The sequence below is a fragment of the Dromiciops gliroides genome, chromosome 5, assembly GCF_019393635.1.
Source record: "Dromiciops gliroides isolate mDroGli1 chromosome 5, mDroGli1.pri, whole genome shotgun sequence".
Taxonomy (NCBI): domain Eukaryota; kingdom Metazoa; phylum Chordata; class Mammalia; order Microbiotheria; family Microbiotheriidae; genus Dromiciops; species Dromiciops gliroides.
The window spans coordinates 90,671,419-90,815,597 of record NC_057865.1 but is presented as its reverse complement, the minus strand read 5'-3'; the positions used below and the strand labels follow the sequence as shown (position 1 = coordinate 90,815,597).

Below are 144,179 nucleotides of genomic sequence, written 5' to 3'. Positions count from 1 at the left end.
GGTTTTGTGGGAGTTGGGTTGGGCTGGGAGTTCACCTTGAGGCGCCCGAGGTGATCCCCACAGTGACTTGGAGCTCAAGCCCTGACTTGAGTTTTGTTTTGAAAAGTTTTGTTTACACAAGCACTGTTTAGTGGGGAATGGGGACATTCTTACTCCAGCATAGGGTTGGGGCCTAAGGCTTCAATCTGATTGGTTGGTAAACAGAGCAATCTGATTGATCAAACCCCAAGACAGGTTTTCTTTCTTGAAGAGTTATGTATGTTAACACAGTATTGTTCTGGGGGGTAGGGGGGGCAACACTCTTGCCCAGAATAGGTTAAGGCCTGGTATTGTAGTTTGTAAAATCTGATTGGTTAACTGGTACCATCTGATGGGTTCTTAGGCTGTTACTGTTATTCTGTATAAATAGCAACTGTAATAACTGTAATAAATGAAATGTAAATGAGGGGTATCAAAAGGCCTTGATGTGATTGGTCGGAGGGGACCCCTTGAAGGGTATAAATAGAGGAGAGGGACCTCACTTCAGTGCACTCTCGGGCACATTCAGAAGAGTGCTCATCTTCACGAAGATGAATAAAGCCTTCACTCACCAACTGCTGCCTGCTTGGAATTTTTGAACAGCAACTTGCTAGCAACACTAGGGCTGCCAACACTTGAGCTGCTGACACTAGAGCTGTGCAACAGGAAGAGTGGTTAGCTGTGTTTCTAACAGTTTCTAATTATCATTTTACTCAGCTTATGGAGGTTTTTTTTCCCCCAGTTTTCAGTTTCTCTTTATTTCAGTCTTCCTTTATGTACATAAATTGTAAAAAAACACACATACATAAACTACCATGGGAGACTTCTTCCCAGAGGGTAGAGAGTGCAAATAAAAATTGCAATCAGGAAAGTTGAAACGTAAAGAGAGTCACATAGAAATCCTTGAGAGTCCCTCTTCCTTCAAATATCCTTGATAACCTCTCCAAGCTCCTCCTTTGTGAATATATGGAATTTCAGGCCAGGTTCCACTGTGGCCAGCTTTATGTTAGTTGCATTAAGCTTTTCCTCCATCACTTGCTTGAGAATTATGAGTGATAACTTGATTGCTTCTTTCAGGGTCATAGCCTGTTGATAAACTCCCTGCAAGAAGCTCTGGGCACCTTCTGAAGCAGAGCCAATTGCTGGAGCATCACACTGTACAAAGGTTCCTGAAGGGTCCATATGAAACAGCTGTGGTCCTTTTTCATCAACTCCTCCAAACAATAGTGCGACTCCAAATGGATGAGACATGGCACCAGGATCTGCATCCTCTTCCCCAAACTGCAAAGCCAGGTTGGAAATAGCCTGGGTCACACTCTCCATGATCGGCTCATTGTAGGTGAACCAGTGGTTCTGTGTCTCCACTCTGGCTTTATCAATCAAATCTTTGCATCAGCAATTAACCCACTCATGGCACAACCTATATGAGCATCAATCTCTACAATTTTCTCAATGCTGCTGGGTTAGCTTATGGAGTTTTGTTTTTTAATTTTATTTTATTGTGGGGCAGTGAGGGTTAAGTGACTTGCCCAGGGTCACACAGCTAGTAAGTGTCAAGTGTCTGAGGCCGGATTTGAACTCAGGTCCTCCTGAATCCAGGGCCTGTGCATTATCCACTGTGCCACCTAGCTGTCCCAACTTATGGAGTTTTAAAAGGGTATTTAAAAAAGGATCTTGAGAAGTATGATTGCATGTGTATGTACACACAAGAACATTCATCCTACCTGAAAAGTCACAGACTTCCTAGGGATTTGACAGATAGGATCATATCTGGAAGTTTTGGCCAGCTTGAAATTGTGAGACTATTTTCATAATATCCCCTAACAGTGGGAGCTAAACCTGTGCCAGGAAGGCACTGACTTGAGAAATGCAAAAGGAACAAACAACTTTGTGATTCTTAATCATCAAAAAACCTCCAAGTTTTGCCTTTCTTTTTCTTCCTTCCTTCCTTCCTTCCTTCCTTCCTTCCTTCCTTCCTTCCTTCCTTCCTTCCTTCCTTCCTTCCTTCCTTCCTTCCTTCCTTCCTTCCTTCCTTCCTTCCTTCCTTCCTTTCTTTCTTTCTTTCTTTCTTTCTTTCTTTCTTTCCTTTTTTCTTTCTTTCTCTCTCTCTTTCCTTCCTTCCTTTTGTTTTTTTGGAAAGTCAGCAGTATTGCAACTCTCTTGGAAAGGACAGTCTAGAAAAAAAAATCTGGTTTGTCACTGGTCATTTATACTATCTGGCCAATTAGTTCAGTGGTTTAAAGGACAGTGCAGATAAGGCAAAGGTTCTCAGTTTATCTGTGGTGATTAAAAATTTATGGGGTGCCCTATCTATGTACCAAGTTTTAGGGAGACTTAGCTGGGGTTGCTAATATATTGCTCCTTAGAAATTAGAGGCTATAGCACCAGTTTGGGGCATTCAGCATTTATTAAAGCATATTAAATATTAGTAAAGAAAGATCATATGGCCCTGAAAGCTTAGAAGGACTATCTAGGATCCAGAGGCAGAGAAATAGAAAGCCAAGTCTGTGAATAAGCTTGCTGAGGCCAGGAGGCACACTGCTCCAGGCTAATTAGCTAGCATCATTCAAATCTATTGGTTTACTGGACTTGAGGATGGTTGGGGAAATTCCTGCTGAGGTCAAAGTACAGAGGATGGACCCTCTGGGGGAAAAAGCTTTCAGGTAGTTGTGGTTTTGAGTGAGGTAACTTCCTGTAGGTAGTCAGCAAGGTCTTCTGCTCTGGGCTGGCCTTAAGAAAGATCAGGTAAGGGGGCAACTAGGTGGCTCAGTGGATAGAGCACCAGCCCTGGAGTCAGGAGGAACTGAGTTCAAATCCGACCTCAGACACTTAACACTTACTAGCTGTGTGACCCTGGGCAAGTCACTTAACCCCAATTGCCTCACCAAAAAAAAAAAAAAAAAGGAAGGTCAGGTAAGGCTCTCTGGGTTAGGCACTCAAGTGGGGGCCTCTGGGAGTCCCAAAACCCCATTATTTTCTCACATTATCCTTGAATAGGTTGAGAAAGCCTGGGTTTCATGGTTGCAACATGTAATCATACATAGCTCAAATGGCAAATGAGCATTGTTAGTCACAAGATGGACCTGACAAGAGAGTCTGGATGGCTCAGCACAAGCTAACCCCATTACTAATAAAAAACTTACATTGTATGTCCTGTTGAGGGTGGGTATTGTAAAGAATTAGTTGTAATTTGAGGTTTTTATGACCTCATCTTTTGGCTAGAATTAAAAAAAAAAACCCTCGGCGCACGCACTGGCCTCTGGGGCTCCGCAAACCGCACAATGCTCCATCTACTGGTTGTAGCCATTGCCATGGTGCTGGCGCCTCACGTCATCACCACTTGTCGAGCCTACATGGGCCTGGCAAAATTATAATGATTGGAAGCCTAGTGAGGGCACTCATGTGACTGTCAGAGCGGCCAGCCAATTGACTGGGGGCTGTCTGGGGTCTGCTGGGAAGGAGATTCACCATTCTCACGGGAAGCTGGAAGGCGACAGGATGATGCTGTGTATTCTCAGCTGATTCCTGGGTGGTGGTGTTATTCAAGTTGTATAATTTCCCTTTCCCCATTTTATTTCCTTTCCCTTGATCCTACTGATCCTGTTTGTGTTTTGTTTTGTTTTTTAAGTTCGTTCTTGTTAAATAAATCCTGCTCTGTTTTGAGGGAGGCTGACGGTCTCCTTCCTTGCCCCAGTATTGTGGCGAGCTGCTTAGCTAACATTCCCAAATTAAAAATTGGTCCACACAGTATCTGTACCCAAGATCTATAGCACCATTTTTGGATAAGGACAATCTATTCCTTGTCTTTTTTCTTTTTCTTTTTGGGTAGGGCAATGAAGGTTAAGTGACTTGTTCAGGGTCACACAGCTAGTAAGTGTCAAGTGTCTGAGGCCGGATTTGAACTCAGTTCCTCCTGAATCCAGGGCTGGTGCTTTATCCACTTTGTCACATAGCTGCCCCCCCTTGTCTTTTATATGCATTGTATTTAGTCAGAGAAGGAACCAATGAACTGCAATATATGCCATGGACTCAGTCAAGTTCCATATTCAGGGAAATTATAAGGGACAACAGCAACTGTGAATGGGGACACAAATACCTGCTAAGGGAGAAACAGCATAGATTTTTATCTCCTATCACTGCAAATTACTGACTTCAAATATATTTGGGTTATGAAAGCAGTCTATATTTATTATACTATAACTGATCCCTGGTTATTTGGAGACGGGCTAGTCCTTGGGACCAATGGTGGATTAAATAAAACCTTTTAGGGCTCTAGCACCAGTTGTGATAGGACTAATATCTCTCAGCATTTCCCTACAATATGGATTAAGCTCACCCACTCCTATTTCCCTCCTGTGAGACTATTAGTTTTCCCTAAAAAAGAGACAAAGAAGTCTTATGACCAAACACATTTCCACCTGGAGATAAAGGGAGCCCCATCCAGAGAAGCTAAGTCTGGCTGTGTTAGGACAAACTAACTAAACATCCTTTTGGTTAACTGACCAATTACTTGTGAGTGCCTCATTTCATTCCAGCATTAACTGTGAACTAAGAGAATGCTAGTATCAAAGCCACCTCCAAAAGGAAACTTTATAGTTTGTTTTATTGACTAAAAGCTCCCTAAAAACATGGCATCACACTGAAAATGTCTCTTGAAGCAAAATTTTAAAATGGAAAGTGGGCATATTGTTCTATTGTTTTGTTTACTTGGGTTACAATAGCCAAAGGCCACTTGTCTGTCATTAAGACTTTACTTGAAGCTTCTTCAGCATAATAGAACTTTGCATTCTAGAATCCAGGTTCAACTCCAGAAAGATGAAGCTTTAGAGTAGGACTTTCACAGATGATTCAAAAGATATTTTAATGTATAGTTTAAGACCAAGACCTAGAAGTAAGCCATTAACAGCTCAATTTTATTTTGAAAATGATCCCATTGTGGCAGCTGGGTGGTGCAGTGGATAAATCACTGGCTTTGGATTCAGGAAGACCTGAGTTCAAATCCGACCTCAGACACTTGACATGGACTAGCTGTGTGACCCTGGGCAAGTCACTTAACCCTCATTGCCCTGCAAAACAAAAAACAAAAACAAAAACAAAAGTTAGTTGAAAATGACCCCATTAACCCAAAATTTGTTAATGTGCTAGGCATGGTGGAAAATGTTAGAGATAAAAAGATGATAAACACAAAGCATTTTGTCTTTAAAATTGAGGAGTATGGACTAAACAAAGATAATAACAGCATCTACTCTTCAGGGTTGTTGTGAGGATCCAATGAGATAATACTTATAAAGCACTTCATAGAGTACCTGGCAAATGGTGCTTACAAAGTTGCAGACCACCTTCCTTTCCATTGTCTTCTCCTCAGTCAGCAACTCTCTCCCTTTCTCCTGAATCCTTTCCTTTTCCAGGTAAACATTCTCCCTTTCTCAGAAGGATGCCTCTTGACATTTCCATTTGTTGCTGATTTAGGACCATTTACAACAAAATGAAGTGTCAACACACTTTGAAAGAGAGCCATTGGTTAAACAAATTTCAAGTTGTCTCAGACTAGCACTAAACTAGGCAATTATCCCATTAGCAGGTACTTAAGATAGTCACACTTTAATCAGTAATGAGTTTCTAAAAGCCACAGTCTTGAATTAGGGGAAATGGGTTGTTTACTTTATTTGATTCGATTTTATGCTAATAGTCTTAATGATTTTGAAGGACACTAAAGTTCCTCAAAATTTAGGCTATTTCGAGGTTGGTCCTTGTAGCTATACTTTCCTGTGTGGCAATAATATAAAAGGGCATATTTATTTAGTGCTTTTCCCAAAACTGTCCCGTGTGGTTGCATTATTGTTGTTGTTGTGATTCCCATTTTATTAAGTAGTAAAATGAAACAAACAAAAGTTGAATGATTTAACCAGGGTGATATGCCTCTAGATGTCAGAGCTGGGAACTGTAACGATTGGAATGACGCCACCTGCTGGAGACTTACTGTAGAAGAGTTCCACCCATGAAGCGAAGGTCTTTGAGGGCAAAATCAGGAGTCTTTTCTTTGGCATCAGGAAGTGACGTTGGCTAGTGAGAGGAAGAAGGAAGGGACTAGCGCTCTGTGTTGCTCTCTTTCCTTTGGACTCTGGTGTAGAGCAGAGCTAGAAATGTGCTCTCCCTTTAATAGATAGATGAATCTAGGCCTTTCTCTCTCTCTTTACCAAATTCTTATTCTCCTTAATAAATGCTTAAAAGTCTAACTCTTGCTAAAGCTTATAATTTATTGGCGACCACTCATTAGATATTTTAGACAGTTTAGCTAGAGTTTTAGCCCTTAACAGAACTGAACACTGAGACCGTGAACCTTTCTAGGGTAACACAATGAGAGGCAAGAAGAATGAACTTGTAGCCAGGACATGTGAGGACATTTGAGATAAACCTTTAGCTCCAACAGCTTCTAGGTCTTTGGCTATGGGCAAGTTACTTAAACTTTCTGGACCTCAATTTTCTCATCTGAAAAATTAGGATTATAATCCTCATTTTTATGAATATTACAATAAGGTAAGCAAATACCTACCTTAGAGGGTTGTAATGAAAGTGCTTCGTAAACTGAAAATGTTATATAAATCTATATATCTATTCTAATAATTCGTGAGTCACTGTTCAAAGCTTATGTCACTGATGATGATTATTCAAATGTGTCTGTGGAGTTGACAAGACCAAAGAGAGACCAGGAGTCACAATGAGTTCTCATGAACAATTATCCTTTGGTTTGAGACTTTGGCTACTACATATATTAGCAGATACTAATTCTTGGGGACTTTATCCCTTGATCTTATAATGTACTGGATGTCTTTGTTTGAAAAGATCTAATGCTTTGATAGCAGAAGTTATTTGTTCATCCACTTATTGCTTTGATTTTCCAGCTATTCAATTGTACCAAATAGTTTGATATTGAACTCGAGAGTGTCATTTGTTCAGGATGTCAAGTTCAGTATTTCCTCACTTCATTATTTCCTGTGCAATCTTGTTTTAGAATCCTAGGATTCCCCCATTCTTTGGACAAGCTCAATCTAACGCGATTATGCTGTGTTTCAGTGATTGTTATAGAGATGATGACATTTTGTATAAAATGAAATGTATCAAATAAAACAATATTTTATATGTGCCTTCCATGTATGAGGCACTGATACAGGAACTATAACATTATATGTTTAATGTTATGCTATAACATTACATATTAACGTCAACAAGTCAGAGGGGCATTTAAAAGACTGTGCTAACAGTTTTAAGGTATAGTTGACTCCTAGTTATTCTTTCCAATATCTCTCATTAGTTATTTTCTCCTTGTTTTACAAAATCTGAATCTGATATTTGCTAGTATCAAACATTTCATAATGTCTTCTTTGCTTATCCACAAAGATTTTTCTAGCTGCTGATTTGATTTCGGTATATAGGCCATACCTGGCTAACCTCTTTAGTTACCTTTAACTTATTTCTTTTATTGGATGAAAGAAATGAATTGCTGCTATCTAGTAAAGATGTCCTATAATAGCAAAGTTTTGCTTCACTCACTCAATCATAATCATATGATACCTCTTAGTGTTAACACTTCTAAAAGTGGTCTGGAATTGATATAAAGAAAGATAGAAAGGTTCCTCGGGGAAGCTCTCGCCTTTGAAACCTTTTGTTTTTGAGATTACACTATGACAAGAAATATTGAGAATTAGTTTTGGGCGGTAATCTTTGTCCACATTGCATGGAGTCTAACTATATTACTCAGCAACATCATTCCCTGTCAGCAGCAGAATTTGATTTTTATTGGGCACAACTCAGTGTCCAAAACATATAGCAACCTCCTGATTTAATTGTAGAGTATATGTTTGTGGAAATAGAAAAATCACTGTAAATATCTCAAAAGCAGAAAAGCATATTTGAATTTTAAAAGGACTGGATACAATAATGTACAATCTCTATGTCCCTTTTCATCTCTAAAATTCTGGGCCACTCACATTATACCAATAAGTCTTGTTATTGCACCAGTCCTGGGTATCTCTAGTTACCTCAAGAGAGTGTTACAGTGGTGTGACTGCAGATGTTTAACAACTAGCTCTGCAGAAAAAAATGTACAAGTGGAACACTTTTAAGTTTAATCTGCCCGATTAACATTTTTTCCACCACTTCTTTAAGCCTAGACAATTGATAGAACAATAAATCGAGCTCTGACTGGTACTGTTTGCTGTTTCCCACATCATAAAAGCTCAAACTGAAAAACAATGAAAATTTAACATTTGGTTGAGAGTTTTGGTACAAGCTGGCTCTAGCACATCCCTGATCCAATGCTACAAAATTCTTGATCAATTTTCAGAATTTAATGAGTTACATTTCATTATAGTCCTTTAAAAAATTCAAGAATTTGGAACTTAAAACTTTAAATAAAAATGTTAAATTTTTTTTTAAAAAAAGAAGAAAATCCAGTGCCTTGTAGTAATGAAAGGAAGTGTTACAAAATTAAACAGCAATAGGCTTTCACAGTTTCAGAAATGTTAAAACTCAGTGGGCCAGATAAAGAAAAGTGTGTGTGGTAGGAAAAAAAGGTGAATTATTCTCTTATTTTTTGATACCCATTGTCCAATAAACAAGATAAGAATGAAGTGGGACAAAGAACAAAGGGCAGATGATACGTAGATAGAACTAAGTTGTTATTGTTAAAGCCCTATGGTGCCAGAATGTTATTGAATACTGAGTGATACTCCCCTAGCCCTACAGATTAGTGGCCTCTCTCAACCAAGCACCTAATTTTCTTGGTGTTAGACCTCCATCTATAAACACAGATTAAAACCTAGTATGGGGGGCAGCTAGGTGGTTCAGTGGATAAAGCACTGGCCTTGGATTCAGGAGGACCTGAGGGCAAGGCCATGCAGCTTTTCTTTGGCATCAGGAAGTGACGTTTGCTTGTGGGTACTGTCTATCAGGGCTACCAGCCAATAAACTTGAGGAGCCTCCCATTTCTGGGAGGAGGGCACGAAGTAGGAAGTGGACGCTGGCAGAGGGGTTCTCATTCTTTTTGGTTCCTGACCTCGCTATGGTGGGTTGGATGATAGGGTCTCTTAGAAATAGTTAGATTTTTACCTTTCTCTCTGATCCTAATGTTCTTTAATAAATACTTAAACATTTAAATACTCTTGCTAAAGCTTATAATTTATTGGTGACCACTCATTAGATTTTAGATAGTATAGCTAGAATTTTAGCCCCCTTATAGATCTGGTTCTACAAGTTCCTTTTCATTCCTACTTTTTTTTATTATTTCACTTATGAATCTAGGTCTTTTATTCCTCCATAGGAAGTTGGCTATTATTATTTTGTACAGCTCTATAAAATCATCTCTTCATAGTTTTATGTAATGCTAAACCTATAAATTAATTAATATAGTTATTTGTATTATACTGGCATGGTTCAGATAGGAACAATGAACATGTATTTAGTTGTTTAAGCTTTCACTTAATTTCATAGTATTTTACAGTAATATTTGTGTGTATCTTGATAGTTTTATTTTATGTATTTTTTAGTTTTCTTAAAAATAGAATTTCTTTATTTCTTCCTCCTGGGTTTTGTTAGTAAAATAAAGAAAAACTGATTATTTATTCTGTATCTTGCTACTTTACTAAGGCAATACTATTTCATTTAATTTTTTTCATTGACTTTTTGGTGTTCTCTATATAATTCATCATGCCATAAGTGAATGAGGATATTTTTTCTCTTTTTTGTCTACACTTATTGCTTAAATTTCCCTTTCCTGTCTCATGGTTATGGATAGTATTCCTAGAGTTATACCAGAGAATAGTAGAGAGAGTGTACATCCTTGCTTTATCCCTGATTTTATTGGGAAAATATTTAGTGTTACAAATAAGGAATATCTTTTTATTTCTGTGTATTTCAGAATTGTTAATATAAATGCATAATATAAATGATTAAAGACATTATGTATATTTACTCATCTAATTATTTATTGGGTTATATTTTTCATTATTGTTGTGAATTATTATGTTTATAATTTTCTTGCATTATTTGATTGATAAAAATTGATCAAACCTGGTTCCAATGAATACTTTATATATATTGCTTTAGCCTCTTTTCTAATATTTTACTAAATACTTCTGTATCAATTTTCTCTAGTGATATTGATCTTTAGCTTGCTTTCGGCTCTACCTATCACTAATTTGGGTATCATTTCCATATTTTTCTCATTATAGTCTGGTAAAGTGCCTTCTTTCTTAAATATTGCAAGTGGTTCATATAGCATATAAATTAACTGTTTTGTAAATATTTGATAAAATTATTTGTAAATCCATCTGGACCAGGTATTCCCCCTCCCCTTTCTGGAATTCCTTTATAACTTATTTAATTTCTTCTTTTGACACTGTTTTTTAAGATTATCTCTTATCTGTTCTTTTAATCTAGATATTTTATGTTTCTCTATTTTTCTATTTCTTTTGACAAATAATTGAGCATAACTGTAATAATTTAAAATTTTTCATTTCCATTTATTGAGAATTTCTACTTTTTATTTTTGAAAGAATTGCTAATTTGCTATTCCTTTTTCATTTTTTTGGATGAAATGAACTGGTGGCTGTCTATTTGAGTAAACTTCAAAAACAGCTTCTAGTTTTATTTATCATGTCAGTAGTCTTTGTTTTAGAATTTATTAACTCTTTGATTATTAGGATTTTTACTTTTGTGTTTGGTGAAAATGTCACTTTTCTATTTTTTAAGTTGTATGTTCAATTCATTAGATAGTTCTTTCTCACTTTTGTTGCTATAGAGTGTACATTTGGTTTCCTCCTTTATACCCTTCTACTCCCTTCCATGTTATTTTTATTTATTAGATACATCCTAGATTGTTCCTTAATATAATTATTTTTTATTTCTATAATAATTTCTTTGAGCTATTAATTCTAAGTCCTTTGTTCTTATTTCTATAATTGATTATGGAAGAAGGGTTGAGTGGGACAATCAATTTCATGAGCTCTTTGATCAATTAGATGAGTTTATAGGGCATAAGCCTTTGTAGGCATCTAATGGACACTCCAATGAAAGGGTGTACATGATCATTGGTGCCTTGTTGAAAGCACAGCAGATATGTCTTGAATGCTTTACCAGTGCATAGGACGGCCCCTAAGATGATCTGGTTCTCTTTGACTCTAGAGAAGACGGGTTCTTGTTAGAATCTGCCCCGTGTTCTAACCTATAAAGACAATTAACAAATAATTCTTCTTTCTCCTTTCTCACTATTTCTTTTTTTTTTTTCTTGCTTAGGAGACAAATTAGAGCATTGCAGAGTCAACTGGTGTTTAGTAGGGGAATTGCCTATTTCTTTCTTTTTTTTTGGCCGGGCAATGAGGGTTAAGTGACTTGCCCAGGGTCACACAGCTAGTAAATGTCGAGTGTCTGAGGCTTTATTTGAACTCAGGTCCTCCGGAATTCAGGGGTGGTGCTTTATCCACTGTGCCACCTAGCTACCCCAGGAATTGTCTATTTCTAAGAGGAGTACTGGGCAAAAATTATATATATCCACTACAACCTCAAATATTGGTATTCTATTCTAGGGGTAACATACTTTGGGGGCCCAGTATAAATGGATCCCCCATCATCAATTTAACTCTGTCCCACCAAATTCTGGTTACAAAAATGACCATCACAAATAACCAATAAATTTCCTATCAAAGTAAATAATAAAAAGAAACGAGGTATATTAGACAGATTAAGGTACACAATATAATATACCAGAGTTTGGGAGGAAGATAAACACCTCAACCCAATTAAGGAGAGAAGAGATTCAAAGGAGGATGGAGAGTGGGGAGTACCTCTTAGATTTCATAAGAGTTGTAAGTGCAGAAAGTCAATGAATAGGTTAGAGGCTGGCTCTCTCTGTACTGGCAGCTTTAGGAAGCTCTCTTATCCACCATTCAAAAGTTTGAACCCACTTCTCTGAAAATCTTCCAACCACCTGAAGAAGTACCTTCTTCAATCATGCAGGCTTGCAACAACATGACTCCCACAGAAAATCAAGAGTCACATTTTCCTTCACATATACAGGAATACTAGCTAGCCTTTTGGGCCTACCTGTTACACCAAGTTAGAGGGGTTGGGGATTAGACTTTCTAGAGAGAGGGAAGTGATTATCTGAACAGCGTTCCACTTTGAGAAAGAAAAGTCTTGCCCATGAGACCTCTGTGGCAAGAAGAGTATTAAGGGTTAAAATCATGTATGGGAAGGATGGGAGGGAAATAATATTGAGAACCCTCTGCCCATCATTATAGTGGGTGATTCGCATAATGCAGGTTCAATTGAAAAGTGTTTGTCTAGTAGTACCTAAAGGCATTTGCCTTTTGGGGAGAATCTAAACTACAGGGGCATTATGAGTTTGGGAGGGGTTGTGTAGAACTATGTGGGAGAACAAGCGATTCACCAAAATGTTAGAGTGGTGCCCCAGTGACAACCTTGAGTTCTGTTCCTTTCAAAGGGACCAAATGAAAAAAACATTTTATGAGTTTTCTGCATTTATTTGTGGGTTCCTGTTAGTCCATTGTGACTTCTACATTTTCTGTATGGTAAAATAAAGACTGTCTTCAACCCCTTTTAACCCAATCTTTGGAAACCTAGACACAAGCACCCTTCTAGGTGAGGACAATTAGCATAAGAGAAAACAACCTTTTTAAAGAGGCCCTGGAGTCTCCAAGGAGACGTAAAATATGGTTTATAATTATAATTTTTATTGCATTATGGTTTATAAAGGCTATGTTTAATATTTTTGTTTCTCTACAACTATTCATCAGTGCTTTATACTTTAGGATATGGTCAATTTTTGTAAAGGTGATTTGACTTGCAGTGATGTTTTCTTTAATATTCCCATTTTTCAATTACCAAAGTCCTGTTATATCTGTTTCTCACACTCTGTTCTAATCTTTAGCTTCTTTCCTACTTATGTGTTAGATTTTTCTTTTTTTGCGGGGCAGTGGGGGTTAAGTGACTTGCCCAGGATCACACAGCTAGTAAGTGTCAAGTGTCTGAGGCTGGATTTGAACTCAGGTCCACCTGAATCCAGGTGATTTGACACTTACTAGCTGTGTGACCCAGGGCAAGTCACTTAACCCTCATTGCCCCATTTTTTAAAAAAAGTACTTTGGAACCCCTGATAATTTTTTATATCATATAAGTCTTCCAAGAATTTAGTTATCTTTTAAATAATAATAGCTAGCATGTATATACAATGGGCCAAAAGTCATGAAGGGATTTCAATATTTAATAACACCTTTATTTTTTGTTTTTAATTTATAATACTATAACATAATGTACTATATATCAGAAACAAATTTATATTATGTGTGAAAAATCAAATCTTGTAAATGCTAAAAAAAAGGAATTTTCAAAAAGTTATTAAAACTCTGTGATTAAAAAAACAAAATAAAACAAACAAACAAAAAAATCCCACTGTGACTTTTGGCCCACCCTGCATAATACTTTATGGTTTTAAAAGCACTTTACCAATATTATCTAATTTTATTCTTGTAGCAGCCCTGAGAGGTAGTTGCTATTATTATCCCCATTTTACAGATAAGGAAATTGAAACATTTAGAATAAGTGACTTGCTCAGGATTACATAATTAATAAGTGTCTGAATTTGGATTTGAACTTGGGTCTTTCTAATTCACACACACATACACATACACATAAAGCTATTTCTTCATTGGATTTTCTCTCAAATTCCTCTCCTCATCCTTACTTTTCCAGCCTCTTCCTCCCCTTACTTAATTTTATTTTGCCTATTACTTTCTTTTAACTTATTTATGTAGCTTTAAAAATTAAGCCTTCCTTTTCACTCCTTCATTCCACCTCACCTCTAAGTTTGAAAAATCAACTGTGGCACCCTAGTGATAAAAAAATAATAATGTTTTTTTCTGCTGGGATTTTTTTTTTTCTCTACCTTTGCTTGCTCTGAATATCCTGTCCTTGAGGTGGTGCTAACTGCATGCCACTGAATCAGGTTAAAATGTAACTGGGAAATGTTTAACAAAATAAATTTTAAAATAGAATATTGATAATGTTAATATATGGTTTTCTAAATTAATATGTGGCTTTTAGGGATCTTTATGTATGGTTTAGTGGCCTCAGTTTCTATTTGAATTTAATACCAGTGCCTTTACCTCTTCTTTGTTTCTTTATTAACTGTTAGAGCCGGTCTTTTTCCCCTTTCAGGATGGATGTTCTTAGTTGTCACTTAGTTTTTTTGAGTTATTCAAGCTTTTTTTCTTTTAACCTTAAGGTTTTTTTTTCTTTTCTTTTGTCTTTTAAAGTCTTAACCCAGCTTTGGTTTTCTCAACAGGAATGGTTGGAAGTAATTGATTCTGTTCCAAGTTTACTTTTTCCCTATAGGTTTATATTAGACTTTGCAGGATAATCTATTACTGGTTGGAAATTAGTTTCCTTTGTCTTTCACATCATATTCCAATCTTGCCTTAATTTTCTCCTAGTTAATATGCAATTTTTTATCATGTTGATTAGGGATAAATGGTATATGATCTTTTTCTTCCCAGATAGTTTGCAAACTTTCTTCTTTCACCTAGGAGCTCTAGATCAAAGCTTTTAAAATTGTGGGTTGTGACCCCATGTGGGGTCACATAACTGAATGTGGGGATCGTGAAAATTTTGGCAACAGTAAAAGATTATGTGTACCTATTTTATATGCCCATATACCTGGGGTCGTGTAAAAATTTCTTGGGTTGAAAAGGGGTCATGAATGAAGAGTTTAAGAAGCCCTGCTCTAGATGATACTTGGTAAAGGCATTTGACTAAAGTAATTGGAGGTTTTTTACCCATCCACATTTTGTCTTCAATCTAATACTTCTGGGCAATTTTCTTTTATGATTTTTTGAAATATCTTATTTAGAGTTTTAAAAATTTATGCTCTAGTGGAAGCTTGATGATTCTTCAATTATATCTCTATGTCCTGTTTTATAGGTCAGTTATTTTTCATGAGATACATCACATATTCTAATTTTTCTCCATATATGTTTTACTTTACTCTGATTTTTCTTTTATGATTAACTTTTTTTTTTTGGATTAACTTTTTAAGTTCTATTTTCTCTATTATTTTCCCAGGGCATTTACAGCTATGTTTTCCACTCTTCCAAGGGTGAAGAACTCTGAATTGCTTTTGATAGCAAACTTTAATAGGAATGACTAGCAAAGGCCTTTGGCTGGTGTTCACTTCACCACCTTTTCCTCTCAAACTTTCTTTTATTCAGTGGCTTACTGAAATAACCAAACTGAGTAAGGAACCCTATAAATAAATAGGGTGGGAAGAGCAGAGCTACTGATTACAGTAATAGCTCACATTTATATAGTACTTTAAAATTTACAGAGTGTTTTCCATATCTTATCTCATTTGCTTCTGTCAGTAACCCTGTAAGGTAGATACTGTTAAAATTCCTATTTTACAAATGAGTTAACTGAGGCTCAGGAAGACTGATTTACTTAGGTTTACATGGCTAGTAAGAATCTGAGGCAGGATATGAACCTGTCTTTTCCCTTCCAAGTCTAGTACTCTGTCAGCTTTGTCACATTACCTCTAGGATTCTTGGTGATTGTCCTTATCATCTGTAGTTTCAAAATTTCTTTTATTCAGTAGCAGCCACCAGTCATCCAAGAGCCAGAATCTGGATTGAAGGCTGAGGAGGATACAAGAATGCTATCTGGGAAAGTCTGGGACTAATCATATAGTATCTTTTTTTTTCTTTTAATTTCCTTCAGGGATTACTATGCTAGAATTTCTTGCTATTCTTTTCTTTTGATTGTAGTTCTTTTATCTCACTTAACTTATTTCTTACTTTTTGTGGGGTGGAGGTGGAAAGAACCTGGTTTGGCTCCAACATCATACTGTACCTTCCTCTTTGCAACTGTTTAATATACTTTCCACATATCATATTGTGCATTATTGATATTTATATATATATGTGTATATATATATATATATATATATATATATATATATATATATATATATATATATATATATATATATATATATGACTTCCTCATTTTAGACAAAAAGCTCCACAAGGGGAATCACAGTATAGTAGAAACAATACTGTATTTCCAGTCAGGGAAACCTACATTTCCATTCAATTTCAATTCAAGCTCGAATGTTCCTTAGCTGTGTAACCCTGGGTCAATGACTTTACTTTTAGAAGTCTCAGTTCCCTCATCTATCAAAAAGTGGAAAATAGTACTTAAATTACTTCCCAGGTTTGTTGGGAAAGAAAGCAATTGTAAACCTAAGGTGCTCTCCAATGTGAGCTATTTATCTAAACTTTGAATTTTCTCTGGCATAGCATTCAGCACACTGGAGGTACTTGAGAAATTATCATTGAATTAATTTTCTGAGTAGTTGATCTAATTTTAGGTGAAAATTGCACTTATACCAAGTCCCGGACCCAAGGAATTGTTTTGAACTTAATGAAGGATGTTCTTGGGGCCAAGTAACATAGACAAAGTCTTGTTTTTCTCAGCAATTCATTGCCTTGTAGCTCTTGGCCTAGATTATCTCTCTGATTTTCAACCAACACTAAACAAGGTTCAGGAGTTATTGAATGGGACAGTATCCTGCACATTGGATCCTTGCCCCTCACTGTTGCTGAGAGCTACTGGCGCAGTTCATTGTGGCCTGTGACAGTTCCGCCCTCCTTTGACAGTAGTAGATGCCAACTGCTTTGAAAAGAATGGGGTGCTCAGGGCCACTTCTTAGATGAGTAGACCTTGGTTGCCTTAGAGATCACTTAGCTTTGCATGCATCCTCATGGTAACTGAGAAAAGACAAAATGTGCTACAGCTTACAGCGCTGAGATTTAAGATTTGCAGTGCTGGTGGCTGAGCCTTTTTTGAAGGAAGACTTTGGCGTTTTCATTTCTTCTTCCTTCTTGGCCCCGCTCACTTAGACATAAGGAAATTGCCTGGCATTTCATGTACTGAATAGGATTAGACAGGAGGATGTCCATTTTGTATGCAGGTATTTTTTTAAACCAAAATCTTAACCAACAACAAACATTTGGTAGGTGCCTTTTTTTTTTTTTTTAGGGCAATGGGGGTTAAGTGACTTGCCCACAGTCACACAGCTAGTAAGGGGTCAAGTGTCTGAGGCCGGATTTGAACTCAGGTACTCCTGAATACAGGGCTGGTGCTCTATCCACTGTGCCACCTAGCTGCTCTGGTGCCTTCTTATTCAAGGCATCGGGAATACAAAAATTTAAAATGAACCAGTTACCAGTTCCTGTCCTCATGGAGCTAACATTTTCCTAGGGAGGATATTATATTGGCACACAGATAAGTATAGTTAGTAGGAGGTAGAATGTGAGAGGAGCAAATGAGTGGTCCAGACAGTGGTCCTGGGAAGATTTCAGGAGGAAGAGAAAGTATTACTTAGGTGGGGTATACTATACAGTATACTCTATTTGTTGTTCAGTTGTGTCTGATTCTTCATGACACCATTTGGAGTTTAGTTGGCAAAGATACTGGAGTAGTTTGCTATATCCTTCTCCAGCCCATTTTATAGGTGAGGAACTGAGGCAAACAGGGTTAAGTGACTTGCCCAGGGTCAAAAGGTAGTGTCTGAGGCTGGATTTGAATTTAAAAAGATGAGTCTTCCTGATTTCAGGCTTGGTACTCTATCCATTGTGCCACCTAACTGCCCAGTATACTATATATGGTGTATTGATAGCTTTCTGATACCAGAAAGAATGAGCACATTAGCTTTTGAATCCCCCTAAAAACATTTAAAGAAGTTTGAAAAGTCATAGAGAGGCTGAAAAACCAGTGACCCCTCACATGGTATCAGAAAAGCTATGGGAGTGACAAGTACACTTATGTAGCAGTTTATAGGTACTCTCAAAGATGATGTTCTCTTAAATTTACAGCTGTTTGGACTTTAGTTTGCTTATCTTGGAGACATGGTCAGCCTAGAATCCAGGCCTAATTCTTTGGTTTTTATACTTTTGAATGAAAAGGTACTTTTCGGGGGCAACTAGGTGGCGCAGTGGATAGAGCACCAGCCCTGGAGTCAGGAGTACCTGAGTTCAAATCCGGCCTCAGATACTTAACACTTACTAGCTGTGTGACCCTGGGCAAGTCACTTAACCCCAATTGCCTCACTAAAACAAAAAAAGAAAAGGTACTTTTCTTTGACCATGATTGGTCGTTTAAAAAGCAATACTTTTTGGTGAATGGCTGAATAAGTTGTTGCATATAATTGTGATCAAATACTATTGTGCTCTAAAAAAGGATGAGCAGAATAGTTTCAGAAAAACCTGGGAAAACTTATGTGTACTGCTGCAAAGTCATGTAAAACAGAACCAAAGAGAACATTGCACACAGTAACAGCAATATTGTATGATGAAAAATGCTATCCATCTTGAGAGAAAGAACTGGTGGAGTATGGATACAGGTCAAAGCATACTTTTTTAAACTTTATTTCTTGGGGTGGCTAGGTGGCACAGTGGATAAAGCACTGGCCCTGGATTCAGAAGGACGTGAGTTCAAATCCGGCCTCAGACACTCGACCAATTGCCTCACCAAAAAACAAAAAACCTTTATTTCTCTTGGACTGTTTTTTGGGGGTGGGGTCTATTTTCTTTCACAGCATGACTAATATGAAAATAAGTTTTGCATGACAGTACATATATAACCTATATCAAATTGCTTGCCTTCTGAAGGAGGGATGAGGAAAGGGATGGAGGGAGAAATTTTGGAACTCAAATTTTAAAAAAATAATGAATGTTAGAAATTGTTAAGTAAAATATAAAAATTTTCAAAAGTAAAAAAAAAAAAAGCAATACTTTTCCTATTTCTTGATGTAATTCTTGTCACGCATGTGGAAGATCCTTATTAAGGCAATGCTAGCCAGCCAGTTCAATGAATTCCTGGTCCTAAGCCACTGCCAATTAAAAATGAAATACTTGTTTGAGATTCTCCCATTGACCATATTCATATTGGAATACTCTAAGCACAATATCATCAGAGTACCCTTAAACCAAAGCTGGGAGGAGCAAATAGAGGGGCAGTGCAAAAAAGGAATGGCTATGATTGGGAAGCGAGGGGAAGCAGCATTATTTAAAAATAAGGACGATATTGTGTTATCGTTAAGAAGCATCATGGTGCAGTAGCAGAGTAGAATGGCAAGTCCTAGTTTTAGTTTCAATTCCATCATTATTAATAGCTATGTAATCTCAGACAAAGCACATTTTCTGAGTTTCAGTTTCCTTTTCTGTAACATGGGATTAATAACTTGCTTCATTGGATTGCTGGGATCATCACATGAGATAACATTATGTGAAGACTAGTCACTAATGAGCTATATGGCTTTAAGCTTCAATGTCCTCATCTGTAAAACTATGGGTTTGGACTACACGATCCCTAAGGTCTCTTTTATCGTTTTATGATTTTAGAATAATTTGAAAACTGTAAAGTAACATGCTAAGGTACTATGAGAGAATCATTATAATTAGTGATGATCATTGGTAACCAGTGAAGCCCAAAACAGAGAGATATATGTTCATGAAAGCATTTGCTGTTATGGAAGGTGTCTGATTCACATAGTGAGGCTCTCCAGATGATCCTCTTGCACATGACACTGTACTGATTTCATCAAGCCCCAGAACACTGTTAAGCAGGAGTTCTAAACCTTTTTTTTGTGTCATAGACCATTTTGGTAGTTTGGTGAAGCCTATGGATCCCTTCTCAAAATAAGGTTTTTAAATAACTGAAGATGTTAACTTTCAGTTAGTGATCAGTGGAAATGAAATAATATTTTTCCTATCCAAATTCTAACCCTGAAATGTATTCATGGATCCCATGCTATTGAATCTTCCAAGCGAGAATCTTAACCAGAAGAGTCCAGTCTAACTATTTGCATAGGAAAAAAACCAAATAAATGAAGAATGCCTATTTTCTGGACTATTAAAGGAAGTTGGATAGATAGTCCATAAAAGTGGTCTTTCAGTAGGTATGTCTTGAAAAGACATTGCAGATAGTCCATAAGCTAGATCTAGATTTGAATAGGTAAAAGGAAATGATGTGTCTTGCATTTGGGGAATTGAATAACATATTCATTTATCCCAAACTTATTTTTGGGGTGGGGTGGGGCAATGAGGGTTAAGTGACTTGCCCAGGGTCACACAGCTAGTAATTGTCAAGTGTCTGAGGCTGGATTTGAACTCAGGTCCTCCTGAATCCAAAGCCAGTACTTTATCCACTGCGCCACCTAGCTGCTCCCTGAGTAAATGTAATACTAGTATGATAATGTGATGGCAAGGCAGCTCTGAAGTGGCTGTATATTTCATATATCAGCTAGTACCCTGCTATTGATTGATGGTCAAGGACACCACCTGAAGGCATATTTTTGAGTCATTTTATTCTGTTTCATAGCTATAATCCTAAGAACAGAACTGAATGGAACCTGGGGCTTCCTCTTTTTGTCTTCCCCTCAAACAAGTTTGTCTTTCTTTGCTATTGTTTGTAATCACCAGGTATGATTCACTATCAGAGAAAGAGGTTGGTGGGTCCCTGTGGCAAAATATCTTACTCCCCTACATCATCTAGTCTGTGTGTGTGTGTGTGTGTGTGTGTGTGTGTGTGTGTGTGTGTGTGTGTGTGAGAGAGAGAGAGAGAGAGAGAGAGAGAGAGAGAGAGAGAGAGAGAGAGAGAGAGAAGAGAGAGATGGGGGCGGGGAACGGAGTGAGGAGGGTGAGAGGAGGGAATGGAAGGCAAAGTCCTGCCCCAGATGGTCCAGGTTTTTGACTCTGCCCCTTTCTAGTTGGGAGGGGACAGGAGTGAGGACACAGATAGCCAGGCATTATAGTGACACCTAGGGGCTAAATAGATTTATACATGTATATGCAGATTAACATGTATGTGGGAATCATGAAACATTATGATTTCTAAGGATTGTCATAAAATACGCCATCAAATGGATGTATGACTGGTAAAGGAAATTAGTGGTTAATATAGTAAGAGCGATGTATTTGAACCTATGCCTCTAACATATTAGGTGGAAGATTTACTGGGGGACTTCAATAAAAATTGCATAAAATGAGAAGGCGTGAATGAGTTACTATTGGCACTATTGGAGGGAGAAAAAAATAGATGAGATTGGCGATCTATAACATTAATTGAGCACTCATTCTCTGCTGAACGCTCATGTGCTGAGGGGATACTTTTATAGTAATCATAGGAATAATCTACATACTCCATGATACATGGAGGAAATATGAAGTGGGCAAGGTTGGTTTTTCTCTAATCAAAGCCTTTCCTGATGGACTAAAGCTGCCTCTCGTATAGTGTAAATATGCAAAGGAACTTTGCTGTTATGGCGAACTCTCAGTGTGAGAATTTTCAAGTGACTTGCTAAGGAGTACTCAGCTATTGTATGGGGGTAGAAATGATGCTAGGTCTTCCTGACTCCAAGCCCAGTATTTCATGGACCCTTTTCCTTTTCCTTTCCTTTCCTTTCCCTTTCCCTTTCCCTTTCCTTTCCTTTCCTTTCCTTTCCTTTCCTTTCCTTTCCTTTCCTTTCCTTTCCTTTCCTTTCCTTTCCTTTCCTTTCCTTTCCTTTCCTTTCCTTTCCTTTCCTTTCCTTTCCTTTCCTTTCCTTTCCTTTCCTTTCCTTTCCTTTCCTTTCCTTTCCTTTCCTTTCCTTTCCTTTCCTTTCCGTTTCTTCCTCCTCCTCCTCCTCCTCCTCCTCCTCCTCCTCCTCCTCCTCCTCCTCCTCCTCCTCCTCCTCCTCCTCCTCCTCCTCCTCCTCCTCCTCCTCCTCCTCCTTCTTCTTCTTCTTCTTCTTCTTCTTCTTCTTCTTCTTCTTCTTCTTCTTCTTCTTCTTCTTCTTCTTCTTCTTCTTCTTCTTCTTCTTCTTCTTCTTTCCATGCATAATTTTCCTAGGTAGCATTGCACATTACTTCACATTCACCATCAAAACTGTTAGGAATCTTAGAGCTCTTCTGGTCTAAGCCCCTCATTTTACAGTCAAGGAAACAGAAGCACACTGAATTGGTGACTTAGAAGGCACTTAGTGAGTAACTGGCAGGACATAGTCATGCTCAACCAGATCTCTTATCTCCAGTTCTCTTTTTTGCTACACTGCTTTTCCTTCAGAAAGACTTTTAAAATAATCTTTTTTTTGGGGGGGGGGATGTGGGGGCTAGGATCTATGATTTTTTTTTCTGGGTAATCATTTTTTAAATAAAAGGTCAGTGACACTGCACTCTCGAATGTCAAAGATCTATGATTTCTTAAGTATAGAGAATTCCAGGTGTAGAAACTCCCCATACAGATGCAGATTGGCAACTCAAGTAATTTAATCTTAGGTTTTTTATTCACTGAAAAATGAAGTGACTTGCCTGTGTTCCATAAATATACTTTTATTAAGTAGTTTCTTATTATGTGCCAGGCACTGGGCTAAGTCCATGGGATAGAAAAGGCAATAACATGGGTCGTTCTCTTGACCTGAGATCCTAACTGGGGGGACAACATGTAAACACCTATGTCCACACAAGATATATACAGTGTAAATGAGAAGTCACAAAACTAGCACGTGATATATAGACAGGATTTGAACCCAGGTATTTCTGATTTCAAGGCCAATCCTACATTATCTTTTCTTTTTTTTTTTTAGTGAGGCAATTGGGGTTAAGTGACTTGCCCAGGGTCACACAGCTAGTGTTAGGTGTCTGAGGCCGCATTTGAACCCAGGTACTCCTGACTCCAGGGCTGGTGCTCTATCACTGCGCCATCTAGCTTCCCCTCTACATTATCTTATATTAAAAAGAGATATTAAAGGTGGGAATACATAAGAGGCTTTTGGTGGATATATTTTGGGGGCAAATATTAGTGGGTTTTGATGACTGAAACGTCGATCCTGAAAGGAAAGCTATCTTAGTAACTATAAACACTCATCCTTCCCAAGCAAGAAGTCAGTAGAGGAAAGCTACGGGCAAAGAACCATCCTTGCCCTCAACCAAGATGGCTATCGTGGCTTCACGTGGGGCTCCGCCTCCAGGCGGCTGGGGGAAGGACGGGGCGGGGCGGAGCGGGGCGTCACGTGGTGCCGGCGCGAGCTGGATGCATCCGGGCTCCCGAGCGGCGTCGCCTCTGGCAGCTCGGGGCGGCTCGGGGTGCTTGGCCCTGGGGGGAAGGGAGGGAAGGGGGCGGGCAGAGGAGAGGAGCTAGTCGAGGCCGGCGGCTGGCAGGGAGGCTGTCGGCCTAGGGGAGGCTGTGCTTGCCGCCGGAGCCTGCCGGGGATCCCGGCCGAGGTAGGACCGGCGCCTGCGGTCCGCTCCTCGGCTGCGGGGCGAGGTGCGTGCGGTGACAGCGCCTGCTGAGCATGGCGAGCTACCTGCCTCCCTGCGTGGTGGACTGTGGCACCGGGTAAGAGCCGCTCGTCCTCGTCCATCCTCGCCCCCGCCTCTCCCTCGGCCTTCCCCACGCTCTCCATGCCCCTCACCTCGTTGTACTCCGGTCGCTGGGCGCCACCCTTCCCTTGCCCTTCGCCCCAGCTCCGCAGCCGGAGGCGTCAGGTGCGTGGGAAGGACCCTCACCTCCCCGCGCCCCTCCCTCCTCCATCCCATCCCATCACTGTCTCCATTCCACCCCCATCTCCATCCCCATTCCCATCCCCTCCTCTCTCCCATCCTCCACCCTCCATCCTCAGCCTCAGTCCACCTAACCCTTATCTCCTTCCTCCACTGCCTTCCCCACCTCTATTTCCATCCCCATCCTCGTGTGTCTCCCATCCCTCTTCCTCATCCTCCGTCCCCTAGCCTCTGTACTTAATCCCCCATCTCCATCCCTGTTCTTACCTCCCTTCCATCCCTTTCCCCATCTTCAACTCTTATTTCCATCCTCATCCCCACCTCTCTTCTACTCTCCCATCCCCTACCCCCCATCCCTTATTCCTGTCCTCATCTCCATCCCTGTCCCCATCCCCATCCCCACCTCCATCCCCTAGTCTTATACCCTTCACTTACTTAAACACATGAGGAAGGAGGAGAGTACACTCTTTCTCTCACAATTTTTTATCTTCCTCCTTTTCACCAGGGAACTTAATTATTTCCTCCCTACCCTTCAAAGTCCGATACTTACATATGCCATTTACGCTTTATCCATGTGGCCACAGGAAATGGGCATTCACTGAACACGTGGAGAGAAAAAATATATTAGGTCAGAAATGTAGTGAGATAAGTAGCCAGTTTAACAGTGTCTGTACTGTGTCCCTTTTTCCACATCTTAATGGATCAATAGTAGGATTAAAGAAGGGATTCTTAACCTGGAATCTGTGAACTTTTTCCCCTTAATATTGTGATTACTGTTTTTCAATAAAATTGGATTCCTTTGTAATCCTATGTATTTTATTTTATGCATTTAAAAACATTCTGAGAAGTGGTCCATAGGTTTCACCAAACTACTGTGTCCATGACAAAAATGGTTACGAACCTCTGAAATAAAGGGACTTTGTCTTTTAGCCTCATTGCTTTCTCATCTTCATACATGGTGAGAATGTGCTGTATTTGGAATGAGTTAACCTGAGTTGGAATTCTAGCTCTGGTACTTACTACCTCTTTGACCTTGGAAAGTTATTATCCTGCCTAGGCCCCAGTTTCTTCACATGCAGATTTTGATGGTGTTGTACTATACCTCCAAAATTCCAACCCCCAAATCCAATGATCTGCGACTAAATATTGTTCATTCACTGGGTAGAAAAGGTGTTTCTATCATTGGATTATTTTCCACTTACTGGCCTTAGTATTCATTAGACATTGTGAATCACTACTGTTTGTGTTACTTCTGTTCCTTATTTTCCCCCTCCCTTATAGGTTAAATTGCAGTTTCTGCTGCTTCCATATCACTGAAAGCATCTTGGGTAGTATGATCATCTAACCTACTCTTACTCCAGGACCCCACATAGATTTGGTTCTCGAAGGGTTCTTGGAGGTCATCTAATACAAGTCTTCCTTTTGTAGATGAAGAAACTGAAGGCGAGGTGACTTAGTTAAGGTTACACAGGTAACCAGAGCTGGCATTTGAATGCAGATTCTGACTCTAAATTCAGCATTTTTTCCACTGTCATACATTTTTTCTGATGATTCCTGTCCACTACTCTTCCAATGAGATGAATATATCAAGCTATTTCCTACTCTTCCCCTCCTACCTCATCCTGTTCCAACCTTAAAACAACATACTCTAACCTATTCTGGTCCAATATGAAAACCACATACTCTAAAGGCTAGTTATTACAGAGCTCCCATCTTAGGTTTATTTAAAATACTTTTGGGGACCTTAAAATATCATGGGTGAAAATGACATACTCCATTTTTGGGAAAGCTTTTTTTTTCCTGATTAGAGTTTTTAATTTTTTTTTTAACTTTCAGTGTGATTACTTCTCCTAAAATAGTACTGGTAAGAAGATTCTATATTTGAGTTTGTAAGAACTCAGCTCATTTGAATTCTGAGGAATTCATGTATTTAGTTGACTGAGCTAGTCTGATTTAGACAGGTGATGATGGTGATGAAGTACTAAAAGTAAATTAATGTCCTCTTGATATATCTTCATATAATATATAATTTTTTCATATACACACATACTACATACACACATTCAAATATAAATATATTGAAATTACCAAGTCTATATGTATTTGTATAGGCTTGGTATTTGAAAATTTTAGTTTACATATGAATGAGGTATGTAACAATAGCCTGGTATTACACATTTAAAGGACTTTAAGGAAGTTTTAAACCATTTTTGTCACAAGATATCTCTTAGTATAGTTTTCACAGCCCTGATTTCTTTGGATTTAGATTTTCTCTCAACTTTGTGGCATGTACTTTTTATAAAGTTTTCAACAGTTTATTTCAATCTGATCATACTTTCCTTTATATTTTGAAACTAGTACTTTTATTTAAATAGATATTTTCTATGCTGACAGTTATCCCTGAAATACAGTGTACTGGGAGTTTTTGTAGGTTTTTATTCAGAAGTTAATTTGGTATGCAAAACACAAGTGTGGGTCAGTATTGTTAAAACTCCTGGGAAGAAATTGTTGGCTTCCTCTTTCTTTTACTTTCCCTTGGAGTGTTGTTTTCCTCAGTGGAGATCAGAGTGAGTGAAGACTGTAGAAAAAGGTCTTTAAAATAACAATTTATGATCTGTTTTTGGAGAACTTTGATTTTATTTTTGGATTTGTAATACTTTTTTTCATCATAGCCATTTCTGGAAGATAGTAATAAAGTCTACTGCTAGACTTTTCATGCCTTCATTTCTTGTTAACTTGAGTATCCACTTAAAATTTGAATTTTTTTGGGGGGAGAAATGCATGTCACCATCAACGAAATAGTTTTTATTTAATTGCTTCACATTCCCAAACTGCTACTCACTTCTGGCTTTTTTGAAAAAAAAAAAAAGAATTAAGAAGATGTGATCTGTACTATTTCAGTGAATAAATAAAGCTATTTCTGGTGTAGTTATTATTCCAGTGCCCAGAAGTAATAATGTTGTCAGAGTTTTTCCCAGAAGGTTTGAAAGAGAGATGCTGCTTTGGTAACCATTGTGGGGTTTTATGAATTCCCATCCAGCATTATATTTCCCAAGTGACTAAAACTTTTTAATTTTTCTAGGATGAATGAGTTTTATTTGACAGCTTGACCTTTTCCCAGCCTTTGAGTTCAAGAATAAAATATTGTTCTATTGTACCTTACATGGGTTGATTTAGAGGATAATTAACTCAATGAGAGCAGTGATAATCAAGAGCTATTGGGTATATAACCATATATACCTATGTCTATATGTATTAGAGTTCAAATGATTTCTTGGTTTTCTTTTCAGCCTACCATCAACATCAAAGACCCCTGTAAAAGACTATGATATTAATGTTTTCATATAATATATACATTCTCTTTTAACAGTAGAAGGAATTTAAGACTGCCTGAAGGACCAGTCTATGTCACTTGATGCAGTGCATTTTTTTCATCCATAAGGCAAATAGAGAGAATGAAAATTTTTTATTTCAAAGTGTAATTAAAATTTTTATATCAATTGACTCTTTTATGTTTCTAGTGTTAATGACTACATAAGAATGGCTAGTTGTTCCTTGATTCATTTCCCTTGAAATGTTGGGTGATTTAATTTTTTTTTGAATCTATCAGTAAAACAAGGACATTTTTTTTAATTGATCTTGATTGGTACATGTCACTGAAACTATATTAAAGGAGTTACAATTCACTTTCTGAAGAATAATTATTTGAATTAATTTCAAGTTACCTTCTGCTTAAAGTACATGGTGGTGGGAGGCATCCCAGTTCTGTATAAATATCAAGTTGACAGCAGTCAGAATAATCCACCTGACATTGCAGAATTAAAGAATCACCATGTTACTTCTATTAAAGAGGCATTGTAGAAAAAGGCTGTTAAAATGTTGGAGGGAATGGATTAGATGATGCTATTAATACCTTTCAAACCATTGCCAGACTGAATGGGGACCTAATTATAGTTTTATGTATATATTGGCATTTATTCCATATCTGCTGCTTTTACCTTCTTTAATTTTGGAAGTGTATTAGAGATGAGAAACCTTGGAAGGTAGTAGTCTTAACTGGTAGATTTTTGGCATCTTACTGGCATACAAATGTGGATCTTTAGTTCATTTTTCATGTTATCCATATTTTTTGTATTTATATGTAGGCACTGAAAGTCATGGATTTTCCCCCTTCTTTTCCTTGATTTTGCTGGTTCTGAATTTTTGGGTGTTTGTACAATTTTCTTTCTATGTGGTAGTTACAATTTATGGTAGGGATTCTTAAACTTTTTTTGTGTTATAAACCCTTTTGGTAGTATGGTGAGGTTGATGGACCCTTTCTCAGAATAATGTTTTAAAATTAATAAAATACATGGAATTAGAAATTTTAAAAAATGTTAAAATATGGTTAGCAAAATATATATTTTTAAAAGTTCATAGATCCTAGGTTTAGAACCCCTGATTTATGGTATTTAGATTGTTGGCTATACCTCCTCTTCCCCATTTAGGTTAAAACTCTTTTGATTAGATTTAAAAGACACCAGGTCAATGTTGTCTTACTGGCCCTTGTTAGATCATGTTATTCCTGTATAGGAGTTAGTCATTCCTGTTTTTTTAGTTATGGTCCTGAAATGCATATCCCATTTTTATACTCCCATCTTCCTAAGGAGATGTTAACTTTGAGATCTTCCTTTCTCTTCTGAAGCTCTTGCTTTTTGATGGGCAGCAATAATGAAAATCTCCTTTATGTTCCCATGTTTCTTACTCAACACTATAATTTTTAGCAATACTTTATGGATTCTTTCTGGCAGAATCAATTGTACCATGTCAGTTATTCGAATTATAGAATAGTAATTTGCTTCGACATATCTTGAGGCATTCCGATTGGATATATTTCCATAAGAAGGTAGCAAACTTCTCTTTTGTTATCTGGTTGACAGACATAGTTACCATAATCCCCCTAAGCTGGGAGTCACCAACTATAACTACAAATCTCATCTTCTTTTGATTCTTATTGTACTTTTTTTTTTTTTTTACATATAAGGTATTTTATTTTTTCTGTTACATGTAAAGATAGTTCTCAACTGTTTATACAAGCTTTACAATTTCAGATATTTCTCCCTCCCTCCCCTCCCTCCCCCCTCCCCTAGACAGCAGGTAATCTGATATAGGTTATATCTATATATCTCTATACATATACATATATATATATATATATACATATATATATATACATATATATACACACACACACATAATAACATTAATCCTATTTCTGCATTAATCCTGTTACAAGAGAAAAAATCAGAGCCGTGATGCAAAACCTCAAAATAGAAAAAAAAAAACAACAGCACCCAAAACAAAAGAAATAGTATGGTTCAATCAGCATCTATACTCCACAGTTCTTTTTTTTTTTTTCTTGGAATTGGAGATCCTCTTCTATCATGAGTTCCCTGGAACTCTTCTGTACCATTGCAGTGGTGAGAAGAATATAGTCCATCACAGTAGGTCAACACTCAGTGTTGATGGTACTGTGTACAATGTTCTTCTGGTTCTGCTCATCTCACTCATCATCAGCTCACGTAAGACCCTCCAGGTTTCTCTGAACTCCTCTTGCTCATCATTTATTACAGCACAGTAGTATTCCATTGTATTCATATACCACAACTTGTCCAGCCATTTCCCAATTGATGGGCACCCCCTCAACTTCCAATTCCTTGCTACCACGTAAAGAGCAGCTAGAAATATTTTTGTACATGTGGGTCCCTTTCCCCCTTCCATGATTTCTTTGGGAAAAAGACCTAAAAGTGGAATTGCTGGGTCAAAGGGATTGTATCATTTTTTACTGGAAGATTTCTCTGGACCCACATTATCATTCCTTAGAGTACAAGTAGCTTCTTTTCAGTGGAAACTGCTCTAGAACTCTTTGAGAGCAATCTTGTATCTGTTTCTTAGCCTCAAATGTTCTGGGGTCCTTTTTTTTCTTTCCTTTCCTGTGATTTCATTTCATCTTTAATCTTACTGGTGCCACATAGGCTTTTTCCTACCTCTTAAGATAGTTTGTTTGATTTTGTTTTCACATCAAAGTGTGTGTGTGTGTGTGTGTGTGTGTGTGTGTGTGTGTGTGTGTGTGTGTGTATAGAAAACTTCATTCTTTCTGATTACCTGGACAATGGAAAGGTGTTCTACTGTAATCATTGACCCATCTACCTACTGTCTTGCTTCATTGAGATCTATATATGTATGAAAACATGAGAGAATAATAGGGTGTTTTTTTTTTTTTGTGAGGCAATTGGGGTTAAGTGACTTGCCCAGGGTCACACAGCTAATAAATGTTAAGCGTCTGAGGCCGGATTTGAACTCAGGTACTCCTGAATCGAGGGCCAATGCCTTATCCACTGCACCATCTAGCTGCCCCAATAGGTTTGTTTTTGAAGGTGATTTTCTGCAGCTGACCATGTCTCTACAATCACACAACTCTCAAGTGTAGAAAATATAAGGTCCTGCTTTGTCTGTTTTTAGTTGCTTTAAAAAATTAAAGGCAAAACAAAGTAGAGCTCTAAAAGCTTATGTGCAGTAAGTTATTTTCTGTGCCATAGAGATATTTATCTTTCTTCATTGAGCATTTGAATAGTAACATAAAATGAGGCATACAGGATATAGTATGCTTACCAAAGCTTTTCATTGATATTATTGATGTCCTGTTCAGAGTCCAAATAGAGAATTCCTTATCACTGTGGAAGTTTTCTAAATGTTCCTGTTCACAGATGACTTCATATTAATTGCTTTAAGCCCTGGAAATAACCACAAAGCTACTCTTTAGTAATATCCATAATTATTTAGAAGAAACTGGTTTAATATTTCAAGTTGGAGAAAACAAAGTGAATAAAAACACATTTTTCCAGACCATGAAATGTGGTGAGATAGTATACTGACTTACTCCACGAGTAAATAAAATGAGATATAACTTTAGGGTAATGACTGTAGGCTTTTGAACTAGTAGAAACTTTAGAAAAACCACTTCATCTAACCCTCTTATTTCATAGATGAGAAAGATAAGGCCCTGAAATGCTAAATGATTTTCTGAGTTCTCACATTTTTCTCAAGTAGTAACAGACTTCAAATTTGAAATGGGTTTTCTGTCTCCAAATCCGTTGTCCTTTATACTACTGCTTGTTGCTACCTCCATATATCTTGTCCTGGTGCTGCTGATAAAGTCAGCTGGGTCCAGAGTTGGATAAAGCAAGGAAGAAATTGTGCTAGATCACATTTGGGGACCTATATAATGATTTCTAAACAGAAATTCTAAGTAAAAATCCATATCTAATCTTTTGTTAGAAATAGGTTTCAAGCAACATAGAGGATTAGTGTAGTGACTTTTAATATAAAGGATTAGTGTAGTGAACCATGCTCAAAAACCTGGTAATAAAATCATTAATAAAAACTGCTGGGGGCAGCTAGGTAGCACAGTGGATAGAACACCGGCCCTGGAGTCAGGAGGACCTGAGTTCAAATATGGCCTCAGACACTTAACACTTACTAGCTGTGTGACCTTGGGGAAGTCACTTAATCCTCATTGACCAACCAAAAACAAAACAAACTGCTGGGAAAATTGGATAGTTGGAAAGGAAAAAAATGGGTTTAGATTCACCTCTTCTACCATACCCTACACTATTATATTTTACAGAACATTTTAAATAGTTGTTGCAATAGTAGATGAGTCATAGATGATCATATAAATAATCTAAGTATTTTTAAAATCATAAAAATGGAAAAGGAAATACATATTTTTTCTTAACTATGAAAAGGCAAAGCGTTTTTATTAATCAGAAATAGAAATCATTGGATATAATATTTGATTTTGATTATATAAATATGAAAGGATTTTATATAACAATCATATGTTTAAAAATGAATGAAAAGAGATTTGTTGGGAAAAATATTTGGAGTACATATCAGATAAAGTCAGCCAGAATCCATAAATAACTAATGCATATTGTGTAGGCTTATAGATTTAAAACTAGAAGGGACTTTAGAGGTCATCATGTCCAAACTCCTTTTTTTACAAATGAGAAACTGAGGACCAGAGAAGTTAAGTGACTTACTCAAGGTCACACAGGCAATAAGTAGAAGAACTGGAATATGAACTCAAGTACCATGCCCTTTCTCCTCCTATATCACAATAGTGATCTATGAGAATAGTAATACATATTCCCTGGTGGAGCAGTGATCAAAGGATACAATTTATGAGACATACAGAGTACTAATAACCATATAAAAAGATGTGCAAACTTTCTGATCAGATGAATGCAATTCAATACAACTTTAAGAAGATACAACCTTAATACTCACTAAAGTTGCCAAAATTATTAAGGAAGAATTATAAAACCCAGTGTTGGTGTGTTGCAGGGGAACAGGTATTTTTTTTGTTTTTGTTTTTTTTTAATTAATAAAGTATTTTATTTTTTTTGTTACATGTAAAGATAGTTCTCAACCTTTGTTTATACAAGCTTTACAATTTCAGATTTTTCTCCCTCCCTCCCCCCTCCCCTAGACAGCAGGTAATCTGATATAGGTTTTATATATATATATATATATATATATATATATATATATATATATATATATATATATATATATATATATATATATATATATATACACATATAATAACATTAATCCTATTTCTGCATTAGTCAGGTATTTTAATAAATTGTGTAACAATAGATTGCTGCAAACTTTGGAAAGCAATAGGTAAAGTCACAAAACATTTTACCTTTTGACCTGTTGATTCCATTTCTAGGACTCTATTAAAAAAACACAAAACAAGCACTTATTTGTATATAAATGTAAAGAGCTTCATAATTTTTAATAGCAGAAAATTAAAAACAACCTATGTGTCTAAAATTTGAAAAATGGCAGAATAAAGTATGGCATATTATAGACATACCTACATAAGGGCTTTCTATGCAAAAATCCATGTTAGGTGCTGTTAGAAATGATAAATGTAAAAAATCCAAGGAATTCTTTGTTGCTGGGATTTTACATAGGTATGAATTTTTTTGGAGATCAATATAACTATTTGCATTAAGTTAAAAGTCTGGCCATCCTTTTTGTTCTAATGATTCTGTTGTTGAAAATACCATGAAAAGGAAACAACCTGTTCGGTCAGAGCCTGATTCAAGTCAGGCACTTGGTAGTTCATGTTCAATATTGGAACAGATTGAGACACTGCTAAGTCATTCAACAATTAACCATAGAAGAAAGACATTCAAAAAGGATATGCATTGAGGAGATTCCTGCTGATTTAGCTGAATGAAGGTCCCTTGCCTATGAGTTGACCATGATGATCTGCCAGCCAAGCATTAGAAAGTACCTCAAGCTCCTTGTAACAGTTTTTTTTTTTTTTTTTTGGTTAGCTTAGCCCTGTAGTCCCCTGAGCCAGTTTAGCTTCAGGGATAGATTTAATGCCTATTAAGAAAACAACTAGCCTAGATTGCATGGGAGAGAGGGGGTAAGATATTTTTTCTGTTTTTGTTTTTTGTTTTTGGCAGGGCAATGAGGGTTAAGTGACTTGCCCTGGGTCACACAGCTAGTAAGTGTCAAGTGTATGAGACCGAATTTGAACTCAGGTCCTCCTGAATCAGGGCTGGTGCTTTATCCACTGTGCCACCTAGCTGCCCCCAAGATAGATATATATATATATATATATATATATATATATATATATATATATATATATATTTTTTTTTTTTAACCACAGGATCTGTGTGGACAAAAAGTTCACAGCTGTTCTATTTGGAATGGTGAAAAAATGGAAGCAGTATAAATATCCAGCATTTGGAAAAAGGTTGAATAAATTATGGTATAGTAATGTAATAGAATATTATTATATCATAAAGAATGATAAGACATGTGCAGGATACAAGGACATAAAGTGATGCAAAGAAAGATGAGTAGAACCAGGACTCTACACACATTGTTTATAACTATCTTACAGAAGAATGAAGAAAATTCTAGGGACAACCTTATGACACACATGTTCATTTATTTGGTTCTACCTTGTTAAATGCTAAAGGACTGAATGTTTGTTAGTTGGTGGTTATTAATTTTATTAAGTTAACAAAAAAGAATTTCAGATTTACCTAAAGTGCAAGAGAAAGATGGCTTTAAGTAAGCTGTGGTATATTACTAAAGATGACTTTGTGTATGAAAGGGTATCAAAGACCAGAAAAGGAGGCAGACCAATTTGTGTAGTAGAGATAGTATAGAGACAGCTACATTGCTACAGTGGTACCACTCAGATTTAAAAAACAAAACAAAACATCTTCAATAATCCCCAACGTACTTCAGAACATTTATTTGAATGGACCCTATTTTGAAAATTTAGTAAAGATCCAGACAAGAACTTACAAGGAGGAATTTTAGTTTGTGCTGGTACAACAACCCAATACCAATGATGTCACAGATATATCTAAACATCAAAATGAAGTTCTCTTTGCATTACTTTCATTGGATTTCTCATTTATGGTTTTAGTTTTCATTTAATAGATATGATTGTAATACATTAGTTTTCTTGTATTGCCCACAATTCCTCTCTTGCATGTTCTGTCCTTCTCCTACCTTCCCTTGGTCTTACAAAACTGTTGTAAAAGAATGTTTTAAAAAAAGTTTCTAAGGTTTGATTTGTGAGAAATGAAATTAACCTTGTTTTCACTATTTTAACTAGTTCAACAAAACTGTTTCAAATAATGCCTTTAAGTTTGTGAATCACTGTCTGAGAAATAAAAAACTAACCTTGAAAACCATTTAGTATACATGACTCCTTTAAATTTTTTTTAATTTAATTTTTTTTTAATTTTTAATTTTTAATTTTTTTTTAATTTAAATTTTTTTTTTAATTTAAATTTTTTTTAGTGAGGCATTTGGGGTTAAGTGACTTGCCGAGGGTCACACAGCTAGTAAGTGTTAAGTGTCTGAGGCCAGACTTGAACTCAGGTACTACTGACTCCAGGGCCGGTGCTCTATCCACTGCACCACCTAGCTGCCCCCATGACTGCTTTTTGAAACTATTGAAATCATTGCTTGTACTGTTCCTCAGTGAACTTTGCTACATTCCTGTATGATATTTCATCATACATTTTTAGTATTATAATTTTGATCACAGTCAGTTTCTTGAAAGAATTAATTTCATAGGTACTATAATCAGAACTTTGGGAAATTTTGCAAATGTATCAAAAGGGAGGCTCCCTTTATCTCCATAGTAACTGAAGTACAGTATTGGCATCTTTATCCTGAAAATAGTAATCTAAAACCTGACTATTTTAGCGATTACTTTTATTCTTTGAAATATAATAGCTACAGGGGCAGCTAGGTGGCACAGTGGGTAGGTAGAGCACTGGCCCTGGAGTCAGGAGGACCTGAGTTCAAATCTTGCTTTAGACCTGTGACACTAGCTGTGTGACCCTCGGCAAGTCACTTAACCCTGAGTACCTTGCCAAAACAAACAAACAAACAAAAACCTAAAAAAAATATAATAGCTACAGAGAAATTAAGTTCAAACATGTTTAAAGTTTTTATATAAGGAAAACAAACACTTGAGTATTCATAACAGAGTATTAGTAAGGAAACTGGCTTAAAAACACCTTGAAAACTTCTCACATAGTAGTAGTATTTTGCACTATCTGATGAGAAGTTTCTTTGTAATCTAAGGCAGTAAATGGTTTCTTAACTTCTCTTTGGTTTAAAATTGTGATGCTTTAGTAATTTTTCTATAGCAGATATAATTGTTTGCCAGTATATAACACATGGCTTCACACTTAATTTTAATGCAACTCTGAAAATCTTTAATTCCTGTAGCTATGTAAAAAATAATAACTAGTAGCAATTAAGTTCCATTGTGAATCAAGATCCTACTTACACAGTTGTTGTCCCTAACAAATTTTTGAGTGGATTTCTGAAAATAAAGGGAATAATTCTAAATGTGTTAAGAGGATTTTGTCATTGAAAGAAATCTTGTGTCTTGCATTCTTTTGTAAAGCAAATGGTCACATCAAGTGTACCTTTCTGAAAAACCTGGATTTTGACATATAGGGACTACAAAACCAGAAACTTTTAAATTCAGTTGTACAGACAAGTGTCTGATATGTACAAGGCTTTATGTTAGGCACTGGGATACAGAGATGAAACTAGATATGAACTGTCTTAAGGAAATTTGCAATCTAGTTTAGGCTTCCAGGCAATCATGATTAGGAACTATTTCTGAAGATAATTTATTTTTTCTTTCTGAATTTTCTCTTTCCTTCCAAAATCTTTAACCATCCTGACCCTGATCTGTATAACTTCTTACACAAAAAACTTAACAAAACTATCCCTGTAAAGTTTATGACTCCTTCAGTTCTTCATGACCCAGGACCTTATTCAGTTATAACAGTTTCAGTCACAACTAACTCACTGTCTGTAATCTGTATTTTAATCTCCTAACAATCTTGTACTGTGATTATTACACGGGTACCACTAGTGAGGCAATTGGGGTTAAGTGACTTGCCCAGGGTCACACAGCTAGTAAGTGTTAAGTGTCTGAGTGCGCCACCTAGCTGCCCCCTTCTTTTTTTAATTTTTAACTAACTTTTATTCTTTTAATATACTTAAGTAACTGCTCATAATTTTTGTGTCCTTTGTAAGAATTGTCATTCTTGTTTGGCCTGCCAAATTTCTAGTTTGTATGTTACCTGTTATAGTTTTGGAGCTTTACTATTCTCACTTGAGCTGTCATTCAGTTTTTTGAAAGAGTACTCTCTCCTTTTTTCTCTCCTTAACAAAGTCCTTTTTAACCTGAATGGTTGTCCATTTTCTTTTGAATAGTGGAAATATGTTACAACAAGTCTTTTTTTTGGAGGGAGGGGAGCAATGAGGGTTAAGTGACTTGCCCAGGGTCACACAGAAAGTAAGTGTCAAATGGCTGAGATCTGATTTGTGTTTTTGTTTGTTTGTTTTTTGGGTGGAGCAATGAGGGTTAAGTGACTTGCCCAGGGTCGCATAGCAAGTAAGTGTCAAGTGTCTGAGGCCGGATTTGAACTCAGGTCCTCTTGAATCCAGGGCCTGTGCTTTATCCACTGCACCACCCAGCTGTCCCCTGAGATCGGATTTGAACTCAGGTCCTCCTGAATTCAGGGCTCGTGCTTTATCTTCTGTGCTACTTAGCTTCCCCTGCAACATGTCTTTTCAAGAAAATTTTTATTTTATTTTCAGTTATGAATTATTTCTCTCTTCCCCACCCATTGAGAAGGCAAGAAAACCCAAATCCATTACATATATGTATAGTTATGCAAAATAAATTCCTGCATTAGCCATGTCCAAAATAAAAAATAAAGAAAAAGAATATGCTTTAGTCCGCAATCTCATCAGCTCTCTATTTGGAGGTAGATAGCATGTTTCATTCTGAGTCTTTTGGAATTGTGATTGGTTAGGGTTATTAAGTCTCTCATAGTTGATTATCTTTACAATGTTGCTGTTAGTGTATAAATTATTCTCCTAGGTATGTTCATTTTACTCTGCATCAGCTCATACAAGTCTTCTCTGGTTTTTCCGAAGCCATCTCCTTTATTATTTCTTACAGCACACAATAGTATTTTGTCACATTTATATACCCTAACTTGTTCAGCCATTTCCCAGGTGATGGAGATGCCCTTTGTTCCCAATTCTTTTCCATTACATAAAGAACTGCTATAAATACTTTTGTAGTGTTCCAATTTCCCCACATCTTCAACATTTATCATTTCTCCCTTTTTGTCATATTAACCAATCTGATAGGTATGAGGTAATACCTCAGAGTTGTTTTAATTTGCATTTCTCTAATCAATAGTGATTTAGAACATTTCTTCACATGACTATAGATAGTTTTAATTTTTTCATCTGAAAACTGCCTGTTCATATACTTTGGCCATATCCATCAATTGGGGAATGACTTATACTCTTATAAATTTGATTCAGTTATCTATATATTTTAGAAATGAGGCCTTTATCAAAAAACACTGGTGTCATCAATTAAAAAAATTATTTCACTTAAAAATCTATTTTTTTTATTCCCACTTCTCCCCTCATATTAAAAAAGAAAAATAAAACCTTTGTCACAAATAGTTTTGTCATCATTTTTTGGTGTGTGGCGCAGTGAGGGTTAAGTGACTTGCCCAAGGTCACACAGCTAGTAAGTGTCAAGTGTCTCAGTCCAAATTTGAACTCACTTTCTCCTGAATCCAGGGCTGGTGCTTTTATCCACTGTGTCACCTAGCTGCTCTTTGTCATCATTTCTTAAATGTTAGTGATACATGAGTAAAATTAGTCAAATACTTATCTCTTATTGGAGCTGCTGCTCTGGAGCAGGCTATGTGTAAAGTGATTCCCGGGAAACATTTGAGTTGTGCTGAATAATTGGATCTCCTGTGTCAACAGGCATTTCCAAGTTCACTTTCATTCTCCTTTATCCACTTGGTCCTTGCAGGAATACTAGCAAGCCCTCTGCTCTCAGGTGATCTCCATTCTCTAAGCTCTTAATGATTATTGTCTCACTAATGAAATGGGTGAGAAAACTTTTGGAGTAGTGGATATTCTGGTTTTGGATTGGGTGGCTGAGCAAAGAGATTACATTTCTGTGGCTGGAACAGTCCATTTACTATATGTATATATATATATGCGCATAGTAAGCACTTAAGTGCTTGCTGACTGACGTTTAAAAATATAACTGAGAGTACTTTAAGATCTTTCACTGCATATTGTGGGATGATGACTAAATTAATAAATGGAATTAACTTGCTTTTCCCTCTTCTATACACCTTAATTAAAAAATATGTTTTTAAAAATTAGTGTTAACAATGTATGGCTAAGTGCATTTTAAAATCCTAAATTCTTTTAAAGAAAATATAATTTGTTTTTAACATCTTAAAAATATTTTTAGTTCCAAATTCTCTCCTTCACACCACTCCCCCACCCACTGAGAAGGCAAACAATATGATATCAATTATATATTTGAAATCATGCAAAACACATTTCCATATTAGCCATGTTGCAAAAAAGCAAGAAAAATAAAGTGAAAAAATTAAACTTCATTTTGCACTCAGAGTTCATCAATGGACATGGATAGCATTTTTCACTATGAATCATTTGGCATTGTCTTAGACCATTGTATTGATCAGTCTTTCACTGATCATCATCATAATATTGCTGTTACTTTGTACAATGATCTCCTGGTTCAGCTCACTTCACTTTGTTATCAGTTCACTCAAAACCTCCCATTTTTCTGAAACCATCCTGCTCATCATTTCTTTCTTTCTTTTTTTGCAAGGCAGTGAGGGGTTAAGTGACTTGCCCAGGGTCACACAGCTAGTAAATGTCAAGTGTCTGAGGCTGGATTTGAACTCAGGACCTCCTGAATCTAGGGCCAGTGCTTTATCCACTGCGCCACCTAGCTGCCCCTTGGGTTAATTTTATAGTCCTTTGGGTATAGTTCCAGTTGGTCTCCAGGATAGTTGGATCAGTTCACAACTCTACCAACAGTGTATGTTTTTGTTTTTCTAGATCCCCACCAGCATTTGTCATTTTCCTTTTCTGTCATGTTAGCTAATCTGATTGCTGTGAGGTGGTACTTCAAAGTTGTTTTAATTTGTATTTTTCTAATCAATAGTAATTTAAAGCAGGGCTTCTTAAACTTTTTTCACTCACAACCCTCTTTTGCCTGAGAAATTTTTATGTGACCCTGGGTATATAGGTATATACAATAGGTATACAAATCAAACATTTACTCCAACGTTTTTCATAACCCCCCACATTCAGTTAGGTGACCCCACATGGGCGTTGTGACCCATGGTTTAAGAAACTTTGATTTAGAGCACTTTTTCATGACTATAGATAGTTTGATTTCTTCTGAAAACGGCCTGTTCATATCTTCTGACCATTTATTAATTGGGGAATGGCTTAAAATTTTTTTAACAGATTAATATTGATGCAAAAATTTTAAATAAAATACTAGCAAAGAGATTACAGCAATATATCACAAGGCTAATACACTCTGACCAGGTGGGATTTATATCAGAAATTCAGGCCTGGTTCAACATTAGGAAAACTATCATCATAATTGACCATATCAATAACGAAACCAACAGAAATCATATGATTATCTCAATAGGTTCAGAAAAGCCTTTGGCAAAATAGAGCACTCATTCCTAGTAAAAACATTAGAGATCATAGGAATAATTGGAGTTTACCTTAAAATGATAAGGACTATTTATCTAAAACCATCAGTGAGCAAAGATGTCCATTATCACCTCCGTTATTTAATATTGTACTAGAAATGTAGCTATAGCAATGAGAAGAAAAAGAAATTAAAGGAATTAGAATAGATAATGATCAAACAAAACCATAGACAATGAAGTAATATAAAAAATTTATACAGCAAATTTCTCTGATAAAGGCTTTATTTCTCAGATAGGGAACTGAATCAAAACCAATTTCTTTTGCTTGTGTACTTAGTTTATTTAAAAACAAAAACCAAAAAACAAAATGGGACAGGTAGGTAGATCAGTGGATAAAGAACCAGCCCTGGATTCAGGAGGACCTGAGTTCAAAACCAGCTTCAGACACTGACACTTACTTGTTGTGTGACCCTGGGCAAGTCACTTAACCCTCAATGCCCTGCAAAAAACCAGATCAAAACAAAACCCCCAAACCAATAATAAACATTTTTATTTAAAGTTTTGAGTTTCAAATTCTCTCTCTCCTTCCCTCCCCTCTCCCTTTCCTGAGGCAATAAGCAATTAGATATAGGTTATGCATATGCAGTTATGTAAAACAGTACCATATTAGTCTTTTTGTATAAGAAAACTTGAAGAAAATAGAAAAAGAAAGTGAAAAATAGCATGCTTCAGTCCGTGTTCAATCAATATCAGTTCTTTCTTTGGAGGTGAAGTGTGCTTCATCATTAGTCCTTTGGGATTGTCTTGGATCATTGTACTGTTGAGAATAGTTAAGTCATTCAGAGTTCATCAAACAATATTGCTGTCACTGTGCACAGTGTTCTCTTGTATCTGCTCACTTCATTATACATTAGTTCATACAAATCTTTTCCAGATATTTCTGAAATCATCCTGCTTTTCATTTCTTATAGCACAATAATATTTCATCACCATCATATGCCACAGCTTATTTAGCCATTCCTCAATTGATGGGCATTCCTTTCATTCCCAATTCTTAGCCACCACAAAAAGAGCTGCTATAAATATATTTTTGTACAAATAGGTCTTTTTCTCTTTTGGGGGATGTCTTTGGGATATCAACCTAGCAGTGGTATTGCTGGATCAAAGGGTATGCACAGTTCTATAACCCTTTGGGCGTAGTTCCAAATTGCCTTCTAGAATGGTTGGATCTTTTCACAAATCCTCCAACAGTTGATTAGCATCCCTGTTTTCCCACATCTCCAAGATCCAATATTTTTCTTTTATGTTATATTTGCCACTCTGATAGGTTTGAGGTGATACCTTATAGTTGTTTCAATTTGCATTTCTCTGATAAGTAGTAATCTAGAGTATTTTTTCATATGATTATAGATAGCTTTGATTTCTTTGTCTGAAAACTACCTGTTCAGATTCTTTGACCGCTTATCAATTAATTGTGGAATGACTTGTATTTTCATAAATTTGACTCAGTTCTCTATATATTTGAGAAATGAGGCCTTTATCAGAGATACTTGTTTCAACAGTTCTTTCCCAGTTTTCTGCTTCCCTTATAATCTTGGTTATAATTTTTTTTTGTGCAAAACCTTTACAAAATTTTTATAATCAAAATTATCTATTTTACATCTTGTACTGCTCTCTATATCTTCTTTGGGCCTAAATTCTTCCTCTGTCCATAAATCTGAATTTACTTATAGTTATCACCCTTTATGTGTAAATCATGTATTCATTTTGACTTTATTTTAGTATATGGTGTGAGATGTTGGTCTATGCCTAGTTTCTGCCATATTATTTCCAGTTTTCCCAGCAGTTTTTGTCAAATAATTAGTTTTTGTTCCAAAAGCTTGGATCTTTGGGTTTATCATATACTAGATTATTATAGTAATTTACTATAAGTGTAATTTGTACCTATTCTGTTTCATTGATCCATCTCTCTGTTTCTTAGCCAGTACCAGATTGTTCTGATTTTTACTGTTTGTGATCTGGTACTGTTAGACCACCTTCTTTCATATTAAATAATAGAAGTGATAATGGGCATCCTTGCTTCACCCCTGATTGTATTGGGAAGGCTTTTAGGTTATCCCCATTATGGATAATGCTTGCTGATGGTTTTAGATAAATATTACTTATTTTAAGGTAAGCTCCATTTAGTGTTTTTAATAAGAATGGGTGCTGTATTTTGTCAAAGGCCTTTTTTTTGTCTGTTGAGATAATCATATGATTTCTGTTGGTTTTATTATTGATATGTCAGTTATGCTGATAGTTTTCCTAGTACTGAACGAGGCCTGAATTTCTGGTATAAATCCCACCTGATCATAGTGTATCATCCTTGTAATATATTGTTGTAATCTTTTTGCTAGTATTCTATCTAAAAATTTTTGTATCAATATTCATTAGGGAGATTGTTCTATACTTTTCTTTCACTGTTTTAGCTTTTCTGGGTTTGTGTATATTTGTCTCATAAAAGGAATTTGGTAGGACTCCACTTATTTTCTCAAATAATCTATATAGTATTGGATTAATTGTTCTTTAAATGTTTGGTAGAATTCACTTGTGAATCCATCTGGTCCTGGGGATTTCTTTTTAGGAAGTTCATTGATGGCTTGTTCAATTTCTTTTTCTAAAGTTGGGTTATTTAAGTATTTTATTTCTTTTGTTAATCTGGGTAATTTAAATTTTAGTAGATATTCATCTGTTTCATTTAGATTGTCAAATTTATTGGTACATAATTGGGCAAAATAGTTTCTAATAATTGTCTTAAGTTCATCTTTATTGGTATTAAGTTCACCCCTTTCATTTTTGAGACATTTAATAATTATTAAGTTATCTATCCTCAACCTTATTTCATCCTTACTTTATTTTACTTAATCTTAATTCCAGATCTTTTGTTTTTCTTATGAGACAGTACACATTTTCTTCAATTTTTTTCTTTCAAATTTGTTTTATTGTTTCTTGATGTCTCATGGAATCATTAGTTTCTATTTTCCTAATTCTGATTTGTAAGGAATATTGTCTTTAGTGAGCTTTTGTCTTTCTTTTTCCATTTGGTCAGTTCTGCTTTTTAAGGAGTTCTTTTGTTTAGTGAATTTTTGTACCTCCTTTCGACTTGGCCAGTTCTACTTTTTAAATGATTTTTTCCCCCCAATTCTGCTTTTTAAGGAGTTTTTTTTCTTCAGTGAATTTTTGTACCCCTTTTACTATTTGGCCAATTCTGGTTTTTAAGGTAGTATTTTCTTTAGCATTTTTTGTGCCTCTTTTATTAGGCTGTTAATTCTCTTTTCATAAATTCCTTGCACCACTCTCATTTCTTTTCCCAATTTTTTCTCTTCTCTTTTCTTTAACTCTTCTAGGAATTATTATTTTTGCATTGTTTGCATTTTTCTTTTTTTCTATTCTTTTTTTTTGGTGAGGCAGTTGGGGTTAAATGACTTGCCCAGGGTCACACAGCTAGTAAGTGTTAAGTATCTGAGGCTGGGTTTGAACTCAGGTTCTTCTGACTCCAGGGCCAGTGCTCTATCCACTGTGCCACCTAGCTGCCCCCAGTTTGCATTTTTCTTTGAGGCTTTGCTTGAAACTGTTTTCACATTGTTGTCTTCTTCTGAATTTGCATTTTCATCTTTCCAGCTACCACAATAGCTTCAGATAGTCAACTTCTTTTTATTTGTTTGCTCATTTGTCCAACCTGTTTCTTGACTTTGAACCTTTTTTTTTTTTGGATGAGGCAATTGGGGTTAAGTGACTTGCCCAGGGTCACACAGCTAGTAAGTATAAAGTGTCCGAGGTTGAATTTGAACTCAGGTCCTCCTGACTCCAGGGCTGGTGCTCTACCTACTGCGCCACCTAGCTGCCTCTTGACTTTGAACTTTTAAAGTTAGGCTGTGTTCTCCTGGGAATGGGGAAACACTGTGCCAAGCTTCAGGCTTTTTCATGCTGCTCTTTTCAGAGCTAGTTCTGGGTGATCAGCAAGTTTTTGGTGCTTTCCAAGTGGCATTTTCTTGGAAGAGGTGGGATTATTTTTGTTTGTGCTCTGGTCTTTACCTAGTAAGAGCCTCTGCATTCCTTCAGCCATAAGTGCTAGTGTTCCTTTTGTGTCTGACCACAAAGTTTTCTTCTCTGTCATGTAGTATGACCCCAAATTGTATATGGGCAGTGGAATTGCCAAACAGTGCCCAGTCATGTGCCCACTGTCAGCTCAGGATCCCTTGCAATCTCTTTCTGACCATTTGATCCATTCCCTTACTGTCTCTCAGCTGAGCAGCTGCCTTCAAGGCCTAACAGGTGTTGCCAGACCTCTTCTACTGACTTTCTAAGTTGTCTTGGGCTGGAAAAATGTCTCACTTTGGCCTTTTGTTGGCTATGCTGCTCCAGAATTCGATTTGATATGTTATTTTAAAGTTGTCTACAGGGGAATGTTTGGAGAGCTCAGCTATAATGCTGCTTCTACTCTGCCATCTTGGCTCTGAATGCTTATATTATTTTCTAAAGAATCATATATATATATATATATATATATATATATATATATATATATGTAATGTAGATTTTATGTTGCCATATTTAAGAATTTAGTGGAACATGTCTTGAAATAACTTGCAGAATGGAATTTATTATAGTTAACTGCATGTATGGCTGCTGTGACAAATTTTTATCCATTCCAAACATTAGTAAAGAATGATAGATTATTGCCCAGAACTTTAAGTATTGCTATGAATTACAGAGGTCCTAATAAGAAGAGAACAGCTGATGAGACTTTCAAATTTACTTCTTGCTTTCCAACTTCTTATATCTAGCAGATGGTTCCATTTAAAAAGATGTATATACACACACACACTTGTGAGTTTAACAAATGTTTGTGGAGCAGGATGTAGTATATTAACATTTTATTTTACTTAAGACTCCTGCAATTTCTTTTATGGAGTTTCTGGATAGAAACTTGGATGTATTCTAAAATGAGTGTGATAAACGTTTCTAGACTATTCTAGACTCATTTAATAGTTTAGATTTTCTTGTTCATTCTTTTTCAGTTATGTCTAACTCTTCATGACCCTATTTTAGGTTTTTTTGGTGAAGATTCTGAATTGGTTTGTCATTTCTTTCTCTAACTCATTTTACAAATGAGGAAACTGAGGTAAACAGGGTGAAGTGGCGTGCCCAGAATCACAAAGCTTGTAAGCGTCTGAGGCAAGATTTGAACTCAGGAAGAGGAACCTTTCTAACTCTAGGCCCATCACCTCCATTCATTGTGCCACCTCCTTGCCTCAGTAGACTAGATACAGTATTCTAAAATGATTTAATAAGATTTATAAGGTAACGAAGTTTGTGAAACAGAAAAAAAAACCTTTCAGTTAGGATGTAATAGAAATAATTAGTAGAATAATATTTTTTGTTTTTATAATTACTTTAATATCTGAAATTTGAAATAAAATATTTTACCCATTTCACTGTAGTAAGTTGAGTCTTAGAATTTCAGGGCTACGAAAATATGAAAATTATTGTTGTCTAAACATCTCTCAATGATTTTGTGCTTATAGGTATACCAAGCTTGGCTATGCAGGCAACACTGAACCCCAGTTCATTATACCATCATGTAAGTAGAAACTTAAGTTGTATGTTCATGAAGATTATGTTTTCTGAAACTGTTTTGAATATACTAGTTTCCTAGCTCTTTGGCATCCTGAAATTTAGTCTTAGGTTTTTATAAATACTCATTAGAGACAGTTTCCTTGTTTTTTCTTTACTTCTATTTCAGTTGCCTATAATCACGGTTCCTGGGATTTCAGCTTGTAAATCTGGCTAGTGTCTTGGTTAGAAATACCTATAATTTCAGTTAGAAATACTTAAGTGACCCAGGAAATGTGCCTGTATATCCTCAAAATGAACTGGTAACTTCAAATAAAAGAATAATCCTTTTTTTTTGGGGGGGGGTAATACATTTTTGGGCCAAATTGCCTGGTTTGCACTTCTTACCCGGTTGAAGGAGTTTTCTCTCTCTTTCTGTCTGTTTATCTGTATGTCTCTTTGCATATTTATATTTACTTTTAGTCAGTAAATTGAGGGTTATTGGCCTAAATTGAAGTCCCATAGACCTTTCTGGGCAATTAGGTGGCAAGTATCAGATCTTTAGTCAGGAAGACTCACTTTCCTGAGTTTAAATCTAGCCTCAGACTCTTACTAGCTGTGTAACCCTGGGTAAATCACTTAACCCTGTTCGCCTCAGTTTCCTCCTCTGCAAAATGAGCTGGAGAAGGAAATGGCAAACCTCTGTCTTTGCTATGAAAACCCCAAATGGGATCAGTAAGAGTTGGACACAACTAAAAACAACAACAACAAGAGGGATAAAATCAACAGGTCTCTGTAATTAGCTTAGCACAGTGCCTGGCACATAGTAGGTGCTTAATAAATGTTTACTGAATTGACTTAAAATAAAGAAGAGCAATTATGTAATGGAGAGTATTAGTTCTCCTTGGAAATATGGCCCATGTATTAACAAAATTCTACTTTATAAGTATAGATTTTTTGGAGATAAATGTAGCAGTAGAGGTACTAAAAATGTAAGTAATATAAAATATACCATAATTTTGGCATAGGTGGCAGTAAGGCTTGGGATAAGGGATAGAACTTGTCTTGAACTTCCTGGTGAGGGAGGGCCAACCTCTTTCTTTTCCTCCCTTGCCTTTGCCAAAGGTGGGCTTTTGGAGGGTGGGGTGGTGGTGGGGCCTGATGGCATCAAACTATATCCAGATGCTCTTTGGAGGATTTTTGATTGCAAGAAGACTGATCATTACTGGCAGAGAACTAAAAATGAATCAAATTCAGATGTTCACAGTGATTAAGTGGGAATAAAGAAAAAAATGAATGAATAAATGAATGAATTAATGAAAAAAATTTATTAAGTACTTACTGTGTACCATGTTCTGTGTTGAGTGCTGGAAGTAAAAATACAAAAGTGAGATAGATAGCCTCTGCCCCCAAGGAGCTTACATCTTAATAAGGGGGCTATAGGATGTAGCTCTTGGACAAATAGAGATGCCTGGAAATCTTTCAGGTGTTGGCCTGGTAGTCTAGAGTCTAGACTTTAGATGACAGAGCAGCAGAATGAATGACTGAATCTAGTCATCTAGAGGGGTGCATAGGCAGTTGAATAATAAGGCTTTGCTTTCTTGAGGGTGCATCAGCTGTCTAGATGGCAAAGAATTGTGATCCAGAGCACTCATTGGGAGGGCAAATGGGAAGGCCCAGTGGATTTATATGATATATTTGCCTTTCTGTGACATGTTCAGCTCAGACATGAGCTGTTAAAGTTTTTATTAGAGGAAAGTCCTTAAGATTTTAACCTGGCACATCTATCAAAAGGATCTGGGACCTTTAAATGACACAAGGGTTATATTTTGAGGACTTGCCAGGTTTACTAATGTTACTTTTTGGATCTAGGCTACCAATATTAGTGGTATATAAGTCAAGCTAGTTTTTTACAAACACCTGTGACCTTAGGGAGCATTGTACAATTGTATGGTATAGGGTGAGTGGCCACCATTATTGCTTAGTTGGAGAGCTAGTACTTACTGTTGGGTATAGACTCACAGATGAAGACCCTCAAGATTGTATTTCAAAGGAAAAAGGGGTCTGCAAACTCTGTTTGACATATGGATTATGAAAAAAAAAGTTGAAGAACAAAATTTTGTTAATGCATATCTAAGGGAAAGATCTCATCTGGTAGACTTGAATGACCTGGTCAGTAAAAAAATGTTTCACAATGGAGCCAAACATAGTTCAATGGACTCTTCTATGGTATAGAGATGAAATATTCCCTATGGTTGGTTATTTAATTCTCTTTATTCTGATTCCATGCTGACCATACCATCTGATTATTAATTTGTTTTCATAGTTACCTTGATACTTGGAAAGTGTGCCTTATATAGTAGATATTAGCATTTTGGTAACTAGAAAGACATATCCTCATTGTAAATGAATAAATTGGCATTTCATTTTATGAATCAATTTCTTGTGAGGTTGGTTGTTGCAATAACAATATCAATTACCTGGTGACTGGTATCCATTTGATCAAATTTTAATTTCTGAATTTCTGCAGATCAGAAGATAAGAGATCCATGACCATAGCAAATCCTTCACACTGCAGTTATCTTGTGAAGCCTAACTTAAGAGAGCTTGCTAGCCTTACATTGTTTTATTTCATTGCCTTCTTTTAAATTTTTTTAAAATTTAAATTTATGTTTAAAAAATTCTGAACTTGACAAACACCAAATAAAATGGGCATTTATATTTGGAAATAGAGGATAGAACAGAAAAAGAGGATTGTCTCTGAAACTGCAAATCTCCATTATATACACTTTTTTCATTTAAAATATATAATAAATTCAGCATATAACTTTTGAAGCTATTCTGCTTGTCTTTGATTATTTCTGTCCTTTCTTCTGATCTCTTTTATGTATTTAAAAATGTTTGGTGATGTTCTTTTCTTTCTTTCTTTTTTTTTTTTTTTGCAGGGCAATGGGGTTTAAGTGACTTGCCCAGGGTCACACAGCTAGTAAGTGTCTGAGGCTGGGTTTGAACTCAGGTCCTCCTGAATCCAAGGCTAGTGCCTTATCCATTGCGCCACCTAGCTGCCCCCTCTTTCTTTTTTTGACTGCCCTATTATAACCCCTCCACTTTCCCCAAATTGAAAAAAAAACTTTATTATTATTATTATTATTTTTTTTTTTAGTGAGGCAATTGGGGTTAAGTGACTTGCCCAGGGTCACACAGCTAGTGAGTGTTATGTGTCTGAGGCTGGATTTGAAGTTAGGTACTCCTGACTCCAGGGCTGGTGCTCTATCCACTGCGCCACCTAGCTGCCCCTTTATTATTTTTATTATTTTTAAATTAACAGACTTGTATTTTACTGCTTCCCCTTGCCCCATCCATTGGAAAAGAAAAAATAAAATCAAAACCCTTGTAACAAATAAGCATAGTCAAGCAAAAAAAAAAATTCCCACATTGTCAACATCCTAAGATACAAGCTATTTCAAAAGTCAGTGCAATTTTATGCTATTGAAGCTTACATCTTGAGCTTGTCACCTCATTGGTCCTCTGGAATTATGGGTAGTCATTAAATTAATCAGAGTTCTTAAGTCTTTCAAAGTTGTTTGTCTTTGTAGTGGTATTGTTATTGTTTAATTATTTTCCTGGTTATGCATCAGTTCATATAAGCCTTCCCAGGTATGTTTGAAACTATCCCCTATCATCATTATTTACAGCACAATAATATTCCATTACAGTCATTTGCCACAATTTGTTCAGTTTTTCCCTAGTTATCCCTCTTCTTAGGTTTCAAGCTCTTTGTATAACAAAATGCTGTTATAATTATTTTTGTACATATGGGTCCCTTTTCCCTTTTCTTTGATTGCTTTGGGGTACAGGTTTAGTTGTGATATATCTGGGTCACTGTTTATTGACCAATTCCCAGCTCTACCAATATTTTATTAATGTACTTATTTTCTCATAGCCCCTCTAACAATTGTCATTTTGGGGGAAATAACAATTTATCTTTTGGAGAAATTAGTCTCACATTTTTGGAGATAGAGGCAAGTGATAAATATATTGGCTTTGTAGATGAAACCTTATTTTTTTATTGTCACATTAAATCTGTGATGGAGAACCATTTTTGTGAAATTAAGAGTGGAAATTTTAATTGAGTTCTTTATGTTTTAACATTTTAAGAGAATTTGCTAGTTCTTAGGTCTCGTTTTTTTCTGGCTTCTTATTTTGTTGGATTTAGAAGTATAGAACCTTAGTGTTAGAAGGTGGTCTTGGAGGGCATTTTCCAAATTTTTTTTTTTTGACCTTTGTGTAGCCTTGAACATTGTTGATCACTTTCTCCTCATTACTTTTTCCTTTCGATTTTTGTGACACTACTCTCTGCTGGTTCTTCTCTCTTTCGGACTCTTCCTTTTGTCCCCTTTCTGATTCTTCTGTGCCATGTGTGTTCTTCAAGCTGTCTTGAGTTCTTGTTCATCTGTATTATCTCACTCAGTGATCTTATCAACTCCAGTGGGTTAAATTAACATTTCTATGTAGATGATTACTAGATCTTTGTATCTAATACTAGTTCTCTTGTGAGCTATAATCATATGTCAAAAACTTCATTTTGGACATCTTGAACTCGATGTCCCATAGGCATCTCAAATTTACCATGTCCAAAACCAACTACGTTAACTTTTTTTTTTTTTAAGTGAGGCAGTTGGGGTTAAGTGACTTGCCCAGGGTCACACAGCTAGTAAGTATTAAGTGTCTGAGGTCGGATTTGAACTCAGGTACTCCTGACTTCAGGGCCGGTGCTCTATCCACTGTGCCACCTAGCTGGCCCCTACGTTAACTTTTAAAATTTAAATTAAACACATTAAAATTCAAAATGTTATTTATTCTTATTTTTCTAAATTTTTACTTTGTTTATATTTTATAATTTTAAATTCATAGTATAGTAGTACATATGTAATTTACAAATAAGTATTCATAATTAGACCTGTAGATTGAAAAATTTGTTTTAAATTGTAGTGGAGATAAGTTTCCAAAAACATTTGGAAATAACTGCTCTACAAAACCAGTCCACTAGCTGAGAGATTTAATTTGAGCTTATATTCTCTTTGGTTAGTGTCTGTCACAAGTTATTTGTAGGTACCACTAAATGGAATGATCAGTTTTGATGGATCTTTTGATTTTTATTCAGTAGACCACTTTAACCAATAATTTGCCTGTAACTTTGAGTGTTCTCCTATCTCCACTCATAACTCTTGTTTTCTGTACCTTCAGATCGATTTCTGACATAATCTTATTTTTTGGCCCAGTTTTTTAGACTAATTCCCAGAACTAACTCCTTCTACCACTTTCACTAAGTATGTCCTTTGTGGTTGTTCAGTTTTTTCTTGTCTTGGCAACTCTTTGTTACCCCATTTAGTATTTTCTTGACAAAGATACTGGAGTGGTTTTCCACTTTTCCTTCTCTAGTTTGTATACAGATGAGGAAATTGACTTGCCCAGGGTCACACAGCTAGTAAGTGTCAGAGTCTGGATTTGAACTCATGGAGATGAGTCCTGACTTCAGACCTGGTACTCTATTGTTACCTGGTACATCTATTGCACCACCTGATTGTCCCCAGAGGTCTGTGGGCCCTCTTAATTTAGGCACTCTATCCATTGTGCCACCTAGTATATTCTTAGTGCTTCCTTATTTGTTGTCTCCCTGGTCTTTCAACTCTAAACTTCAAAGGATATGAAAATCATAATACATTGAGAATTTATAGAGAAGGGGGCAGTAGGCTGGGGAACTTTTGTCTTTTTTCACCTTCCCTATCCTTCTTTTAGTCACCTCAAGATATATTTTTCTTAGTCTTAAAGTTTTCAGTTTCTCTTCAATTTTTTCCCTTGTCAGTGGGTAGTTAGCATTGATGAAGTGAGAACTTGTAGAAATGTAAGATAACCTATTTATTTCAGCAGTTTTTTCATGTTCTTGAATTTTATTTTTTAGAATAATGTTTTGTAAACAGTTCCTTCAAAGTACAATCCAGTTAGCATCTTATTTGGCTCAATTAATGCTAGCTAATAATAGTGAACATTTATATAGCACTTACTGTGTACCTGGCAATTCTGAAGACTGCTTTAAAAGCTTTCTACTGGAGGGATGATTCTACAGGGGTAAGTAAATTTTAAACATATTTTGTGCTAGCAGAGAACATAAACAGAAATATGACTTAATAATTCTGTCTTTGTGATAGTATCAGTAGTGTTCAGCCAAAACTCTCTTTGATATTGATCTTTAGATCTGAATAAATAGTGGACAATATGAAAAAACAAACAAATTCCAAACCCATAACCACAAATGAAATCTTCCAGGAATATGAGAAATCCAAACTGGCGTGACTGTGTTAAAGTAGTGATGAATTAAGTTAAATATTGTTGGACTATTTTCCAGTCAGTTAAGAGTGCTTTGACTTTACAAAATCATTTGACATCTTTTGTTTGGGACCAATGAAATGCATTCCAATTCAGTGGTTTAATTTAAAACATTAAGTATATATAGTATGCTACATTTTGAGAGTTAAAGATTTGTTTTTAAAAACCCTTACGATTCCTGACCAGCCACATTGGAGGGATGGGGAGGGAAATGTGTGGAACAGGACATGTAGAAAATAAATGTGATACAAGTTAGAATGTTGTAGAGACGAAATATTCTTGAACAGTTTTAATAGAGAGCTCTCTCTTTTCACCTGGGAGTTCAAAGGATGAGGAGAGGTATCATGGAGCATAATGATTTTGAGCTGAGCCTCAAAAGGAAAGGATTGAAACAAGCAGAGATGAAAAGGAAGTCTATTCCAGGACAGGACAATCATAGCTGCACAGCTGTGTGGAGGGAGAAGAGTATAAGAGCAAATCAAGGCAGAGGTAGTACTGTTTGTGATACTTAGTATATGAAGGAACATAATGTGAAATAAGGCCATGAAACTAGGTAGAGTCAAGTCAGTAAGTATTTATTAAATGCTTATGTTCAAGGCACTGTGCTAAGCATTAAGTATACAAAAGCCATGCAAGCAAAAAGGTAATCCCTGTTCTCAGGGAGCTTGCATTCAAACGGGGAAAGACAAGGTATAAAAAGGACCCTGAAATGGGTCTGGAGTTTATGGAATGGGGATAAAATTCTCATTGTCAAGAGCCAAGCTTGGAGAGGAATGAAAGAGTGAACATGGCTGACCTGGGCACTTCCTTATAAAGGATGTTCCAGTAGTAACTACCAAACAGAGGAAATTTCTCCAGGGGATCAGGGATTTTCCTGGATGAGAAGGCTTCTGGGATGTGGTAGAGAATGAGATCTACAGAGTCAGGAGTGGAGCCTGGAGAGGAATGAAGGCATGGAGGAGATCGGCATGCTTTAAATGCTAGAGTAAGGATTTTATATGTTATCCTAAAGACAACAGGGAGTCTCTGAAGGTTTTTGAGTTGCGGAATGATGTGGTCAGATCTTTGTATTTGCTTTCTATCATAAATACTGTAAGGGCATTATCATTCTATTAATATATTTTAGGATCACATTTAAATAACAGTGTGGGTATAGAGAGGAATGTTTAAGCATATAATAATTGTTTTTTGTGACTTTAGATAAAGAAATAGTTAATAGGTGACACTTCAAGCATAATAGGTTCAAGTCAAGTCAGCAAGAAAATTTATTAAGCAGCATACTTTGTGCCAATCATTGTACTTTTAAGGACAGGGAATACAAAAATGAGCAGAAAGAAAGACAGTTCCTGTTCTCAAGGGGCTTACATTCTAAAGGGGGAAGACAACACTTAAAAGGGAGATGAAAAGGGTCTGGTAGGGGAGGTGAAGATACCTGGAGTAGTGCATTGTAAAGAAAGTCTGGAAATCACATTAAAAACTTAAATTGATTTTGTCTTGCTCAGAATCATAGTTAATTGATAATTTTTCAAGCATTTTTTTTCTTTACTCACCTTTCCTGTGACTCATCCTGTATTTTTATTTACTTGTCTTAAAGAAGTTTTTGGAATGATCAAGGGAGATTCAACTATGCATCTTCTGTCAACATTAATAGCAACTGAATGGATTAGTCTCTTTGAATTACACTGAAAAATAACATGGTTTTCATGAACCTCTCGTAGCATGTTTCCTGAATGATTTTTCTTTTGGAGGATGGGGTGGTTGTAAGGGAAAGGAAAAAGAACGATGATTGAAATGTAATGTTTTGAAATTACACATTGTATTTAAGAATCACATTGTATTTCCTTGTTCATTTAAGTGAATGATGTTCATGCTGGACATTTTTGTGCTTTTGTTTTAAGGTATTGCTATCAGAGAGTCAGCGAAAGTAGTTGACCAGGCCCAAAGGAGAGTACTGAGGGGAGTTGATGACCTTGACTTTTTTATAGGAGATGAAGCCATAGACAAACCTACATATGCTACAAAGGTAATATTGGGAAATAAGAAAACAAACTTGCTTGTTTCAAGTGTAGCGTTGATTCCTGACTGCATTAATGGAAGGGAGACATAGAATGATGGGTGTAAAATGGCGTATAATCTACCAATTTTGGGGAGGAATTTGACATGTTTTTTATAATTATATTTGAAAAAAATATCCTATCTAGGAAACAACACTGAAGACAAAATAATGAAGCAATACTCTGCATGTTATCCCACTCATGTGGTTAGTTAAAAATTTACCATTTTAGCAATAATCATAAATAAAAAGAAACTTGTTTTATTTGAAAAAACTTACTAGATATAAATTAAGCTTTTACAATATTCATATATCTGTAGGCTTCTAGGATTTCTAGTAGATACATTTTTCTTTTTTTATAGGCTTTCTTATAGTTTTAGAGGGGAAGGGGCCTTAGAGGTCATGTAGTCTAGTTTCTTTTTTACAGATGAGGAAACTGAGGCTCAGAGAGGCTAAGTGACTTGTACAAGAAGATCTCTCTCATTTTTGTTTTTTGCATTTCTTTGTTTCCTTAGTAACCACATGATAAGTGCTTAATAAATGCTTATTGATTATTTAATGATATATATTCTATTCTTACTATAGCCTAGTATCATACTTAGTTTTTTAAAATAGTAAATTTAAAATAGTAATAACACTTGTATTTGGCCTGGTATATTATATCCCTCTTTTATCAGATGTATATATGTGTATTATAAAGTTGTGTATATAGTTTGAAGGCATATGATTATTGAATCTGTAATGGCCACCTTATGGCCAGTAACTATTTTATTATGTTGTGTACTTGTACATATTTAGTGTCAGACAGCTAGGTGGCACAATGGATAGAATTCTGGGCTTGGAATCAGGAAGACCTGAAGTCAAATGTAGACTCAGACACTTATTAGCTGTGTGACACTGGACAAGTCACTTAACCTTTGTTTTCTTCAGTTTCCTCAGTTTACAGATGAGGAAACTGAGGCCCAGTAAACTAAAATGAGGATAATAATAGCACCTATCTACCAGAGCTGTTGTGACTCAAATGAGATAATACATACAGTACCTGGTACATAGTAAGAGCTATATAAGTGCTAGTTATTATAATGTTATTTTAAAATTTATTATCTTTCTGTGTCATGCTTTGGAATACTCATTAATCATTCTCCCAAACTTGTGGGCTTTTTGTTTGTTTTGCTTTATTCTAAGCGAAGAACCTTGAATTTCTCTATTAAACGTCATTCTATTTATCCTCTTACTACTAATGTTTGTCAAAGCAGTTTTCAATTCTAGTCTTATCTCAAAAGGTTCTGAGCCACTTCATTCATTTTGGTGTTATTGGCAATGCTTTCCATCACACATAATTGATTAAAATATTAGTAGTATGGGAACTTAAGACAATCCTCTGTGGAACGTTCCTTAATCTACACTCTTTCTGCCTTTACCGACTGATATTAAACCATCAAAACTTTTCTGAGTAAGACTTTCCAACCAAATGTAAATTCACTTAATGTTAATCCATCATGTTTTCTTAGTTTGTTAACATTGAAAGTTATTAGGAATTAATTTTCAGTACTATTTAACATAAAGGGCTGGGAGGTGGTACAGTGGATAGAGTGCTGGGTCTGGAATCAGGAAGACTCAGCTTTCCAAGTTCAAATCTGGCCCCAGATACTTACAAGCTGTGTGACTCTGGGCAAGTCTCTTAACCCTATTTTCTTCAGTTTACTCATCTGTAAAATGATCTGGAGAAGGAAATGGCAAGCCACTCCAGTATCTTTGCCAAGAAAATCCCAAAGGTCACAAATCTCGAGGTTCACAAAGGATCAGACATGATTGAAAACAACTAAACAAGTATAAGAAAAGTTTAACATAAAGATATGCCATCAGCAGTGGAAACAAAGTGATTTATTTTTGTTCCTACTTGACCCAAAGCTGTTTTACTCTAATTTAACTTTCGTTGCTAACTTCATGTCAGGGTCGATGATTTAGCTCCTTTGGTGCCCAACCTATGGGTGACTTGTCTTTTGTGTATTGCTTGGGGTTGCTCAACTGAAGAATTGTGTTCTGTAAGGTATTGACTTTGGAGTTTGAAGAGTGTAAGAAAGACAGATTACATATGTCAGTTGTGATTTTTCTTTTTAGGGAGAGATTTCACTACTTCTAAGACTTGGTTTAACACAGTATAACATAGGCTTATGTTTGTTTTAGCCTTAATTAACATCAGCTTCTACATTTGGTTCAGAATAGGTTTAAAGTAATTTTTTTTAGGGGAAGTACAAGTAAATAACTGATCCTCAAAGTATGGATTACCATGAAGTTTTGTTCTCTAACCTCAATTATGAGATAAATTTAAAGGTACCATATCCTGCTTTTTTGTATGTTTTAGTGTAATTATGGGAGCAAAGTTTCTTCAGGCATTTTTCAGAGATGATAAAGATAGCTTGAACATCTCTTAATTATTTCTTTCTACAGATAATTCAGATATATTCTACAATAGTGTTATAATGGTTATTTCTCTGCAATGGTTACCAAACTTGCATGTGAGTCTTTTGCAAAGGGAGTTTACTTAGAGGAATCAAAGAAAGCAGATTTCTAGTAGGCAGTGCTGTTATTGATATCATGTTCTAGGTACATGGGCGTTATAAGAGAAGGGATGCTTTTTTGTTTAATTAAAATGGTAAGACTTTGTCTTTCTTAGTTTACAAATTTGTCTTCAGTTCATAGGAAGAGGAGCATCAATGTAACATTAAAAGCATTAAAAGATTACACAGGGAAGTGCACAGGGAAGTTCAGAAGTATACATAGTCAAACAGGGTAGTACTTTAACCACCCTGTTAAATTTACTTAGAAAAAAACTTTGTACTTTGTATAAGGAAATGTTTATGATTGTTGATATTTAAATTCATGGTAATGAAAAGAAAATTATAAAAAGAATCAGTATAATCAAAAGTTTAAAAAAATAAACTTAGAGGGATCTTAGAAATCTTCTAATCAATTCCGCTTAAGAAGCATTTATTAAGTGCCTACTATGTACCAAGAACTAGACTTTAGAGAATGAAAAACAAACAAAATAGCCCTTGATCTTAAGGAACTTGTATTCTATGGGGAAGAAAACATATATAGATAGCCAAATTTAAAATATGTACAAAGTAGTCTTGGCATCAGGGGAGAGCACTAGCATCCGGGGAGAGGGGCAGTCAGAAAAAGCCTTGTTTTAAGAAATGACACTTGACCTGAGTCTTGAAGAGAGCTGGGCATTTCCAAAGGGAAAGCATTTTAGATATAGCATTTTGACTTTGAACCTGTTCAAAGGCAAGGAGGTTCAGGAGAGAATTTCATATATACAAAACAACAAATAGGCTAGTTTGGCAAGAATATAGAGTGGGTGAGGGGAAATGATTTGAAATAAGTCTGGAAAAAATAGATTGGAACCACATTATGAAGGACTTTAATGGCTAATGGAGAAATTTATATTTTATCCTAGAAAGTAATGAAAGTTGAGTCGAGTCTGAGTAAAGAGAAGAGATGGATACTAGAGAACTTAAGAACAGGATTTGACAATAGATGGGATGGTGGTGGGAAGGAATGGAGAATGAAGAGGTTTCTCTGGTTCTGAACCTGAGTCATTGGATGAGTCAGTGGTACCCTCAACAGAAATAGAGAAGTTAGGAAAAACTGTTGGTGTTTTGGGGGAAGATGAGTTGTGTTCTTTCAGGTGACTTTTTTTTTTCAGGTGACTTTTTAATATGTTGTTTCAGCCTTATGCCCTGTTATCTAATGTGCCATTATGGTTCTTAGCCAGTTCAATTAGCTAGTAAACATTTGAGTGTCACCATTATATGAGAGAGACCTCTACTAGGTGTCATGAGACTATTTAAACTCAATTTCTCTTACCTTTGAGGGGTTTATTTATGGTTGTAGGTGGAATTGGTTTCATAGACTTAAAAATTGGTTGAAAATGAAGAAATGACAGATTTTCTTTAGTGATTTAAAACAGGACTTCTTAAACTTTTCCCATTCTTGACCCCTTTCTGCCCAAGAAATTTTTATGCAACTATGGGTGTGAAGGTATATAAAATAGGTATACATATCCTTTTACCATTGACAATTTTTTTGTGACCCCCACATTTAGTGGGGTCATATGGGGTCATGACCCACAATTTAAGAAGCTTTGATTTAAAAAAATAGTAGGGTTGCTTTTGCCTTAATAATACAGTAGCCTCTGTCTTTACCACACTGCATAAGATAGATATGGTACTTAATAGTGGGAGGATGAGGAAGAACATAGAGGTAGGTAGAATAAGTCTGGTTATATAGCTAAATTATTTTTGGTAGCTTTTACATATTCTCATATATAAATTAAACTCCTACCAAATAGACATTCTTTTTTTCATAAATAACTTTTGATGTAATTATTGTTAGGCAATTATTCAATGATATGAAATACAATTTTGCATATTTTTGTTTTGTCTTCCATCAGTGGCCAATAAGACATGGTATAATTGAAGATTGGGATCTCATGGAAAGATTCATGGAACAAGTAATTTTTAAATACCTTCGAGCTGAACCTGAGGATCACTATTTTTTAATGGTGAGTATTTTGAACTGAGGGAAATGAAATATTTTTTATGAATGCTAGACTGTACAAGTTTTAAAATGACATGAAATATTAAAAAGCTAGTATCCTTTAGAGAAAATTTAAGGACCTATTAAAACTCCTCTTAAGGGCATCCCAATAGGGATGACAGGATTCTTTTCTATTTTGGGGGGGGGCAGGGCAATGAGGGTTAAGTGACTTGTCCAGGGTCACATAGCTAGTAAGTGTCAAGTGTCTGAGGCTGTATTTGAACTCAGGTCCTCCTGAATCCAGGGCCGGCGCTTTATCTACTGCGCCACCTAGCTGCTCCCCTCCACCTTTTCCATTTTTACGGTAGAGTTTTGAAACTGAGACAAGATGCCATTTTCACATTTTTTAATTTCTTTTATATTGTCTACTTTATTTATTTATTTATTCATTAACTCACTTATTTATTTTTTTTTGAGGGGCAATGAGGGTTAAGTGACTTGCCCAGGGTCACACAACTAGTAAGTGTCAAGTGTCTGAGGTCAGATTTGAACTCGGGTCCTTCTGCATTCAGGGCTGATGCTTTGTCTACTGTGCCACCTAGCTGCCCTTCACATTTTTTTAAACCTTAAAAAAGTGATATCTTTGTTTTTATATTCTAACTTCCAAATATACTAATTTTCTATTCAGAAAATCATCCCTTTTTAAATTAAAAAATTTAACCCCCCCTTTTTCTATAAATTTAAAAATTTACTTTAAATTTAAATAGAAAATGAGAAAAGAGAAAAAAACAACATTGCTATGTACACAGTAGAACATAAGAGAGGATTCAATATAAAACAGTAAAGAAAGCCACATTATTTTCAAAGCTGCCCAGCTTTTCTTTGCTTCCTTTTAGGTTTTTTGTTCTCTGCTGTGTACTTCTTGCTTTATTCTTCCCCCTCCTCCTCCATCCCTCCTGAAAAAAGGCTAAATTAAGTATGGATACACACAGACACATACCTATATACATATAGATATTTATAAACACACACTCACACACACACACACACACACATATATACACTCATACACATATGTGTAGGACTGTACTATGCTTATTTCTACTTGTCATCTGTTTCTCTGAAGGTAGATAGCATCTTCCTTCATAAGTCCAGGTCTTTCTTTGTTTTTCTAAATCAACCAGCATATCAATCCCTATACCAAAGCAATATTCCAACCCAATTACATCCTATCTGAGAGATTGTCTTTTGTGAAAGTTTTCCCCAATTTTCTTTATTCCTTCTTTTCTTAACTGTATAGGTTTTATTTATACAAGAAAATTTTAATTTAAAGTAATCAAAATTACATTTTACACTTCAACAATATTTTCACCTTATAGTATAGTTTAAGGTCTAATACTACCTAATCTTCTTCCTTTACATTTTTTCCTCTTGGTTTCTTTGAAATTTTTGACCTTTTGTTCTTCCAAATGAATTTTGTTATTATTTTTTTCTAACTCAGTAAGATTTTTTAAAAAAGTAGTTTAATTGGGATGGCATTAAATAAATAGATTAGTTAGGTAAAATTGTCACTTTAAAATATTGGCTTTTACAATTATTTAGATTTGACTTTATTAATATAAAAAGTGTTTTATGTTTATGTTCATATAGTTTAGAAACCCATCCATTATAACAACTTTTCCATTTTATGACAGTCATTTATTTAGGAATTTGCTCATTTTTAAAACACTTTCTGTTAGGTTTTCTATTCTCTGGAACCCCTCTTACCTAACATAAATTTATACATTCTGTAATTTGCTCATTTTCTTCAACCCATCATATTTTCTGTATTATTATTGCATTTTTTTTGCATTGTATTCCTCATAATACTTGTGAAAAACTCCTAGGTGCCTCCATTTACTTGTCTGCTTGCTGCTATTCATTTGCCTGTGCAGACCTCTTATTTATCAGGACTTTTTCTTTTCCTTCCTTCCTTCCTTTCTTTCTTTTTGCTGGGCAATGAGGGTTAAGTGACTTGCCCAGGGTCGCACAGCTAGTAAGTGTCAAGTGTCTGAAGCTGGATTTGAACTCAGGGTTTCCTGAATCCAGGGCCTGTGCTTTATCCACTGCACCACCTAGCTGCCCCCAAGGACATTTTCTTGACCCTCAATTTCATGTGGTACAAAATCTCCTCTTTATCTTTCTTCTTTCTTATGGTAGATTGTGTGGAAAGTTGTGGGAATGGTTTATATTGAAATATATTGGCAAAAGCACCTTAGACATCTCCTTAGATTGTGCATAATAAGAAAAAAACCTTTACTTTTTTTGTTTCAGTAGTTAAAAGATTTATGAAGTAGTTCTTTGTCTGTTTTATATTCTTTGAAACTAGTCCTGATGAGCAGACAGAGCTTTATATGCAATCTGCTAATGAGTGCTCGCCAATTTGTGTAGAAGTTGTAGTTTCTTTGTAGCAGTCTCACAGACTGGCATCCCCTTGTCAGGTGTTCTTCACCTTTGGAGATGCTTCATGGATTCATGCCTGAACCAACACTGAAAGTTGTCATCATATTCCTCTCCAGAATGCTCTTTTGCTTTTTTGAAATGAGTGAGATCCTTAATAATCATGTCTGTTAAAATTGGCAATCTGTTAGGACAAGCATTGCCATAACTGCTTAATTGTAGTTTCTCAGTTTATATTTTAACATTGTATTTTCCCCAGAAAAGTGTAAAGGAGAGGTTTTATGGAATAACACTTAAAATATTGTTTTTTGTAATTTATTTACAATTATAGTTCTGTTTATTTCAGCAATTAGAGCCAAATATATAGAAGAATGCCCTGGGTAAAAAGGAAAGGGAGAGGTGGAATAGGGTAAAATATCTCACATAAAAGAAGCAAGAAAAAGCTTATACAGTAGAGGAGAGATGGGGGAGGTTAGGGGAAATGAGTAAACCTTACTCTCCTCAGAATTGGCTCAAAGAGGGAATATAACATATACACTCATTTGTGTAAATAAATCTATCTTACCTTGCAGGAAAGTAGGAAGGAAAGGGGATAAGGGTGAGAATGATAGAAGGGAGGGAAGATCTGGGGAAGGGGTAGCATGTCTGATAAAGGACTCATTTCTCAAACATATAGAGAACTGAGACAAATTTATTAGAATGGGAGCCATTGCCCAATAAATATGATATGAACAGTTTTCAGATGAAATAATTAAAGCTATCTATAGCCATGGGGGGAAAATGCTCTAACTTGCTACTGATTAGAGAGAGACAAGTCAAAACAATTCTGAGGTAGTATTTCATACCAGTTGCTGAGGAAAATGACAAGTATTTTAGGGGATATGGGGAAAATGAGACGTTAATGGACATTGGTAGAGTTGTTCAACCATTCTGTAGATCAGTTTGGAACTATGCCCAAAGGGCTGTAAAACCATCCAAAAAGAGATAAAAAGGAAAAGGACCTATATGTACAAAAATGTTTATAGCAGCTCTTTTCTGGTGGCAAAGAATTAGAAATTATGGGGATGCCCATCAATTAAGGAATAGCTAAACAAATTGTGGTATGTGATTATGATGGAATACTATGCTGCTGTAAGAAATGATGAGCAGAATGCTCTCAGGAAAACCCAGAAAGACTTACACGAGCTGATGCAAAGTGAAATGTACTGCGTTTGAAGTAACAGCGATATTGTAAGATGATCATCTGTGAATGACTTAGTTATTCTCGACAGTACAATGATCCAAGACAACTCTGGACTTATGATGAAAAATGCGATCCATTCCCAGAGAAAGAACTGCTGATGTCTGAATAATTGAAGCATAATTTTTTTCTTTACTTTACTTTTCTTGAGGGCTTTTTTTTTCTGGCCTGTTTTCTTTTACTATGTCACTAATATGGAAATGTTTTCATTCTTATACATGTATAACTTTTATTGAATTGCTTGCCTTCTCCAAAAGGGGATAGTGAGGGAGGAAGAGGGGAGGATTTTGGAACACAAAATTTTAAAAATGGATGTTAAAATTGTTTTTTACATGGGGAAAATAAAATGCTAAGTAAAAAAAAAACTAAAAAAAGGAAATCTCATTCTAATAAATAACGATCAACTAAAAATATTTTTAAAAACCCTTTCAGAATACACATTGAGTTTGTTAAGATAAGTTATGGATACATTCCTGACTACTTTTGCTTAAATAAAAGAATACATTGCAGAGAAATAAGAGGATTTTAGTTTGACAACAGAAATTCTATCAGTGATATGCAAAATTGTATATTACCATGGAATTTCTTTTTGAGGATAAAATTAGCTTCATAATGAAAAATGCTTATGTTATAGAGATTAAGTTCATATAACAGGATCCAGAAATTAAAAATAAGACAATATCATAAAACCAGAGATTTAGTGCTAGAATGGACTTAGAATTCATCTAAGTTCATCTTTTCATTTCTTTATATGAGACGACTCAGACCTAGAGAGGGAAAAGTCTTTGCTTACACTTATCCAAAAGATGTCTCTGTGCAACTTCTACTCATTGCAGTTTCCCTCTGGTGCTAAGCAGAACTGAGCCTAAGAGCCCTTCTACTCGACAGACCTTCAAAAAACAAAACAAAATAATTCTATTAGATAGCTCCTTATGTCTTTTCTAGGCTAAACATCTCAAGTTCTTCCAGCTGGTCCTCCCTCCTCTGACATGAAGTGGAGGTCCTTTAACCTTCTGGCCACTTTCTTGTACATACTCCTTAGATTATTATTGTCCTACATAATATATGAGGCTTAGATTATTAAGGTACAGTGAGAAACACTCACCTTCCTATTTCTGGACACTCTACCATATCAAACTGTTGACTCTTTTAGAGCCTTCAATCCACAAAAACATACAGATATTCTTCAAGTGCGCTGCTTTTTAGATACCCCTCATTTTCCTATAATGGTGAAGAGGTTTTTTGAACCCAAAGGTAAGACTTACATCGCTCTAGGTTTGACGATTTCTTCTTGCCATGTGCTGCCATCTACATTGAAGCTGGAAGCCCCATAGAACCACTGAGGCTTAGAACTGTTGTGTACCTGGGATATTACAATTGAACCTACTCTTGAAGTCTCACAGGCTGATTTATGCAGTTTTTTTCTGCTCTTTCAAAGATCCTTTGCTTTTTTTTCCTGTTTATTTCTCCATTTGTTCATATCACTTCTCTTTTGCTGCTTATATGAATGCTGAACAGCAGAAGCAAGAACAGGAAAATAGTAGTCGGCATAATCATTGTTGTTTAAAAGTTTGTTGGGAAAGTGCCTGAAGCTATGACAGGGGCTAGAATAAAAATTGGGGTTATTTGTGGATTCTAGCTGTTACTGTTGTCCCTTTTTTTCTCATTACTACTCTAACAAATAAGTCTGTCTGAGCTTTTTTTTTCGGGGGGGGGGGGGAGGTCTAGACCTGAGATTTCAGAGGTGCAGGGGAGTACCTGGTGAGAAAACTCCCTTCTATCAGTGTAGATTAGTAACTGTTGGCCAATTTAGAGGTTTAGAGAGTTGCCTGAGGGCACTGGGCAATTACTTGCCCAGAGTTACATGTCAGTAAATGTCAGAGGCAGGTCTGGAATTCTGAGGCAAGTACTCTTTAAGAGGTAAAAAATTCTGAAAGCAGTATTGAATAAGTTTTATAAACAGCATTATGCTGTTCCATTGATGAACTTTTATCTGTCAGCCATTCCATTCATTCATTTCAGTCTATAAATATCTAACATGACTAAGTCAACATTTCTGGAATTAAGAGTTATGAACAGCATAGGGAGAGAAGAAAAATATAAGAGTAAAAAATCTGAGCCCTGCTAGGTCTGCAAGTTTTAAGCAGATGTTTTATGGTAGAAACAAACTATAAGCTGTAATAACCTGGCCTACTACTCCCCAAATTTGTCTGTCTGCTGTTGCCCCTCTTTTCTTGTCTGGTCTGAAACTTCCTGTTGGCCTAGATGTTGGAAATTTTTATCTAAGGCATCTAAACTTGGAGAGCGATTACTGTTTTGCTGACAAATCATAAATGTTTAGTTAAAAGAAATGATTATTATTATTGTTATTGTTGTTGTTGTTTGAGGGGCAGTGAGGCTCAAGTGACTTGTCCAGGGTCACACAGCTAGTGAGTGTCAAGTGTCTGAGGCCATATTTGAACTCAGGTCCTCCTGAATCCAGGGCTGGTGTTTTATCCACTGTGCTACCTAGCTGCCCCAGTTAAGAGAAATTATTATATAATTTGTCTTTTGTTTTCAGCTTTGGTTACCTTCTTGTAATCAATTCTAATTTTTAAAAATCATACATATTTAAGATGAAAAAGGATTTTATTGATGAAGTCTAATGGCTCTACTTAGTATAGAGTATTTTAATTTTTTTGATATGACGCTTACTTTCATCAAACATATTAAGGTCAATAGTATAGACATTCTAGTCAGAACCTGTTTTTATTTATATGTACTTGCATATATATATATATATATATATATACATATATGAATTATGTGAAATTAATCATAAAAGTTAATGTTTGGCTAAGAACTTTTAGGACATGCCTTTGTTTTAGCTTTTTAGAATGTAGCATTAATCTTTATAAGTTTAAAGGTTGACTATTTATCCTTTGACTAGGAAATAAATTAATTCTGTTTATAATGAGTAATCTTACTTGCAGGGGGTATACTGTAAGATTTCAAACTAGTTTCTGTACAGAGGATCCCTGGAGTATCCAGGCAGGAGGCTAGCTCAAAACCAAATTACTTAAGCCTTTTAATATCCCTGGGCTCCAGTTTCCTCATTTATATTGAGAAGGTGTTGGACTCATTTTGAAGTCTCTTATAGCTCTAATGTTTTGTTATTTTAATTGTATGAGATTTGGGAGAAAGTAGAAAGAACGCTTATTAAAATGATTCTTTTACAGACAGAACCTCCACTGAACACACCAGAAAATAGAGAGTATCTTGCAGAAATCATGTTTGAATCATTTAATGTGCCAGGACTCTACATTGCAGTTCAGGTAAAAAAATGTATCCTTCATTGTTTTAAATCTTCTTAGCTCTTTAACAGACTGGTAGCAGTGGTAAAGGGGTCATTGTAAGAAGAATTGTTTTCTGTTTATCTTCTGGATTGAAGAAAAGCACTGAAGTATGAGATGGACTTTCTTTGTAAACATGTCCCATAAACTATAATTTTTGGGACATATCACTTTGCTATGTGCCTTGTGATAGCATCATGTCTGTCTTTGTCTAACTTTGTCTTGGTGAATTCAGGGAAGTATATAGTATGTAGTTATGTGCATTAAGACAAAGGTACTCCTTTTCCCCCATCAGAAACAATACAACAAGAGTTGTAAAGTGCTGATATTTTTTTCTATGCTGTTTTTTATTGACTTTTATTTTTTCTTTTGTTATTTCCTGGAGATTCTAGGACCTAGGAAACTCATGTTTATTTGGGGGGAGGTCTGCAAGTCTACTTTATTAGTTTGTATATATTTTTGAATGTATTTTAGATATACTTATTCAAATTTAAGGCATTAGAATAAATGACCCTTGATGTCTTCTCATTCTGTAGTAAAGGAAGAGGAAAATATTTTTCTCTCTTGCATCTTTGATATTTTGGTGTATGAATTTTATCTCGTAAAGAATGTTGTGATGGACATTAGAATTCTTGAGCTTGTAATAGTTACTGAAAGCTGGATCCATAGACTTAACATCATCATATGCTTGATCAGAATGTGATTGACTGAATTTGAACTGAGAAATTTTGAGGAGTAAAAGGGTAAGGAAAGGAAAGAAACTTTGATATCATTGCTGTCACAGGAGAGACCACTTGTTGATTAATCTTGGGAATATGTAGGATAAGTATGCTTTTTCTTCTCTCATAATCTACTAATTTTCCTTTCATCATTTTAGGCAGTGTTAGCTTTAGCAGCATCTTGGACATCTCGGCAAGTTGGTGAACGTACCTTGACTGGCATAGTCATTGACAGTGGGGATGGAGTAACCCATGTCATCCCAGTGGTAGGTATATTATTCTAATATTTATCTTCTTGGTAAATAGGTGCTTTGATTGGGATAGGAGAAGAAATTAGTTAAAAAAAATAACACTAAACTTTGCTTAAAATGAAAGACATTTTTTTTCAGATGTCTTTTTAAATTTATAGTAGCATTCTTAAAAAATTCTGAACTTAAACACCAAAGAAAAAGCATTTTCACATAGACAACAGAACTCCAAAAGAAGATAGTATGAAATTTTGAATCTCCATTGAATGCCACTTGCATATTTTATATATACACATGCATCTACATTACTTTAAACCCTCACCTATTTATGTTTCTTTATACATTTCTTTCTATTCCTCTCTCCCTTCAAAAAAATAAAAAAAAATCCAAACCCGTTTAACTCATAAGCATAGTTAAGCAAAATGAATCTATAAAGTAGCTATGTTCAAAAATATATGTTTCTCTTCCTGTACCTTCAGTCTATCACTGTTGTCATAAGAAGGACAATATGCTTCATTGTAGATCTTCTAGAGACCTGGGTGATTTTTGCATTGAGTAGAGTTCTTAAAATCTTTCAATTTTTTTCTTTAAAATGTTGTTGTTCTTGTATTTATTGTTCGCCTAGTTCTTTTCACTTTACTTTGACAATACCCACTACCCAGAGTCTTCAAAATGATCTCTTTTGTGATTTTATATAGGTTAGTAATGACATTCATGTATGGAATTTGTTCATTCATCCCCTAATTGATGGATATTCCTTTAGATGCTAGTTCTTTACTTTTTTCCCTCTCTTTTAATCCTAAAATATTCTTACTCTAAACGGGAGGTAGCATGGTATAGTAGTTAAAAAGGTAGCATTGGAGTCAGGATTCAAGTATAGCCTATGATTCAGACTAGCTTTGTAACCTTGGGCAAGTCATACATAGCCTTTCAGTGATTCCAGTCAGCTCTCTTAAGACTCTAAATTACACAGGAATTTTTGATCATCTTTTTTTGGAAGGAATTTTCATGCTGGTAGTTTCTTAAACCAATGACATTAAATGTGAATATCAGCAGACCTTGTCTTCTCTGGCCCACCCATCCACTGCCCCGTCATCCCCCTGTTCTCCCTGTGCAAAAAAGAAAAAATACTAAAACAAGTAGTAAGCATCATATCAAACCCTGGTTGGTGGTAAAGAGAGGATGCTGCTTTGTCATCTTGGCAGTTTTATGGTGATAAATGACTCTCATGATTGTTTAGGGTATTTAGGCCCCAAACCCTGAACTCCCAGTGTTTTCACTTAAGAAAACCATTGCTTCACATGTGATTTCAAAATATTAGGTTTGGAGGCAAAAGTAGATTTTGGTAAGTTTATGATTGTTTTTCTCTTTTCCTTTTTGTCTACTCAAAAAATAGAAATGTTTAAACTGGTTGCTTCATATAATAGAGTGTTGTTTTTTTAGTTTATCCAAATATCTTAAGATACAAAGAGCAACATAAAAGAAATAAAAATTTTTCTAATTATAGAACACTGTACGTGTATATATATATATTTTTTTTACTAAACCAGGGATCCCTGAAGATAGCTTAAGGACTCCAGGTTTTCTAATTAGCCCAAGATAGGTAGTATAAAATTGTTAGATTTGCTTTGATTTTTGCCATATATCCCTTTAAGGAAGGAGACATGAGATGCGAAAGTGTCAGAATCCATCAAAAAGCCCCTTATTCCTTTTTACAGACCTTTATTAATATCATGTGCTTGTGACTAAATAGATAGCATTTTTTGCCAGTATAAGCTTTGGACTGTTTTTCTGATTTCTTGACTTATGATTTACACAAGGAGTTATAGAAGTCAAAAGAGGGGAAGGTGATAGAGGTGGACACTTCCAGATATTGACAGCTGATGGCAACTCTCCTTTTCCTGATTTCCTTATAAGCAATGAAAAATATACCTTGTGTTCTTCCCCCCCCCTCAAGGAGTGTGAAGGTTTTATCTAGTGTGTTCTATCTTTTTTTTCCCCAAGCTCTGAAATTTTAAAAAAATATACTAATTAAAATTTTTTTAATGTTTATTTTGTTGTCACTCTACTATTTGATACTTATGTAAATAAATAACTATTAATATGGATAACTATTAGGTATGTATTTCTTAATGTGTTCAAGTATAAACATCACAACTAATAATTTTAAGATTAGAAAGTTGCTAACATTTTGGATCCTTTAACAGTGTGTTGTAATTATTTACATTTAGTGTTTACCTGATGGTGTCAAGTCTTCAGAGTGTCTAGTGCAGAGGTTCTTCACCTTTTCTGTGTCATGAACCCCTCTGGCAGTCTGGTGAGGCCTGTGGACCCCTTCCCAAATAAGGTGGTTTTTTTAAAAAAAAAATTAAACTTATTATTTATTTGTTTGTTTTAAACATTTAAAAATCTTTTTAATTTTGGAGTTCCAGATTCTATCCCTCCTTCCCACACCTTTCCTACTCACTGAGAAGGCAAATAATTTATCAACAATACATTTGAAATAATGTAAAACATATTTCTATATTAGTCATATTGAAAAAAAAGCAAACAAAATAAAGAAAGTGAGAAAATACTTCAGTTCGCCTTCAGAGTTCATCAGTTCTCTCTCTGGAGGTGGATAACATTTTTCCATCATGAGACCTTTGGAATTGTTTTGGATTATTGTATTGATGGAGTAGCCAGGTCTTTCACAGTATTGCTGTTACTGTACACAATGATCTCCCTGTTCTTCTCACATTAATTTACATCAGTTCATATAGGTCTTGCCATGTTTTTTTATTAAACGACTTCTCTCATCTTTTTTTATAGCACAATAATATTCCATCACAATCATATGCTACAACTTGTCCAGCCCTTCCCCAATGATGCTTCCCCTCAATTTCCAATTCTTTGCCACCACATAAATATTTTTGTACACATAGATCTTTTTCATTTTTCTTTCATCTCTTTGGGGAATTGAACTAGTAGTGGTACTCCTGGATCAAAGGGTATGCACAGTTTTATACCCCTTTGGGGATAGTTCCAGATTGTTCTCCAGAATGGTTGGACTAATTCATTATTCCACCATCAGTTCATGAATGTACTTATTTTCCCTCATCTCCTCAGCATTTGTCATTTCTGATAGGTGTGACTTGTTTTACTTTGCCTTCTAATTAATAGTGATTTAGAGCATTTATATTATTATAGATAGCTTTAATTTCTTCTGAAAACTGTTCATACCCTTTTTCATTTATCAATTGGGGGATGGCTTTTATTTTTATAAATCTGACTCAGTTCCCTATATATCCAAGAAATGAGGGCTTTATCAGAGAAATTTGCTGTAAAATTTTTTAATATTACTTCATTGTGATACCTTTTAGCAAAATGTACTGTCCCTGGTTATTTCATTTAATTAGGTCTGTTTTTGCTTTTGTTTTGTCTGAGATAACAAACAATTGCTATTCCTGCCTTTCATCCCTTTAAAAAAAAAACTTCAGTTGAAGCACTATAGAGTCAGCTCCAGCCCTTTATTTTGACTCTGTGTGTGTCTTTCTGTTTCAAGTGTGTCTCTTGTATACAACATATTGGATTCTTGTTTCTAATCCATTCTGCTGTCTACTTCTGTTTTATGGGTTAGTTCATTCCATTCCCATTCACAGTTATGATTACTAACTGTGTATTTTCCTCTATCTTATTTTCTTCTGTTTATTATCTGTGTCTTTTATCCTGTCCCTCCTCAGTCATCTATCTGTTTTGCTTTTGACCATTGTTTCTTTTAATCTACCTTCCCTTTTCCTGACTCTGCCCATTTCTCTTGTCCCCTTTTCCTCCTGTTCCCTATTGAATAAGATAGATTTCTAAAGCCAACTTAGTGTGTCTAACTATATAAATATAAATGTATATGTGTGTGTGTATTCTTCCCTTTTTGAAGCAATTTTGATGAGAGTGAGGTTCAAGCATTGTCAACCACCTTCTCCCCACTCATTTTCTCCTCCGCTATAAAAGCTCTTCTTTATGTGCCTCTTTTGTGTGAGAAAAATTTCCCCATTCTACATCTCCTTTCCCATTTCTTCCACTGCATCCCTTTCTTACCCCTATATATTTTTTTGTATTTTTTGAAGATCATCCCAACATAATCAACTCACACCTGTGCAGATTCCTTCTAACTGTCCTAATGATTAAGTTCGTAGAAGTTACATGTATCATCTTCCCCTATAGGAATGTAAACAGTTTATTGAGTGCCTTATCAGTATTCTTTAATATTTACCTTTTTATTCTTCTCTTGAGGCTTCTTTTTGAATGCTTAATTTTCTATTCAGCCCTGTTCTTTTCATCAAGAATGCTTAAAAACCTTCTGTTTCATTACATATCCATTTTTCCCCCTGAAGAATTATACTCAATTTTGTTAAGTAGTGTGTTTTATAAATTATTGGGGAACTAGGCTGGGTTTAGCTAAATTATTGATACTTATAAATTAATGGCTATTGCATTATGCAGTAAGCATTTATTATTAAAGTATATTAAATATTAGTAAAGAATCTACCATGTTGCATTTCCCTAACTTCCTCACTAGTCACAGGCTTACAGGCCTAAACAATTACATACCCAGAGTATTGAGCCAAGAGGGAGAGGAGAGTGTGTATAGTGAATTCAAGAGAGTCCCAGGAAGAAAGAGAGGGCAGAGCCCCCTGTGGTCCAGAGCTCTTTCCTTCTTCCAATAGAGGCAGCTCCTTACACACTGATCAAAGCTCATTGGTCAGAGTAATTAAGTTCCATTGATTGATGTGACTTGAGGGTGGTGCATATTAAAATGAGCTCTACAGTGATGACATCAAGGTCTAATGGGAGACAAGGACCCTGAGGAGCAAGGGGGCATTCAGATAGGTGTGGTTTTAATCTCCTTACTTCACTGAGCTAATCAGAGTCTTATCTCTATTGTACCTTTGGGCTGGCTCTGAAAGAGATTAGCTAAAGTTCCTGAACTAAACTTTCGAAAGCCAACCAAAGACTGAGTCCCCCTCCCCCAAATTCATTATTAATAATTATTTTCTCACAGTAGGTTATTCTTTGTTGTAATGTTAGCTCATTTGCCTTCCAGAATCCCTCTGTTCCTTTTACTTAGAAACTACTCAGTCTTGTGTGATCCTGATTGTGGCTCCATGATATTTGAACTATTTCTTTCTAGATGTTTATGGTGTTTTCTCCTTGACTTGGGAGCTTTGAAATATGGCTATAATATTCCTGTGAGTTTTCATTTTTGAGTTCTCTTTCAGGAATTGTTGGTGGATTCATTGAGTTTCTATTTTACCCTCTGCATCTAAAATACAGGGGCAGTTTTCCTTTATGATTTCTTGAAATATGATATTTAGGCCTTTTTTTTTTAATCATAGCTTTCAGGTATTGCTTCTCAGTATTCCAGGTCTTTTGTTTTTCTTTTTTTTTTTTTAAATTATTTATTTATTTTAAAAAAATTTTATTTTTAATTTTTTGGTGAGGCAATTGGGGCTAAGCGACTTGCCCTGGGTCACACAACTAGTAAGTGTCAAGGGTCTGAGGCCGGATTTGAACTCAGGTCCTCCTGAATCCAGGGCCAGTGCTCTATCCACTGTGCCACCTAGCTGCCCCATTATTTTTAATAAAAAAAATTTTTGTTTGTTTTTCTTTCGTTTTTCCAATGAGACAATTTATATTTTTCTCCAGTTTTTTCATTCTTTTGACTTCTTTTGGCTTCCACTTGTCCAATTCAAATTTTTAAGTTATTATTTTTTTTAGCATTTTTTTTATGTGTGTGGCTCTGACTCTTTTATTAAGTTCTTAATTCTCTTTTAATAATTTTCTTACATCACCCTCATGTCTTTTTCCATTTTTTTCTCCTACCCTTATCTCTTCTTTTAACTTTTCTAAGAATTCCTTTTTTGGACTTGATCCAATTAGCATTTTTCTTTAAGGGTTTGCATAGCTGCTTTCACATTATTGTCTTCTAAGTTTATATCTTGATCTTCCCTGCCATCTTAGTAGCTTTTTATGGTCAAGTCCTTTTTTTTTTTTTTTGTTATTGTTTGCTAATTTTCTTAGCTTATTTCTTAGCTTTGAACTTTATGTTAAAGTTGAGCTGTGCTCACCCTGGGGGTGGGCAAGCACTGTGCCAAGCTTTAGGCTTTTAAATGTTGCTATTTTCAGAACTAGTTCTGGGGGTCTGCAGGTTTTCAGTACTTCTAAGGTGGTATGATCCAGAAAGAGATGTAGTCATTGCACTTCAGGAATGCGCCCTAGTCTTTACCCTGCTCCCCTACAGCTGCAAATGTTAACACTCCTGGAACTGTGATCCAGAACTGCTTATTGGCAATAGAGTTACCATTCAGCACTAGCTGCATCCTGTGCCAGCAAAGAGTCCTCTTTAATTTTTTTCTTACTCTCTTATTGTCTCTGAGAAGAGAGTTCCTGAACCTGTTGTTGCTGTGGTTGTGGCCCACTATTGATGTTCCTGCTTCACTCTGCGCTTACACCTACCTCTCCTGTGGACCTCCTAAGTTTAATTAGGCTGGATAAATGTTTTCCTCTTACCTTTTGTTGGCTCTGCCATTCCAACATTTGATTTTAGGCATCATTTTAAAGTTGTTTGGAGGGGACTTTTGGAAGAGTTCATGTGGGTCCTAGCCTATAGTCTGTCATCTTGGCTCTGTCCCCAGAATAAGGTTTTTAAGTTCATAAAATAAAATATGTAGCAGTACAAAGGAAACCACAGGTGAGTGAAAACAAAGATGTGTTTTCCCATCCAAATTCATAGGTTCTGGGTGGAACTAGGTGGCACAGTGGATAAAGCACTGGCCCTGGATTCAGGAGGAACTGAGTTCAAATCCGGACTTAGATGCCTGACACTTACTAGCTGTGTTACCTTGGGCAAGTCACTTAACTGTCATTGCCCTGCAAACCCCCCCCCCAAAAAAAAAAACAAAAACCAGAAAACCCTCTAAAAACCAAAAACAGAACCCCCCCCCCCCCCCAACAAATTCATAGGTTCTTCCTGATTCCTGTTCTTGGTGGATCTCAGGTTAAGTTCTTCTGGTTTAGAGCAATGTGGAGATGCTTTAAATAGTTCCTGAGATTATTTATCCTGAAGGAAGGTTGGAGGGATTCCTTTGCATTTTCTGATTTTTCTGGGACTAATTCTGTATTATTGCTAGTGCTAGTGATCTTCTGGGGTCAGCACTTTTTACTACTAGGATTCCTATGAGCAGTAGTGCTCAGAAATTGAACTTTTGTTAATGCATTCTGATGTTTGGGATTTTCCTTTTTCTCAAGCTTTATAGATAGTAGTTCCCCTATGTGGATGGCCCAATGTAGTGGTAGAGCTAGGGAATCTGTCTAAGTGTGAGACTAGATAGCTTTTGGTTAAGGTAACGTTGAGCAGCTAGGGGATGTAGTGGATAGAAACCTGGGCCTGGCGTCAGGAAGACCTGACTTCAAATACCTCCTTAGACACTTACTAGCTGTGTGACACTGAGCAAGTCACTTAACTCTGTTTGCTTCAGTTTTTTCACTTGTAAAATGAATTGGGGAAGGAAATGGAAAACTATTTCAGTAACTTTGCCAAGAAAACTCCAAATGGTGTCATGAAGAGGCAGGCATGACTGGAAAAAAAAGAGATGATTAAGGTAACATTGACTCATATTGCTTTAAATAGAAAACATATTGTTCTCTAGTACTTGGGGTTGTTGTTTATTTTTGAATGATAACAATGGTCAGTTTTGTTATTATTAATAACTGCTCACATTTACATAATAACTTATAGTTTTCAAAGCTTTATGCATACCATATCTCATTTGATTCTTGAAACAACCTTATGAACTAGATAATGTAAGTATTATTATTCTATTTTTAGAAGAAGAAACTAAGAGTTTTAGCTAAGCCTTGAACACAGGTTTTTGTTGTTTTTTTTTTTACTAAATCCAATGGCTTCTCAACTATATCAAGCTACATTTTTTAGAGGTATAGCCAAGAATAGATGTACAGTTGGTTGAATTAACAGTTTTTATAAATGGAACAATTTTTCTTTTAGTGAGACAAAAACTTGTATTTCTTGGATATCATATCTTTTAAGTAATAGAATTTCTCACATAGCTTTTTCTTTAAAACCCATAGTGAAATTAGTGTTTACAGTTTTTCATGTTATTGGAACATGTACAGTCTCCCTAAACCAAAATTGTATGCTGTGTAGAAGAACTTTAAAAGGAATTTTTTTACCAAGTTCTTTTTCTTTTCTCATAGGCAGAAGGTTATGTAATCGGAAGCTGCATCAAACACATCCCTATTGCAGGTAGAGATATTACATATTTCATTCAACAACTCCTAAGGGAGAGGGAGGTGGGAATTCCTCCTGAGCAATCACTGGAGACAGCAAAAGCCATTAAGGTAAAATTAATGTAAAATTGGTCAGTTTGGGGATAAGAGAGATGGGTTTTTGGTTTTTGGGGTGGGGATATAATTTTTCCTTCTAAGTGATGCCTCTCCTCTTATATTTTCCCCCTTTTTAATAAATACAAGCAGTTACCCAACTTAGGAGTGGCTTGTATTCCAAAAGTTTATTTCTCAATCTATTTTTTGGCAGTCAGAATGTATTTTCCCATAGAAGCAATTTTTAAATGATGGTTAGAGTTCCAGGCTAAACCAGAAAAACTGTTTAAACCACTGTGAAGCAGAAATAGTATTTATTAGTAAGTAGCCTCTGTGAAGCAGAAATAGGACAATTGGTAGCCTTAAACTTCTCAATTGTGTCTGAGTTCTGAATTCTAAGATCTAACCTAGTTTCTCTCTCCTCCCTGTCCCCCACTGACCTTAAGTCCAAAGAGGGAAATGGGTGGGAGAAACAAGTATGCTGAACAAATGTTGTCAACATTGTAGGGGATGATCAATGGGGATAATAATGGGAGTGGGAAGAATCTCCTGAAAGTAATATGTAGATGTATTGAATTGATCACCTGACTTAAGACCATTTTAAGGTTAAAGTTTTAAAGCAAGGTAAAAGAGTTAAAGAAAGGTTAAGTGATTTTCTGAGAGTCAGAGATGGTAGTTTGAGAGACAGGACTTGAATTCAGATCTTCTTGGCTTGAAGGCCAGCTCTTCATATACCATGCTACCTCTCAAGGTTAAACTGAAGTTAACCAGAATTCTTTTAGTGTGTTAAATGAGAATCAAATTCAGGATATACAATTAGTATTGTAAATCTGAAGCAGGACATCCTTAATCGTTAGTATGAATAAAAACACATACACTAGAACTTGACCTACATGAGTTCTAATTAAGTAAAAACCTTTACTTTGCTGGGATTATTTTTTCTGGCACTTTACTTTTTGGGAAAGAGACAAATGGAAAAAAAAGTGCTAAAATCATGGATTTAGTTAAACACAATATTGGTACTTTCAGGATAGTTCTGGAGTCAGTACATATTCCACCATGTTGCATACCTGTTGCATTTCCAGTCTCCTACAAAAATAATCAATGTTGGCATTCATTGCAAGATTTAAAGAAAAAAAGAGAATTGATTATGCTCATAGGACTTTATTATTAAGTCAGGAATATGGACCCAAGACATTTTATAAAGCCTTTTTATAATAAGGTTTGCAGCAAAGAGTTTTTTTGGATCAAGTATCAGTTAAACAAAATACCTAGTTAACTGAAGGCTGGCATTTCAGTGTGTGATATTCTTCTATATTGTTAAATAAAAAAAATTTGAGAAGTTGGCTGACTTTTTAAAGGTGTCATCTTTTTAGTCAGTTAAAAAAAGGATAAAAATAGTTTTGAAGAAAAATACAAATTTATCCGGTGCCTACTTTCATATTTAAAAATACAGGAAGGCCTTTAAAGACTTAATACTTATAACAAAGGTGGAGGAGCAATTGTAGGAGCCAGTAAAGGAAGCATAAGCTGGAAGGGACTTCAGATGCCGGCATAACCTGGTCTTTTATTTTTGTTCTTTTTATTTTGGCTCCTCAAAAAAAAGTCCCAAAATGAAATCATTCAGACATAGGTAGTTTTTATAGCAATTAATGCCTGGGTATGAATTGGTATTAGCAGCTATTGGTCATCCTTAGCAAAAATAGTGTTATCCATGGGGGGAAAAAGTATGGGATGTCACTGGGAATATAAGTGAAGATGGGTAAATATAATCTAGCATTTCCTAAATTTCTCAAACTGTGTTCCTGGAAATTTTATGTGAATGGGAGAATTCCATGGTTGCTTGTATAGAAATGATGGGAATCTGGGGGTGGTGAAAAGTGATGACTTTTCTCTAGAATTTGTGATAGAGAAAAAGAAGAAAGTTGAACATAGTCTTGACATAAATCCAAAATTTTAAGAGAACAGATTGAAAGAGTTCATAGGAAAAATAGGTAGGATCCTAGTGACTAAAATTTTATGAGATTAGCCAGACCAGGAGAGATGGCAATTATTAAGAATGAAATGGTGAGGGGCAGCTAGGTGGCACAGTGGATAAAGCACAAGCCCTGGATTCAGGAGCACCTGAGTTCAAATCTGGCCTCACACACTTGACATGTACTGGCTGTGTGACCCTGGGCAAGTCACTTAACCCTCATTGCCCTGAAGAAGAAAAAAAAAAGAATGAATGAATGAAATGGTGAAATCACAGAGAGAAAAAGTTCCAGAGTAGTGGAGGAACAGTAATTATTTGAAGGAACTGATGTGAATGCACAGAGAATTTACCAAATAACTTGGATTTTTAAACGAAATGCACAGAAAACGGAAGCAAAGACAGTTTGGCACATTTCATGAAGAAGAGTGTCAGGAATGCTGTAAGGAAAGGGAGATTTAAATCCCCTTCCTACTTCCTCCTAAATTTATGAAGTCATAAAGCCAAAGATTAGCCAATAGAAATAATGAGGTATCAATGTGCTGATACCTGAAGATTTCCTTTATTAAGTACAAACTTTCTTTGATGTAATTAAAGGGACCAACCTCATTGGACAAGCAAGAATACCTCCCTACCTTGCAGGACTTTAAAGCCCTGGATGAACTCAACAGTTTTGGGGGAGTGAATATAAGGCACTACTTGTGGAGGAGACCCCTCTTTATGCCTTTTAAGGGGCATTACTTGAGCAGTAGGAGAGACTGTATCCCCTGAGGAGCAGAAACACACACTCTGGACAGACAAGTGTACAGAGAGACGAGAAATGGAACCTCTGGCATCAGAGAAGGGAGCCGATCGTGGAGTCAAGAGAATGCCAGCCTTGGCCATCCATCCAGAGTTGAGCTATGGAGAGGATCCCCTAAGGAGAGAGAGAGGACTTGCAGGGCCTGAAGTCCTGGAGTCCTGAGTAGTCTTTGTACAGTTATTTCTGCATTCATGCTTCACTGCCTTTGTACTCTCTAGCCACTCTTCCCATGAACAGTATGTATACAAGTGGAAGAGTGTGCCCAATCGTATAGAGGGACTCTTTTGTAACTACTATTGTTACTATGCCATTTTAGTCAGTTGTGTTGCTTATTATTTCTGCTGACTGTTAATGGATACACATGGTGGGGGGCGGTCACCACAGACTACTCTATAGAATCTGGGAATAGCAGATATCCTTGGTGAGTGATCCCAGAGGGTGTGCTACACTGTGGAGGATATATTTGGGTGGATATTGGAGAAATTCTCCTTATTGAATGTCCTAACTGGTATGCACTAAAGAAAAAGTAGCATGTAAAAGAATTTAAACTTTTTATAATTGGATAATTAGCTTTCCAGTGTATTTCCTTTATGAGTCATACTAGTTGCTTTGAGATAATTTTTGCATTGTTAAAGGTTTACATATGAATTACCTGCTTATTATTGGATGCATTGTGAATATAAAAGTTGATATAAGAAGTATGGATATTGTATCTCTAGAACACTGGCGTCTGCTTTCTTTGTGTGACAAAGAATTGGGAACTGAATGGAAGACTGAACAAATTATGGTATCTCTCTGTGATGGAATACTGTTGTGCATAAGAAATAATGAAAGGAATGGTTTTAGAAAAAACTGGAAAGACTTGTATGAACTGATAGAAGGTGAAGTGATCAGAGCCAGGAAAACAATTTATACAATAACAATACTCTAAAGAAAAACAACTTTGGAAGACTTAGGAACACAACACTGTGTAACCAACCACAGTTCCAGAAAACTCATTATGAAATATGCTGCCCACCTCCAGACTTGGGGTATAGATTGAAGCATATGCACACACACACACACACACACACACACGCACGCACGCACACACACACGTATACACACATACACACATGCATACACTTATACACACATTAGTATGTATATACATATGTGTGTATTTTGGACATGGTTATTGCAGAAATTTGTTTTGTTTGACGTTATTTTAAAAATGGGTTTATCTAGTTCTCAATAGATGGAGGAGGTGGAGGTAGGAGGGAGAGCATTTAGAAATAAAAATAAGATAAAATAGAATTGAAAAAGTAGAATACTGGTCACAGGAAATTTGCCTAGAATACACTATGGGTACTTATCTATGTTCATTAAAAAAAATTGATCAGATCTAGACTACTTATCTTACTGTGTGACATGAATTTAATTTATCTGAGATCCTTATGTACTGCCAGTCCATAGCATATTTTCCTATTTGCCTATAAACCATAAGTAACCAACTCCTTTTTGTTATGGGAGCTCCAGATCTTTTTTAGACTTTTAAAAATGTTTTCCTTTTTAAGTTGGCTGCCTTGTCCTAGGGAGGGGTGAGCTGATTGTTGGTTGGGGGAGTGAAAAAGTTTGTAAAAATTGCTGTGCTAAGTGGAACCAAGATCTTGTCAGGGCAAGATGAGCCATAGAACAAGGGGCAAGAGACTCAAGAGAAGACTACAGTGTATGTAGAGTTTAACTGGTTCACCAAGGTTTAGTAAGGGCTCAGGAAAAATTGAGGGGTCAAGAAACTGAAGCGATGGTAAGGACAAAGAACAGGGTTTAGAGTTGAAAGGCAGAGGGAAAAGTGGAATGATAAGTATGATCAGATAAGGAAATTTCAGGGTTTATAAACATGGAAATATGGCAATTGTGGATGATGGCAAGTTCAGGGGTGTGATCATCTCTGTGTGTGTCTAAGGTAGGGTGGAAAAGTAGGTCATGGGAAATGAGCAAATTAAGGAACTCAGAGATGAGAGTGTTTGAGGGAATATTAATATTTATATTTGAATCTTTTAGTATGTGGGCAGGAGTTAAGGAAAAGAGAAAGACTGTGAGCCAGGCACTGAACTCATTGAGAAAAAAAGGGGGAATATTCTGGAGGTTAGTAGAAAATAGCTACCAGAATTTTGTTTGGGTGATGGCAATGGAATGAGTGAACCTCAAATGTGGGAGTGATGGTGGCAGAGGGAGAGCCTGGAAGTGGCAGTGGGGAGCAACTTCATTTCAACTAATGAGTTGAGGAAAATGAGAGAAAGTGTAACCTGTACTGGGAAGGGTAACCAAAGAAGCTGTATTATCAAGATGAAGATGAGCCTTGTAGATATAAGGAATGGGAAAGGTAAAGATTTAAGATGAAACCAAGTTTATTTCTCATGGAGCATGCACATTTCAGAGAGCACAGTGAAAAAGAGTAGCTAGCTTTTGAGTAGGACACTGGAGAGGGAGGAGTGCCTGGTGTGTTAGGAATGCCAATAACAGAGCAGGTAATGAGGGATGAATTTGAATAATGACAGCTGGAGATTCAAAATCATCAGGTGGAAGTTTGGTAATCATTGAGCAATGAGTTCACATAGGTTATCAACATCCTTCAAGGTTTGGCCTCCGGATGGAGTTCTCTCAGGGCATTAGATAGCTCAGGTGAAAGGGACAAGTAGGGGGGAGTTGATGGAAAGACATTTTTCTCCATACTCTAAAGGTAAAAGGCTGCTTTCTTGAGTGATTCCTAGCTGGGAAATCTAGAAGTGTTGACTCCTAGGAAGAAAATGAAGTGATAGCCATCTTTCAGGGCTGACAATGAGTTTGGGCAGTCAGAAGTGACATCAGTTCCCTGTTCCCCTCCCATCAGTAGCACTATATTGCTAGTTATAGCACTGCTGTCCCTTATTGTTATTTCTCTCTTTGTTTCTTTGTTACATAAAGAAAAAAAATCCAACAACCGCCCTCTCCCCCTCCCCCCACCAACCTTGGCAGAGCCCTTCTGAAAAATATTTGCATAATGCTCCGAGTTGTAAGGTAATATTAGGTGATATGGTTGTTGATACAATCTTTGCATTGTGGCATATCTATTATAATTTTGTTTTGTTTTGTTTTACTTTAATTTGCTTTGGTTTTTTTTTTCCATTTGGGAAAAGGTGAGAGGGAGAGAATATAAATCCCTTAAGTAAAGAAAAATGAAAGAAAAAAATGAAAAGTCACTTAATCTTTCCGAGGTTATTTCCCTTCCAACTCTAAATCTATAATCTTTGATTTTTCAGTACCAGAAGACAGAATTCATCTGGGCTAGGATATCTGAGTTTATCAGAGGCAGCTAAATGTTCTCCTTCTGTCACCATTTTTCTCTTGAGAGTCTTCACCCTCTTACCTTTTCAGGATGGGGCAGTCATCCTCCCTCTCTCACTAAGAGGCTCCTTTGCTCTTGACCCTGTGATGTTTGAAATCTAAATGTGTGGTCGCCTTAAATTAGAAGCTTTAGCACTAGTCTTTGGGCATTAAGCATTTATTAAAGCATACCAGGTATTCATGTGGAGTTGAGAAAGTTAAGAAAAGGCCTATCTAGCCTAGAGTTCCAGCCTGGTCAGGTTCTTCCTTAAGTCCTCTGCCACTAGCCTGCTTCAACCACGAACTCCTCTCAAACTGAGTGTGGAAGCTTTTTATAGGTCTGGAGCAGAGGCGGTCCTTATGCACTGCTTCAAGCTGATTGATAGGCATCATCCAAATCCATTGGTCACTGGACTTGAAGGTGGTCTCGAGTTGAGTTCAAAGTCCATACCTTCTTAAGGGCTTGCCAGGTGTGGTTACAATCTAATTAACTTGAAGTAGGCTAATCAGCAAAGTCAATCACTCTCACTTAATTCAATCAGTTTAGATTAATCTCCAGGTGAGCCTTTGAGTATCTGCCAAATCCCATTATTTTCTCACAACCCACATGTAAGAATTTGGTTTAATTTTAGGGGAGTGAAAATTCTTCTTGGTCCCTATATGGCACTTGAAATTTCTCTTGGGATCCCAGTAATACTAATTGGTCCCTTCCATTTCCTTCTCCAGCTCATTTTAAGAGGAAACTGAGGCAAACAGGTTTAAAATAACTTACGCCAGGTCACATAGCTAGGAAGTGTCTGAGGCCAGATTTGAACTCAGGAAGAGGAGTCTTCTTACTCCAGGACTGGCACTCCATCTGCTCTGCCACCTGGTCCCTTCCTACTTTTCCAGCCTTTTTACACTTTACTCCTTCCCTGTTTTCTCCCCCTTCACCCAAACCCCATGTTCCAGTGACATTGGCCTCCTTAATATTCCTTGAACCAGACACTGCACCATTGACTCTCTGCTTTTTCACTGACTATCTCACATTCCTGGACTTCTGCAGCTGCTTAACCCCCTTCAAGTCCCAGCTAGAGTTCCACCTTCAAGAAACCTTTCCTGATTCCCCTTAAGGGCACTCCCTTCCCTCTGTTGATTATCTCCAAATAAATATTGTTTGTACATGGTTGTTTTGGGATAGTTTCCCTCCTTAGACTGTGAACTCCTTGAGGACAGGGACTGTCTTTTGCTTTTATATCCACAGCTCTTGGCACAGTGCTTGCCATATAGAAAGTACTTAATCAGTTATTTTGGATTGACTTTTTAGCTCCTGTTAATTAAGTGGCAGGCACTGTGCTTAGGTGCTGGAGATAGAAATAGAGAAGTGAGGTAGTCCTTATCCTCAAAGGCTTATTTAATATGTTCCTCAGTCACAAAACCAGTTGTATTGAACAGAAAAGTCACTACATTTACTCCTGAAGATTAATTCGAATTTCATTTCCACAATTGTTTTTAAATATGGATCAAATATTAATTTCACTTAATTTTTAACTAGGAAGAATAGGGTAAAAGAAAGTCACAGAAAGCTTTCTAGCCTAAAAGAAACATTATGCAGTCATGCTTTCTTGTGTTTTATTTTGAATGGCCCACCATTACCCTCATATTATGTTTCCCAAACTAATTTTGCCATGGGTGACTTGCCCAGGGTCACACAGCTAGTAAATATCAAATGTCTGTATTTAAACTCCTGATTCCAGGGCCAGTGCTCTATCCACTGCACCACCTAGCTGCCCCCTGAACAAGTTGACAGAATTTAAACATATTGGAGTTTGGAAGTGGTTTTTTGAGGGAGAGAGGGAGGGAGATCTGGGGATATGAAATACTCTTAGGATATATATCAAGGGTGGTGTCACATACATTTTATTTTGAAGTTAAAGTTATATTTATTCCTTCTGAATCTTTCCTTGTAATAGAGAAAAGAAGAGAAGACAACCTTTAAAAGTAACACATATTGATTATGACTGATAGTGTATGCAACATTGGAATCAGGGAAATTTTGAAGCAAAATAAAGGAAATTAAGCCAATTTTTACCCCCCCCCCATAATAAGTGTTTAAATGATTTCACATTTAATATTTTAGAGGGAAAATACTGTTATCGCCAATTTTTTATGTACCCATTCTATTCACATCAAACTAAACATCAGAATCACATAGTTTTAGAGTTGCAAAGGATTTTAATGGTCATGTAGTTTAAGCCATACTAAAAAAAGAATCCCCACCACAACCTTATAAATGTATGTGTCTGTAAGTGGTTAATAAACTTTTGTAAAGTTTTTAGCACCATTCTGCTATAGTACCCTTTTTGTCCTGGCCTTCTGGTGGTTGGGATGTCATGAGAAATTCACCAGGATTTGGTTCAATTCAGCCAACAGGTGTTTAATAAACAGTAACCTTGATGGAGGCACTGGAGATATAAAGGTAAAAATAAAAATAGTCCCTGCCCTCAAGAAGTTTATATTCTTCTAGTTGGTAATTCTGAAACTCTAAAAAGTTTTAAATTCACTAGGATCCCTTGGGAGTCCCTTTTTCTCATGCTTTGTTATATACTCAAGGAGCTATGGTGAACACTATATGTACTTCTGTGTAAAGCTTACAAAGTATATTAGACTAATTCTAAATCAAGATCTGAAGTCTTGTTCCAAGGAAACCCTGTATGTGGACAATTCTTTTTGTTGAGAGTATAGAACTTTAACCTGTTACCGAATTCTGTTAGTGAAGCAGTTTGCTGTGTGATTACAAAGATCCTGACTGACAAGGAATTTGAAAACATAATCAAGAAGACAGCATGTCTTTAAGAAGACCAAGAGAGTTTGGAAGGCAGTGTGTGATTATAGTCCACATCAAGCTGAGGGTAGTGGTGTCCAGATATACCCATGCTCTAGATGTTATATCTCTCATAGCTTGATCAGTGCCCTCTGTGAACTACAATGAACAGACAAGACTACTGACAAAGAAGCACTGGATTCCAGCCAGTCTACCTCATGGAAGGAATGCTTGCTGTTGCTGCATGAAAAATCGATGACAGCTGGATCTCTAAGCATTTGATGTGTGGGAATATAAAGTGAGGCAACAATATACTGGATAGCTAAAACAGTACTTTGAAATGAAGAATCAAATTATACTGCAGCATTCTTATACTGCAGTGTTCTGAGATGGGCAGAGCCGTTGAATTGAGATGATCACTAAGTTACAAATAGCAGTAGGATCAAGCTAAAAATCAAAGGATACTTTGTCGTATCAGAGAATTTGCTGGTTGAATATCAGACTATTAGTTATTCCTTTGCACTGGATAAATTACTGTAAGGAATATTTTTAAACACAATAGATGGCAAAAAATTTAATCTTTTATTTTTTGTTAGAGTTGTAGATAGGTTGCATATTAGAGGTTTTGTTGCTGCATAATGCTACCATATTTTTTGATGGAGGGAATACCCTTAATGTCTGGTGATCTTCATATTTTGTGCAGGAGAAATACTGTTACATCTGCCCTGATATAGTTAAAGAATTTGCTAAGTATGATGTAGACTCACGTAAATGGATCAAACAATACACAGGCATCAATGCAATCAACCAGAAGAAATTCATTATAGATGTTGGTTATGAAAGGTTCCTTGGACCTGAAATTTTCTTTCATCCAGAGGTAAGAAAATTTTTTTTTTATGGGCATGAGCTTGTGTTATTTGGAGCAATAGCACCACCTACTGTGAAAAGAGAAGGTTTCAACAAAGCTGTCAGATGAAGAAAGTTGGGTATCTGGTGATGGCTTGTTATACCTATGTATGTAAAGATCTCTTCCTGTTCACATTCACTGTAGTAGAGAGAACACCAGACTAGGAACCAGGAAACCTGCATTCTAGTTTTGACCAGCACTTAATTGTGTAATCTTAGGCTAGTCACTTTACCATTCTGTTTGTTCATCTGCAAAATAAGAATAGTAGTACTTACCTTATAAAATTTCTGGGAAGAACATGCTGAACAAACCTTAAAAGGGTATATAGAAATGTTTTTTTTAAGAATGTGTTATACATGTCATAGTTTACAATTTACAGAATGCTTTCACATACATCATTTTGTGTGATCCTCACAACCTTGTGAGATAGGCAGGGCAGCTATCACCAACAAAGTACTTTTCTTAGAGTGAAGTTCTAATCATGTCACAACCCCTCTTCTCAAATTCCAGTGGCTCCTTATTACTTCCAGGATCTTCTATTTGGCATTTAGAGCCAGGTTATGAAAACCTGGCCCCATCCTACTGTGTTGTTTAAAATCTTTTTTTATGGGCATGAGCTGTAGATTGTGTTATTTGGAGCAATAGCACCACCTACTGTGAAAAGAGAAGGTTTCAACAAAGCTGTCAGATGAAGAAAGTTGGGTATCTGGTGATGGCTTGTTATACCTATGTATGTAAAGATCTCTTCCTGTTCACATTCACTGTAGTAGAGAGAACACCAGACTAGGAACCAGGAAACCTGCATTCTAGTTTTGACCAGCACTTAATTGTGTAATCTTAGGCTAGTCACTTTACCATTCTGAGCCTCTGTTTGTTCATCTGCAAAATAAGGATAGTAGTACTTATCCCACTCAGGGCCAGACAGGCATGGTCTCGATTTAATCATTCTTAAGTAGGTACTCAGTCAGTTTCTCAGTCTCACCCAATTCAATCAATTCCAAATCAGTCTTCAGATGGGGCCCCTGGGCGTCTGCCAAATCCCATTATTTTATTACACTACCTTTTGTAGTTTATTATTCCCTTCCATGTACTCTACAATCTAGCTAAAGTAGATTACTTGATGTTCCTCATATATGACACTACATTTCCTTTTCCATCCCTTGTCATGGGTTATCCTCCATACCTAGAACGTTCTCTCTTCTCACTTCTGCCCCTTGGGATCACTGATTTCCTTCAGGACTGAACTAAAACACCACCTTCTGCTTGAGATCTTTCCTGGTCCTTCCAGTAAGCCAGTATGCCAATAAATAATTATTAAGTGCTTACCATATACTAGGTACTATGCTAAGTGCTGGGGATACAAAGAAAGACAAAAAAAAAATCCTGTCCTCAAAGAGCTTACATTCTAATGGGGGAAAACTACATGAAAATAACTAGCTACATAGATGCAGAGTAGGTAGAAGACAGTCTGAGAAGGCAATATATCAGGAGCTGGGCTGACTAGGAAAGGCCTTCTGCAGAAAGTAGGATTTGAATTGAATCTTGAGGCAGGCCAGGACAACCAGAAAGTGGAGGTGATGGGTAGAACATTTCAGGCATAGAGGACAGTCAAGTACAGTGGTGATGGGAGATGTAGTGATGTGTTCAAGGATCTGCCCGTAGGCCAGCATTACTGAAGAGTAGAATGCCTAATCATATCAATTGAACATTTGTCAATGGCTCATAAATTTGACTCAGTTCCCTACATTTTAGAAATGAGACTTTTATCACAGAAACTTGCTACAAAGAAGGAATTATGTTCTAGTTTTAGCTAGAAGGAGAGTTGGTATTGGTTTTGTTTGTTTAAAAACTTTTAAATTTTATAGAATCAAAATTGGCCATTTTATCTTTTGTTATCCTCTCTATTCCTTGTTTAGTCCTGAGCTCTTCCCCTATCCACAAATCTGACAGGTAATTTCTTCCTGGATTCTCTAATTTGTTTAATCAATGGGAATATAAATACAAAAAGCAGAGATAGCCCCTGCTCTCAAGCAGCTTACATTCTAATAGGGGGGACAACACACATAAGAGAATTGTGATCAGGGAGTGCCACTTTGGTTCTGAAATATACAAGAATGGTGAGTGGGGCTATAGGAAATTAGATTGACATACCCCATCCAAGGCAAGGTTTATTTGATTTTGTTTCATGCTGTTATAAGAGGGTGGAGTGTATGGGGAGAGGCTGTAGTAAGGTGGCTTGACAAGGCTGTGGAGGAGATAACCAGTGAGTAGGGTATGAAGTAAACCAGGAGGTTTGCCTCAAATAGAGGTCCAGGAGAGTCAGTCACCAGTCAGTACAGCAGAAGTTTCTCCATGGCAGGGTTGACAGAACATTTTAGCCATGGGGAAATAGCCTATGTAAAGGCATGAGAGCAGGAGATGAAATGTGTAGAGAGAACAGCAGTTCTGGCCAGCTTAGTTAGAGTATAGAGTGCTTGACAGAGAATAATATGTGGAAGAGTAGTTTGGAGCCAGATTGTGAAGGGCCTTAATTGACAGTTTGTATTTTATTCCAAATGTAGTACGTAGCCACTAAAACTTCTTGATTAGGATAATGGATTAAATCTATGCTACTGTGTAAAGAAAGTGAGATGAGAGGAACACCTGGGTTTGAGTCCCAGCTCTGTCGCTTGCTACCTGTGTGACCTTGGGGAAATCACTTTACCTCTCTGGGCTTCAGTTTCTTCATCTGTAAAATGAAAGGGTTAGACTAGATGTCCTTTAAGTTGGTCTCTTCCTGTTCTAAATCCATCATCTTATGACTATCATTTTGGTAACTGTGTGGAAAATGGATTAATGAGGGGAGAGATTGGAAGCTGGGGGCCAATTAGGAGAATACTACAATAGTTTAGGAGAAAACTAGGGTGGTTGTGATGTGAGTAGAGAGTTGAAAAATGGTGAGGAGGTGGATAAGGCATTGACCCTGGATTCAGGAGGACCTGAGTTCAAATCCAGCTTCAGACACTTGATACTTACTAGCTGTGTGACCATGGGCAAGTCATTTAACCCTTATTCCCCCCCCCCCCCCCAACAAGCAAACAAACAAACAAAAAAGATTTGGCAGTGAGTATGATGATAGTCATGAGAGAGTTGTTTGTCCTTCATTCTCGAAGGGGACCATGACATCAGGTAGGTGATGTCATGACTTGCAGTGAAGTGGATTTAAGTGAGGGAGGGCTGTGCAAGGTCACCAACCTCACTTTCTCCTCGAGAGTCATCTGAGTCCAGCAGCAAGATATATATCAGGACACCTGGAGATGGCCTCAGTCATGAGCAAGAGTGAAGGGTTGAAGGTTACTCTTAGGTTGGGAGCCTGGGTGACTAGAAAAAGGGTAGTGTTGGCAGAAACAGGAGAGTTTGGAGGAGGATTAGGTTTAGGGGGAAAGACGATGAATTTGGTTTTTAATATATTGAGTTTGAGATACTTATAAGGTATCTAGTTGGAGATATCCAGAAGGCAGTTGGATATTCAGAAATGCAAATGAGAGAGATAAGGACTGGCTCCAGAGGTTTTGGAATTATCTGCTTACAGAAGATAACTGAATCCATGAAAACTGATGAGATCACCATAGGTAAAGAGGGAAGATAACAGAATCTAGGACAGAAGCCTGGGGTACAGCCCGTTTTATTTTTGTTTTTATGTCCCCAGGGTCCATTCTCTAAACCTAACACAGTGCCTCATAGGTATTTAATAAAGTTAGTGGATTTATTTTTAAATTCAATTTTTTTCTTTTTTCTTTTCTTTTTTTCTTTTTGCAGGGCAGTGAGGGTTAAGTGGCTTGCCCAGGGTCACACAGCTAGTGTCAAGTGTCTGAGGCTGGATTTGAATTCAGGTCCTCCTGAATCCAAAACCAGTGCTTTATCCACTGCACCACCTAGCTGTCCCTTTAAATTCAATTTTATTTTCAATTTCAAAGTCTCGCCCACCCTCTGTCTCCTCTTCTATTCATAGAGGGGGCAAGAAAAACACAGATATGAAGTCATGCAGAACATATTTCTGCATTAGCCATGTTTGGGGAAGGGGTAGTATTGGAGGACAAGAAAAAAAAGAGAAAAAATATTTCAAATTGTACTGTGAATCCATCAGTTTTCTATCTGGAGGTATATAGCATTTTTTAAAAATCATAAGTCCTTTAGAATTGTGGTGGATTATTTTATTGATAAGTCACTAAATCTTTAATAGTGGATTATCCTTCCATTAATACTGTTACTTCATAGATTGTTCTTTTAGTTCTGCTCATTTCATTTAGCATCAGTTCATATAAATCTAACCAGATTTTTCAGAAACACTCCCCTTTATCATTTCTTATAGCACAATAGTATTCCATCATATTCATATGCCATATCTTATACAACCATTCCCCAATTGATGGGTATACTCTCAGTTTCCAATTCTTTGCCACTCCCAATGAAGAGCAGTTATATTTTTGTATATATGGGCCATTTTCCTTTTCTTTGATTTCTTTGGGGGTATAGATCTAGTAGTGGTATTACACAATCAAAAGTTATGCAGTTTGGGACAGCTAGGTGGTACAATGGATAAAGCGCCGGCCCTGGATTCAGAAGGACCTGAGTTCAAATCCTTCCTCAGACATGTGACACTTACTAGCTGTGCGACCCTGGGCAAGTCACTTAACCCTCGTTGCCCTGCCCCCCCCCCCAAAAAAAGTTATGCAGTTTTATAGCTTTTCGTATCGTTCCAAATTGTTTTTCAGAATGGTTGGACCACTTTACATCTCCAGCCAATTTGGTGGTCATGAGGCCTCAGAGTTGTTGTTATTCGTATTTTTCTAATGATGTGTGTCTTAGATAATTTTTTTCATAATACTATTCATGGCTTTGATTTTTTTTTTCTCTGAAAACTTCTTGTTCATGTCCCTTGATATTTGTCAATTGGGGAATGATTCAAGCGTGTTGACTGACTGACTGATGTCCCTTTTATGGATGAGGAAGCAGAGGCTGAGAGTTTGTGACTTAAGCAGACAGAAAGCTAGGACATTCCTGAGACAATATTTTGAACTCAGGTCTCCTTGCCTCCATTTCCAGCACTCTGTTACACACTGCATTTTTTGACAGTACTAGTGAGTGCTAGCATACTAATGCTTTTTTATTTAAAAATATTTCTCTCTCAAAAGAAAAAAAATCCCTAAATCCTTAGCCTCCTAACCTAGTTTTACACCAGTTTTTCATTGGCCATTATTTCAGTGATTGTTTCATGATATGAATATTCCAGAAAGGTTATAACAGATGTTAGCTATCCAGGCTAGTTACATGTTTTAATTTCTCTTGTTTGGGTGACTCATTACTATTCATGATCCATTGTTGGTCTGTCTCTCTTAATTCTTGACTGAAATCACACATTTTATCCTTTGAGGAAGCCAACTTTTTATTTACACTGTTCACATATAATTAGGCTTAATTTGATGTTTCATCCATTCCAGCTTCCTAATATAAATCATTGTGCAGTATTTCTCTTGAGTATTTTTTGTTCTTTTCTCTTTTCTGAAACAATGTTTAATCTTAATTATATTCTTTTTTTTCTTTTAAGTTTGCTAATCCAGATTTCATGGAGTCCATTTCGGATGTAGTTGATGAAGTTATTCAGAACTGTCCCATTGATGTTCGTCGTCCACTGTATAAGGTAAAACTTACTTGGGTAATGAGTTGTGGTTTCTGTAGAAAATTTAAAGGCCCAAATTATTAGGTTGTTACATACATAAATGCTGCATATCCTTAGCACTGTTAAACTGATATAGCACTTGGTTACAATAATTAATTATTTTAAGCCCAGGAGGTATTTAATTGCCCCTGAGGTCCACACATTTCCTTCCTCTTCAGTTTAGGGAATTTATTTTAGGTAGAAAGTTCTAAGTTAAGCCACAATTGCCCTGAACCCTAGTTAGGAAAATTCCAAATGGTTAGGCAGAGATTGGGCTCTCTGCCTAACTTTATATTTATATCTATTTCTAGTTAAGCCTTGGACTTTTCGAGATTGACTTTACTGGAAATGTTTGGGAAACAAAATAGCACATTCTATTATAGTGTTTGCGAATTGTTGTTGTTGGGGACCATGACATCTGGTGATGTCATAACTTGTAGTGAAGTGGATTTAAGTGAGGGAGGGCTGTGCAAGGTCACCAGCCTCAGTCTCTCCTCCTGAGCCATCTGGGTCCAGTGGCAAGAGATGTATCAGGATGACTGGACATAGCCCCAGAAGATGTTTACGGTAATTGGAATTAAGTGACTTACCCAGGGTCACACAGCTAATAAGTGTCTGAGGTGAGATTTGAACTCAGGTCCTCCCAAATTCTGGGCCAGTGCTCTGTCCATTGTGTCACCTAGCTGCCCCCCAGTGTTTATGAGTAGATAGTCACTGGTAGGGGAAATTGAAGCTATCCTTTTCAGAGGATTTCCCTTATCCTACGTCTTCTGCTCTGACATGCATTTAGAATGATGACTCTTCTTGATAGATCTCTTATCTGTGGTAGCTTAGTTTCACTTAGCTCTTCAGAGTTGTGCTATAATGTCATGCTTACTCTATCCTCTTGAATTCAGACCAGTAGAATCTCTTTATGTAGTTCTGAGATAGCTTCTTTCTTTTCTATAAAGTTCTCTTACACATAGGCTTTGATTGATTGGAGCTGTAAAGGGCCCTGTTTATACTCTTATTTTGTTTGACTGATTCAGTCAAGAAGTGTTTTCACCTGACAAAGGTAATCACTCACTCACAGTTAAAGAGTGTGATTTTGGGGGGTGGGGTGGGGGAGTAATGTAATAAAATAGCTTATGTTTCTATAGTACATAAAGCATTTTATAAATATTTCACAAGAACCCTTTTGAGGTAAGTGCCAGTATCCCCATTTTACAGATGAGGAAATAAGCTAGTAGAGGTTAAGGGACTTGCCTAGGACTACACGATTATCTTAATACATAATTGCATTGAATATAGTAGACACTGTTCCTTCCCATGAGGAATTTGTGGTAATCAGAGCAATAGAACAGCTACCTAACACAGTTCTAAAACAAAACATGTCTTGGAAATATGAATATATAAATACAAATACTCCTTAGGAAGAATTTGAATTAAGGTCTTTCTGACTCAAAGTCCAGCTCTCTATCTACTTTACCACCTTAGCTACCTGCTATATTAAATGTAGTCAAAATGGAGAAGGACTTTAGTATTTGGAAACTGTATGTCTTATATATGTATGTATGTATCTCGATATTTATATTCATATATATATAAATATGCGTGTGACCTTCATTCTCAAAGAGGACTGTGACACTGGGGAGATGTCATGACTTACAGTGAAGTGAATTTAAGTGAGAGAGGGCTGTGTAAGGTCACCAACCTCACTTTCTCCTCTAGAGCCATCTGGGTCCAATGGCAAGCTATATATCAGTATCAGGGCAGCTAGGTGGCACAGTGGATAAGGCACTGGCCCTGGATTCAGGAGGACCTGAGTTCAAATCTGGCCTCATACACTTGACACTTACTAGCTGTGTGACCCTGGACAAGTCACTTAACCCTCATTGCCCTGCCCCCCCCAAAAAAAACCCCACAAAAGATATATATCAGGATGACTAGAGATGGCCCAGGATGTTTAAGGCAATTGGGGTTAAGTAACTTGCCCAGGGTCATGCATCGAGTAAGTGTCTGAGGTGAGATTTGAATTCAGGTCCTTCTGCTTTCAGTGCCAGTACTCTCTATCTACTGTGCCACCTGGCTGCCAACTCCTTGTTAGTATAGAGGTTAATATCCCTGCCTGTCACATGGTATACCGGGGTTCAATTCCCGGAAGGGGAGAGTGGAAGCTCTATTTGGAAATTATCTGCTACAGTAAATAATTATTGTTTTGTCTGAAAAACTGTATTTTAAATTGGATTATGACCATACACATTTAGCTAATAGCTACATGTAGCTAATCTAGTAGTAATTATATTTTCTACAATTTCCATGTATATTCTAAATATCATTGACTTTTGAACTCATGTATTTATTTTTTAATGATTTTATAAGCTTTTGCTAATAAATTAGAATTAGACAATAATTATTAGTTCCGATGTCCCTAATTTAAACTTTTGAGTAAGTCATGTCCTTGTAGGGTTTTCTTCCTAAAATTTTTTCAGTGTAGTAATTCTTTTTAATATTATAATAACAGAATTAAGTCAACATAATAGCCAAGTAAAATGAGAAAGTCCTGACAGAAAGACTATGATAAGTAGTTCTTAGCCATACTTCATGTTTTATGATTTGCTGGGGTAGATCTCATAGCTGCCTAATTTAAACTGAGGGAATAGAGACTTAACAAATAAGAGTTTTTCACTCCTGTTGTGAAAATTTCTAAGTCCAGTGAAGTAAAGAAACAACAAAGTCTCCAAGCCATAGGTTTATTGAGAGAGGGGTCCTGTCTCACAATAAAGCTGGTCTCAGGTCTAGGACCTGAAGACCCTGAGCAGTACTGGGAGATGGTATTTATACTCTAACTCTTTAGGACCAACTCATTTAGAGCATATTGCCGAGGGTACAGAAAAAGAATACATTTAAACATAAACATGAGCTAACATGAGTTTTAGGGGTGCCCCACGTTGATATATGTCTCAGTGCTGATTGGTTCCTTCAACTTCCAAGATACTATTTTTAGCCTTGTGGTTTACCACAATGGACCAAGGGACATCACAACAAAGCTGGTACATTACCATTGTACAGTTGAAATAGAGTCAAAGAACATTGGTTATGGTGCATAGAAGGACAAGATTGAAATATGCACAGAGAGAAACAATTTACGTATCTAGAGAAATAATTAAACATATTGAATCACCATTTATCTCGTATTATACTAATTATTATCACAGTTAAATCACTTAACTCTAAGGTTTTGGGAAAATTTCACTCACACTACATAAAAACTAAAACTAAAGGTTGGATCCCATAATTCTGTTGTTCAGCACCTAATTTTAACTATGCTTTCCAAGTAGGTGACAAAAGCAGTAGACAGAATTTGTGTCATGAAGTTGAAGCATATATCATCTTTTTTTTTTTCAATAGTTTCCAAAATAAATGAAGTTGCCTATCAACAGTTAAATATTGGTCATAAATATACGCCTTTTCCCCTCAAACTTTCATCTTATTCACTGGAAATTGCCTTCTTTTACCTATAATATCGTTTCTTTAGTCCATAATGAGCAGGTATGGGCAGGTGATAACATCATGGATTTGGAGCCGGAATTGATTTTACCTAGGTTATCTGAGTCAGCCCCCTTATTTTACAGCTGGGGAAACTGAAGCCAGAGAGGTGAAGTAATTCGTTCAGTCATACATGTAGGAGAGTTGGAATTTTATGTTATTGAACACTCAATAATCTTAATACATAGTCCCTTCTGCTGAGCACTTTGTAGTAATTAGAGTGATAGAACAGTCACCTATACTTAAGAACTTTTCTGGGGTGTTAGAATAACTGGAGCTGAGTGGATAAAGTCTGAAAAAAGGTAAAATTTAGGCTGGGATTTGAAAGTAGGCTTGTAATTTGATAGAAAAGAATGGAAGATTTTGAGCCAGAAGTGTACATGTGAGGGTAAGCCTTGTATAGAGCAGATTGATCCTGGTATTGTTATGGAACGATTGACACAGAAAATACTCAGCCAGGTACTCAGGTGGAAAGAAAGAGAGTTTATTACAAGTGGGCCCAAGGGGGGGGTCAGACCTCCAAAAATGGGCCCCCGAGTCTTGTAGCCCATCTGGTTATATACAAAAAGAATAGGCGTGGTATAGTGGCATAGTCAGCAAGATACATATAAGGGTATCAAACAAGGATGAGGTCAGTGATTACCTTACAAAGGATGCATAGTGGCAACTAGTGGTTTAGTCATCATTACAGGAAAGTAAGATACATGTAAGTGTATCACATAAGGATGAGGTCAGTGATTACCATACAAAGGAGGTCTGTAGCTGTAGCCGGAAATACGGCAAAACCAGAACCTGTCTGAGACAGACAAGGTCAGAGGCTACGTGTGATTTTCTACATCAGTATAGTAGGAAATAACAAGTAGCTAATCATTTAGTAGTCTTGAAAAATATGACTGAATTTAGATTTGATACAAAATAATAACTCCCAATTGAATTATATTGTAGTATGAGACTGATTTTTTGCATTTGTATCCCCAGTGCTTGACATCACAGTAGGCACTTACTACTTATCGATTGATTTATTGATTCTTTTTTTTTGATGGGGAAATGAGGGTGAAGTGACTTGCCCAGGGTCACATAGCTAGTAAGTATCAAGTGTCTGAGGCTAGATGTGAACTCAGGTACTCCTGAATCCAGGGCCGGTGCTTTATCCTCTGTGCCACCTAGCTGCCCCCTGATTTATTGATTCTGGAGACAGATAAAAATATTCATGCAAAAAGACAGTAAAGGCTTTTAAAAAAATTTGGTTTATTGGATAAATAGGGGCTGGTAGTAAAAAAATTCATGAACACCATATATGTTTATATACATGCATATATACATGTAATGGAGTACTACTTTTTTTTTTGGTGAGGCAATTGGGGTTAAGTGACTTGCCCAGGGTCACACAACTAGTAAGTAGCAAGTTTCTGAGGCCGGATTTGAACTGTAGGGACCAATTTTTAATTGGGGAGTGTTAGCTATGCGACTTGCTGCATTATTGGGGCAAGGAAGGAGACCGACAACCTCCCTCAAAAACAGAACAGGATTTATTAACAAGAACGAACTTAAAAACACAAGCTAGATCAGTAGAATTAAGGGAAAGGAAATAAAATGGGTGAAGGGAAATGATACAACCTGAAAAACACCACTGCCCAGGAATCAGCTGAGAACACATGGCTGCATCCTGTATCCTTCCAGCTTCAAGCTAGAATGGCCAAACTCCTCTCTTCTTCCCAGCAGACCCCAGGCTGACCACACACAGCCCCAAGCCAATTAATTGGCTGGCAGCCCTGACTGACAGTCACATGACTGCCCTCACTGGGCTTCTAGTCATTATAATTTTGCCAGGCCCATGTAGGGAGTGGTGATGATGTAAGGTGCCAGCGCCATGGCGACAGCAACAACCATTGGGTGGAGCACCATGCCCTTTGCCGAGGCACTGTGCCTTGAGCCCCAGGCTAGTGCGCGCACTGGGGTTTTTAAAATTCTAGGCAAAAGATGGGGTCATAAAAACCTCAAATAACAATTAATTCTTTTTTTTTGGGGGGGGGGGTGAGGCAATTGGGGTTAAGTGACTTGCTCAGGGCCACACAGCTAGTAAGTGTCAAGCGTCTGAAGCTGGATTTGAACTCAGGTACTCCTGACTCCAGGGCTGGTGCTCTATCCACTACGCCACCTAGCTGCCCCAGAGTACTACTTTCAAACTCGATTTTGCTGATTGATTTGTGATTTGTGTGTGAAGAACACTTAAGAAAGCAGGCCTCAGAGACAATGCACTTACCCAAGGCAAAGACTGACTCTGTACTTTGTTTCCCAGCTCCTCATTTGTTCATGAATGATAGGAAAACTCTGGAGTTAAAAACTAGGGAATCGGGGGCAGCTAGGTGGCGCAGTGGATAGAACACTGGCCCTGGAGTCAGGAATACCTGAGTTCAAATCCGGCCTCAGACATTTAACACTTACTAGCTGTGTGACCCTGGGCAAGTCACTTAACCCCAATTGCCTCACTTAAAAAAACCAAAAAAACCAAACTAGGGAATCCTGAATTCCAGAAATGTTTAGTTTTGTGAATGGGCAAATGAGTGGGGCTTAGCCACCCATATCCAAACCCAAATAAGAATTTGGTAATGTGCTGGATAAGCATCATAAAGTAGGGTGAGTTCTTTTACTGAGAGCACATGCCAGGAACCACAAAAGGTGGGTTAAAAGCTTAGTAAAAGAAAGGCTATATAACTCTCTGCCCTGCCACCTGATGCCTGGGAAGTACAGACCTTTGAGAGCCTCAACAAGGTAGCACAACTGGAGGAACTTCTGAAAATCCTAGGTTTTGCCCTTTATGGAAGAGCACAGTGTTAGCCTGGCAGCAGTGAGGCCCACTCTAGCAGAAGAGTGGCATGGCCCCACAGCACCAGAGAGTCTGGACATCAGTGGTGTAGCAGCAAGGAAAGCAGGCCAGTTCCGTAGTGGAGCAGCCACTACAGCAAAGTGACTGGTCCAGTGCAGACCCCATTGTTTCCAAGAACATTGAGATTAGCAGTGCCAGGGCTTTGGCTACATGTGTTTTTTTGTACCCCATTGCTATGAAACTTGCTTTGTATCCATTCTCCCTCATAGATAGTATATTCCTTAGTGGTTGAGTACACCCTGCATTTATAGGTGGAATTTTTTCTAATTATTGTTCTTGCTTTGCCTTTTGAGTGAATGATTTTGTTAGGAGTTCATGAGTCATCTGGGAGATTTGTTAGTGGCAAACACAATGATGGGGGTTCAGAAACTATGCCATTTACAAGAGTTATGCCTAGATCACTGAGGATAGTTGTAGGCTTCCCCCTAGCCCCCTTCAGGAAGACATAGCTTTCTGGTATGAATGCAAGTTGGGGAGATGAGGAAGCACAGAGAGACAAAAAGTAAAGGGAGCAGGGCATCTTCTCTACTTAGATGACTATAGATAAAGTGCAGAAATCTACTTAGGGCAGAGATTGAAATTGCTCTCTCTGTTTCGTTATATTGGTAGTGATGGTACTACTGTGTTTTCTACAGACTGTAGAAACTACTGGTGATCTCCTACTCACTAAATCCAGTCCTAATCCTTGAACCTTTTTTTGCATTTAGCATTATTGATTGTCTACCCCTCCCCTTCAAAGTTTCTCCCTTGGACTTTTATGATACAGAACTCTACTGGATCTCCTCTTACATTTCTTTTTCCCCCCAATTACATGTAAGGGTAGTTTTCAACATTCATTTTCATAAGATTTAGAGTTCCAAATTTTTCTCCCTCCCTCCCTTTCCTCCCCGCTCCACAAGACATCAACCAATCTGATATAGGTTATATATGTACAATCTACAAGTGCTCTTTTTATCAGTTTTTTCTATGGGGGTGGATAGTATGCTTCATAATGACAAAGTCCCTTGGAATTATTTTGGATCATTGTATTGCTGAGAGTAGTTAAGTCATTGACAATTGCTCATCGAACAATACTGCTGTCACTATGCTCAATGTCTTCCCAGTTCTGCTCACTTCACTATACATCAGTTCATGAGTCTTTCCAGGTTTTTCTGGTATCATCCTGTTTGTCATTTCCTATAGCACAAGACCATTCCACTATAATCATATACCACAGCTTCCTCTTACATTTCTGACTGTTTCTTCATCACCTCTGCTTTTACCTTTTTTTCTCTTGTTGTTCTGCTCTCAGACTTCTCTTTCCCCACTGTCCTTTCCCTTGGTCAGCTGATTCACTCCTACTCTTTCAACCAAGTAAAAGCAGTTGGCACCAGTCTTGATTTGTCTCTAGTCTTGATATCTTTCCTGAGCTTCTGACTCCCATGCTATGCACTTCCAACTGAAATTCCTCAACACCTCAGAATCAACTTATTAAACTCATGATCTTCTTCCAAAAACTGTTCTTCCTTTGTGTCCTTATGTCTCTCAGTGGCACCATTGGCCACTCTGCCACCCAAGCTTGAAACCTTTGTGTTATTTTTGACTCCTCCCCAACTCCCATATCTAATGAATTACCAAATTCTATCTACCATACCTCTGTAGTATTTCTCACATTTGTTTCCCTACTTTTTAGTAAAGTTCATTTTATTGAACTTTAAGATGCATGAATCCTTATTTCTCCCATTTCTCCCATTTCCCAACTCTGCATTTCATTGGCTGAATGTTCTAACAGAAACATCTCAATTTATGGTGACCATAGAATCCGGAAAATTAGGGAGTAAGAGGTACTTTCTATGAAACCTTGATCTTATAAGTAAATGTATAGTAGTTATAATTATACTGAATGGAAGGTAGATGGCACTATGTGTCTGCCAAAACTAAGATGATTTGAGTCTTCTACAGTGAAACTAAGATTGGAATTGCTAATGTTAAACTGATATTTACTATTGTAGTGATTATTGGGATTTTTGTTATTTTTAAGCATTTATATCTTATTAGATATTAACTTCTATCATACTGATCAGGTACTTTTAAAAACTAAATTCAATAATAGTGGTAAGTATAGTTTATATTTCATTATATCTCCTGAATCCATTTTCTTTCCCCCCACAATAATCCATCAGGGTCTGTGTAATGCTTTTATTAGAAAATAGCCTTATGGTACAAAATTATCTGACTTAGTCTTTTAATTTCCCATTTGAAGTAGCTGTTATTGGAATACCCATTTCATTTTTACAAATAGAGAAACTGACCTAGGGCATTTTTACACAGTAAATCACTTTTAAGTCTTAAGCATGACTTGGTAGCATTGGTGTAATGAAAAGAATACAGGTTTCACAGGAGATCTAAGTTTGAATCCTATGTCTGACATTGATTAGTGACCTTGAAGAGGTCGTATAACCTCTCTGAGCTTGAATATTCTCATCTTTTAAAAATGCATAAATAATACCTCTGGTACCGATCCCCCCCCTTTTTTTTTGGTGAGAATCAAAAGAGATGTGTGTAAGGCACTTTGTAAACCTTAAAGTACTCTATTTAGAACAACAATAACATTGTTATTGTCCTGAGTATCAAGCTCTTAAATTATAGACTTACTATGTCTCTTAGAATGTCTGTTTCAACAAATTTGTATTATGTGCCTTCTATGTTTAAAGCATTGGGGTATTTTAATTATTCATTCATTATTGGATTATTGGCTTGCATGAGATTACTTTTCTGTAATTCAAATTAATCTTGTGTAAATTATAGTTTATCCTCTCTGTGATGCTATTTATTAAGGCATAGAAGTCAATATGAGGCAGATTTACCTGAGACCCTGTCTAGTGGCTTTTATTAACAAAAGTAGTCAAAGAATCTTGACAGAACACTCTTCCACCTATCATGTCCTAACATTTCAGCAGCACACTGAATTGATAACAATGACATCTTATATTTATTTACTTTTTTAAAATTTACTTTTTAATTTTTTTATTACATATAAGGTATTTTATTTTTTCCGTTACATGTAAAGATAGTTCTCAACTTTTGTTTATACAAGCTTTACAATTTCAGATTTTTCTCCCTCCCCTCCCTCCCCCCCTCCCCTAGACAGCAGGTAATCTGATATAGGTTATATCTATATATCTCTATACATATAGATATAGATATAGATATATATACACACACATATATATATACACATAATAACATTAATCCTATTTCTGCATTAATCCTGTTATAAGAGAAAAAATCAGAGAAGTGATGCAAAACCTCAAAATAGAAAAAAAAACAATAGCATCAAAAACAAAAGAAATAGTATGGTTCAATCAGCATCTATACTCCACAGTTCTTTTTTTTTTTTTTTTTTTTCTTGGATTTGGAGATCCTCTTCTATCATGAATTCCCTGGAACTCTTCTGTGCCATTGCATTGGTGAGAAGAATATAGTCCATCACAGTAGGTCAACACTCAATGTTGATGATACTGTGTACAATGTTTCTTCTGGTTCTGCTCATCTCACTCATCATCAGCTCACGTAAGACCCTCCAGGTTTCTCTGAACTCCTCCTGCTCATCATTTCTTACAGCACAATAGTATTCCATTGTATTCATATACCACAACTTGTCCAGTCATTCCCCAATTGATGGGCACCCCCTCAACTTCCAATTCCTTGCTACCACGTAAAGAGCAGCTATAAATATTTTTGTACATGTGGGTCCCTTTCCCCCCTTCCATGATCTCTTTGGGAAAAAGACCCAAAAGTGGTATTGCTGGGTCAAAGGGTATGCACAGCTTTATCGCCCTTTGGGCATAATTCCAAATTGCTCTCCAGAATGGTTGGATCAGTTCACAGCTCCACCAACAATGAATTGAGTGTTCCAATTTTCCACAGCTTCTCCAACATTTATTATCTTCCTTTTTGTCATTTTAGCCAATCTGATAGGTGTCAGGTGGTACCTCAGAGTTGTTTTAATTTGCATCTCTCTAATCATTAGAGATTTAGAGCATTTTTTCATATGGGAATAGATAGCTTTGGTTTCTTCATCAGAAAACTGCCTGTTCATATCCTTTGACCATTTCTCAATTGGGGAACGACTTGGATTCTTATAAATTTGATTTATTTCCCTATATATTTTAGAGATGAGGCCTTTATCAGAGTACTGGCCTCAAAATTGTTTCCCAGCTTTCTGCCTCCCTTCTATTTTGGATGCATTGCTTCTGTTTGTATAGAAATTTTTAAATTTAATATAATCAAAATCATCCATTTGCATTTTATAATATACTCTATCTCTTGTTTGGTCAAAAACTGTTTTCCTTTCCAAAGATCTGATAGGTAGACTATTCCTTTCTCTCCTAATTTACCTATGGTATCACCTCTTATGTCTAAATCATGTATCCATTTTGACCTTATTTTAGTATAAGGTGTAAGATGTTGGTCTATGCCTAATTTCTGCCATACTATCTTCCAGTTTTCCCAGCAGTTTTTGTCAAATACTGAGTTCCTATCCCAGAAGCTGGAGTCTTTGGGTTTATCAAACACTACATTACTAGTGTCATTTACTACTGCATTTCCTGAGCCTAGCCTATTCCATTGATCCATCACTCTATTTTTTAGCCAGTACCAGATAGTTTTGATGACTGCTGCTTTATAGTAAAGCTCCAGGTTTGGTACCTCTAACCCACCTTCCTGTGAATTTTTTTTCTATTTATTTACTTTTAAGGGTACATAGATAGTAAATTGAAAAGCCAGGATTTAAACTGAAGCCTTTTAACATCAAATCTAATGTTTTCACCAATATAGTAACTCATGTGTGCTTTAAAATTTGCATATTTCTTTACATAAGTTAATTCATTTTATCCTCATAACAACCCTGGGTAGGTATTATTCTTTTTTTAAATAGATGAGTAAATTGAGATGGGAGGGGGAGACAAGCATTTATTAAGTATCTACTATGTGCCAGGTACTGTCCTGAGCACTTTGCAAATATCTCATTTTATAGTCACAGCAACCCTGGGAGGTAGGTGCTAATATGATCCCCATTTTACATATGAGGAAACTGAGGCAGATATAGGTCAAGTGACTTATCCAGGGTTATACAGCCCATATGTGTCTTTTGCTAGTTTTGAATTCAGGTCTTCCAGGCTCTGAAACTCTATGCACAATACCACCTAGTAACCCCTCAGAGAGGTTAAGTGACCTTGCTAGGGTTACATAGCTAGGGAGAACGAGTTATGTTTCAGACTCATTTGTGCCTGAGCTAGGATTCTTGGATTCCTGTAGCTTTTCTACCTTCTACTTTTTTTGCAAACTCTTGAACCAAATTGTAACATTCACATACATTTTTCATCTGTCCTTTTAAGTCTTGTTCTTCAAACAGTGGTGTAAGCAGCAGTAGTGGCACATACTTGTAATTTCTGCTTATGAGGAGGCTAAGTCTGGTAGATAGTTAGAATATGAGCATTCTGAGTTATAGTTTGCTAAGTCTGGCACCAGTAGTTTGAGCTGTGGGAGGAGGGGGTCACTAGGCTCGAAATGGGGCAGATTAAAGCTTCTTTGCCCATCAGGAGTGAAATTATGTACATGAATTGCCTGGGTAAGATAGGGAGACCCAGTCTATAAATGGTATGCCATTGTTCACTTCATCAATAAGCATCTTCCTTTTAATTCAGTCATCTATTAGTCTGCTTCAACCTCCCATTTTCTTTTGTTTTCACTTTTTTTCTTTCTCTTTTTGCCTTAGTTCTTCAGTCCAGGTAAGAGATTTCTACTTCTCTCATTAGGTCCTGTGTTTACTTAATGCTGATTTCTGTCTTTTCCTGAACAAAATTTAAGTCGTTTTGTCCTTCTTAACCCATTTAAGCCACAGTATTTCTCTTCAAACAATAATTTCCTAGTTCCTACTATTTAGAGCTTGAAGGAGACCTTGGAGACTAGAGTTTGAAACCAACTTTTTAAACTCCAAATCAGATTCTCTTCATGTACTACCATGTTGCTTCTGGTTAACTATAAATGCTATGCAGAAATAATTATGGATTTAATCATAACCAATAAACCAATTTCTTGTCTTACTCTATCTTTTCATTCCTGGCCATGAGTTTTCACTTTGGATTTTCTTTTTGGTGGGGAGAAGACAACATAAGGGATCAAAAAAGATGACAGTATTACTTTGACTATATTGCCATCTTCTTGTATTAGACTATAACCCGTAGAATTTAGGAATTATGCTGTTTAAATGAAATGAATTTTGGTACTATTATAGTTACCATACATATACTTTTTTTTTTGGTGGGGCAACAAGGGGTTAAGTGACTTTCCCAGGGTCACACAGCTAGTAAGTGTCAAGTGTCTGAAGCTGGATTTGAACTCAGGTCCTCCTGAATCCAGGGCCAATGCCTTATCCACTGCCACCATCTAGCTGCCCCCTCATACTATATACTTTCTTTTTCTATTTCTTTTTCTTTTCTTTCTTTTTCTTTTTTTTTTTTTTTTTTTTTTTGGTGAGGCAATTGGGGTTAAGTGACTTGCTCAAGAGTTACATAGCTAGTAAGTGTTAAGTGTCTGAGGCTGATTTGAACTCAGGTACTCCTGAATCAGGGCTGGTGCTCTATCCACTGTGCCACCTGGCTGCCCCCATACATATACTTTCAAAGTTGGTATAGAACCTTGTTCTCTTGAGTTCTAGTCAGGCATATTCAATATCTATTAATTTTTTTCTCTGTCACATTTTCCTATTTAAAAAGCTTCTTTGTGACACATATATGTCAATAACAGAGAAGAGAGCAAAGGAGCTTGTATTTCTGGCATTCCATATTTTTTCAGTTCAATCAGCCTGTGGTGTATAACATAAATAAGACATGCCCTCATGGAGCTTACCATTCATTAGAAGGGGAGAGCTATGATTCCTTAACAGGCATATATGTTAAAGCAGTCAAAAACAGAAAACAAGACCTAGGACATAACCAAGATATTTTCTGTGGGAGCAAAGAAACTATAAACAAAATGAGTATCCACCATTTTGGGGGAATGATGAAAAACCTTTGAATGTAATAGTGGTAGTACTGGGCAGTAAGAAACGACATATAAGGAATCCTAGGGACATAGATGATTTTTATGAACTGATGAAGAATGAAATGATCAGAATCAAGAAAATAATGTATACACAATAACTACAAGAGTGCAAATGAAAAGATCATTAAGATGAAATTGAAAAAATCAGTTAAGGTGGTAGAAAACAGGGAATCATCAAGTATTTAAGTGTCCTACTATGTGCAAAGTGCCAGATGATACAAAGAAAAGCAAAGACAGTCAGTCCCAAGGAGCTCACAGTTTAATGAGAGGCAACATGCAAACAACATGTACAAACAATGTATATACAAGATAAGTGGGAAATAATCAAAAAGAGTAGGCTTAGTAATAATAATGGTCATGAACGACTTCCTGTGGAGGGTGGGATTTCAGCTGAGACTTGAAGGAAGTCAGAAGGCAGAGATGTTTAGGAACAGCTAGGTGTAGCAGTAGATAGAACTCTGGGTCTGGAATCAGGAAGACCTGAGTTCAGATATGGCCTCAGACAGTAGGTATATGACCTTGGACAAGTCACTTAACTTCTATTTGTCTTAGTTTACTCATCTGTAAAATGGTGATAATAATAGTACCTATCTCGAGGAGTTGTGAGTCTTAAATAGATAGTATATGTAAAGTGCTTAGCATGACGCTTGCCACACAGTAGGAGCCATATAAATGCTTGATCATTGTCGTCATCATCTTTGTCATCGTCATCATCGGGAAAGCAGTCTTCTTTCATGTTGAGATGCGTAAGGGACAGCCAGTGAAAAGTCGTGGAGTGGGAAGATGGGTTATCTTATTTGAGGAACACCAGGAATTCAGTGTCATTGGATCACAGAATATGTAGAAGTGAATAAGGTAGAAGAAGACTGGAAAGGTGGATATGAGGGGGCAAGTAATAAATGGGTTCTGAATGCCAGGAAAATCAGTGTCAGCTCAGACTGTACTTTGACAGCTGAATGGAGGATAGACTGGAGTGGAGAGAAACTTCAGGCAGAGAGACCAACCAACAGGCAATGCAGTAGCCCAGATATGAGGTGATGTGGGCTTGCACCAGGGTGGTGACATTTCTCTCAGAGAATGAAAAGTGGGAGTATTGAGAGATGAAAGGTGAGATTGGTCAGGCCTACGCAACAGATGGGATATTGAGGTTGAGAGAGTGAGGAGTTGAAGATGACTCCCTAGATTGTGAGACTGGGTGACTGGGAGAATGGTGGTACCCTCAGCAGTACTAGGAAGAGAGGAGAGTTTTGGGAGAAAGATAAAGAGTTCAGTTTTATACAGGTCTAGATTAAGATATCTGTGTAATACCCAGTTCAATATGTCCTATAGGCCAGTTTGAAGATGTGATACTGGAGTTCAGCAGAGAGATTAGGGCTGGATAATAGATTTGAGAAGCATCAGCATAGAGAAGATAATTGAATCTATGGAGGCTGATAAGGGATAGAAGAAACAAGAGCCCCAAATAAGGAAATATACCTCTCTACTTAAGCTGAGAGGTAAAGGAATCATATAGGATTGAATATTTGTGTATCGCTAGATTGTAGTTTCTATGTTAGATGTTTTTTGCTTAATGATTTTTTTTTGTCACAAGGAATTATTCCATTTGTAGGATAAGGTTAAGATAAAGACAGGACATATGGTTTCATTGATATAGGGAACTCCTGGATTTAGAAATTCTCTTTACCAGTGCAGCTTAGCAGTTGTCTAGAGCACTGATCAGTTAAGTAAGTGGACCTGCTTCTCTTCACATAGGTAGTATTTGATTAAGGTCAGGTCTTCCTGGCTTTTGAGACCAGGCTTTCTATTCAATATGCTCCATATCTTCTTTCTTTCTGGAGTGGTAGGTTGGGCATTGATAAAACACATTTTTAAAACAAGTGCCTTGATATGTATTATCTCATTTTATAAAATAATCCTGTGAGGTAAGAAGTTTTCTCTTATTTTGACAAATGAAGAAAGGTTTTGACTTGTCCAAGAGACAGATTCCAGTTCTTTTATATAGTCTTATTTTTTTTTTTTTGGCGGGGCAATGAGGGTTAAGTGACTTGCCCAGGGTCACACAGCTAGTAAGTTTCAAGTGTCTGAGGCTGGATTTGAACTCAGGTCCTCCTGAATCCAGGGCCAGTGCTTTATCCACTGCGCCACCTAGTTGCCCCATATATAGTCTATTTTTAAAGAACATATTAGTTTTACTAAAACAATAACAAAAACTTCTTGTTTTCTTTTCTTTTTTAAAAAGCATTTTCTTGCATACTTAAAAATTGTTATTGGTATTATTTTATGTACTCATAATGTTTATGTTTTGGTTTTTGCCTTCAGTCTGCATTATTTCATATAATTCTTTCTCTGTTTCTTTATATTCTAATTATTTTAAATTGGTTATAGTAAAATATTCTATTTGGTTGATATATCAGCATTTATTTAGTCGTTCCTCAACCATTAGACATTTGGTTTACATCCATGTTTTGTTAGTAGAGAATAAGCTGCCATGTATATTTTTTTAGAGATAAGTCTTTTTTCCCCTTTTTACTAATATCTTTACAGTTTATAGTCTTAGTAGGGGATCATTAGGTAGAAGGATCCTAATTCTTGTTGTATTTCATATTCCCAAAAAGATTGCTTTTAGAGTTTAGTTCATGTTAACAGATCCTTGGGTGATTTGGGTACTGGCAACAGCACTTGGCCTGATAAAAGTTCATTTGAATCATGTAATGGAACCCTTTTCTATAAAGATACTTCTTTCTCCTTGATAGATTTAGATTCATTTAAGAAGTATGTACTGTTATCCCTTCCACATCGTGGGGTAAGGGACAATATGGAATATCTGTGTAAAATTTTTTGTTCCTCTTTGTACAAGAGAAGAAATCTGAACTTTTGTCTTCCTCTTATATGGGGTGTTTACAGTACCTTATTGTAAAATTGGGTTAAGTATTGGTTATAGGCTCTGTATTGTCATCTGTGGGCTTCATAAAACTCCACAAAATTCCCATTTAATTTCCCACTCACAATATATCAATACCTTGAAAGTTTTGATGTGGGGAGAGAATAATTGTATTAAATATTGCAATTCAGTCTAACTTTTAGTTCTTTTCTACAGTACTTTTCTTCCTTATCTGGGCTAATAAGTGAGGTTTCTGAATCTGAATTCTGTCAGGAGTATAGTAATATTATTACTAATAGTGTAGAAACCACAATGAACTCCCTTACTCTTTTCTTCTTCTGGTTTCTCTACATATCAGAAACATAGAAGGGGTGGTATAGTTTCGTAAAGTCTCTACAGACAAGTGCCTTCTATGACAGAGAGAATGAATTAAAGAATGAATGTTTATTAAGTATTTACTACGGGCAAAGAAGATGAATCAAATAGAAAGATGGTGACGGTGCCAACTATCAAGGAGGCCACATTCTAATGGGAGGCACATTATAGAAGAAGTACCACTGGATATAAGTCAGATGAAAAGTCCCTTGGCTTGTAAGAGCAGCAGCAAGCAGAGGGTAATGCATCTTCTTTAAAATTGTTTCCACTGAGAAAATAATTTCTATTTCTGATGTTGAATCAATTGACAGTGCTTCAGTTTTCAAGATTTTGGGGGGTGTGTGTCTTTAGTAGCAGTAATTGCTTGAGGAAGTAGGGACTGGTTCCAACTATCAAGGAGCTCACATTCTAATGGGAGGCACATTATAGAAGAAGTACCACTGGATATGTCAGATGGAAAAGTCCCTTGGCTTGTAAGATGCAGCAGCAAAGCAGAGGGTAATGCATCTTCTTTAAAATTGTTTCCACTGAGAAAATAATTTCTATTTCTGATGTTGAATCAATTGAAAGTGCTTCAGTTTCAAGATTTTTGGGGGGTGTGTGTCTTTAGTAGCAGTAATTGCTTGAGGAAGTAGGGACTTTAGCACCTACAGATGAAGCTACCTAGTTACATCTCCTTGGGGTTGCCACTCTGGCTATGGGAAATGCACTGGAAACAGGGCTGGTGGTCTGGGGAGTACTGCTATTCCCAGAGCTTTTGGGTAAAAAATCCTAGTCTGTCTCCATTGTGTAATTTGGAGGTGTTGTTGACTGATGTAAAATTTCTCAGGGTCTTTGAGTCAGCATCACATGCTTATAATTTCTCTGGATGGCCTACTTAAGTGATTATAAAACTGAGCTAATAAGGTTATAAACTTACAGTTGCTTCATATGGGAGCTATAAAGCTTTTCTGTGTTCTGTAACTATGGGTTGAACTTTTCTTGGACTAGCTCTCTTACATATATTTTCTTTTTGGTCACAAGGGGGACTGGGAACAGGTTTCAGAGAGTGAATAAATCAGTAGAAATCAAAGAGTTGTAAAATGTAAGCTGTGCTGATGGTAAGCCATTAGTATTATCACTTTTATGAAAAACAGCAGATATTTTTCATCAGTGTTGAACAGTATAATCATACCCTGTTGAAATATCTGTTGCCAGATGGACCTGAACAATTTTTGTTGCAACAAATCTCAAAGTTGATTTTAACAGGCTTTTAATTTCATCCATGTACTTCTCAAAGATGGCAATAATGTAAAATTGTGTGGAGATTTCCTGTTGTAATTTGATAATGATTATTAGAACTTTAGTCATGGTTCCAAGATCAAATTGGAAGCAAAATATCCATACATGAAATAGTAATGTTCACATTCATTATCCATGATGACTTCAACAATAATACTACTTTATTTGGTCCTTTACAATTTTAAAGTACTTTTACATGTATTATTTTAAAATTTCATATCGGAGTTTATATAAAATTCATGTTTTTGAGTGGTATGTTATTTCAGCTTGTGTTTGCTTATTTTTTGATATTCTTCTTGTTTAAGTGAAGAATTTTTTTTTTTTATTTCCAGGGTTTGTATTCAGTTTTAACTTGATGTGACAAATGAGACTATATTTAATGTCTTTTTTTAAATGAATTGGATGGATCTCTGATTATAGAACTTGCTAACTTGTAAAATTAATGCTTTCTAGCAAAATGTTTTACTGGTTAAATAGTTATTTGAATGTTATTGGATTTCAAATCAGAATCCTCAGTAGATTTGTTAGAGGAATTAATGTTGGGTATTGGGAAAATAATTTTTAATAGGACTACTGATGGAATTCAGTGTTATGACCTGAAAAATTTACTGATTGTACAAATTTTATATGATGGAAAATAACTTTACTTACTGTTGAAATTAAATTACTTTTAGAATAAAGTACATTTGGGATTTTTTCCTCATTTTTCATTGATATATGTTCTGAGTATTTTCATACTTAGAAATAAAGGAGCTTTGTCTTCTTCATACTTGAAAATAATTAGTTATGTAGACATTTATTGCAGAGAGGAATTTAAAAGAAATAGATAGGTCCCATCCTTCAGGTCCCATCCTTCAGGATCATTGTTTCATTGTGAATGAAATCAGAGTTGGTGGGGTTCCAGTTAGAGGATGTTCTACTATATTGTTTAAATTCTGGTTCAGTGATCTTAGAAAATAAATATATTTATTTCTTGTTTAAAACTGTAACTCTGGATGACTTAGGTAGTGTGATGAAATAATGAGATTTAACAGATACTCAAAGACCCACCTGGAGATTAATCTAGACTGATTGAATCAAGTGAGAGTGATTAGCTGCTGATTAGCCTACTCCAAGTTAACTGGATTGTAATCACACCTTGAGAACACCTTTAGAACCAAGGGATTTGGATGATGCCAGCCAAGCAGCTTGAAGCAGTGTGTAAGGACCGCCTCTGTTCCACACCTATAAAAAGCTTCCACAATCAGTTTGCTGGAGAGAGTTCATGACTGAAGCAGGCTTGTGGCAGAGGACTCGAGGAAGGACCAGACCAGGCTGGAACTCTAGGCTAAATAGGCTTTTTTCTGAACTTTCTGAACTCCATGGGAATATCTGTATGCTTTAATAAATGTTTAATGCCCAAGGACTGGTGCTGAAGCTTCTAATTTAAGGCGACCACAATCTAGATTTTAAACATCACAGTAGGGAGCACAAAGTGGTTAGGGTAGGAATCCTTTTCCTAATTAGTAAAATTATCTAAATCTGTGATTTGGAAGGAGAAGGAGCTTTAAAGGTCATCTAGTTCAACCTCATTTTACAGATGAAGAAACCAAGGCCCAGAGACTCTGATTTGTCTGAGATCATTTGTGTAGGAAGTGACAGAGCTAGTACTTGAACCCAGATCTTCTGACTCCAAATCTAGCACTCTAGATTTGATTCAGTTTTCAGTTAATTTTTCCTCTTTTTTTTTTTGTTGTTGTTGATTCACATTTCAGAGTCCCAATATAAACTATGGATTTTGTAGGACATAAGAGCTGGAAAAGACCAGGGCAGCTGGGAAGATTTCATGGTGAAGTTGGTTTCGAGCCAAGCCTTAAAAATAGTATTTGGCTAAATTGCATTTTTTCCTTCTCCCTTAGTGATCAAGACAGAGTGATCAAAGGCAGGGATGAAGGAAGGAATATTCCATATGATTAGTAATGAGATCAACTAGGGTGAGGTAGAAGAGTTATGGTAGTCATGAGATAAGAGTTTGTATATATATATATATGGTGGAAGACCCTGGATATGTGGCTGTAGAATTTGTCTCCTGACTAATAAGTAATTGAAAACATGTATAATCTTGGGAGAGTGTCATGTTAAGTTTGTCTATTCATGTAGATCTATTACTACTTGACATAATGAGAACACAGATCCCATCAAAGGCTATAATTGATGATCTTGTCCTTAGTGTTTATCTTACTGTGAGAACATTGGGACCATTAGCTTATTCCATTGAATTTTCAGTCTCATGTTAGCTGTTTATGGTCCTATGGAATCTACACATTTAATGGTCCACATATTGTCTATTTATATGACCTACCAATGGATTTCTTCATGAAGTTAACTACCTTCACTATATCTTCTTCCCCTGCCTTTCTTCAATAGCTCTTCACCGTGATTTGTGTGGTAAGATTTTTGCACATGGTTCTTTCCAGTGTGGTCTGAGAAGATCACAAGCTTCTCTTCTTTTCAGTGGAGCACAATTTTGATGGGTAGATTAGCCTGGCAGTACTGCAAAGTTGAACATTTCTGTCCTGAGTTTCATGGGTACCTCATCATTTGTCTAGCCATCAGTTCCAGTATTTTGTAAGATTGGTCATCTTACATTGAGTAACAACAGATTCCAATGAATGAAATGTCACCATTTGCATCTCTTGGTCTATTCTACAGTCAATATGGTATAGTGGAAAGAGAACTGGAGGCAGAATCAGAGAACCTGGGTCTGTTTCTGAGTTCACCATTTACAACCTGTCTGACTTTGGGTGAGCTATTCCCCTTTGCTGAGCTTCAGTTTTATCATCTGTAAAATGAGGAGGTTGTACTAGGTGGCTTCCAAAGTTGTCCTTCCTTTCACCCCAGCTCCAAATCCATTATCCTATGAGCTCAGTGTGCTCTTATCCTGTTGAAGTTGGTGACCAAATTATACATCCTGATATCTCCTTGATTTCTAAGCCATCTGCATGCATTATATCTTCTGAACAGTTGCCTATTACTCATTTGGTTTGTTTTGTCAGGGTTAGTTTATAAATTGGCTAGTAGAAATAACCTTTGTAATTGCTATAGCTTTTCTTGAAATTCCAGAACATTTGTAGACAAAACATTAAAACAGAAAAAGTAAATGTGTGAGCTATTTGCCATTGATCTTGATTGTACTTTTCTAAACAGGGTGTTGAAATTATGTTTTTAATGTATTTGAAAGTGATTTGATGGAAGTTATAGTTCCTAAAATAACCCAATAATGAAAACACTCCTTAAAGGGAAGAACATTTTAGGCATGGACCAAGTATATTAAAAGACTAGGCAATATTACACAAGAAATGGGGTGTAAGAAAGAGTAAAGGGAAAGAACGGAAGAAGCCACTTTGCCTCCTTATTTGTAATATTGTCTTGCAGGAGAATAAGTTTTGTCTTCTAAATATACTATTGGGGGCATTTTGAATTGCTTCCTAAAATTATTATTTGATGATAACCAGTGATTGTTGGAAGAGTTACACAGGATGTCCTAAAAGTCTTAGTGCAGTTTAAAGCTTTAGTAGCTTAAGTTTTAATAGTTTAAAATTGCACTAAAGCTTTTGGGACACCCTGTATAATTTTGCTTATAGGCTTCATAGGAGCACTATGGTTTATTATTTACTAAAAGCTCTTTCCTACAGGAAAGAGAAATAGCAATGAGAATAGATGTGGTATGGAAATAGCATAGTGTTGTGGAAAGAGCCTTAGATTTAAGTGGAGTGAGAAATTACAGGATATATTTTTTGGATGACAAATACAACAGTTTGTAGTATAAAGTATGTGAAAATGAGTAGGGTATGGCAAGACTGGAAAGAGTGATCAGTCGTATTCTGGAGAACCTCTTTTTCTTCTTCTCTTTTCTCCCCTCCTCTTCACAAACATAAAATCATAACATTTCTTTGAGTGTATGATAGATACTAAGTGGTTTGCTAATGAAAAAGCCACTTGGGTTAGGGAGAATGAAATAATATTTTTTTGGTGGTATATCAGTTCAGTTCTGAGTAAATTCCCAGGGTCCAAGCCTAAAGAGTGCAGTGGTTCATTATAATATAAACTAGTTGGATGTCATAGGGAATAGTCATTTTTGTTTTAAGTGTCACAATTTTAAGGGGGAAACTGGTGAACTGAAGTGAATTCAGAGAATGAAAACTGAAATTATGAAGGATGAAGAAGATGATTGTGGGGGGAGGGAGTGGGATGAGGGAGTGAAGAGGAGGATGAACTGAGATGTTTAGCCTGGGAAAGAAAAGAATAAAGGGATAAGATTGCTAATTTAAAATATTTGAAGGTTTGTCATGTGGGAGAGGGATTAAACTTATTCTGTATAGCTCTAAAAGACAGAAACAAAACCCAATAAATAGAAGCTCTGGCCATATTATTCCACTACTCAAAACCATCAATGCCTTACACCAAATGAAGTTAAAAGTCTTTAGTTTCATATAAGATTGGACCCTTGCTACTCTTAGAAATTAGAAATTAGAATTAGAAATCATAATCCTGGAATAAAAATGCTAATTTTACAAACATTAGATTGTTCTCCCTACTTTGTCTTTCCCACACCCCAATCCATCCTCCACATAGCTGCCTAAATGGTTTTCCTTAAAAACATATTTTACCATATCCCTTCCCTACTCAGTAAATGACATTGGCTTCATATTGCCTCTAGTATAGAATATAAACTCCTCTTAACTTTTATAGCCCTATTCAACCTATTCAGCCTGTCTTTCTAGGTTATTATACATCATGCCCAAATCTATACTCAGTGTTCTAACCAAACTGGCATTATTTCTGCTTCTCATACATGGAACTTCATCTAGTATCTCTATACCTTTGCACTGGCTACCTACCATGCCTGGAATGTATTTATTATTCACCTGTACCTTATAGAATTACTCACTTCTCTTAAGATTCAGCTCAAGTACTATCACATAAAACCCTAATTGATCCCACAATGACCTCCCTTTCTAACTACCTTGTATTTTTATAAAATGTACTCTGCTTATACTTATGCATTTACATGCTATTTTTATGTTACAATGTAAAGTCCTTGAGAATAGGGATTGTTCGACTTTTGTTTTTGTACCTAGAACTTACTAGGTGCTTAATAAATGATTTTTAACTGATTGAGCATTCAAACTGCCTGTTAGTCCCAATACCTTTATTTAAAAATAGCTTCCCTGAATTTACTCTTTTCTCTCAAATTTAAACCAAAATAGAGTTTTACATAGAAGAAAGGAACACAATTCTTCAGGCACCAATCCTATTCTTCTAGGCCAGAATCCTATTTCTGAAAAGTTAAAATACAAGAAACAAATGAGGTGGCCATCTACAACAAAGTCAGTTATCAGGCTCCCAACATTGCCTACTCCAAACAATTTTTCAGTATGACAAGTAGTGTTATTGTCATCATATAATCAAATTTCATATGAGAAAATGACATGGTTGAGAGAATGCCTTTCATTCAGAAAATTTATTAACTGTATTCTTGATGGATAGATTAAACAGTAGGGAATATCATAGGAGAAACCAGGTGTAAGAAGGAGTGAAAGAAGGAAGGGTAGAATCCACTTTGTCTATTTATTTGTAATTCCCCCTTCCCCCCACTCCCTGCAGTTTAAATGACTTTCAGGAAGACAGACTCTGTTGCCTAGATATGCTATTGGGGAGACATTTTGAATGCTGCCAAAAATTATTATTTTATGATACCCGGTGATAGTGGGAAAATTATTTTGATAATTATAAACATTTTTCTTGCAGGTTTTGTTTCTGTTTTTTTCCTTATTTAAGCAAGCATCTTTTTTTGTGTGTGTTTGTTTTTGTTTTTTTGGTGAGGCAATTGGGGTTGTGACTCACACAGCTAGTAAGTATCAAGTGTCTGAGGCTGGATTTGAACTCAGGTCCTCCTGACTCCAGGGCCAGTGCTCTATGCAAACATCTTAAAATACATTTCACCTTCAGGAAAGGGAAAAAAACCCAAAAGAAAGATATGGAATTAAATGGAAATATATTTTCCCCAGGTCTTTCTCCCAAGTATGAGAGAAGCTAATAGTAATTCAAGATAAAGCAGTAGTTTTACTTTTTAAGATAAATCTATCTGTAGGACATACATTATTAGTCTAATGTTGCATATGGTTAATCTTGAACTATTTCTATAAAGAAAAACAAATGAATATTTTCTTGGGACAATCTTCAGATCAGATACTTTATCTCTTACCTCTTATCCCCCTGCACACATGATTGGGGGGTGGTGGTTACAAGAATAGGGAAGGTATATGTGAGATTAAAATTGGATATTAGATCATAAATCTCCCCTACTTAACCTTTCCCTTAATTTATCTCCCAGACTAGTAAATGGAAGAAGCTTCTGGTTTTCTAGATAGAGCCTTTATTGTATGGTAGTCACAAGGTGATGTTGATTAGAAGGATAGGAAAATAGAAATACAATACAAATCGTCTTAAGTCTAGGCTTAGTCTATATTCTGTATAAAACTCACCAAAACCGAAGGCCACTTTTGGGGAGAGAGGCCGAGTCAAGCGCGTGCTGTTAACCGAGAGCCGGGCCAAGTCAAACTCCAGTCTGCGTCTTTCTGTGCAGCGCAGCCAGGAGACCAGTGGAGCAGAAAAAAGCCCCACTTCTGTTCTCTCCTTGCCTTTTCAGCTCGCACCCCGGAAGTCGAGTGCATAGCAGGCAGTCTGACATGCGCAGCAGGCGCACTGGCGTGCGTAGCTCATGCCATTGGTCTCCTCCCAGAAAGGGTGGTCCTTAAAAGAAAAACTGGCGTCTTTCAGTTATCCTAACCGACTGTTAAAAAAACTTTCATATTTTTTTTTTATACCACATATACATGTGATGAGAGGGAAAGTTATAGGAAGGGGGAGGGTATAGAGGGGAGGGGTGAGGAAGAGAGAAGAAAGAACACAAATATTGTATAGAATTTGAAAATACACTACAGAATTTGAAAACCCTCTTATTGTTACATATGAAAAAAAATGAGGCCCAGGAAGTAGACAGATTTAGAATTTACTTAATAGTTTATGTTTTCAAATGCACAAAAAATAATGGCATGCCCATTATATAAAAAAGATACATTAGAATTAATTGCAAAAATTTTCCTTCAATTCCTATATTCATTCATTTTCAGATCATCAAGATATACGATTCTAGCAAACATTACTGTACAGGGAATTCATAAAGAAGATGTTTAAGAATGCCTCATTATTCTAAATAAAGGAGGAGAAACTACCACAGTCATTACTGTGAGGGCCAAATTTAATATCTGGAGAGTTATTTGAGTGGCTCACCATAATATTGGGGTCCTGGAAATAATAAGGGACCTCTAGTTCCAAAGTTCCCTCCCCTCCGAACTAACTGCCTTTTTAGATATTTTTCCCAGGCCAATAAGAAAGGAGCCTTACAGCCTCTTTTCCACAGACAGATCAGATTTTATTAATTGGGAATAAAATAAACAGCAAAGGTGAAATTAATAAAAATCAAAGGTAAAGGAATAGGGAAAGAGAAAAACGGATAATCCTCCCAGCTCTAACCTGTCTATACAGTCCCCAACTTGCTTCCAGTTAAGCTAATTTAAAAGAAAGCAGGGCTTTTGTGTTAACTCACTACCTGGGTCATCTACTCCTGCTGCTTGCATCACCAGGAGGAAAGAAGGAAACTCTGGAAGAGACTCAGACTCCCCTCAGCGAGCATTTAATCTTCCTCCCCCAAAAGGGGAGGTCCTTCAAAAACTGCCAATGATTAGAGGTTTTCTTCTTCTGACATCAGTAGCATACAGCATTTCAGGGTGGGCCAGGTGTGGCCTCTCCCAATGAGTCAGCCAAATTTCAATAATCTTACCACATTACCATTAACAGTTGTTGATTGAGCACCCACTGTGTATATGACACATATAGGATCCCAGTTTCTAGTCTCTTACCATTTTAATCTATCCTCTGTACTACTATTTGAATTATGAATTTTTCTATAATGAAGAAATCTCTTTATTTTTGAAACATTGGTTCTTTGGAGACATCTAGAATTGTCTACTTTAGATATAGGATGAGTTCTATTCGTACAAATTCATTCTGACACTACTTATACTATGAAACATTCACCATCTCTACCATCTAGTCTGTTATTTTAGAGAACTTCCCAACATAAGGGACCATGTCTCCTTCATTAGACTAGGGGCTGCTTAAGTTAGGGAGCATTGTCTCATCTTCTCTCTTTATCTCCCATATGCTTAGGACCAAGGTTAAGTCTAGCAGGGTTGGTTAGCCCATGATGTTTATAACCATACTAAATAGAGTTTGATTTAGAAGGCTTAGATTTGAATTTTCTAATTGCCTTGTGCTCTGATGAGCCTTTTATCACCACTACCATCTATCTCAGTAGCTTCACATACGATCTTTTTGTGGAGTTCAGTTACAATTACTGTTTGTTGATGATTGTTTATTTTTTTTATTTTTAAGTGAGGCAATTGGGGTTAAGTGACTTGCCCAGGGTCACACAGCTAGTAAGTATCAAGTGTCTGAGGTCGGATTTGAACTCAGGTCCTCCTGAATCCAGGGCCAGTGCTCTGTACACTGCACCACCTAGCTGCCCCGATGATTGTTTATTAACAACAGATTTTTAGACTTTGATTATATCTTTTTAAAATGGAATTTGTCACTTTTACATTTAAAAAATAAACTATTTTTCCATTTCATATGAAATGAAAAACTATGTTAAGAATTAATACCTTTATTAGCTAATTTTTGATTACCAAACTGTTTTTGATATCTTAATGACATTTAAAAATTAAGAAATAGGTATAATCTCATCATAAGTATTGTAGATTCAAAACATGGGAAGTATTTTATTCTATTTTAATAGTTTCTGCTTTTTTATTCATATGCATTTATGAATTGAATGATGTGAACTGACTTCAAAAGTAGCTAGTTTATGCTTTTAAAATTCCATTTATTTATAACATTCATTAAAAAAATTTTTGTTTCAAATTCTCATTTTCTCTCTTGCCCCTCTCCTGCCAATTGAGAAGGCAAGCAAAAATATATTTCCATATTAGCCATATTGCAAAAAAGTAAGAAAAATAAATAAAATGAAAAAGTATTCTTCAATTTGCACTTAGATTTCATCAGATCTCTTTATGGAGGTGGATAGCATTTTAAATCATGAATCCTTTGGAATTGTCTTGGATCATTGTATTGATCAGAGTAGCTAAGTCTTTCACAGTTTATCATCATTATAACATTGATGTTACTCTATACAATGTTGTCCTGGTTCTGTTTACTTTACTTTGCATCATTTCATATAAGTCTTTCCAAGTTTTTCTGTAACCATCCTGTTCATAATTTCTTATAGTTTTCTATCACAATTATATACCACAACTTCAGCATTTAATTCTTTGTTGCCACAAAGTGAACTGCTATAAATATTTTTGTACATATGGGTCTTTTTCTTTTTTCTTTGATCTCTTGGGGACATATAGACCTAGTAGTGGTATTACTGGGTCAAAGAATATACATAGCTTTGTAGCCCTTAGGACGTAGCTCCATATTTCTCTCTATAGTCTTTGGATCAGTTCACAAGTCCACCAAGAGTACATTAGTGTATCTATATTTTCCCAATTCCCTCTAGTATTTATCATTTTCCTTTTTGTCATGTTAGCCAATCTGATAAATGTGAGGAGGTACTTCAGAGCCATATCAATTTTCATTTCTCTAATTAATAGTGATGTGGAGCATTTTTTCATGTGACTTTTGATAGCTTTGATTTCTTCTTCTGAAAACTGCTTGTTCACATCCCTTGACCGTTTATCAATCAGGGAATAGCTCTTAGTTTTCTAATTTGGTTCAGTTCCCTATATATTAAAAAGTGAGGCCTTTATCAGAAAAACTTGCTGTACTCCCCTCCCCCCAGTTTCTTGCTTTCCTTTTACTCTTGGCTACATTGGTTTTGTTTGTGCAAAATTAAAAAAAATTCATGTAATCCAAATTATCCATTTTACTTCCTGTGAACTTCTCTCTCTTTTGTTTGGTCAGACACTCTTCTGTTGGATATGACAGGTGAATTTTTCCATGCTCCCCTAGTTTAGTTATGATATCACCCTTTTGGTCTAAGTCATTTACCCATTTTGACCTTATCTTACTGTGGGATGTGAGATGTTGGTCTATCCCTAATTTCTACCAAACCACTTTGTGTTTTCCCAGCAGTTTTTGTCAAATGATGAGTTCTTGCCCTCAAAGCTTGGATTTTGGGGTTTATCAAACATTAGATTTCTATGGTCATTAACTACTATGTATTATATACCTAATCTATTCCACTGACCCACCACTCTATTTCTTAGCCAGTAACAGATTGTTTTGATCATCTCCACTTTGTAATATTGTTTGAAATCTGTTGCTAGGCTCCTTCACATTTTTCATTGATTCCCTTTATATTCTTGACCTTTTTGTTCTTCCAGATGAATTTTATTATTTTTTTTACTCTATAAAATAATTATTTGGTAGTTTGATTTTGGTAGTTTGATTGCTATGACACCGAATAAGTAAATCAATTAGGTAGAATTGTTATATTTATCATATTGACTCAGCAATAAATATTTCTCCAATTGTTTAGATCTATTTTTATTTGTGTGAAAAGTGTTTTGTAATTGTGTTCATGTAGTCACTGGGCAGTCTTGGCAGTATTTTATATTGTCTGTTGTTATATTAAATGGAATTTCTCTTTCTATTTTTTCCTGTTGGGTTTTGTTGGTAATATATAGAAATTATGATGATTTACATGGATTTATTTTATATCCTGCAATTTTCCTAAAGTTGTTAATTGTTTCAACTAGTTTTTTAGTTGACTCTCTCCAGTTCCCTAAGTATATCATCATATTGTCTGTAAAGATCAATAGTTTTGTTTCCTCCTTGCCTATTTTTATTTCTTTAATTTCTTTTTCTCGTCTTACTGCTATGGGTAGCATTTCTAATAATTTTTTTTTTGGTGAGGTAGTTGGGGTTAAGTGACTTGCCCAGGGTCACACAGCTAGTAAGTGTCCAGTGTCTGAGGCTGGATTTGAACTCAGGTCATCTTGACTCCAGGGTCGGTGCTCTAGCCACTGTGCCACCTAGCTGCCCCTCTAATACATTATTGAATAATAGTGGTAGTCATGGACATCCTTGTTTCATACCTGATCTTATTGAAAATGCTTCTATTTAATCCCCATTACAGATAGTGCATATTCTTGGTTTTAGATACATATTGAGCCAGTCCTGTATTCCTGGTATAAATTCCACCCAAGTATATGCCTTTAAGGTGGTATTAATGATGAATGATGAGGAATCTGAATGGAACACTAGAAGTTAAAATGAACTCTGAAGTAGAGTCAGGTGGCAAAAGAAGTTGCTGACATCCAGTCTGATAGCAAGTAGAATAGATAGTGAAGGAATGGTTGAAGATTTAAATATGAGAGCAGTTGTTTATATTATATGCAGAACATTCATTTCCAAAGGAATTCGAATACAGTAAAAGAAATAAAATAGTAATGATATATTGAACACATTAGAAGTCAAGATCCTATATTATAGATACATTAAGATTATCATTATGAGCATTCTTTATTATCATATGGAATTGCAATGTAGGAAGTATAGGAACTTTGAGTTGAATCTTCTGAGTCTGTGGTTTATTTCCCCCAAATGCTTTAACCTTCCTTTCATGAAAACAGCACACAGAATTTGTAAAAACCAGCAGTTATTTGAATAACCTAAATTCATAGTTATAACTTTAGCATATACTAGTCACTTTACATATATATAAATTTACTAGGTCTGGGGTTTGGGGAAGGGGATTAGAAAATCTGCTAAAAACCATCAATGTGGTTGGCATTTTAGATTCCTTCCCCAAATTTAATTGCTATGCTAGGTTCTGTGATACAATACTGAGTTTTATAAGGTAGGCTTTGTTTAGTAAGTGTTTGATGTTGTAGCCCCTCTTCAGCAGCAGGGGCTTTTGAGATATATGGTTTTTCATGAAAGGTGGTAGTGACTCATGTTGTGGAAGCCCTGGACCTTTGGAGCTTCACAGAGTGGAAGGAAACTGAGGGCATGGTGCATTCCTTGGGGGAGTGGTTTGCAAGTGGACTCTAGGAATGAATACAGACATGGCTGGTGGAACCTTCTCTGACTCGATAATCTGCTTAAGAAGTGATCATCCTGGACAGAGCTTGCTGTTTGCTTAAACGTGCTTTCCTTACATTGCTGTTGGGATCTGTTAAATCCATTTTTCACTTCCCCTTCTTTGCCGGAAAGCCAAACAGTTGGGATGCCTCTTCTTTCTCTTCCCTCTCTTTCCTTCCTTCATTTGGATGTAACTGAAAAAAACCACATGACCTATTGTTCCTTTTGTCTTGAGAGACATGAGGTTGAAGTATGTGTGGAGAGTGGGGGATAAATGTGAAAAGCTTTATATTTCACTACTTTGCTAGGATGCTCTGCAGGTCTGTCATGGGAAATTACAAGGGGGGCACTGAGACAGTTTACTTTTATGAATGATCCTAGTAACTTTTCCATGCAGAACCCTCAAACTTGAAATCAGTGCTTACATAAAACATCCCTTAGAAAAATGAGGTGACTGAAGCTGATTGATTCTTCTGAGTGCATGAATGCTGGTCCCAGAGGTTTTCCTCCATCCCCTTTACAAAAGGGGAGGCAAGGAGCTGGAATGGACTGGAAGGAGAAAGTCCTCCTTGCCTCTGACCTAGGGCCTGGAGGTAGAGTCTGTCAGTGTTCTCCCTCCTTCTGTCCTTACCTCCTTACTTCCATCTCAACCTTCTCCCCACCTCCCCCCTTTTTTCCTTCTCTCCTTCCATTTCTCTCCAGATTCTCTTGGCACTATACATAAGCCTTGTGTATGCCATCTTCAGGAACACTGAACTGCTATTGTTTGGGTAATGTGCCAAGGCCCCAGTGTGAACATAGGCACACTTAACCAAGGCTTACTTAAATATTTGATCAGCTACAACCCTAAACAGGAAAAGCCTGTGATGTTAACCAGCTACATGTTAGCTGTTTGTTTCATTGTAACAGTTCTGAGGACTATAATGTTGAATTAATGGATAATAGTACATAGGCAACCAGTCTTCATTAGGAAATACTTAAGTGAGCCCTTACAAACATCTACCTTGTATATTTACCTCCTGGCAGTAAGAATAATAATAATAATAGCTAGCATTTTTATAGTATATATATGGTATAAATATAGCTTTTAGGTTTACAAATCACTTTATATATATATTTTTTAAATTTTTAATTTTTTTTTGTGGGGCAGTGAGGGTTAAATGACTTGCCCAGGGTCACACAGCTAGTAAGTGTCAAGTGTCTGAGGTTGGAATTGAACTCAGTTTCTCCTGAATCCAAGACCTGTGCTTTATCCACTTAGCTGCCCCTATAGATATATTCTTACAATAGTCCTGGAAGGTAGGTACCATTGTTATCTCCATTTTACACATGAAGAAACTGAAACAAAAGTTAAGTGACTTGCTCAGGGTCACATAGCTAATAAATGTCTGAGGCTAGATTTGGACTTAGGTCCTATTGACTCTAGGTCTGTCTCTTTATCCACTTGGCCATATATCTGCCTCCTCAGAACTGTTTGATCCAATACCTATTTTGCTAATACTTTAGACTTCATATTTTGAATGACATTTATGGTGTTTGAAAATGTGTGTATCTGATAATCTCTGATTACCACTATACCACTTTTTACCTTTCTAGCTATTTTTTAAAATCTCAAAACTTTAGTTTTACTTTGAGACAACTGACATTGCTTTTTTCCTACTGGTGAAGAAGCTGACTGCTTTGTGAATATGGCATCAGTTTGCTTCATTAGTAAAATTAAGTTCATGTAAAGGTCCATTTTATTTCCAGACACTTTTTGGATCATAATAAAGAGTTTAAGTGTAAAGATCTTCAGTCCTGACCTCCTCCCTTCTATCCAGGCAATTCTTTTTTGCTATTTGTAAGGCAGCCTTCACTAATATGTATTGTTAGAGCCTAAAATTAAACATGCTTAGAATTGATCTTATTATATTAACATCTAGTTTCCCATGGATATTCTTAATGATTAACACCATTTTGAGTTTTCCCATGAGAAAAGGATATGCTTTTTAAAGGTGCATTTTATCATTCAAATTAGTAGGGTACCATTTAATATGTTGTACTACAGTGGAATAAGCACTCCTAGATTTGGTAACAGAAGATAAGGGTTGAAACACGAGCTCCTGCTTTACTAGTCACCCAGCTTCTCTGAACCATACATTACTCAGGTATAGAATAGAAGTGGTAATGCTCTCACTATTTACATAATTATTATGAGGGGTCAAATGAAGTATTGCATATAAAGTGCTTTGTAACCATAAAGTTAATAAAAATGTGAGCTACTATTTTTGTTCTAAGAGTAGCTATATACTGATTTAATTTTCTCATAGAAGGCAATCATTTTATGAAAATGTTCCTTTAAGTCAAAGGAAGATAGTAATCAGAGCAGCTCAAAACTAAAGTCTCCAGAACTTTAGTTTTCCTGGGGGATAGTGAGGAATATAAGTTGAGGAATAGGTTACTGTCCTCATATGAGATATTGTTGCCAGCCAGCTAGAATCAAATGCTCATAGAAAAATTCTTAGTCCTAATTTTTATACTCTCAGTCTAAATTTTCCTGTCATTACCCAAAAGCTCTATAGCAGCATTGGAGGGGTTGTGAAAAGACAGTACATAGATTCATTGTTGGTAGAACGTTGAATTGGTCCAAGCATTCTGGAAATCAATTTTGGAATTATAATAAGAAAGTGACTAAAATGTCCATATCCTTTAACCCAAAGATCCTGCAGCTAGTCATATTAACTAAGGATGTCAGAGGTACACCAACATTTTATAGCAGTGCATTTTGTAATTGCAAAGGACTGGAAACAAAAGTAGATGTCCATTGATAGAGGAATGGCTTAAAATGTGGTCCATGCATGGAATAGAGTATTATTGTACTTGGAATTTAAACAATACAGAGAAGTGTGGGAATGCATATAAACTGATGCAAAGTAAAATAAGAAGACCAGGAACACACTATCTCTCTCTTTACTTCTCTAATCTATACTATAACAGCGTAAATGAAAACAACAAAAGGAAACAAAACTTTGAAATTATAATGACCAAAAGGAACTTGCCTCTCTTCTTTGCAGAAGTAGATGTAAAACTTTGTGGGTGTAGAACATTGCATATATTATTAAATTGAGTAAATGTATTGGTTAGTTTTGTTAAACTACTTTCCTCCTCCTTCTCCTGACCTTCCCCTTTTAAGTTGTTTCAAGAGATTGCTTTTTGAAAAGGGGGAGAGTGTAAGGTATGTTTGGAAAATAAAGAGAATGTAAAAACAAGAAATGTCATTTAAAAAATCAAGTGCTGATCTTTCTGCTAACACATATTTATCACTATATAGATTTACTTGAAAATGCTTTTTGACCTTCCTCTAGTAATTTGTATTTGAGAAAATTTTAAGTACATTTTTGGAACTATCTAAAACATCTAAAAGTTTCAAATGTGTTCATTTCAGATTTATTTTTTTCCAAAATTGATTAATTCCATTTGTTTTCTATCTTTTGACCAAAAATCACTTTGCAACTGATTTTTATTTCCATTGTCATATGAAACATTGCAAACACCCAGGAAGTCCATGACAACTGCTAATAAAAGCTTTGAACATCATGAACTACTGATGCTTTGGTTTTAAGTTGAAGAGCCATCATGCAGTTGTAGACGTTTTCTTCCCCAAATGTTAATCCTCCCTTTTTATAAGTATGCTTTAAAGGGGCAGCTAGGTGGCACAGTGGATAGAGCACTGGCCCTGGAGTCAGGAGGACCTGAGTTCAAATTTGACCTCAGACACTTGACACTTACTAGCTGTGTGTGACCTTGGGCAAGTCACTTAACCCAAATTGTCTTAGACACACACAAAAAACCCCCCAACAACAATAAATATGCTTTAAAAACTGCACACATAGGTACAGGCACAAATATATGTTAAGAACAAAATCTTTTTCAGTAATTTCCATTTAAAGGAAAACTATATTCAAGATAAACATGTTCAGCAAAAAAAGAGAAGTCAAATAGCTATTCTACATTAAATTCCATTTAATATGTAGAATTACTATTTTTTGTTTTGTTTTTGTTTCACAAGCCCCCAGCACCACCAGAATAATTCTACTGCATATACTATACTTTTCCATGGTTAGCACTGTTAGCTTTCCATATCCAGTAAAATGTGATAGAAAGCTCCAGTTTCAGGACAACAGTGAATTTAAAAGTCTGATGAGGGGTGGCTAGGTGGCGCAGTGGATAAAGCACTGGCCCTGGATTCAGGAGTACCTGAGTTCAAATCTAGCCTCAGACACTTGACACTTACCAGCTGTGTGACCCTGGGCAAGTCACTTAATCCCATTGCCCCGCCCCCCCCAAAAGTCTGATAAAATGAAAAGTGCTCGAGAATTGGAGAATCCCATGATATGGTATCATAGGATTTGGGGAGAACACTATTATCTAACTCTGATAGGAACTTTAATCTTGTTATTTCTGGGACTGTAATTCTTTTTTTTTTTAAATATTTTTAATTTTTTCCCATTACATGTAAAGATAGTTCTCAACTTTTGTTTATACAAGCTTTCCAATTTCAGATTTTTCTCCCTCCCCCCTCCCCTAGACAGCAGGTAATCTGATATAGGTTACATATATATATATGCATATATATATATATACACACACATAATAACATTAAACATATTTCTGCATTAGTCATGTTATAAGAGAAAAATCAGAGCAATGATGAAAAACCTCAAAATAGAAAAACAACAGCACCAAAAAGGAAAGAAATAGTATGGTTCATTCAGCATCTATACTCCACAGTTCTTTTTTTTTTTTTTTCCTGGATTTGGAGATCCTCTTCTATCATGAGTTCCCTGGAACATTTCTGCAACATTGCATTGGTGAGAAGAATCTAGTCCATCACGGTAGATCAACACTCAATGTTGATGATACTGTATACAATGTTCTTCTGGTTCTGCTCATCTCACTTATCATCAGCCCACGCAAGACCCTCCAGGTTTCTCTGAACTCTTCCTGCTCATCGTTTCTTACAGCACAATAGTATTCCATTGTATTCATATACCACAACTTGTCCAGCCATTCCCCAATTGATGGGCATCCCCTCAACTTCCAATTCCTTGCCACCACGTACAGAGTAGCTATAAATATTTTTGTACATGTGGGTGGGACTGTAATTCTTGCTTCCTCTAGGAGGAGAATTATTTTAGTGATTATGTAAAATAACATATCTTAAGTACCAATATAGATTTGATCATGTATTTTTTTGATGACTGCAAAGATTTGCATACCCATTTCTATGGTTTGTTTTGGTTTCATAATGTAAAGATATTGCATGTCTGTGTAATGTGGCCCAGAACAGCAGCTTGGAATTTTTATCTAATTTAAATGCCAAAAAGTATTACAAGTAAATTAGACATAGGACTGCAACTATGATTTCATTGGCATAGGAACTCCGAAAGGAGGAAATTCTTTCTATTAGTGCAGGTTGGCAGCTTATTTACAATTTTTAGTTTTAGAGAGTTGCCCAGTTGTACAGTTAACTGAGAAGTTAAGTGACTTACTTCAGAGTCACAGATCCCCAGTATGTGTCAGAGGTAGACTTGAATTTAAGTCTTTCTGGCTCCAAGGCCCTTTTTCTATCCACTATGCTCCTGCCACTTCTGAAAGCAAATCAGACAGACATTTGTGCAGTGTAAAATTAGCTTAAATTGGTTTGGTAATATTAACTTTGAATCTAATGAACATTTTTAATAGGATTTTTAGGTATGCTGTGCAATGAAGTAGTTCATTGGAGGTTTTTTTTTGGGGGGAGGGACATGTAGCTATGTCTCTTTTAAAGTAATTTATATTTGTCCCAATAATCATTTATTTTACTCTAAAGGAAGACTTTCTACTTTTTTCTTTTTGCCCTTTTAGAATGTTGTCCTTTCGGGAGGATCCACAATGTTCAGAGACTTCGGACGTCGATTGCAGAGAGATTTGAAAAGAGTGGTGGATGCCAGATTGAAACTCAGTGAGGAGCTCAGTGGTGGAAGGATAAAGGTAGTCCAAAATGTGAATTGTATGTATAATAATCGGAATGTGGCCTCTGCGCTGGAAATGAAGTGGTTCTTAGCTTATAACATGAAGCTGAAAAATTGTGGCTTAGTAGCGTGAAATAAAAACAAGTCTTTATCATTTTCCTACCCACACTGTGAAATTGCATTGAGAGGCTTGTTGTCTGAATGTATTTCAAGTATGCAGTTAAGAGTGATATACCAAGTGATGCGGCAACAACAATTTTATGCTGTCACTGACCCATATTTGAAGGCAATTCCCTTTCTATATTGAAGGAGAGCAGGCATGTAGTGATAATGACCAGTATCCTAAGGAGATTCACTTAGTATACAGTTCTTCAATATCTTTTAAAAATATTCTCTTAAATTAGAATAACCAGGGAATTAGAATGTTTTCTACAAAGATATGCTTCTTAATTTTCTAGTATCTTTCTTTGAAATTTTGACTAGAGTGTCTGGTCTTGTGAAGGAACACATAGAGGTAATGTCCCAGGATCCATCCCCAAGTCAGAAGGGGCCTCAGAGGCCATTCACTTCAACCCATACCTGAACAAGAATTTTTTTCATTGCATGCCAGAGCAAGTTGATCCAGCCTTCCTTTGAAGACCTCTAGTGACGTCCCGAGGCAGCTCATTCTACTTTGGGATAGTTCTGATTTTTGGACAGTTTTTCTTGACAACAAGCATAAATTTTCTAATATTGACCTGCCTCGCTACAGCTTCCATCCATGTTTCCTAATTCTGCCTTCAGAGGCCAATCCCTCTTCTCAATGACATCCTTTCATATATTTGAAGATAACTATCATGGCTTCATCAAGTCTTCTGTCCTCCAGGCTAAACATCTCCATTTCCTTCACTTAATTACTTTTACCTGGCATGATCTTGATGCTTTTCACCAATCCTGGTTGTCCTCTTCTAGATGCTACCTATCTTATCAATAAAACATGCTACCTGTAATTAAAAACTCTCCTGATGCTTATAGGAAGGAGAACAGACTGACACTTAGAATTTCATTTTCTCTGGTCTTTTGGGGCAATATTACTCAGTAATCTTCTCTGTGATTTTAATACAGCTAGTCAATTCAGTTAGAAGATAATTTTTTACATTTTCAGTTGGTTAGAGTTTTAGAGAGAAAGCCTCAGTTTATAAGAAGATATGCTTAGTTCTTCTAGATTTATTCAGTGTTAGAGAATAAGAAGAAGGTTTTATAATTTTATATGGCTGAGAAATATTACTTAAAAAGGTAATAGCCATGTCCTGTAATAGGGAAAAGGGAACACAGACTAGGGACCAGACTTTTTTGTTTTCAGACTGAAGGGTCTTTTGTGTAACTTTTGCATTGGAATAAAAATGATTGATAGTGCTTGAACTAAATGTAAAACATTTTATTTTCTAGCCTAAGCCTGTAGAAGTTCAAGTTATAACACACCATATGCAGCGCTATGCTGTATGGTTTGGGGGCTCCATGCTTGCATCAACTGTAAGTATATGTGAAAGATACTTTAAAACATTCAGTGCTAACTTGTATGATTTAAAATATATTTTGTCAATATACAGCTAAAAATGTTCATGTTGTATATTTATACAATTGACTGTACTCCATAAAAATGAGTCATACTATTAATGATCTTAGCTTAGTCAGCTTTTAATACCCATGTTAATTAGGATAGACCAGGGAAAGCACAGGTGAAATCCATTAATGATACACAAATCTCATGTTAGTCATTAATTTCAATCACTTTGTGAATCATCCATTTTACTAAAAGCTGCAAGCATCAAGCAGAATGGATTCCCTTTTTATTCCCTTTAATCATGATATGGTAAAGCTAATAAAAAGTAATAGAGTGAAAAATTCTAAAGAATCAATGTGGTGGATTGGAATGATAAGACCTGGATTCTAGTCCCAGCTCTGCCATTTAATAAATTGTGTGACCTCAGGCAAGTAGTTTCCCCTCTCCAAGCCCGAGTTTCCTCATCTATAAAAGGAGAATAATTTTGCATCTGTGGAACTATGTATCAAACACAGGGTTGTTGTGAGGCTCATGCATGTAAATTCTAAATCTATAAGTCTATATAAGTAAAAGCTTTTAATAACAACAATAGTAAATGGAAAGTAAAGGTTATGAATAATTTGTTACTGAATAAATAATTTAGATTTCGAATTAGTTTACTATTTCACTTAATTTTTTTATTGAAACATGGCTGTAGTCTTAACTTTTTTTTTGTTTTTTCTTAGCCGGAATTCTTTCAAGTTTGCCACACCAAGAAGGACTATGAAGAATATGGCCCTAGCATTTGTCGTCACAATCCTGTCTTTGGAGTTATGTCATAGTGTTTGCCTTTTGAAAAAAAAGTAATTCAGGTAGTGTCTTGTAGGTCAAAAAGTGTCCTTTGAAACCAGAGAAGATACAAGTTGCTGTAAATAGTGATATGATCGGATGTTTATGTTCATAAGCTTTGGGAGTGCTTGGATCACAAAACTGATGAAGCATAAATCTACATACAATCCAGAATCATTTCAAGGAAAGCCATTTATGTCCTGACTGTTTTAAGCCTACCCTTCTTCCTTTCTAAATGTGGGCTTCTAGTTAAAAGGAAAATCTCAATTTCTGAGAAAGTATAAACATTGTTTAAAATAGTTGTTACAAGAAATGAGATAATGGCAGTCTTGTCTCCCCTGGAAAGGAAATGGGGATGTAAACCTTTTCTCCCCCACCCTATTTTTTGTAAATAAAAATTACAATACAAATTGATGTTTATATTTCATATCATTTTGTATTTTATGGTATTTGGTACAACTGGATGATGAATTACAAGCACGAGTCCATATTGCTGTCATGGAGTTCTAAAGAATTTTTCATTGTAAGGCATGTGCTGGTGTGTTTGTGGGCAAAAAGACAAAATTGGACAAAAATGTTTGCCACACATCTGCTAGAGAATGTTCTGATTTGTTTTGGAGTAACATGAAATTGCAATACCTAACAGTGTTGTATAAGAGTTATTACAACTGATATTTATTTTAGTTTTCTTGTTTGACATTTCTGAAGCTGTTTTATAGAAGACAACATTTTGGTGTTGGTGAGTGGTGGATGAATACTACCTTGCACTATTGTAATAAAAGCTGTTGACATCTTTACAAATGTGGTGTGTGTATGTGGGTGTGTGTTCACTTATGCTTCTTGTTTAGAGGTATCATTCATATATGTGGGAATCTTTATGATTTACTTACGAAGCTGTAGAAGGAGCTTTCTGGAAATGAAATGGCTGCTTTGTTAAGTAATGACCTTTCCATCACTGGAATTGTATAGGTGAGGAATAGTTGACCTTGTCTTCAGTGAGCTTGTTAAGGAAATTCCCATACTCAGTGGAATTTTGGAATAGCTGACCTTTCACTTCTCTTCTATTACCAAGATTTTGATTATAAAGCTGTAGTAACCATCTTATAATTTTCTTAAAATAGAGTGCTAACTTTAAAAGTTTTCTGCTCATGTGACAAATATAAGTTTTTAATTTGTGAGATTTTTGATAACTTCATGAATTTGGGTTTTATTTCATTTTTCTCATACAATTTATATTCATTTTTGTTTTGCTGTAATAGACATCATGTTAATACCATATTGGGGAACTATTTCTCTCCTCATGAAATATTTTCTCTTGTTCTTTAAGTGTGGAAAATATAATATATACTTGTTGGAAGCAATAAAGGTATCTCAGAAACATCAGAAACTGAGAGGTTAAGAACTTAGCTCATAATCTTTCTCTTCAACAGCTGCCCTTTCTCAATTTCCTCATTGCTGTAGATGAGGCATCTGATTTGTGTCTTTCTCACAGTACAGTAGATCTACACACTCAAGTGCTGCCTGCACATGAGTAAAGAATCATAGGATTCTCAGTCTGTCCAGTTCCAGCCATTCTGCATCTACAGTAAACCTAACAGGTGGCCAGGCCAGCCAGCCTCTGCTTGACAGCCCCCAATGAAAGTCCATTACCACCCCAGGCAACCCACTCCAGTTTTGGATTGCTCTGATTATTATAAATTTTCTCTTGATTTCAAACCTAAATGTCTCTTTATAACTTCCACCCATTGCTCCTAGTAATGCCCTCTGGGACCAGGCAGAATAAATCTAATCTCACTTGCACATGACTTTCTTTCAGGTAGTTGAGGATGGCTCTCATGGTTCTTCCAAGTCCGCTTCAATTCACCATAATCATTACACGTTCCTTCAGTTTGATTTTCCTTTGTCCTGATTTCATGGCCCTTTACCTTCTATTCAGGATGTTTTTCAGGCTATCAACATTCCCTATCAAATGCCATGTTAAGAATCACATATTATACTTCAGATGTATTTGACTGAGGCAGAGTACTGCAGAAATATCACCTTCCTAGTTCTAGACTGGTGCTTAGCCTGGGATCTGGGAACTTGGCTTTTAAAAAATTGTTTTTAATAAGTATTTCAATAGAATTGGTTTCCTTCAGTATAGGATGTTGTGGGGATCAAATGAGATGAAGTTTGCAAAGCACTTTTCAGTCATTCAATAAATATTTTAATAAGTGCCTTCTATGTGCCAGGCAGCTGGTAGGAGGCAACGGGGATGGGGGGCAGGGGTGGGTAAGGAGAGGGGTGGCTAGGTGACACAGTAGATAGAGTGCTGGGCCTGGAGTCAGGAAAACTCATCTTTCTATGTTCAAATCCAGATGCAGACACTTAATAGCTGTGTGACTCTGAGCAAGTCACTTAACCCTGTTTGCCTCAGTTTTTTCATCTGTACAATGAGCTGGAGAAGGAAATGGCAAACCTGTCTAGTATCTCTGCCAGGAAAACCCCACATAGGGTCATGAAGAATAGAACATAGCTGAAGAACAAGAAGAACAAGAAGAACAAGAATAAGAGCAAGAACAAGAACAAGAACAATAGGGACATACCAGGCACTATGCTAAGTGCTAGGGGAAAAAAAAAAGGTTAAAGATTCAAATAGTCCCTCCTTTCAGATAGCTCACAGCCTAATGGGCGGAGACAACATGCAAAAAGCTAAACTATATCAAGGATATCAAACTATATCAAACTATATCAAGGATAAATTTAAGTTAACACAGAGGAACTGCACTAGAAATAACAGGGATTGGGAAAGGCTTCCTTTAGAGGTGGAATTTTATTTGGAACTTGAGGGAATCCAGGGAAGCCAGGAGCTGGAGGAGATAATGAGGAGAACATTCCAGATCTGGAGACAGGTAGTCAAAATTCCCAGAGTCTGGAGACTTGAGTATTTTGTCTAAGGAGCAGCAAGGAAGGCAGTGTCACTGGGTCAGAGTACATGATGGGGGTAGAAGATGTAAGAAGACTAGAAAAATGGGGAGAGGGGCAGGTTATAATGAGCTCTGAACCCCAAATGAGGAGTGTGTGTGTGAGTGTGTGTGAGTGACGGAGAGATGGTCAGAACTGTGCTATATTTCAGATCACTTTGAATGCGGTATACAAATAGAAGTTGTTCTTTTTAGCAACTCACTGGCAACTTTGTGCCATTTACAAGTCTGATTAACTTGGCAACTATGTCTTTATCCAAGTTGCTGATAAAAATGTCTTGGATAAAACTACCTAGCTAATCAAAAATCCTTGACTTGCTCTCTCTTTCCTAGCATTTGATTAAGCTGAAAAACAATCGCTATTTGGGGATAACCATTTCAAGCCTTCCTGTTCTTTCAGCTGACCAGAAAGATGACAAGCTGGACATGATTCACTTGTCTTTCCAGATCCTGCATCCAAATTAGACTGTTTCCTGCTAGTGTTTAGAGAATAATTCTTTCTTTTTTTTAGGTCATCTGTTTTTGCTGATACCTTACATTTTCTTCTGTTTTTTTCAGTCTCTATATATGGCTCTGGTTCTCATCTTGCCCTGTTGTACAGCCTAGGGTGTCTTTCAGTTCCTCTAAGCTGCTGTTCTCCTTTGCTGTGCACCATTGTCCAGACCCCCATCCCTTGTGGCCACAGAGCTCTTGTCTGTCTCTCTATGCTGACCTGGACTGTAAACATAACTCATTGTGTTTTGTTTTCTTAGATTACCCGATCAAGACCAGGTCTGGTACATTTTCTTGATCTTTGTGCCAGAGTTGAATTGCAGGGATTTCAGCTACACTTTTTCATGCTCTTCCACAGGCTTGGCTCCCCCTGATTAATTCATTCTTTATGATCACTCTCTCTTAATTCATTTGTAAAAAATATGGTTGTGCCAAAGAGGGATGTGAGAGTGATTGAACGCACATCTTATTTAAAATCACTAGAAAGCCCCATTAAGAATATTTATCTATTAAATAACTCTCCACTTAATTGAAGAATATTTTATAATGTTAAAATTTATCTCCAATGCCTTTTACTTAGGAGATGAAAATTGAAGGGGAAAAAATTGTGTAGTACCATAAGTGACAATGATGCCAATTTTACTTGTTCAGTCAGATATGATCATAAAATTAAGGACTGGAAGGTACCTTGGTGATCACTTAACATAACATCCACATTTTACAGATGGAGAAACTAAAGTCCAGAAAGGTTAAATAATTTGCCAGGGGTCATTGAAATAGTAAATCAGAACCCTTATTTGAAATACAGATCTTTGGAAACCAAATATAGTGTTCTTTCTAGTATACCAGCCTTTTTTATTAAGACTGAGAATCTATATCTTGGAATGGGCATTTAATTCAACCATCATTTGGTTTTGTAAAACACTTAGCAAGGCACAACATCAAGCACTAGGGATACAAAAACAAAAAAAAACCCAAGTCACTGCTCCCCCAAGAACTTATATTCTATTGGAAAAATGCAACTGGTAATACAGAGGTAAATACAACATAATTTGGAGGGAGAGAATATGAACTATGGAATCTCGAAAGATTTGGAAGAGAAGGTGGCATCTGAGCTGAGTCTTTTTTATTTAAATAATAAACATTTTTATTTATATTTTTGAGTTCTAATTTTTATCCCTCTTCTCCCTCCCCTCTCTCCTTCCTGAGGCAGTAAGCAATCAGATATGGGTTATGCATGTATGATTATATAAAACATTACCATATTAGTCATTTTGCACAAGAAAACTTGAATGAAAGAAAAAAATGAAAGTGAAAAATAGCATGCTTCAATCTGTGTTCCATCAATATCAGTTCTTTCTTTGGAGGTGGATAGCATGTTTCATCAATAGTCTTTGGGGATTGTCTTGCATCATTGCATTGTTGAGAATAATTCAGTCAGTCACTGAGCTGCATCCTAAAAGAAGCTACTTGAAGAGCAGTTGAGTATGTTCCAGGCATAGGAGACAGCCACTCCAGTCTGACAACCATTTGTTAAGCCTGTATAAAGCTGTAGAGATGGGAGAAGGAATGTCAAATTCATGGGATACCTATTCTGTTTGGTTGAAACATAGGATACTTTAATGGGAGTAATGTGAAATAGGGCAGCAAGGTGGTGCAATGAATAGAATGCTAGGCCTGGAGTCAGAAAGACTCTTTTCCTGAGTTCAAATCTGACCTCAGACACTAGCTGTGTGACCCTGGGCAAGTTACTTAACCCTGTTTGTCTCAGTTTGCTCATATGTAAAATAAACTGGAGGAGGAAATGGCAAACCACTCCATAATCTTTCCTAAGAAAACCCCAAAATGGGGGATCTGACGTGGAGTCAAGACAGCTGAAAATAATTGGTCAACAGCGAGAACGATGTGAAATAAGATAGATTGGTGCTATGTTCTTGAGGGCTTTAAATACCATGCTAAGGAATTTATGTTTTTCTTTTTCTAGAGATGGTAGGGAACCTGGAGATTTTTAGCAGGGTAACAACAGTCATATTGCTGCCTAAGGAATATTATTTTGGTAGCAGTGTGGAGATTGATTAGAGGAGCAGAGAAACCAAATAAGGTACCTATTATAATTTACTAAGTAAGAGATGATAAATGTCTGAACTAGGATAGTGGTTGTGTGAGTTGAGAGAAATGAACCTATAGGAGAAATATTGGGAATGAGACCTAGCAATTGATTGGTTATGGTGGATGAGGTACAGGAAGATTTTAAGATAACTCCGTGACGGTGAATCTGAGTCAGTGGGAGGATGGTTGTGTCATCAACAGAAATTGGGATGTGTGGGGCGGCTAGGTGGCGCAGTGGATAAAGCACCAGCCCTGGATTCAGGAGTTCCTGAGTTCAAATCCGGCCTCAGACACTTAACACTTACTAGCTATGTGACCCTGGGCAAGTCACTTAACCCCATTGCCCCGTAAAAAAAATTTAAAAAAAATGAGAAATTGGGATGTGTGGAGAATGGGTGGATTTAGGGGAGAAGGGAGGAGAAAGGAACAAACATTAAGATCCTGTGTTTATAAAGCCATTGCCAAGTGTTTTACAAAAACCACATTGATCTTCAAACCAAACCCGTGGGTAGGTTGCTATTGATCCCCATTTTGCAGTTGAGGAAACCGAGGCAGAGGATAAATGACTTGAGCCTAGGGTTACATAGTAAGTGCTGTAGGCCTGCTTTTGACACTTGTCTTTCTGATAGGTAGGGCTCAGCGCTCTATCCATTGCATCACCTAACTGCGCTCAGATTGATGAGTTCCATTTTGTTGGTTACGTTGAATTTGAGATATGATGAGATATCTAGGTAGAGATGTCGCAAGGGACTAGACGGTTTTGGAGTAGAGGGGACACACACACAACACACACACACACACACCTACACACACACACACAAGCACAGCACAAACTGGCATAGAGGTAAAAATTGAATCCATGGGAACAGATAAGATTATCAAGGGAGACAGTGTAAAGAGAGAAGTTCTTGGAGAGAGCCTTGTGTGACACCTACATTTAGGGGGCTGGGGATGAATGAAAATCCAACAAAGATGGAAGTGTAATCAGGAATAGAACCAGCAGAGAGTGGAAGTATTGAAGCTAAGCCGTTAAAAAGAGTATCAAGAGTGTGCTAGATGGCAGAGTTGTCAAACCCTGGTTTGGGGAACCAGATTAAATTGGGAATTGGGAACTATTTGACAAAATAAAAATACAATAAAAGATTACATTTTAAAACTATGTTAACATGTGGCTGCAGGAATTCTTATGTATGACTTTAGTGACCCCTGTTTCTATTTGACTGTAGTATGAAAAACTACACAGAGGTCAAATAGAATGAGGTCTGAGAGAAGGACTAACTTTAGCAAGATTATCAGTAACATTGCCAAGAACAGTTTCACTGGAACAGTGGAGTCAAAAGCCAGATAGCCTGAATATCATTAAGAAATAAGAAAGTAGAAGCATCAGATACAATTTTTTTTTCTAGGAATTTGGCTATGAAAAGGAGAGAAGGTATAAGACAATAGCCAGAGGGGATAGCAGGGAGAAGTGAATGTGTACATGTGTGTGTGTGTGTGTGTGTGTGTGTGTGTGTGTGTGTGTGTGTGTGTGTAATTTTTTGTGTGTGTGAGGCAGTGAAGGTTAAATGACTTGCCCAGGGTCACACAGCTAGTAATTGTCAAGTCTCTGAGGTTGGATTTGAATTCAGGTCCTCCCGACTCCAGGGCTGGTGTTTCATCCACTGCACCACCTAGCTGCCCCCTTTCTATATGTCTGTCCTCATTGTTCCTGTGCCTGGGCTGGACTGCTGCCCCATTTCTATCAAGGCTCAACTCTGGTGCTACCTTCTGTATTAAACTCTTCCCTAATCATCTCCCCCATACATATTTCCCAAGTGAAAGTAATCTCTTCCTCTTCTAATTCTCCATAGCATTTTGCCCAGAATTCTCTCTTGTAAGAGTTAGTTGTGTACATGTTTTCTCCTAATTATATTTTATGAACAGTAGCAAGGAAAAGAAGGAAATGGAAGGGAATTAATTTTTATATAGTGCCTATTATATGCTAAGCACTTTACAAATATTACTTCATTTGATCCTAACGAACAATCCTGTGAGGTTGCTATTATCACCATTTTACAGTTGAGGGAAACTGAGGTAAAATTTAATTGCTTGCCCAGCATCACAGAGCTGATAAGTATTTGGAAGCCAGATTTGAAGTCAGGTTTTCCTTACTCCACAACCAGCATTCTATCCACTATGTCACCTAGTTGCTTTAGATCTCTAAGATCTTTAAGAATCTCTCTTTCTCAAAACCAGTCTCTCTCTCTCTCTCCTCCCTCTCTCTCTCTCTCTCTCTCTCTCTCTCTCTCTCTCTCTCTCTCTCTCCTTTCTCTCTCTCTTTCTCTGTCTCTGTCTGTCTCTGTGTCTCTGTGTCTCCCTCTACCCTTCACTTCTAAGAGCTCTTTTAGAATGATTGTCAGTCAGCTAAAAACACCCTGTAGGCATTAAACTGAGCTCATAATCTTTGTCCCAAACCCAGTCCAAATTTCCCTATTACTACCCTAGACAACACCATCCTCCCATTCCTTCAGGTTTGCAACCTATATGTCATTTTTTGACTCCTCATTATCTCTCACTCCCCATATCCAATCCTTTGCCACAGTCTATCGATTTCACCTCTTATATATTCGGCCCCTTCTTTCCTCTGACGCTGCCATCACTCTAGTACAGGCCCTCATCACTTAACACCTAGACTGTTGCCACAGCCTGCTCCTGGGTCTGCTGGCCTCAAGTCTCTTCCCACTCTGACCCATCATTCAGCCATTAAAGTGATTTTCCTAAAGTGTAGGTCTGACCATATCAACTCTCCTTAAAAAACTCAGCTGGTTACCTATTGCCTTCAGAATCATATACAAAATTCTCTGATGTTTAAATCCCTTCATATCCTAGCCCCCTCCTACCTGTCCAGTATTTTAACACCTTAGTCCCAGACATGTACTCTTTGATACAGTGACACTGGTCTGACTGTTCCACGATCAAGATATTCAATCTCTTATTGGGGCATTTTCTTTGGCTGTCCCCCATCCCTGAAATATTCTTTCTCCAAATCTCCACCTGCTAACTTTTTTGGCTTCTTTTAAATGCCTATCTGTTACAGGAAGCCTTCCCTAACCCCTCTCAACTATTTCCTATGTCACTAGACTTTGGTAACTCTGGAAGACAGAGTGAGGTGACATTGTTGTGCAACGGCCTCACTTAAATCCAAATCTATTCATTAGCAAGACATCACTCATGATGCCATTGGTCCTCTTTCCAAAATGAGGACAAACAACAATTTATTCTGAATATACTTCTTTGTACATTTTTGTTTGCTTTGTTATCTCTTCTATTAGATTGTACGCTCCTTGAGGCCAGGGACTGTCTTTTGCCTCTTTTTATATCCCAGCGGTCAGCACCATGTCTTTCACATAATAGGTGCTTGATAAATGTGTATCACTTAACTTTTTTCTCTTACTGTTTTACTTGGTGATTCTTTCACCTCTTTTGTTTCATTTATCATCTCGATGCAGATGATTCCCACATCTATATTCTTAGTCTTGGGTTTAGTCATGCATCACCAGCTCTCATGATATTTTGAACTTAATGTTCCTCTCAATGTTTTAAATTTCAGCTTTTCTTTTTCTTTTTCTTTTTTTTTTTTTTTTTTTGCGGGGCATGAGGTTAAGTGACTTGTCCAGGGTCACACAGCTAGAAGTGTCAGGGTGTCTGAGGCTGGATTTGAACTGAGGTACTCCTGAATTCAAGGCCAGTCCCTTTATCCACTGCACCACCTAGCTGCCCCAAACTCAGCTTTTCTAAGAGGACTCATAATCTTATCCTCCCACCCCCAACTCTCCCCTCTCCTGAGCTGCTAAGGGCACCAGTATCTTTCGAGTCACCCATATTTCTCTCTTAAACTTGGTGTCATCACTGACTCCTCATCCTTTTGTACTCCATATATCCAATCATTCACCAAATCTTGTCATCTCTACCTTCACAAAATCTCCTCCTTGCCTCTTTTCTCACATAGCCCATTATCTTAGATGAGGCTCTCATCAGCCCTTTTGCCTGATCACTGCAAAAGCCTTCTTACTGTATTCTGTGACCTAGCTACTCTGCTACCTGTTTGTTTGTTACCTGTAATGCTTTACCTTCCAGCTCAGTGTCTTTGCACTGGCTATTTCCCTTGCCTATAATGCTCTCCCTTATCACCCCTGCTTTTTAGAATCTCTGGCTTTCTTAAAGACTTACCTCTGACACTCCTTCTTAGGAGACCTTTCCTGGTCTGCTACCCTTCAGAGCCTTCCCCTCTAAGGTTACCTTTAATCTATCCTGATGTTCTTAGCTATTTTCAAGTTGTATCCCCTCCCTCCCTCTCCCACATTAGAATGGGAGCTTCTTGAGGATAGAAACTATTTTTGCCTTTTGTTGTCTTCCCAACACCTAGCAAGTATCTAGAACATTGCTCAATAAAGACTTCTTGATTGATTAAAGGACAGGTTCAAAGTGTTATGATAAATTTGAGGAGGGATAGCAGTCAGGTCCCATGCACCTATGTTGGGTATGCTTAAAGTACACTTATTTGTGCCTCCTTTATCTTCTTTCTTTTATTTTTACTTTCCTTCCCCTGCTCTTTCCCTTTTCCTATCCCCCGCAGACAGATGGAAAATTCAAATCATTAAGTATACACTGAAAACCTAATAGGCACTGGGCTAGGCCACAGTTTCTTTTGCTTTTTTGCTTATTTTAACAAACAAATGTATTGATTTATTTTGAAATGAACAAATAAGTTTATTTTGACGAATACATTTCTCTATGTATAATCTATGGCAATCTCATTTTCCCCTCTCCCAGTGAACAACAAAAAAGGAAAAAGAAAAAAATGTAAAAGGCTGAACTGCCCCCCCCAACCACACACCAAACTAGAAACAAAACCCTCATTATAAACATGCTTAGACCACCAAAATTTGCCACATTGTCTACACTGTAAAATATATGTCCCTCTCTACATTTTAAATTCATCACCTTTTCAGCAGGAAATGATGATAAGCTTTGATCATCTTCAGTTTTGTGGACTCAGAGATTATTATTGCATTGATAATAGTCTGAAAGGACTGTTAGAGTTGTTTTTCTCTAAAGAGTTTCAGTTTTTTGGGGTTTTTTGCAATATTTTTTCTGATGAAGTTGTTTTGATTGTCTGATTTTTTTTTTTTTTGGCGGGGCAATGAGGGTTAAGTGACTTGCCCAGGGTCACACAGCTAGTAAATGTCAAGTGTCTGAGGTCGGATTTGAACTCAGGTCCTCCTGAATCCAGGGCCAGTGCTTTGTCTACTGCGCCACCTAGCTGCCTCCTGATTGTCTGATTTTCAACTAGATCTTGCTGAGCCCAGGCCCCAAGCACCAGGGTGCTTTGGGAGAAGCTGGTCCACATCCCTACCCTGTTCCAATGAAAGAGAGAAGAGGGAGGGAGGGAGAGTTGAAGAAAGCAGGGCAGTCTTCCCTCTGCCACCAACCATTTAAACCCCTTCAGGTTATTGAAACTAACCATGACTAAGGCCCAGCCATGTTGCTGGTAGACTTCTGTCCCTGTTAAGAGTGATAAAGGCCTTAAGAATGTTCATGAGCTACTATTCCACCTACATTCTCTAACCTTCCATAGCTCATTCAGTATTAATTTCCAGTGTATACACACTTGGAAACTAAAAGAAATCAATAGCATTCCCACCCCAACTCCACCAGCCTCACAGTCATTCTGTCAACAAGTAATCAGTATGTGCTCAGTATTTGCCAGGTGGGCAGCTGAGTGGTGCAGTCAGGAAGTCTCATCTTCCTGAGTTCAAATTTGGTCTCAAAGTGGCTCTGTGACCCTGGGCAAGTTACATAACCCTGTTTGCCACAGTTTCCTCATCTGTAAAATGAGCTGGAGAAGGAAATGGCAAACTATTCCATTATATATGCCAAGAAAACCCCAAATGAGGTTATGAAGAGTCAAACGTGACTGAAAATGATTGAAAAACAACATTTTCCAGGTATCCTGCTACTCACTTGGGATAATAATAATAAAAAAAGCCAAATCTGTCCTTGTCTACAAGAAAGATAGTCATTGGTAAGACAACAAGTAAAGTAGTTACCCACAAGACAGATAGACAGACACATATACACGATGGAGGGACCGCAAAAGGCCTCCTACAGAAGGTAGGATTTTAGTTGAGGCAATGTGAGAGATTTTGAGGAGATAGAGAAGGTTTATATTGGCAAACTCCGACATGGGGGCAGAAACAGGTGTCCAGGGAATCAGTGCCTTTCCCTGGTTGTCCCTCATCTACCTTCACTATGTTTCTTCCCTTGTACATTCAAAAGCAATGACTCCAGGGGGGCAGCTAAGTAGTGCAATTGATAAAACGTTGGCCCTGGATTCAGGAGGACCTGAGTTCAAATCCAGCCTCAGACACTTGACACTAGCTGTGCGACCCTGGGCAAGTAATTTAACCTTCATTGCCCCATAAAAAACCAAAACAAACAACCCCACCCCCCAAAATCAATGACTCCAAACACTCTGGAACAAAGGTCAGATATCATTAATTGGTCCTCTCATCATACCAAGAGGACTCTTGTGCCACAGTTTCTTGGTTTTGTGATCCCAAACTCCCAATTTCAATAGAAAGCTGGGTTCAAAAAGGAACTCAAGGCAACAGAAAAGCTTGTAATAGCCCAGAAAAAGTAGGGGTAGCTGATAAAACAATAATAGCTGATAATAGCTAGCATTTATATAATACTTTTGAGTCTACAAAGCACTTTACAAATATTATCTCATTTTATCTTCACAATAATCCTGTGAGGTAGGTGTTCTTATTATTCCCAGTTTATAGATGAGGAAACTAAGGTCAAGGGAGTTTAATTGACTTGCTCAGGTTCATATAGCTAGTGTCAGGTCAGATTTGAATTTGTCTTTCTGATTCAAGGTACGGCTCAGAGGAAAAAGCAGCAATCATGAGATTGATTAGGTTGATCAAACCATATTCAATCTTTTACACAATATTTTTTTTCTAGAGCATAAGAAGAGAAAAAAAGCCAGAACATTTAAAAGGTCATCTCCTTTTACTTTTTCTTATCACCCTTTAGTAGGAACACTAATGGGCAATGCAATAATCAAAGGGCAAGCAAGCAAGAAAATAGTCTCTGAATAATCCAAAGAGCCTGAATAATTGATAATTCACTGTATTCTTCAAAATTCTGACATAGAAAGGCATGGAAAGGTCCCAAATACATTAAAACTGGATGACATTAAGTAACTTTTCATCCTGCTATTATCCAAATATGACAGCCATTCAAGCTGCTAACATAAAAGACAGCAATCCATTGCTTCTACTGAAAAATTTCAAAGGCATATAATTCACCAGACTTGGAATCAAAATAAAGAAAATGATGGTTTCTGTTTAAAAAAATAAAAGACAGTTGAGCACAAATTCACATGCCGTTCTTGTTTTTATTAGCTCCATGAAGTATTCTGTTTTCCTTAAAATAGCAACTAGATGCATAGTGATTAACACAATGCAAATATACATCCAATTAGCACCATACATGCCACTAGCATTTCTAATTTCTGTCTTTTGAGAATTTTATTTATAAATGCAATAAAGTTTCAATACATTGGAATTCTATCATGAAAAAAGATGCCCTAGAAATGTGATGTGAATAGTGGCATAAATAGACTAGATTTTCCCATTATCTTAGATGATAAGCCCAGGCAAGTAATGAAGAATTGCAAAAGAAAAGCACAACAACTGCAATGGATGTCCATTATGCTCATTATCATCTTTCTACAAAGTACCAAAACACCATCTGTAACTCCAAATTTTTCATTAATTATTTATCACTAAGGTCCAAAGAAGAATCATTATCATTTCTTTTCTGTTCACAGTAGAAAATAATATAAAAAAGTCAGAGAAGAATTCTGTTTTGGAAACTTCAACTTCTCTTTTACTCAACACTTCAAGGCTTAGAATAAGAATGAGTCTATGGAGCATCCCCTCTCATTAACCCTACCTAGGCCTTTTAAAGATAATCTCTTCAATGTACAGGTGCATGAGTCAAAGTAGCATTCAAAAATCCACATAACATTTCCAGAAAATTCACATACAATTTCCAAAAAACTTCATATTGCCTAGTTACTTCACTTGTAAGGAGTGCCATATCAATCAGTATCATTCTCCTGATACCACTTCTCAATCTGTACCATTGTTTACCCAGGGAACATTGCAGCTGGATTATACAGTTCTAAAATTTACAGATGAGGAAACTGAGGCTTTCAAAAGTTGAATGACTTACCCAAGTTCACAGAACTTTATGTGTGAATAAGCAGGAATTGAAAACTAAGCCTTCTTAACCCAGGATTTCTTAACCTGGAGTTGATAAACTTTAGAAACAAACCATTTAAAACTATATTTCAATGTAACTGGTTTCTTTTTAATTCTACACATTTTATCTTATGCATTTAAAATATTTTTCTGAGGAGTCCATAGTTTTACCCGACATCTAGAGGGTTCATAACACAAAAAAGGTTAGGAATTCCAGTCAAAACAAATCTATAGTCCCTTCAACTATACAATTGTTTTTGGCTGGTCAGTTCTTTTCAAGTGGACTATACTTCCATCTACTAGAGTATCTTTAATTTATTGTGTTTTTCTTCAAAAAATACTGATGAATAATTCATTAATTTAAAAAATTTTTGGTTGGATAGAATTTTATTTTCCAAAATATATGTAAAACAAAATTTTAACATCAATTTTTTAAAAACTTTGTGTTCCAGCTTCTCTTCCCCCTCCATTCCTACCCCCCACCCACAAGAACTCAAGCAATTCAATATACGGTTTATACATGAGTAGTCATGGAAATATTCCCATATTAGCTAGTTGTGAGAGAAAACAGTCAAAAACCCCAAAACTTCAGATTAAGGAATGTCAAATAGGAAAGAAAAAAAAATTTAAAAATGTGTTCCATCTGTTTTCAGATACTATCAGTTCTTTCTCTCCAGATGGGCTGCAATCCTCATAAGTCCTTCAGGGTTATATTGGATCATTGCCTTGCTGAAAATAACTACATGCTTCCCAGCAGATTATCCCCCACTATTGCTGTTATTTTATACAGTACATTTCACTCTGCTTCAGTTCATGTAGGTCTTTCCAGGTTTTTCTGTTAGTATCCTGTTCATCATCACCTGTATATAGTACCTTAAGCTTGACAGAGAATTTTCTTCATAAAAGCCTAGCAAAGTAGGTACCATACATTTTGCCATTATAATCAATCATCATAAATATTTCCTTCCACCCCACTTCCTTCCCATGACATTTACTCTATCTTCTTTTTACCTATTCCTCTTCAGAGGTGTTTTGCTTCTGACTATCCTCTCCCTTGCTCTGCACTCCCTTTTTTCACCCTTCCTTCCTTATCCTCTTCCCCTCCTACTTTCCTGTAGGGTTAAATAGATTACTCCTCCCAATTGGGTATGAAAGCTATTCCTTCCATGAGCCCGCTCCAATGAGATCAAGGTCCCTGAGCTAATTCTATGTTCTAAATTTTCTTCCTCCCTCCCTCCTCAAACTTCCCTATGAGATCAAGCAATTCAATATGTCATACTGGTGCAGTAATGCAGAACATCTTCATTTTCCTTGAAAGTGTTTTGCTTTTTACTGCTCTCTTCCCCAATCTGCCCTTTTCTCCTTCCCTTCTTCCCCCCTCCCCTTTTTCTCCCTCCCCTCCCTCAGGGCAAAAATATATTACTATACCTACTTGAGTATGTATGTTAG

The 144,179-nt window shown here is 36.6% G+C and overlaps 2 protein-coding genes across 3 annotated transcripts; one reads left to right on the top strand and one right to left on the bottom strand.

Moving 5' to 3' along the window:
• Window positions 1-939: 939 nt before the first annotated feature.
• LOC122728735 (proteasome subunit alpha type-5-like) lies at window positions 940-3,331 on the bottom strand. The gene is given in 3 exon segments (XM_043967524.1): window positions 940-1,403; window positions 1,406-1,476; window positions 3,294-3,331. Coding segments are annotated over 3 exon segments (573 nt in total).
• Window positions 3,332-23,175: 19,844 nt separating this feature from the next.
• Window positions 23,176-129,648, top strand: ACTR3B (actin related protein 3B). 2 transcript variants are annotated; one of them, XM_043968260.1, is made up of 12 exons: window positions 23,180-23,463; window positions 45,361-45,416; window positions 53,674-53,798; window positions 58,288-58,398; window positions 65,271-65,366; window positions 66,262-66,369; window positions 74,602-74,745; window positions 84,353-84,526; window positions 90,144-90,236; window positions 126,374-126,499; window positions 127,909-127,992; window positions 128,749-129,648. In XM_043968260.1, the coding sequence occupies exons 1-12, from the start codon at window positions 23,420-23,422 to the stop codon at window positions 128,842-128,844; spliced, it is 1,257 nt and encodes a 418-aa protein (XP_043824195.1). In that variant the 5' UTR covers window positions 23,180-23,419; the 3' UTR covers window positions 128,845-129,648. The 2 variants fall into 2 exon arrangements, with proteins under 2 accessions (XP_043824196.1, XP_043824195.1); XM_043968261.1 differs by lacking the exon at window positions 84,353-84,526 and having other exon boundaries at window positions 23,176-23,463.
• Window positions 129,649-144,179: the final 14,531 nt, after the last annotated feature.

Excerpts from the sequence above, each read along its gene's own strand:
- ACTR3B (XM_043968260.1), top strand. The coding sequence starts at position 23,420 with ATGGCGAGCTACCTGCCTCCCTGCGTGGTGGACTGTGGCACCGG. Across the intron at positions 65,367-66,261 it reads GACTCTACATTGCAGTTCAG|GCAGTGTTAGCTTTAGCAGC; the intron begins GTAAAAAAATGT and ends TCATCATTTTAG. Across the intron at positions 90,237-126,373 it reads TTCGTCGTCCACTGTATAAG|AATGTTGTCCTTTCGGGAGG; the intron begins GTAAAACTTACT and ends TTGCCCTTTTAG.